The 114505-nt window shown below is 40.9% G+C and overlaps 6 protein-coding genes, 1 long non-coding RNA gene and 1 other non-coding gene across 12 annotated transcripts; 5 read left to right on the forward strand and 3 right to left on the reverse strand.

Moving 5' to 3' along the window:
• Nucleotides 1-3165: 3165 nt before the first annotated feature.
• Nucleotides 3166-4747, forward strand: LOC124342094 (the record flags this gene model as incomplete). The annotated part of the gene is made up of 1 exon (XM_046795063.1): nucleotides 3166-4747. A coding segment is annotated over one exon (1563 nt), but the record flags the coding sequence as incomplete, so codon positions are not given.
• Nucleotides 4748-21168: 16421 nt separating this feature from the next.
• Nucleotides 21169-21274, forward strand: LOC124346347. Its single transcript, XR_006919900.1, has one exon. It is a non-coding gene; the product is annotated as a U6 spliceosomal RNA (small nuclear RNA).
• A 22785-nt stretch (nucleotides 21275-44059) lies between these two features.
• Nucleotides 44060-44751, forward strand: LOC124342359. The gene is made up of 3 exons (XR_006918786.1): nucleotides 44060-44133; nucleotides 44258-44345; nucleotides 44408-44751. It is a non-coding gene; the product is annotated as an uncharacterized LOC124342359 (long non-coding RNA).
• A 4095-nt stretch (nucleotides 44752-48846) lies between these two features.
• On the forward strand, nucleotides 48847-50506 carry LOC124341904. Its single transcript, XM_046794861.1, has 5 exons — nucleotides 48847-49304; nucleotides 49365-49535; nucleotides 49595-49724; nucleotides 49789-49895; nucleotides 49980-50506. The coding sequence occupies exons 3-5, from the start codon at nucleotides 49700-49702 to the stop codon at nucleotides 50298-50300; spliced, it is 453 nt and encodes a 150-aa protein (XP_046650817.1). The 5' UTR covers nucleotides 48847-49304; nucleotides 49365-49535; nucleotides 49595-49699; the 3' UTR covers nucleotides 50301-50506.
• Nucleotides 50507-56643: 6137 nt separating this feature from the next.
• Nucleotides 56644-92319, reverse strand: LOC124344598 (diuretic hormone receptor-like). 5 transcript variants are annotated; one of them, XM_046798198.1, is made up of 12 exons: nucleotides 91654-92319; nucleotides 84904-85488; nucleotides 77349-77556; nucleotides 69914-70007; nucleotides 69734-69827; nucleotides 68479-68559; nucleotides 66660-66739; nucleotides 66058-66186; nucleotides 62810-62995; nucleotides 60718-60920; nucleotides 59298-59428; nucleotides 56644-58956 (listed from the first exon to the last, which is right to left on the reverse strand). In XM_046798198.1, exons 2-12 carry the CDS (start codon nucleotides 85214-85216, stop codon nucleotides 58787-58789), a joined length of 1689 nt encoding a protein of 562 aa, XP_046654154.1. In that variant the 5' UTR covers nucleotides 85217-85488; nucleotides 91654-92319; the 3' UTR covers nucleotides 56644-58786. The 5 variants fall into 5 exon arrangements, with proteins under 5 accessions (XP_046654154.1, XP_046654155.1, XP_046654153.1 ...); XM_046798199.1 differs by having other exon boundaries at nucleotides 56644-58941; nucleotides 66058-66189; nucleotides 91654-92318; XM_046798197.1 differs by having other exon boundaries at nucleotides 66058-66189; nucleotides 91654-92318.
• A 12670-nt stretch (nucleotides 92320-104989) lies between these two features.
• LOC124342095 (dentin sialophosphoprotein-like) lies at nucleotides 104990-105901 on the reverse strand. Its single transcript, XM_046795064.1, has 6 exons — nucleotides 105794-105901; nucleotides 105629-105721; nucleotides 105477-105566; nucleotides 105325-105414; nucleotides 105173-105262; nucleotides 104990-105100 (listed from the first exon to the last, which is right to left on the reverse strand). Exons 1-6 carry the CDS (start codon nucleotides 105899-105901, stop codon nucleotides 104990-104992), a joined length of 582 nt encoding a protein of 193 aa, XP_046651020.1.
• Nucleotides 105902-109314: 3413 nt separating this feature from the next.
• Nucleotides 109315-110720, forward strand: LOC124342096. The gene is made up of 3 exons (XM_046795066.1): nucleotides 109315-109949; nucleotides 110010-110398; nucleotides 110473-110720. Exons 1-3 carry the CDS (start codon nucleotides 109315-109317, stop codon nucleotides 110718-110720), a joined length of 1272 nt encoding a protein of 423 aa, XP_046651022.1.
• Nucleotides 110721-113039: 2319 nt separating this feature from the next.
• LOC124342097 lies at nucleotides 113040-114010 on the reverse strand. Its single transcript, XM_046795067.1, has 2 exons — nucleotides 113359-114010; nucleotides 113040-113288 (listed from the first exon to the last, which is right to left on the reverse strand). Exons 1-2 carry the CDS (start codon nucleotides 114008-114010, stop codon nucleotides 113056-113058), a joined length of 885 nt encoding a protein of 294 aa, XP_046651023.1. The 3' UTR covers nucleotides 113040-113055.
• Between the last annotated feature and the right edge of the window lie 495 nt (nucleotides 114011-114505).

Here is a 114505-nt window from a genome sequence, read left to right on the forward strand (position 1 = left end):
GTGCTTCTTCAAACTAAACCGCATCGGCCGCATCAGACGCTTTCTGACCGATGATTCTACCAAGATCCTCGTCCACGCCCTAATTCTGTCGAGACTTGACTATTACAACTCACTTTTTTGTTTGCCTTCTCAAAAAGGACATCCATCGCCTTCAAGTAGTTCAAAACACCACCGAATCGTCTCATCTTTCACAAGAAAGAATTTGACGATGCAACGGTACTTTTATCCCCATCTCTCAACGTATTGATTATAAAATAATTGTACTCACCTATCGTTGTCTTCACGGTCAATCCCCTACCTTACTTGTCTCGTCACATTGTTCCATACTTGCCCGTTCGCGTTCTTTCAGGTCTGATAACCTTGGTCGTATTATTGTCCCCCCACAACCTAAACTTGTCAACCATGGTCAGAGAGCCTTTGCTCGGGCCACGTCTAGACTTGGAATGATCTTTCCGAATCGATCCGTCTTGCCCCTAACTTTCCCGTTTTTAAATTTCTTCTGAAGACCAACTTGTATGTCGCTTCTTATCTTTGATTATACTTCATTTCCAATTGTGTGTTGTCGAAAAAGCGTAATTTGATCTTTCACTATGGAAAATGCGCTTTAAAATGTAAAGAATAGAAAGTAATTATAAGCGATTCGCTTGAATCGACGGTGGGGATGCATTACTTCTTAATCGAAATCCATGTCGGGATAGTCAATGGAGTTTTTGGTTGGTGGAGTTGCGGGGATACGGACGTGACCAGCAGCTGTACGTAAGAGCGTAGAGCTAATGATGCCAAATTCACGGGGTGAATTGTTCCAGGTGTAATCTTAGCATCACGAGATAAATGATTATTTGCATCATGGCATGGCTGGAGGAACAGCTGTGGCGTTAGCAACGGGATTGGCTAGGTTATGATCAAAGACAATGTGATCACTTTTTCTATGGAGTGAATGGTTGTAGAACCATCTAATCTTATGTAAGATAAGATTTTCTGGCAACAGTGTTGGACACAACACTGCAGACAACCATTCACAAGCAAGTCCCGGACGGGGAAACATTTGTGGAAAGTTTTTTTTCAAAATTTAATCTAATAGTTCTTCAAGTAAAAAAAACAAAAAAATGGCGAAGCCTTTTTTCCCAGCGGACTGGGTTTCTCTTACGCCAGAGGAACTGGCGACTGCAAGAGCAAAATTGGCCGGGTTTATTGAAGCTTTACCCGACAAGGAGAAAATTCTTCGTGAGGTAAAAATATTTTAATAAGTCATTACTTGCCAATCACAAGGAGTTTTCGTTGGCCAAACAAGTTGCATGTAACCAGTCATGAACAAGAAATGTTTGTCCGTGTTTTATGCAATCAACATGAGCAGAAATACCCGATGTTGCGTTATGTCGGTGATGCGAAAACCAAGCCACACGTGGAAAGTCATGAGATTGGAGCAGAGCCAAATGGTCTGCTGGAATGAAAATTTAACTGCATGTAGCCAGACACGAGTTAATTTTTGTTGACTGTTGGTATTTTTAAAGATGGATTGGTTTAACACTTTACTGATGTAATGGGATTTAAACAAATCCTTAGTTCTCTCCGTAACAGGCTGCATGTAATCAGCCATGAGCCAGAGTTAGACGAAGCACATTTTTGAATCAGTGATATCAAATACATGTTACCAGACAAGAGTCGACTATAGTTGCATGTAACCAGACGTGAACTAGGAAGCCAAGCAAGGAGCAGTTTTGTGTTATGGACAGACTGTGGTCATGACAAAAATTTTGGTGGTACCTAGGTGTTCGTTGTTGACAGAGGGTCATGCTTTGTTTTTTGTGGCACCACTTGGTTTGCAAGACAAGTGTTTTTGAGTTAATAGCAGTTCGACATGATTGAACGTTTGGTTCAGAATGTGACTAGGCCTAACGATTTCCTATTTGTTTTACCCCAGCAACTGGAAACTATACAGAAGGCCCTTCTGCCCCTCCAAATAATTGAATAATTGAATTCAGCAGGATAATTGGCAGGCTGCCGGCTGGCAGAGACAGGAGAGAAGCTGAATATGCTATGGCAGAATTCCGTAAGGCGGACGAATCCATGCGGGATCGCTTGTTTGTTCTTCTGGTGTGGCGCAGATACGATCAAGAAACGGCTGACAAACTCGCTAGAATGAAGGCAGGAGAATTCCTTGATCCAGAACTAGCCAAAATTTTAGAGGAGCGAGAGAAGAGACATGATCGTGACCGACGCGAAAGAGAAAACGAAAGAGAGGTCAAACAGATCTAGGCACTCCAGGGGCAGTACGGCCCATTACAGCGATTACCATTCACGATCATCCGATTCTGGCGCTTACCAGACGCCGGGACGCAGCGGATTTGGATCAGGATATGGTGGTCGCGGCGGTAACGTCAGAGGTGGAAGGCGAACCGGACCCGACAACAAGTGCCATATTTGTGGCGAACCAGGCAATTTTTTCAAGCAATGCCCAACAAAAAATTAACAATGAGATTTGCAGTATTGTAAATGTGCCAAACAGAATAAATTTGTTATGCGCAACCTGCACAAGTATTTTCGTTCTACAAGACATATGTATACATATTACAGGGAGCCGGTTGTTTGCAATGATAGTGAGCATGTAACGCCTGGAGTAAAAGAGGATAAGGAGCCTTCGAAGCAGTGTGTGACTGATAAAAAAGACACAACACATCACAGCCGTTACCAAATAGAATTTTTGCCTGGATCCATTCATATGGAAGAAGTACGGGATTTCTGGCGGATAGAACTTAAAGCCAGCGAATGGTTCATGGAGGTTCTGAAAGAAGGTTATGTTATTCCGTTCATAAAGCACCCCCCAGTTTATGAACAGGTTAACAATGCATCGGCGATACAAGATTCGATTTTTGTTCAACAAGCAGTCGTTCACCTAGAGAGGCTGAAAATAATCGAAGTCAGGGAGGAAAGACCACACTGCGTGTCGCCGCTTACCGTTTCGAAGTCAATAGAAACAGATGGCTCAATTTAAAAAATATTATGCTGGGATGGATCGAGTTGCGTGAACTTATGCGTGAAGGAGCAGAAAGTTACACTTGTCCACCTCCAGAGAGCGCTGGAAATAACGCAGGAATATGATTTTCAAGTAACGTACGACTTAAAGTCAGCCTATCATCATATTAAAATTCATCCGTTGCAAACAAAATATCTGGGTGCTGCCATAAAAAGACCAGATGGTACGACTCAATATTTTTTTTTCTATTCCTCCCTTTCGGATTATCTTCCGCCGTTCACTGCATAACGAAGCTGTTCAAGCCAATTAATGCCTTTATTCACGAGAAAGGTATAAGGCATTCCATCTTTTTAGATGACGGTAGGATTATGGCTGAAAATAAACACGAAGCAGAGAAATATCGTGTTTTCGTATACAGTGTCCTAAACAAGGCGGGATGGATCCTAGAAACTAGAAAATCCGATGAGGAAGGAGACGCAAGCCAAATTAAGAAACACATAGGGTTCATTATTGATACCAGCAGCATGACTGTTCGTCTCGGAGAACCCAAGAAGCAGCGCACTCTACATAAAGTCTGGGAGACGATTTCTTATGGATCAAAATTGATACCAGCCAGAGAATTAGCTGGGACGCTTGGGAAAATTGTGTCTACAGAGCCTGCACTCGGTCCAGTAGTAATCATGGCAGCGAGGGCATCATACATAGACCTGGACGAGGCTATACGGGAGAGAGGGTGGAATACCCAGTTGAAGATAAGTAGGGAGTCGCTAGATGGACTGAAATTCTTCGCTGAGAATTGCGAAGATTTTGACAATGCACCAATCAGATCTTCGGCAACCGAAATATCGGTATTATCAATCATGGGACCACCAAGCGCATTCATGAAATCAAGTTTTGTAGCCAATCACGTGTGGACGGACGAAGAAAACATCTGGGCCAGTGATGCGTCTGGATACGCCACCTGCGCTTATTCAATCAAAGGAGACCATCTATATTACCACGAGATGCTGAGCGAAAGTGAGAGAAAACTATCATCGGGGCACAGAGAACTACTTGCGGTTACAAGAACGCTGGAACACTATGAACGCATAGACACAGCGAATAAAAAAGCCACGAATGTGTACTGGCTCACCGACAGTGAGAACTTGGTTACTTTCCTAACAAAAGGATCGGGAAAAAGCCATATCCAAAAAGAAGTGTTTCGAGCCATGACTCTCTGCAAAAAACTCAACTTTAGAATAATTCCGATCCATTTGTTGCGGGAGGACCCACGCATCAAGTTTGCAGATGACGGCTCAAAAACGGTCGACACGGACGACTGGCAGGTCGACGACAAGACATTCCAAAAAAGTAATCAGGAATATAATTTCACGTTTGACTTGTTTGCTTCCAATCAAAACAAAAAATGCAAGAGATTCTATAGCAATTTTTACTGTCCCGGCACATCCAGTATAGACGCATTCTCACATTCGTGGGACGGGGAGATCGCCTGGATCTGCTCACCCATAAAAGAAGTGACTAGGATCATCAGGAGATTGAGAAATTTAAGGACAACTGGAGTGCTTTTCGTTCCGGAATGGAAGACATCGGACTACTGGGTGGAACTTTTTGACAGCGAAGGCGAGATGTCATTGCCGTTTACACGCATAGACATTTGCAGGCCGTTTATCATCCAAAACACTTATGATCGCCGATCACCCTTTGCAGGGCGAACGACTTTCAATTTCCTAAAGATCAGTTTCAACGCATGTTAACATGAAAAATACTGCGCCGGATTGCCAGATTCGCCCTGCCGGGTTAGAAGAGGCTTCGTTTGAATGATTCCCACCATCAGCCTTATCTTGCCCCTCTAATACCTCCCTTATACCTATGGTTCCAACGCCATCCGCGAGTGACATGGACATGGACATTGACAGGCGACTGGATATAGAAAGATCAACATATTTTGCAGGCATTGCATCGGACCGCCAACCCCCTAGCCGTTTTAGCTGTTTGTCGGTCGCCCCATTATTTGCCGCAGCAGTTGCCCCGCCTCTTTTCCCGGAATGCTCACCATACAGTTTTGCATCATACCCCAGTAACGTCATCAGTTTTTTCATATCAGACAGGGTACCACTATAAGGCACTGATTTATCGGGGTTAGGAGTATTTTTTGTGATACATGAAGGGACCAGATATCCGGAGTAGGGGGATCCAAAAGAACAGAAAGTAGTCTAATTTAAGCTTGACGGGACAACGTTTTTAATTAGAATCGGACGCAACTACTCTTTCACCTCCCTCAGAATATTGGTCATTTTTGCCACCCTTAAATAAAATCCTCAAATGGGGGGATGGATTTGAATTGTAGACAACATTTCGGCGCAGTTTAACGATGTCGCTGAATCTCCCAAGGGTGTGATACTCAAGTGCGACTCTCCATACTGTTCTCCACAGAACGACAGATGCACGGAGCCCATCTCTTCCATGCTGTGGTTGGTACAAATGGGAGTACATTTTATCCAAAATTTCGCCAGTTATTGGCAACTTGGCTGTACGTGGCTGAGGATGTTCGTTACGAAACCCCCGGAAAAGAAGAGATATTGTCTCATGCGTAGTCGGTGACGGTAGCATGCGAATACGGTGTTCATTTGCAATGGCGGCACTCAGCATGACGACTTTGGCGTTCGATTTGCCCTGCATCGTCACAAGAGAAAGGCATGCAGTGAGTGGTTCGTGACCGGCCCCAAACTCCGGCAAATTGTTTCTTTGGCAAAAGGTACGCCAGATATCATATACACGATCGTACTGAAGAATTAAAGAAAAGACCGCTATTGCATATGGAATTTCAAACCATTTATCATGACACAAGATTAAGAGAAATAATACTTGTTGTTTTGTTGAATCCCTCACGGATTTTAAAAGATAGTACTGGGCAGCATTCAGTCCAGCAGAAAGATCAGAACTAGAATTCGTAGCACGGGACTCTGGCATCGAATTCTCCATTTCCATGGCCATTACGTTTTAATAATTAGGGCACGATCACACGAATATAGAGCAGAAGGATCTGTAGACTACACAACACAGTCTTGACGGCGTTGCGCAATTGTTCAGAGAACACATATAGATAGGGAGAGATTGACTAATACTATAATTGGTTCCATTCACTAGCCACTTTTATTCAGAGTGTTGCGGTGTTAACCACCCGCAAACTAAAACAGCGTTTTTTGGGGTGTTAACCACCCGCTTGCTTGGAACCTATTTCTCTGATAAGAAAATAGTTCCGTAATTACAAAGTGATTGTAATTACGTATTTCATAAGTTAATGTAATAGAAAAGTGTACTTTTCATAAGCATAGCTTTCGAAAAGTGTTACTTGTTGTGAAGTAGCAATTGGGTTGTGTGGAGGCCATTTATGATTACGGAAATATTATAGGTAGTAATGTGCGGACTGTGACAGGTAGTGAACCATGTTCGCCAGCAAGCATATTAGTATGCGATGTGGGAAAGGGATTTATTCCCCACGCAGCCGAGATTCTGATATTCTTTGAGCGATTAGTCGGAGATTGTATGATGTACTCATGCAAACATTGCAATGAGGTATGTGTACATGCTCCGAGGCTCATGCTCCCGGAAAACAAGGCCAATCCAAGATTCTCCTCGATTCGCCTCCCCAGTTACCTGCCTCAGCATTACAGGAATCTATTTCTCTTTATCACTACTGAAGTACCTGGTTAGTTAATTCATGGCCAACAGGATTCCTAGAGGGGGTTGTTATGATTTGTAGAAATCATGCTTCAACGCAAACACTCCACTCAGTCGACCCAATGTCTTCATCTTACGCCTTTCTCGTCTTCCATTTTCCTCCTCCGTTTCCTTCAGTATTCTTTCATTCTTTCATTTTTAGTGTCCTGTACGCTATATGTGTAAAATTAAAAGAGAAACGGAGAGACAAAGATACGCTTTTTTACGCTTAAGTAAAAGATGAATTTGCTTCAAGTTGATAAACTTAGTAAACTTCTGAAACAGAAAGTAGATCTATAATTGGGAATACAAGAGAAACCAAGACGAACACTTGGGTAGACCGGGGCATTTGTGGACAGGGGCATTTGTTAACAGTGGACTTTTCCACTAGTTGTAATAACTAGATTAAAATCAATTTTCACCCAATGTCAAGCAATACAAGATGCTTGCCTTCAAAAACTTTTCTGAAAAAGTAATGAAAATTGTGGGAGCTACATTTAAAAAGGTAATTTTTCTTTTTTTCTGACGGAATTTTTTCGCAAAGTGGCATCTTATTATTGAGGTACCCCTGAGATGTTTAGGAAAATAAGAAAATAAAAATAATAGTTAAAAAGCCCATTCAATTCTCCGTTGAATGTCGTTTTTTTTTCTACGATACTTTGTTTAGTCGTAATAAAATAAAATGTAGAAATATCTTTTTGGGGGTAATTCAGTACAGTAAAAACGGGGTATTTTTGTACAGTCTACAACCAATGAGCGTGGCTTTAGCAGACGATTTTCAACATCACAGCAGTCGCGTAGGAAAATAGTTAAACTCTTTCTAAACTTTCTTTTTTCTAAATATTTAAACACAGTCTTCAAATTTGTAATAATACAATTCGAAAAAGAATTGATGTCTTATTCGAATCGTACAAATTTTCTTTTAAAAATTAGTTTTTTTGCATCACAAAATTGGTGTCAAGAAAAATCAAGAAAATTTTACTGCCTCAAAATGCCCCAACATATTTTCAGAGAAAGAGAAAAAAGACGTTTTACTTCAAAATTAATATTTAAAAAACGTCAAAACTAAATTTAGTTTTAGAAAGAGATTTAAATACACAGGAAAAAGGGATATCGAATGATTTTATTATATACATAAGTTTTTATGTACAGTATCCTACAAAAAAATCCGAACGGCGATTTTTTTGTTTTAAGATAAAGTAGAATTCTGGCAATTTGAATACAAGAAACACAGTAACTGCAGGCCATATATCATAGAGTAAATGGAGAAAGTAATGAAGGAATAATTGTAACGACTATCTTGTCTTTCACACAAACTTCTTTTAGTTATGTCAACTTTTTCCAAATGCAAAACCACTAAAACTTTCAGACCACTAAAAGTTGAATCGCCCAGATCGCCAAACATTCCGGGTCATAATTATTTTGTATCTGTTTGAACGACGGCATCCTGGCAACAAACCCTAATTTGTTTTTTATTTTTTTAAGTGTTTTAAATTTAAATAAAATTCTTTGTTTACAATTTGTAGGCGATGAAGGAAATGGTGGGAGATAACATTTTTGAATTTTATAGGTGTGCAATGAGTCTTCCACTCACAGAAAAGTGAAGTATTGCAGTCTTCGTAGATTTTAGAGACTAAAGTGCCATGAAACTACCAAAAAGATATGTAGTCGTAAAAGGTTTTGGTAAATGATTCATTTTCAATATTAATTTGTTATCGGTACTGTGGCGTGTATTGGTCGTTTGCACGCCCCAGCAATAAAAGAGAAGAGGTAGTTATTTCAAATATAATCTTTTTTATGGTATTGTCGCAAGAAAGTGAACTAAAATAGTGTTACTTTTATGATTTTAATGTAAACTTAATTTTTGCTGCTGGTAATGGGTCTAGGGTGTTATTCTTGGTGCCTTATTGTGCCTTGAGGCCAGACATTACTAAAGAACAAAAAACAACTTGCTTGGACAAAAATTTTTGAAGCATTGGAACAATCCTGTCACAATGAACCAATTTATGGTGTTAAAGATGCGTAGAAAAGTTTAGTAAACTCAAAGCAATTGCTAATACGAATATTTCTATTGTGTATAAATGAGACAAGTATAATAGCAGATGTAATTGCAGCATTACGTTTAATAATTTTTGTTGGTAGAAAGTTGGTCGGAGGAAACATTGCATCTGAAAATTCTGAACTAACTCTTTGGCCAAACAAATGCTTCCATGCAGAAAACTATATTAAATAAATATTATTTTACAGTTTCCAATCAGTTTTTTCACTTGACTTTATAGAGCATTTGATTTTAAATAATGGGGTGCTGAGGGGTGCTGTCTGAAACTTTTTGTTGTGAAATTTTAAAAAATAATATTAAAGTTCCCCGATAATTTTTTTTAATACAATTTATCTTCGTTTGTGTCACTTTCTTCACTATTGAGGACGTTCAATAAAGATCATGGTGATGTTCTAAATCATCTATTTAATTCATCAATTCTTACTAGATAGACCACTAGATGTTATTTTTATGATTTGTGAGACATAGTTTTTGCACAAAAACGTACACGTTCTCAAACCGAACGAAATATGGTAAGTTTCATTTTAGATTTCTCACAATTCTCATTAGTGCATTACTGTCTTAGGTTGAATAACTGTGGAAACACTTGTTACGTAAACACAACCCTTCAGGCTTTATTTTCGCTTCCAGCATACCTTGTACAGTTTTTGGAATTTGTAAATGCATGAGAAACTGTGCCGATATGTATTTCTTCTCTTGATGATATTGTTACTGCACGTGATAATGGATTTTTAGTTGCAGTTTCAGTTGCAGTATGAATAATTATGTATCTTTTTTATTCATGTATTGATTATAATCTATTTTTTTATCACAAAAAGATGATAGCAAATTTGTCAATGTATCATCCAAGTCATGATTTTCGCCAGCAAGAAGCCGCAAATGAGTTTTTAATTCAATTTTTTCTGTGTTGCAAGAACTGGGCGACGGAAACAACCCGTTTTTCTGTAACTAGCGCTCCTTCCTGCGGGTGAAAAATCAACTTCTGTACACTTAAATATTCACCTGGTGGCTGGAAGACGTTGTTGGTGACACACAGTTCCAGCATTACTAATAAAAATTGACCCGTCGATTGCGCTTCTTGTGGGTCTATAGTGGTATAAGGGTGTCACAATGGTCCTGAATTTGCCCAATTACCAGTTGACTACTAGATGGAATTCTATTAAGTTTTTTGTTCTATACTGTGGCAATGAAACTCTTTGTCTCATATTTTTCATATATTTAAAAATAATGACATTCTAGCGCAGTTGTCGCCCTTTTTAAAAAATTAAAAGATTTTAATGTCAGTTTAAGGTTAGGTTGCATAAGGTAACCCAACCTTTGAAAGTATCTGTTGTTGTTTTTTTTTGTTTTTTACACTGATACTAAAATACAGAGTTGAGAGCTGCGGTAAAAAGCTGTCAGAACACAACTTAATTTTAAAAAAGAGAATAAAGAAATGCTTGTACAACTCTTTTAATTTAATTTGTGAATAGTTACAATTTGACTTTGACAAAAACAATTTTTTTAAATCTCGACAAAAGGGAGTCTCAAATCTCTTGTCAGATTTTTTCACACTGTAAGTATTTTGGTACGACGTTAGATCTGCCTTTACAAACATACTCCCGTCAGGCTTTTTACCCCCAATATATTTATACAAATTAATAGCCCGTCTGGACTGGGATGGGTAAGGGGAATCTCAATATAACTCCTTGGGGAATAGAATCTACCGAATCACGGTTGCAACCGTGATTCGGTAGATTAAGGTTGCAACCGTGATTCGGTAGATTCTATTCAATGTCTTACAAGGGAAATGCAGACCCGTACCAGACTTGGAGTACAGACACAGAACAGAAACATATTGTACTTGGTAATACAGAGTAAAAACATGCATGTGACATACCTGTAATACAGAAGAAAAACAGAATGTCTTTCTACAGAGTAAAAACAGACTAGTGACAAACATGGGAAACAGAGCTAAATCAGAAACAATTTTCTCAAGTAAAAAACAAATCCGGAACAGATATGTAGTACAGTTTAAAACCAGAATTATGTATTACAGAAAGATAACAGATCTGTCCCGGATCTGTAAAACAAATTCTTACCAAATCCTGTAAAACAGAGCAATTCCAGAAAAATTTACTGTAAAACAGAGCTGTAACAAACCTGATACGGATCTGTTTCACAAGTATGTGAAACAGATCGGTTACAGGAGTCTGTAACAGCTCTGTGTGCTACCTGGGTGTTTTCTAATTCATATTTCAATGCATTTTTTGGGGGTGAAACTCAGAGATTTTTATTCGTTTCTTATACTAACTTTGGCAAACAACAAATCAATATCGTACATCACTAGGGGCCAACTATATCTTGGGCGGTTGCAATTGCGAACTGTATATGGGCGGTTGAAGAACCAGGGCCGTTGCCAACCAAAGAGAATTCTACGTCGGATGAGCCTTCTGGTAGAGAAATAAGAATTTAGACCTTCTCTTGCTGTGTCTCAGGATCTTTGTAAACGGTGACAAGTGCAGGCTGATTGTAATGAACAATTTGCAAGTCTAGTCCCTCTAAATCTTTCTCTTTAATGTCATCAGAAAGAGTTTACGATCTTAGTCGCTTTGACGATTCAGAGGGACCACTTTCACTAAGAGAATAATCTTCAACTTCTTTTGACACTAAAATTAATGTTCAATAATCAACCTAATAAAGATGTGTACAATTTTTCAATCGTACTGATAAAAACTTTCATGTAAGGCCATGAGCCTGTTTTTTCTAATTAAAGTATCCTTTAAACGTGGTGAAACTAAACTTCGTGAATTCCGAATCAGTATTCCAAAATTTTGTGGCAGTATCATCAAGGACTTTTAACTTTTTTTTCCTTGAAAAGTTTGCTTTGATTTAAATGAGCTGGGAACAGTGGTGAGGTTTTCCAATTTTGTATTACGCCCGCCATTTTAACCACGAAAAGTAGAAAAAAAGAGCCTTTCGTTGTATGCTCTATTTACACAGTACAGAAGTGTCAGCTTTTAAATTTAATTTAACCTTTTAATTTTAATGGAGCAGTATCAGAAAGAAATGTTTCTTAATAAAAATAAGACATTTTAATGTTGTAAAAGAGGCAGTAAAAAATTTATATTTTCAAAAATTATATGAAACTTTGAACATTGCTTATAAGAAAAACCAACTTTACGTTCTGCTCCCCATTTCTTTCAATTTTTACGATGTCTTACTTTCTTTTCCCCAGTCGTTTTCTCACCACAGTTTGCTGTTTGTGTATTTTCCTCAGTCGAATCCTCTTTTTCTTTGAATATCTTAGACTGGCGTTCCCCACTACCTGCTGGGCCACCCAAAGCTGCCAATAATTTTCTCGTCAGGTGTGTAAATTTGCTCCCACATTTTCTCTGATACTTCAAAAACTTGCAATTGACAGAATTTCATCAGCATGCTGATCACCGATCTTCAAGTCAATTTGATGACGTTGATGACCCTCTCCCATCCATGTGTCTTCTCCTTCAAACGGGAAAGGTCACAGGAAGGAGATTGCTTTTTGAATATCACTGTACCAACTCGCCACAGACCCGCCTTTTAAACTTTCCAGTCTCAGATATACAGCCGTTCGCTAGCGCGGGTTAAGCCACGTAGAAGAGACGGTTATATTCTTCCAATCGATGGCGTTCCTCGTTATCTTTGATCTCATTCAAACAATGGGGGGTTTGGATCTCTGGCAGTATTCAGCAGGGAAAACTTCTATCCTGCTCCTGAACCCACACAAAAGAGGAAAGATCTCGTGGACGATGAACGGTATCGGGTATAATCCCGACAGGTGCTTTGAGACCTTTGGAGCCTTGGGACCTTCGGACCTTGTCAAAGTGTGGACTTCATATCGGGTCTCTTGCTCAAAATCTCGTTTAATCTTAATGGTGTTTTGGTGCATACAGCCATGTTGAGAGAATTCATTTCATCGAGAGCCTTAGACGAATCCAGCCCCAAACTTTCACCCATTTGACGATATCCCTCCAGGCTGTTCATAAGAAGGGAAAAAACTAAAGGGTAAGAGATAGGCGTATTGGTCTTGGAGGTGTTCATAGGCCATCGGAAGGGGCCTCCCAAAAGAGACGCTTCCTCTCAAAGCCATACTCGAAGTGAAACGGAGATGAGATGTAGAAAAAAGGAATAGGAGGGCTTGGTTCTTTATAGAAAAGAAAGAATGAAAATAAAAAACTGGCAGTTCCAATTTCGATGTCTTTAGATGCGGTGACTAACAGAGGATGTATTCGCACTGTCTCCACCATGGGTTTGACGGTGTGGCTGAAGATGTGCAGGTTATCTCATAGAGAGTAATGTCGAAGCAATAAGGGAATGAAATTTTTCAACATGCCGTACATGCGATGGAACAAGGCATAGAGTGCAATCTTGAGATGAAGAACATTTTAATGGGGCAGCCATTCACAAATAAGAACTGCTCTTGGCTTTGGGACAGATCTGTTGGTAATCCCCAAAACCCTTTTAAGGTATATCCGTCACGGTCCACCTGAAGGCCAAGAGCCTCTGAAGCGCGTGGATTTCTCCATAACATTTTTGAGACGCCTCGCAAGAAATCTTACCGTGAATTTGAGGATAGTTTGGAAAAGGGCATTTTTCATCCCATACCTCCAAGGAGACTGTAGGATGAGCTAAAGCGATTTGGTCCAGAAGCTGCATTAGGGCTACAAGTTCTGACCGTACTGATTTGAGTTTTTTTTTTCTTTTTCGTCTCGTCTTCTCCAATAAGATAAATTGCATCAAAGGATATTTTCCGCCGACACACTACTACATTGTCTCAGTGATAACCTTTTTGGGCACTTAATTTATATCTGGATACTGTAGCTGAGTTTGGGAACTCATTTTTTTGTGTTTTCAAGTACTCAAATTAAATTTTCAACTTGATTTAAGATTTTTGTGTTCGGAATCATATTTAAAGTCAAGTCGGAGAACCGCCTACGTCAATTTCAAGTCAAGTCGAAACAACGGAATTTGACCGCTGTTATTGTTTAACTACATTATATTATAAGATAGGAAGGGTTTTTTAAAAAAATTCGGTTGAAAAAGGTCTATGAAAAAAGAGCGTCATTAGATCTTTGTGGGGTCCTATGATCACATTTTATTTTTTTATTCATCTATAGTAATGAAATTGAATTTCATTTTAAATTTTTCCCCCTTGTTTTCCTCTCAGCAGTGTTGCGATATCTCGAAATCTTTATCTTTTCTGTTTCCTCCATGAGGCGTGAAAAGATGATCTTCCTACCAGTAGTGAATGTTTTTAGGGGAAAGGCAATCTATTTCAATTAATGAAAGCGTTTTTAAAAACATCTTTTCCCTTATGATCATTTCTGTTTCAGCCATACGGATACTTTCGGTACCCACTGTAAGTATTCAAAAATGTAATTTTTTGTTTTGTTGCCCCGGGAAATTTACCTGGCCTTGAACAAACACTTTCTCCAGTCAACCGATGGAAGAAGCCATTACCTTGGACGCCAATTTGATTCATGGTTGCATCACTGCAACGAAATAAAGAAATGTTCTAATTATTGAAAAGCAGCGCGACAAAGAGATATCAGAGAAGCAGAAGCACTGCAAAAAGCAGCAAGTAAAAGAACCAACTTGTTGCAAGAGAAATCCGTCGTCTGAGTCGCGCCCTAGCGGGTTGCACAAAATTTTCGCTCCACATCGTTCTAGTTTTTTAATTCGAGATTAAGCTTTTGTCATTAAATTTTGTGTTCTTCAGTTCTATGAGTGTGTTGTGCATCTGTGGGTGTATACCACGTCTTTTTTATCAAGATGGAATCAATTACTTAGGTCCTGTAGTGTCCCCCCTCTGTTTTTGTGGTGAAGTGTCAAATCGTCCCCCCCCCAGGCTATGTCCCATTGTTTACCAATGGCTCAGGTCCCTCAACCTCCTTAAACGTCAACCAACTAGGAGAGGAAAGAGAAGGTGTAAATCTCGTCCGTTGACGTCACTCGGAAGGAGGTGAGAACGATTCCGAAGCGTTCAAACATTTCCTACGGTAACAAAAAAAGGTAAGTACCTTGCATTGAAATTTTAAAAAAATTTAACTATCTCGATTAACGGTGCTTCGCAGTTCTTCGGCACGTTTTTTACGAACAAGTGACTGCTGAGATGAGGCTCTGCCTTGTCAAGCAACTTTTTCTTCAGATCTTCCAGCTGTGTTTGAACTACAGCCAACTCGGCATCCTTGTCGGCTAACCTTTTTTAGTTTTGAGGCGATGGTTTCAATGAATTGGAGGACGTGACCCTTCAATTTTCTCGAAACATTTTCCTTCCGTCTTCCTCCTCCAATTGTTTGGATTTCCCCTCCTTGACTTCGTGCTGCTGCATTTTCTCGTTTCTGTCTATTCCGACCGAATTCATTTTCTCTTCTCTTTTTTTTTTCTATGAACTAGACCGACGATTTTTCTATTGACAACCCAAAACAACCCCCCCCCCAAAAAAAAAAAAAAAAAAAAAAGAAAAAGTTCAACGAAAACGGAACCGTTCGCAATCACATCCGGACCAGTTAAACATGGTTATCGCTGGCACTTGCTACCTGCTGATGGCATCGATGGCCCATGTTCAATTTGAGGCAACTGCGTGATCCGCACACGATGAACCCTGCGGCATAATGCTGCTCCGTTCAATCCCGCACAAAGTCCTTCCGTGGCAGTGGCACCAGAGGCAAAAGAAAGGGTATCAGAGTGTCCGAAAAATTGCTCACCTGCTAAAAGAGCCCATGGTTCACGCTCGCATTTCCGTCTCGCAAGTGGCCGACGGGAATTCGCAAAATGGTCTTCAGCAATTCTGGGCTGGGTTTGAAACCGCTCTCGCCCACCACGTAACCACTGAACAATACTGAAGATCGGAAAAAGACGACCTTACTCACGCTTATTACGATCTGGTGGACTGCGGCGAGGTAAAATAAGCGTAGGAAGATATCCACATGTTCTTTTCAATTGCTAGAAAAGACAAGGATACCCTTCCTAATATTTAATTCCTACCTCACAACAGTCAGTGGGAGAGTACGTTACTACTTTTCCTTCGACTTTCCACTTTGTGGTGAACTCATGCCTCCAACAACTTCGAACCATATACTTATGTGGGAAGAAATGGGATTCTGGAGCTAAATAGTTGACTTGGTGTTGTTAACTGTATGAATTTACCTTCTTTTAATTTCGACTATTGCATTTTGATATTTGGAAGTTCAACCAGAAAATTTGTAACCAATTAATCATGGATATCGAATGACAGTTAAGAATAAAATTAGTTTTCTCCTCTACACATTTTAGAAAAATCAGCATGAAAATCTGATTTTTATCCATGTCATTTCAATTAAATAGGTGTTTGTAAACTGGCTTGAGGATAGTTTCTGGCAAGTCCATCCTCTCCGACACTGCAAATGGTGGTTCTCTGGATTTCGCAAACAAAAACCCTTTTGGTCCAACATTCTTCGGCATTTAAAGCGAGTTGAAAGGAAAAAATCCTTCCGATTATTCGTCATTGACGTCGACTTCTCCCTATCTCCAACAGAAAACATCAGCAAATAGTAGCGCAACTTAACTTGAATTTTAATGCAATGTTAAACGTTTCATATGTGACAAGCATCTACCATCACTTGAAATGTAATTCTTTTTTCATCTCCCAGACAACAGAATACCAGCATTACTGTTCCTTACATCTTTCTCGGTCAACTTGGTAGTTCCATCACAGTGGCGATCCTAAAAATTGTTTGATGTAATCATTTCAAGGACCCTGCACCTTCATTGGATAATTTCTCTCAAACGTTGCCATTTCATGTAGGTTATCCTAGCATATCATAAGTATCCTGAGCAGTTTAGGCAACTATTCCACTAATTATTATATTGCGTGTGAAACTACAGACGGTAAATTAATTTGATAAACCTAACCTTTTTTATTGGTATTCAAATCCTATTTATTGCTCCAAGGCACAAGGAAATAGCTGTGCTTTCCCAAATGGTGTTAGCTCAGAGCCCACCGATGCTTTTTCACACATTGAAACAGTCGGCTTGAGAGTAAGTTATTACTTTCCCGTCGACTTTTTATATTATAGTCGATTTGGTGACCAACATCCCGGAGATTATTAACTTCAGCTCTAAGGACTGAATTACCCATTATTACCCTCTTTAAAATATGCAATTGCAAGCTGAAAGAATTCTAGTTTTATAATACACTTTGAAAAAATTTATGTAAACTATAGGAAAGCTGATCACTTCGCGTCAAGAAGACAAAACGATAATGCATATAATAAAGAAAACAGCGATATGATGTGTTGCTATTATATGTCTTTAATGGTATCATTTCATCGTCAACTTGGTGAAATAAATGAAAGGTATTTTAACATTTGAATTTACACTTAGTCTTTTTTGTAGATTTTTCTCTTGTTAAAGAGAGTGAAGTCCCAATCACGATGGATGACGCTGTCGCTGAAATGGATTCCTGGTGACAGCCATGGCGTTCATCAGAAGGATTTGTTTTATGTATAATTTTTCTTCCTGTCTTTTGTATTTTGTTGTCAGACTAAAGGATCAAAATACGGGTGCCCAGACCCGTTTCTTTTCCTCAGTGGAATCCGTCTTGATTTTTTCTTCTTCGAATTTACCTTCTTTCTCTTCAGCTTTCTCTCGGACCATTCTGCGGCCTAAACAATTTTCCTTTTCAAATCAAACAGTTTAAGTTAGATACAGCCATAAGGTAGTTGACTTTTTTAAGTGTTTAAGTGATTTCATGGGAATTTGTGATAAAATTTATTTGAAATAATATTTTGTTGCATCAACGCCTAATAATATACATTAAAGAATATGGTTGCAATAAGGAAAAATGTAAATAAAACCATCAATTTCAAATGACTGCAAAGAACTTTAAAACGAGTGCTATATTTCCGCTGTTTGTTTTTTTATGTTTTCCTTTGACAGATTTTGAAATAAATATCCCTGAAATCTGAAATCTTCTAAACCATTTTGTGGATTTCGTGAAACATCACAGCAAACATCTGCTACATTTTACCCATGTCCATCTAAAGCGACTCTCAACCTCTACGGACAGCTAAATTGTGACTTTCCTGCAAAATGAGATAATAGTTTTTTTACTGAAGTATAAGTAAGGTTTAATGAAGTTTTTGATTACCTTGTAATGTTTGCTTAATGTTAATAAGGTTCTTTCCCATGAGATTTGTTCCGAACTTGTCCTGAAGGAGTTTCCTGACGATGGCGGGTTGAGCTCCAGTGGTGAGCGTGCCCTTTGCAAATTCAAGCGCCTCAGAAGCCATGTTTGTATAAAATAATATTTCGAATTTAATAATCTTCATATTGTAATTAAAAAAAAATTATTCCCTTACTTTTTCCTTGCACAAGTTTGTATAAGCGATTCTGAGACCGGATGGGTTTTATGATCAAGTTCCATTTTCACAATTTAAAAATGTCTCTTAAACAAAAAAAAACAGAACTGAATTCTCACTGGAGATTCACATTACATGATATTTTTTTCGACACGCATATTTTTAGTTTGTCTTGGTTTCCGGGACACGTAATGAGGACATACGAAAGTTCGTACATTATTTATAAACATATTTTTCATCAATTGACCTGTCTTCACTTTTAACACTCTTATTCCAACTCTTGACTGTCTGTATTGGTTTCTCTAAACCTAAATACACACATTTTTCTCCTCTTTAAAGTGTGTTATCAACAATAAAATTTCCTCATAACTTTCAAATTCACAACCCTTGGAGAGAGAAGCGAGAAGCGATATTCTTGAACGAAAGGGTAAACTATTAAGGACCTTTTCCTACTGCACTTTTTATATAGGTTCATGCCATACCAAGAATGTGTATGGATTGGGTATTGGTTCGTCAAAGCGTGCCGAAATAATCCATTCCCGTTAGTAAAAAGTAGATTGTTATAAATTGATGAACCTTGCATTACCTCGGAACTGTTGCTTATTAACTCCTAGTTGCACGAGGACTGCTACTTGAACTGTCCACGACTTCTGGAATTTCTCCCACGGTTGCTCTTGCCCTCCTTCTTGTTGGGAACTTTCCCCACTTCCACGTCCACGAGCGCAAGCGCGAGCCCATGGACGACCACGTCCTTGGGCACCATCACGAACGTTGTCAGACACGACTTCTGGAATTCCTCCAGGTCACTCCTGCCCCCCTTCTTGATGGGAACTTTCTCCACGTCCACGTCCACTAGCGCGAGCACGAGCCCGTACACGACCACGTCCTCGGGCACCACCACGAGACCACGAGAACCACGAGATGAAATTTCTTCTCCTCCGTCTTGATCAGCACCGGTTTCCGCGTGGGAAGAAACTGCATGGGATGGGAGTGCAGCATTTAGGAATAAACGTGACTATTAGCAAAATTTTTTTGTCTTATTTGCTGGGATTTGGAAGTGGATCCGGCTCGTCTGGAATACATATCTGGAATACATACTCAAATATTCAAATGTTCGACATCATTTCAATCGGAATCGAAATCTAATCCGAGCATGTAATTATAATTTATGACTGTGCGAGGGCGTAGTCTAGCACGAGGACTTTCTTCTGGAATGCCTACAGGTGGACTCGATGACGTCATGAGCTCTTGTTCTACTTCTCGATGTGACCTTCCCCCACGTCCACAAGCGTGAGCCCGTGGACGACCACGTCCTCCACGTCAACGTCCACCATTTTTTAAGCTTATGTTGCTCCTTGATGACTGACCTAAGGGAATGAACAAAAATCTTCATTACTAGTAATATCTTATTTTTTTTTGTTAAAATTCTAAAACTTGCATGGTATCCACACTCACAGACACGAAGCCTTCCCATCACAGCTTTACCTCTTTCTCGAAACGTTCTCATAGGGCATTTTTCAATTCTTTCAAAAACTTTGCCCCATTTTGTGGTTTTACCACGCCTCTGCCCTTGACCAAAAGACTTTCCAGCCACAAATTCCAAGATTCTTTTCTCCCACTCTGAATTCAATTTCGGCTTTTTGGGCATTTTGACTCGAAAATACTTAGCAAGCGACCGAGCTTAGGACTTAAAGTTAACTCTATTTAAATTACTGTCCATAAAGCTAATCAGTTTATCAATTTAGACTTGAAAATCGAAATCAGCAATAAAAACTCCAATTTCGTTCCAAATGTTCCAATTTTGTTCCAATTGTTCCATTGCTCCAATTGTTCCAAAACACTAATCCACCCAGAAGACAATATAGGGAGGATCCAACAGCAGATGTGGCTGGTTAAAGTGACTGACTAGAAATAAGTTTCCCTCTGGGAGCGTAGGTTCGAATCCTACCATCTGCGTTTGGACATATCATTCTTCACATGACAGGTGTAGCAGAAATAAACACCCATTTTATTATCCTTCAAAAGCTCAGTTGGTAGGGTGGTGGACTGTAGGTTGTGCGAAATTGATACCTATAGTTTACTGGTTCAACTCCGGTTACAAGGATTTTATAATCCTATGTTAACCAACCTCCTTATCATACATGAAAATATTTACTTGGCTGGTGGTTTGCCTTAAACTTGGATTTACTCCTGCTCTCGTAATCCTTTTTTATTATGTGTATTCAATGAATATTCCTTGAAGTCAGAACCCGGTTAAGTTTAATGGTATGAATTTTCTACAAAACGACTGAACTTGATAGGGATAAAACCTGGAATCCCCTGCTCTGTAGGCCGGCGCCTTATCCATTGGGCCACACGTCCTGTGCCTAATTTAAGATTTGCTTCTTTTAAATCTCCGTACCTAGTTTCGGTGAAGGTTCGAATCCCTCTTCTGATATTAATAAACCACGTTCGTCACAACCCTGCTATTATCTAATCCATCCAGAAGTTAATATAGGGATGTTTAAAAAAACCTTTGTTGAACTTTAACAACAGATCTGGGCGAGTGGTTAAGGAGACTGACTAGAAATCAGTTTCCCTCTGGGAGCGTAGGTTCGAATCCCACCATCTCAATTCGAATTCAACTAAGTTTACTGGGATATATGATGACAATGTATACAGAAAGTTCTTTTGCCAAGTGTACAGTCAAGATCAACCAAATTCACAAAAGAATCATTACATTAGAGGTTAAAGTCAAATTCAATACTGATTGCGAGAAAAGTATGCAAAACTATCTTCACATGTGGAAAATGTATGATGAGGCAAATTCACGTTGGAAACATCGAAATAGACAATAAAATCGAAAACAATTTGCGGGAAATCGATACAGTAATGCCAAACATACATACAGTTACTGTAGAATATTCAAAGAGTTATAACTCAATTGACATTTTCCAAACACAAAATAATAACATTCAATAAAAAAGTGATTTTCGCTGTAATTAATTTAACACTGCAGCAAAATATATGTTGTAAATCGACCAGGTATAAAGTAATAGCCTGTGGTACATTAAAATGTATTGCATACGGAATACATATACTAAAATTGGAACGATACAGAGAAGATTAGCATGGCCCCTGCGCAAGGATGACACGCAAAATCGTGAAGCGTTCCACATTCCCCCCCCCCAACCTTCATGGATGTTGATAAAATAAGCTTTACCATAAGTTTTAGTCTAAACATTTTCTCTATCATTTCGTCCTAAAGAAATTTGTTGTGGTTTTTAGTCTAAACATAATGCCTTGTAGGCCTATATATAAATATAGTTGAACCTGATTCATTCAATGAAGCTGAGCGTTTTGGTTCTTTTTGATTGCACAGTATAATTGTGCCTTCTTTTTTCTTTCTATTCCTTCGACGTGCGTCTTACGGAAGAAAACAAGCGGAAACATCCCACAGCTTTTGATTCCGCCTTTCTTCCAACGTCATCTCCTCCAGCATCCAGCGTGCGGACCGGCGCGCACACCTTGACAGCGACAGTCGGGATCTGCTGCTGCGGTATCAACTTATTAATCGTCAGTTGATGGCATAGATATATAAGTACACATGATACACACACAGACGATTCTAGTAGAGAGAGAGAGGGGAATATATTTCGATATGTAAATCAGTTGCCAAAGTTGCAGTCGGGCGGAAGATTTAACAAGCACAACGCTTTGTAGTATACACTGCATCACTACTACACTGTGATGTTGTGCCGCTCTTGTATATTCTCTTATTTTACATGCACCTACAGTACCCACCAAACTATTAGGTACACCCCCCTTTTTTCAGTGCATTCTTATGGCACTACGTGTTTTTAAAAAATGCAATAACTCTTGAACCGCTTGGGCTAGATTTTTTTCCTTTTTTACCTGAGTAGATCTAATGATGATCTACATTTTTTATACACATGAAGTTGTCGTAGGATTAACCCCCACGGCGCTACGATATCGTTCACTTTATTAGGTACACCCCGTTTTCCCCCATATACGCCGTGTTAAATACGGCATTTTAAAAAATTTACAAAAAATACTAAAAATAAAGCTATAATCTTTTTCTTTGTGCCAAAAGATGCACAATTATTCACTCTATACGAATCTAAAGAATTATTTACAATAAAATCAACTCAGAGAACCCTTCCCTATACCTCAAAGTTTTCAACTTCAACATTTTTACGGCAAAATCATAACTGGCGCTGTCGCCACCAGAGGCACTGCAAGCTACCAGACGCCAACTTTCACAGAATGTAATTTAGGGTAGAATCTGATATGTTACCTCACCTCCTCGGCAGGAAGAAATTGAAAGAATCAATTACACTAAATGGGAAAATTCTCTTTGTTAATGGAAGAATATCTTGCCTAAACCCCAAGGAAATGACTACAGCTTGCACCGCCTCTGGTGGCAACAGCGCCAGTTATGATTTTGCCGTAAAAATGTTGAGGGGGGTAAACTTTGGGGTATAGGGAAGGGTTCTTTTAGTTGGTTTAAATGTAAATCATTCTTTGGATTAGTATAGAGTGAATAATTGTGCATCTTTTGGCACAAAGAAAAAGATTATAGCTTTATTTTTAGTATTTTTTGTAAATTTTTTAAAACGCCGTATTTAACACGGCGTATATGGGGGAAAACGGGGTGTACCTAATAAAGTGAACGATACCGTAGCGCCGTGGGGGTTAATCCTACGACAACTTCATGTGTATAAAAAATGTAGATCATCATTAGATCTACTCAGGGAAAAAAGGAAAAAAATCTAGCCTAAGCGGTTCAAGAGTTATTGCATTTTTTAAAAACACGTAGTGCCATAAGAATGCACTGAAAAAAGGGGGGTGTACCTAATAGTTTGGTGGGTACTGTACGTACATGTCGTGCATCTGTGTATGTAAACGCTGGATCCGTGTCCGCTTTTTCGACTCTTCGACTGCCGATTTTTCAGCCATGAGAGCTCACGGCCCCCAACAGCTACCAATTATCAAAGTCGTCCTTTATATGCAGCTTATAGAGCTCCTGTGCTGGTTATTCTGTGATTCGTCTCTTGTCGCTTTCTTGTGTATATACCCCCCGTGAACTCCAGGTGCTTGTGGCCCGGCTTTTATCCTCGTCGTTCTATAGATACTTCAGAAGCTTGACGATGAGGGGCAGCAATGTTTTGGGTCGGAAACAAAAGCCAATCACAGAGAGAGAGAACACAAAACGTAGACAAATCTAACATTTCTTTTAACTCTTTTGTACCAGGGCACAGGTGAGTGATTTGACGGAGGCTTATATGCCAGCAGTTTGGCAGAGAGCTGCTGCTGTCGTGCAGAGCAACAAAACTTTTTGAGAGGGAATAATCGAGTTGCCTTTGCTGCTCTATGTATACGCAAACAATGGCTCCTTTATCTCCTTTGACTCGAGATGCATAACACATTTCACTCTCTGATTCATTTTTCTTTCTTTCTCTCGTCGTGTCCTAGCTAGATAGCTGTCCGGACTGCTGTTTAGAACGTGCTGGTATAGTACGCAGTGTGTGCGGTTTATATACTCGGGTCCCAATTATATCTGGCTGCTAGGTTGTTGGAATTTTGTGTAACGAGCAACTAAACTTTACGATCAAAACGTTCCAGCATCAGCGACCATCAAACTGTGAAAATGTCTTTGCTCGTCGCTTTCTATTCGCTTGGCGATAGCGTGCGGGGTCTTTTCCACCAATTATATGCCGCCAGTGGTTGCTAGCGACCCGGTATACATATGCGCGTATATTACATAGCGCCAGTAGCGCTCAGAGCAAGACATGTCGCCCCCGTATTTTAAGTCTGACGAGCTGAAATGGCAAAAGATGAAAAACAACCGTCATCATTTGTCGTCTTTCTTCTTTTATTTTTTCATGTCTAACTATGCAAAGGCGTATGTGTTCTGCTCTGGTAGTATATATAATAGCCGGAAGTTATAACCAGCAAGACGCACATGATTTGACGACACGCCTTAACGCACCGAGAAATGAGGCTCGTGATTTTGATGAAATCATCGGTGTGATTCAGCTGTGTTCGTTTGAGTGTGATACGCACCCAAATCGAGTTCGGCTTGCTTCAATCACTTTCTGAACTCATCATTTGAGTTGAACTCAATTTGAGCACTTCATTTCTTTCGATGGCAATCGCTTTGATGAGATAACTAACACGAACTTTAGGTATACATCGGAGTAAACACGCAGCCCCCCTCCCCATTGTACCCCAAGCCATTGCCAATTTCAATCTTCACGGTCTTAATTTAATTTTGTCCTTGATAATAATCACTAAAAAAAATAACTTGAAATTCTTTGGCGGAATCAGCAGACAATAAAAAATCAATTTTTGTTGGATAACGAAAATCAAAAAGTTTGAAATCTTGAACGCTAGGTGGCTTGAAGTTGATGGTCGGAACTCGGAAATCACAGAACGATAGTGATGTTACGTGTAGCTTAACGGATTACGTAAAACATGCGTTAACGGACCCTTTTTCGGCTTCGTTATTAACTTAACGTAACAACGTAAACGTAGTATTATTTTTAGACGTTAAATTTTCACGTTATTTATTAATAAGTTCATCGTGGAACTTTTTTAATTTTCTGTGAGCTGAAACCAAAAACCAAGTTTCTTTTTCTGTTGAAATTTATTTTTGCCTTAGTCATATTGTTTGAGAAAACTTGAAAACAAAAATTGGTTTGTCTTTTGAAAATTTTTTTTTGCGGGGATAAGGGATATTATTTCTCAAAAGAAACGCAATTTTTTTTAACGTAACGTAAAAAATAACATTAAATTTGCGTTAATTCTGTTTCAAACAACACGTTGATTAACGTATTAACTTAACGTATAAATTTCAAAGCTACGTTAACTTAACGGATAACGTAAACGTAGTCGAAATCCTATACCACGTAAATTCACTACCACTACCTACAGTGAAAATCGGAGCAAAGATATCGATCTCGCTCCTTGCCACTCCTCCACTTTTCCCTGCAATCCTATTACCATGCCTATAAGCTACTTCCCCACACACCCGCCGAGGGGCTTATAGCTAAGGAGCAGGGCAGGCAAGCAGGCTTCACTTCCAGAGAAAAAAAGCAATGGAAGGGCTCGCCATATGAGTGGCGGTACCAGTATTATAGCTTTGAACAAAGAGTTGAAACTGGAACAAAATAAGGGATACAATTTTTTATTTTTGGCAACGCCGAAAAAATTGTGCGCGCATAAAAGAAAAGGTTTGAATTCATGCGGATTTGAGCTTTTATCATTAGCCATTTTAGTGGAGTCAAGACTCAAGATATACAAAAAGGGGGGTTACCGGGAACAAACTGCATCACGCATCTCTTCATGAACTTTATTCTTTGTATTAATGTTTAAGTGTAGCAAAAACCCTTCCGAAAAAATATCAATATTTACTGTTAAAAAATGCTATAGAGAATGTAAACCTTGGAAAAATTAGTATAATGTAATGAATTTACGTAAATAAAATTATTTTTAAAGCTAAAAAATGTTCCTTATTCTTTTTTCATCATATTGCCAAGTTTAGTGTTGTGATCGTGAAGGACTATGCTGAAAATTTTTTCAAGTCACCAAAAGCTGTTTACAAGGGACCTTATGGTCAGTCCCTCCATAAATTCATTGTTCCTAGCTATGTATTTTTCCTAAATTTTTTCTATTTTTCTACAAAAAAAAATTAATATAAGTTTCATACTGTAAAATATGTTTGCCATTATAGTATATATTATCGTTATTAATTTATTCAGCTTTGAATATTGCCAATTCCACAATAGTTCACTCAGCCGCCGCCGTATACACAACCAAACGCAATTTGTATGCGGCGGCGGTCTATAGGGCTCTTCGGGGTCTGTTTTATTTAGGCGTTTTTCGGGCTGTATTTTCAAGTATCATGTGTATTTTCAAAGATCATGGAGTAAGAACAATCGTAAACAAGAACAGTGTAAGCTTGCACTAAACAAAGGAGTAGAGCAAGCTTACTCCTTTTTTCTTACTCCATGATCTTTGAAAATACATCATGCCCGCACCTGATTCTCCACGCTGCGTTGCCAGATAAAACGCCTAAATATTCATTTCTCTCCCAAAATTTATGTGGCAATGCTGCACTCCCTCATTTCTTAGCTGCCTCCTCTCACCCCCCAATTTCCATACCCCTCTTCCTTTCTTCTAAAAACAGGGCAGAACACGTCCCGCTCTCCCTTCGACAGGTTGATGTCTCTCGCTCTCTGTCGTCTATCTGAGAGGAGATTTTGAGGAAAGAGATTCCAATGCTGCGTTTCAGAAGTCTAAGAGGACCAAAGATTTAATAGAATCATTTTGATTCTATTAAACAAGCGACTATTAGACAAGCGGTTTGTCTGGGCAGTCGCGCCCATAGTGGCCTAGCACGTTGCACCTGTTGTAGTTTTCGAATCCTTCTTTTCTTATCCTAAGGGGAAGTAAACAAGAGTTGAAAGCAATCTTTGCCCAAATGGACGAGTAATAGTTTTACATACCTGGTATTGAATGCCGCAGTGGCTTTATTGAATTCCTTCTCCACGTTAGCTGCTGGCACCCAATCCCTTTCATCATTCCCTACCCACTTGAAAAGGTAGTGCACCTTTCCATGAAAACTTCTGTGGAGTGATTACCTCATCCCCTTCCTGTTTAGCCCCTTTTAGGGAGGCAACCGTTTTCAAGCTCTTCAGCGGCCCTCGACATCTCTAAATTGCTGCAAATAGGTAGAGATTTTTAATAACGCTTAAACAAAAAGAAAAAATTTTACAAATTACCTTATTATTATAATATATATTTTAAATTAAGCAAAAGAGCAAATTACCTGTTGTTTTCACTGTGGTCCACAAACATGTTCTCCATCTAGCCTATGATGGAAAGTGAGAATACTAGTTATGAAGTAGTAGTGTTGTTAACTAAGGCTCTAGATATCCAACTCGGGAATTAGCTAGCCAAGTACGCGCTACTTTAACTAATGTTACTACTCAAATAAAACTTCCTAGTGCGGTTTTAAAGTGTCAACTCGGGCAACGTTTGAACGGCTGAAGTCTGAACGCAACTGATTAAAAAATCCGAATATCACTTTAGTCTCACGTGCTCTGCTGCCAGATTTGTTCCATCCATCTTAACATTTCAAGTGATTTGTTAGGAAATGTAATTACATTATTTTTAAATTATTTTTGCGTTTTATTTAATTTAAAATCTTTTCGAGAAAATAATATAAATTTATAATCATGTAATGGAAATTAAACAGGGTTGTCTTGGACAGGGCTGTTGCAGACGCCCATTAGGCGGTTGGTCGATTTTTTCTGTTGACTTTTCTGATAGTTGCAAATGTCAAACAATTCAACGCAGAAAAAGATTTCTATGAATTACTTGGCGTGGAAAAAACTGCCGACAGTCGTGAAATTAGAAAAGCTTTTAAAAAACTTGCCATCACTACCGATCCCGACAAAAACCCAGATGATCCACTAGCTCAACAAAAATTTTTAGATCTCAAGCAAGTTTATGAGATACTCAAGGATCAAGAGACCCGTAAACAGTATGATCTACACGGGGAGAATGGTATAAAAGACAAAATAAAATTCTGATTTAGCGCTTTTTTACGCACCCTTTAAGTCAGCTCATGGCCCGTATTATTCAAGAGCGGCTCGGGCTTAGAACCAATATCGAAAATGTTCCTCCATTTGGAAAGTTTGGGCTTTTCTGATTTCATCGGCCTTCAAGAAAAAAATAAGGCGGGTGAATGATCTGGAAATTTCCCTTCAGGAACGGTCTCTCGAACTCAGAAGAACCATCGAACTTCTTAAAAATTCAAAAAACTAATTATTTTACAAAAAAAGATTTCAAACCTTGGAACTCTTGTAAAGGAATTGCCCATGAACTCGAGAACCCCCTCAATTTTGTTGTTAATATTTCAATAATTTCCCAAGATCTTCTTAATCAAATACTACGCAGTAAATCTGCTGCAGAAAGACTACAGCTTCCTGGAGAAAATCACAAAAAAATCTCAATTATGCGGAAAGAGTCAATAGAATCCTCAACCGCATTATCCTGCAAATTAGAGACCTCAAAATGAAACAGCAGAAATTATAGATTTACGCCATCTGGCCGAAGAATACGTCATTATTTTCTATCAAGGTTTATTTACAAAAAAGGATCCGATTCCTTTTATGATTAACATGATTTCTGAATAGATCTAACTTCAGAGCTACTCCCCATTCTCTGCTATTCCCAAGGTTAAGGGCATGTTTTTTAAATATCCTGAGTAACGGTTTTCAAGCCATGATCACGCGATTTAAAGAAAGAAAAAAATTTGAGCCTCGAAAAGATTTTTTGCGGTTGCTGACTTTGGTTTTGAAAGAAGAGCGAGAAGCCGTCCTTTTCTTTCTGGATAATGGGCCTGGCATTCCCTAAGAAATTCAAGGAAACATTTTCGATCCCTTCCTTTCCACAAAAGGAAATCAAGCGACAATTTTTTAGGACTTTCCATGAGTCCTCCATCCTCTCGGTTTTTTTTGGGTGTAATGACGAAAAGCCTCCAAAGATTTTCCCCTCAGTAGAAGAGTAGGAAGCTGTAGAATGTCCTTGGGATTAATTTGATTACCATTCTTCAGAAGCTCAAAATGAAGGTGAAGCCCTGCAAAATGACCTGTAGTACCTATGGTGCCATTCACCTGTCCCTGGGAAACCCTGGTGCCCGGCCGAATGCCAGGGCCATAACGGTCAAGATGGGCCTAAGCCGTCTGATACCCAGAATTATGAAGAATCAGGATATAATTGCCGTATGAACCACAATAAGAGTTTCTGACCACCACACCATTTCCTGCAGCCATAACTGGCGATCCACGAGGTGTGGCAAAATCTATCCCTTTATGCATTTAGGTATATCCCAGAGAAGGATGTCTGCGATGGTCAATGGTGGAAGATAAGCGTGCTCCATCCACAGGTGTGCGAAAAATTTCTAATCTCAACGCTTGGCCTTTTTCATCAAAAATTCAGGCTCTGCAATTCCTGGAGGTTTAAATTGATAAAAGCGATAAGTCACACCACTGACGGTCATAGACGCAAACAAAAAAGTATAAAATCGGCTTTCTCCCCTTTTGGAATCCCATTTTTCTTCATAAAAAACTTAAAGATATCCCCTTTTTGGAAATCCATTTTTGAAATCAAATTTATAACTCAGAACCCATATGATATTATGCAAAAAATTAGACTGACCCCTTGCTTAAGGAAATCTTGATAAAGGCACAGGTTTATTGCCCCGTCTACCACCACCTGACGCTTATGAAGACGAAAATTGACCTTCTGGGCCTTAAACCCATTCTTTTTCTCAGTGAGCTTGATCTCTAACCCCATCTCAGGAGAAAAAGAAAGAAACTGTAACCTGTAATTCTCGCCCTTAGGTGTTGACGTATAACGGACAGTTAATTGCAGGCCCACCTGAAGCTCGCAGGGATTGATGAATGGCTTCAATAAAATATGGTCTTGATTCATCCTCAATGAGGTTAAAAGGCTTGCAATGGTATCCTCTTCATTCAAAACCAATGCCGTCTGTTGGACGACAAAACGTGTTGATTTCTCGGGGAAAGATAGCATGGATGCTTTTTTTCAAAGACGCTTCATGCAATTTCAATCAATTTGTTCATCATGGGATATGAAAAATGGAGGCACTCCTTTAAATTGGGCTACGATGAAAGAAGTGGTTATTTCCCTTGTAGAGCTCGGTTGTCGCATTGATGCTCGCAAATTTAGTGGCCACACTGCTTTGCATGTTATGGTACAAAGAGATCGGTTTGAGTGTGTTGTTGCTCTTTTGAGCTGTGGAGCGAATCAAAATTTAGTAGATTCTACTGGCATTTTTTAAGTGATATTTTTGTTTATTATATCCTGGGTAATATGTAATTTTTTTGGTAATCCAAACATTTAACTGAACCTACACATTTTTGGTGGCCTGCTACATAACTGTATTTCGTATTTAATTTGGCACTCAAAACAATAAAATTAACAACAAATACTTAAAACAAATGAGTCTAGAATTAGACAAAAATTCAAAATAAACTAAAACAAAAAGGCGCCGTTAACAAAACACAAGTTTTAAACAAAAAAATAGGAAACACTTCCAACGGCTGACTTGAGGAACGACAGAATGTAAAAGAAAAATGAACGAGAAGAAAATAATCTCTACGATGTAGTAAGGCTGGAAGAGAAAATTAGTGTCAGCCAAAGGAGCCGGATTGGTCTGAAATTCGGGGTATCAATCATTGGTAAAATTAACAGGTTCTTAAAATTCGTTCAATCCTTACACATGACTGGCATCGAAAGTAGATGGAGCTGAAAGACAGCGATTCAAGAATTTTTTTGGTTTGAAAGCCAAGCTGTTGATCATACATGACACATAGTTCAGGTCACTTTCATCGGCTAAGCGAATCTTAAGGACTTGGAACTGCCCATTGTCCGAAGCGGTCAAAAACCCAAAAAGATAAACGATAAGAAATTATACAAACTGACATTTCAAAAATAGAAAGATTGTTAGTAATTACCTGACACACTGTGCGACAGAGAAGATTGAGAAAGAAGAGAGAATGTAAGAATGAGGTATTATTATTATTATTATTATGTATTAAATTTATAAAGCGGACTTTCCAAGTCCAGGGACAGATTAAATGACGCTACAACAAGTACAGTCTCCATCACAAATAAAAAATTTTCAGCAGAGATAGGCTACACGAAACAAATGAGTTTTTAGGCTTGTTTTAAAAGATTTCAGGTCCGTGGCAGATGTCACGGTCAGCGGCAATTCGTTCCATAGAACAGGCGCCGCCCTGGAGAAGGATCTCCCACCATAGCGGTCCAATTTGAAGATCGGCACATTTATCTTTCCCGAGGTAGCCGATCGAAGACTTGTGACGGATGATAACGGCTTACAAGGGATAAAAGATAGCGAGGGGCAGTTCCATTCAGACATCTGTATGTCAGCACCATCAGCTTGAAGACGATGCGTTGGCGTAAAGGAAGCCAATGTAGCGCCTTCATATGAGAAGTGATGCGGTCGTTCTTTTTCACACCGACAACTAGCCTAGCGGCCGAGCGTTGAATTTTCTCTAGGCGCTCCAGAAGCTCGTTTGGCAAACCAAACAGTAACGCATTAGCGTAGTCAAGATTATACAGCACCAGTGCTTGAACCAAACTCTTCGTAGCAGCCTTAGTGAGGTATTTCCTGACTTTGCCAATCTGTCGCAGCTGGAAGATTGCCTTTCGACACACATCTTTCACTTGCGGAGTCATAGATAGAGTACTATCGATCGAGACGCCGAGGTTGCGAGCAACCAGCGAGGGAGCTAAAACGTTGTCGCCAACTTGAAGAGGAAGCGACTGAAGTTGTGATGAGCTCCTAGCTGATGACACATACATGAGGATACTCTTGTCCATATTTGTTTTCACTCGGTTTTGCGTAAACCAGTCTTCAGTAACGGTTGCACAATCAGCCAAAGAGGACAAGGCTTCCCTTTGTTGAACTGCATCCGGAGAGAATTGAAAGTCGATCCTGTATTGTGTATCATCGGAAAACTGATGCATGTCCACGTTCGTCGAAGAAACTAAGTGATAGAGCGGAATCTCGTAGATCACAAACAGAATGGGGCCCAAAACTGACCCTTGTGGAACGCCAAAATCCAAGTTTGACGAGGCAGACGATGCACCACCCACAGACACAGATTGACTCCTTCTCGAAAGATACGAAATGAACCAATCATGTGCCACTCCGTCGACGCCACACGAATGTCTCAAACGATCTTTGAGAATTCCATGGTCAACCGTATCAAAGGCTGAACTCAAATCCAGCAGAAGAAGAGCACTCCCTCTGCCTTGATCCATGGACATCAGTAGGTCATTAAAAATGGCAATCAAAGCTGTCTCTGTAGAGTGGTTTGGTCGGTAGGCAGATTGACGGGGGGGTAGCACGTCGAAGGCTGCAAGATGGTCCATCAACTGAGCTGCAACAATCCTCTCTATCAGTTTCGACAAGAAAGAGAGGTTGGAGACCGGGCGGTAATTTCCCAGATCGCTGGCGTCAAGAGTAGGCTTCTTTAGAAGAGGCGTGACCATCGCATGCTTCTTGCCGGACGGGAAATTTCCCGTCGAGAGAGAAAGATTCACAATTTTAGTTATGGTAGGTACGAGTGGACACAAAACTTTCTTGAAAAGAAAAGTTGGAACTGGATCAAGATGACACGATTTAGTAGGCGATGCCATGATGAAATTCTTCTCCATTTCATCTGAAACCGGCACAAAATCACGAAGAACAGCATTTTCGCCATGACTAGACAAGAACTGATGCGGTACGACGTTATTCATCTCCACCTCACTCCGTTTTGCAGCAGCATCTATGGCTGCTCGAATTTTGGACACTTTGGAGGTGAAAAATTCACCAAAGTTGTCTGCTAGAACTTGTTCAGAGGAGGCTAGACACATCACTCTTTCCCATAAGCCGATTCACCAATCCATACAGCGCCCGCTGGTTAGTGCCACACTCAGCCACCTTACCTCATGTGTACTGACTTCACTTTTTTGAGTAAAACCGAGTACCGATTGCCGTGGTCCTTGTAGATCTCAAAGCTGACGGTCAGTTTGTTCATCCTCCAGATTCTTTCAGCTTTCCTCAGTTGTTTCCTAAACTCTCGAATTTCATCATTTATCCATGGCGCAGACGGTCTTAAGACGATAGACTTCATCTTCACTGGCGCGTGTTTGTCCAGCAGAAGAGCAAGCCCGTCGTTGTACTGTGCAACCAGTCCATCCAGAGATGTCTCCGGAGTGGTCAGCAGGGGCAGAGCCTGAATATCTTCTTTAACAGCACCGCAATCGATCGATTTCAGCTGGCGGTAGAGCACCCGCTTCGTTGGGCAAAGTGGTGGACAGATCGTCAGACGACACTCCACAGCATGATGGTCACTGATCCTACTAGTGACAGATGCATGAGATAAGGCCATCATCGGGCCTTGCAAACACAAGGTCAAGTGTGTGGCCCTTGTCATGCGTTGGATCCGTCACATATTGATGAAAGCCATAAGATTCCATCATAGTCAAAAACTTCTTCGCCGGGATGGAAGAGGAGCCGTCAACGTGCAGATTGAAGTCGCCCATGACAATAAATTTATCACGAACAACAGCCAATGACTCGACAAACACCTCAATCTCAGCTAGGAAGTTATCAATCGGTAGGTATATAAACAAAAGTTATGGTAAAAATATTTTTTTGAGCTGGAGAATGTCAACATAAGGAAGGCAAACGGAAAGGAAATAGTAAATGGAGCTTTGTGACTAAATGAGATGTACTTTTGTTTAGTTTTTCTTTGGCAGACGCATTTTTTTTGTTTTCCCCAATTGTCCTTTTTTTGGGTGGAACGGGACAGTCTTCCTTTGTTAATGCTAGCTTTCCCCATTTCCGGTAGTTTTGTTGTCGAAACATTCTACCTATAGCCTCTATAGCGCAAAAAAAAACATATGTTTTTTTTTTTTAATTTTGTAGCATTGACATAAACATACCATCCGCCATTCCGATAAGGTATAAATCCATCTTGAGTTGGAGTAGAGATCGTTTTCTTCAAATTGAAAGGATTACGTGCAAGCGATGTTTTCCGTTGTATCAATTCGTCCCCAGAAGAAAGTGAAGTTGTTTTCTGTACCGGTCTTATTTCTCTCTCTGTATTCCAGGTTTTTTTTTATAAGTAATGTGCATCGTTTGGCGTTGTGTCCAAAATTCATCGCAATGGAACCAACACAAAGAGCACAGACTGTGTTCGATTTAGGTAACTGTTTCCGCTGTCTCGGCCGAAACCACAGCAGTCACGGGTGTCGTAGGACCGATGCGATCTGTGGGATGAAAGGATGTAATCAACGCCACCACACCTTACTCCACGGAGCGGATCGAGTGGCCAGAAAATGACTAGACGGAGAAGTGAATGCGGTTGGTCTCGGAACCGCCGAAAGAACAATCACGCTCCCCTTGTACGCGTGGGTAAACGTGTGGAATAACGACAAGATGCTAACTGTTTTGGCTCTACTAGACTCTGGATGCACAACGACCTTAATCATGCAAGAAGTAGCTGAATCTTTAAAACTGAACTGCAAGATGGTACAATGCCGACTAACCACCTTCCATGGAAACGAACCGAAAATACCAGTGAGTTCCTCTAGATGCCGCATTACACCTTGTGGGAAGGAGACACCATCGTTTCACATCTCGCGCGTTTTGGTGGTGCCAAAATTGAAAGTAGCTAACCTTTACGTTGACTGGCCGAGACTGAAAAGGAGATGGCATCATCTTAACGCATTAGACATCCCCGCGATCGATACGAACCAAGTAGGCTGTTTCATCGGAACCAACGTACCAAAGGCGCTTCTTCAAATTGAAAACCAAACGTTAAGCGAGGAGGATCCAGGACACCGTTCGGTTGGTCTGTGATCGGCGAGATACCAGACACATGTATTGGCGAACGACTAGAGAATTGTCAAACCTTGTCACTTCGAGAGGACAGAGCCGACGAGGCCATACAGGAGCTGTGGACGCCGGAATCTTTCACGTCAAGAGCTGAACGCCAGGCACACTTAAACGAGCAAGAGAAACGCGCCTTGAAGATACTGGAGACAACCATTCGTTATCTTGGCGAACGCTACGAGATTGGGCTACCATGGAAGGCGGACGATGTCCACCTTCCAAATAATCGTGCCAGTGCCCTCAGGAGGTTATACGCAGCAGAAAACCGATTCCGTCTAGATGCGGTACACGGTCGTTGCTACACGGAAGCCATCGAGGCAAATATGAAGAATGGATTTGCTAGGCGTTTGGCGAAAACTGAACTCAAAGGTCCCGCTGGTAGGACGTGGTACGTGCCGCATTTTCTGGTAACTATCAAAACAAGCCGGACATGCCAATACTAGTGTTTGATGCAGCCAGCCGACACAACGGAATAAGCCTTAACGATGCCTTGATAAATGGACCGTCATTGTTAACCGACCTTCATGACTTACTAGTGATCTTCCGCAAAGGACCCTGTGCTGTCTCAATGGACATCGAAAAAATGTTCCTCCAGGTGCGTGCTAAGGAGGAGGATCAACCCGCATTCTGTTTTCTGTGGCGCCGCCCAGGCAGTGGCGGACCGCCGTTGGAATAACAGATGATGGTCGAAATATTCGGTGCCGCCTCGTCCCCTACGTCATGTGCGTTTGTTTTACGACAAAAAGGAAAAGACAATCCCGCCTACGGCAACATTTCAGAAAAGATCGTTTCCAATTTCTATGTCGACAATTATCTCGACTCGTTTGACGATATCGCAACCGCAGACAGGACTTGTCATCGTTTGACGAAGCTGCTAAAGAAAGGAGGCTTCCGATTGTCACATGTCATGACCTCATCGATGGAGCTTTGGTCGTCTTTTCCTCCCGAAAAACGAGCTGGCCCGGAGTTGAATGCCGACCTGGACGGACTACCAATGGAGAGGACGCTTGGGCTTTTGTGGCGGGGTGAATCTGACACCTTTTCGTTCACACTAAATGTCGAACACGAAGCCACTAGTAAACGACAAATCGCCAGCGCCGTCGCGAGTATCTTCGATCCACTGGGGATTTTAGCATGTGTGACCATCGTATCAAAAATAATCTTGCAAGACGTTTGGCGACCAGAAAAAGACGGGCGCCCCGGCAAAGAAGCGGATTGGGACGATGGCCTACCAGAATGCATCAGAAAAAACAGGCGCGCATTTACGAAAACTTTAAAAAATTTGGAAGAACTGCGGGTGATGCAGTGTTTGCGACCGGTTGACTTCCGACCGGATGAAAAGAGATTCAAGTTGCACACCTTCACAGACGCATCGGAACGTGCTTACGCAGCGGTGGTTTATCTCAGGTCAGTGTGTGGAAGGCGAATTCATGTGAGCAACGAAATAGCGAGGTATAAAGTTGCTCCACTCAAGCAGCAGTCAATTCCACGTCTCGAGCTACTGGGCGCCGTTCTTGGCTATAGACTGGCCCAACGCGTAAAGAAGACTTTAAGGATTGAAATAGCGACTATGACGTGGTGGACCGACTCCACCGCTGTCCTACACTGGGTAAGAAGCGAAGCTACCTTTTTCCACGCCTTCGTAGCGAGCAGGAAGGAAGCCATCCTCGACGGGTCAAGGGCTGACCAATAGCGCCATGTACCTGGACGGACAAATCCAGCAGACGACGGGACCAGGGGGGTCCAAGGAGACCGCCTAACTGCATCTCATCGATGGATCGCTGGACCAGAATTCTTAAGGATTGACGAGGAAGCCTGGCCAAAAAACTGTCGTATTACACCAGAGACCGAAGACCTTGAAGAAATTCACACGATGGTTAATGTCATCGACGTCGACTTAGAACCATGTCTTTCAGAAGCTAAGTCACTGGCAAGTTTTGTGTGGGCTGTCGCAGACAGACGCGGGAGAAAACCAAACACCTATGACGAAAACGAATACAAGGCTGCATGGATCGCTTGCGTTCACATCGCTCAAAGGGAATATTTCCGACTAGAGATTGCTGCATTGGAAAGAGGCAAACCACTACCGAGATCGTCGTCGCTCCTGAAATTGGCACTGTCGATCGATAGTGCAGGAATTCTGAAGAGTCGGTGGACGGCTGAAAAATGCAGCTTTGAGTCACGATGCTGCCCACCCGGTGATCCTTTCCAACAAAGGACCTTTTACTCAATTGATCATCGATGAAGCTCACGAGCGGGTTCATCACGCAAAGACCGAGCGTACTCTCTCCGAGGTTTTGTCGAAATTTTGGGTAATAAAAGGAAGAAGAACGGTACGAGCCTTCGTAGAACGCTGTTCAATCTGTCGAAGAGAGAGTAGCCGACCTGTCCAGCCTTTGATGGCCGCTCTTCCGGCTGATCGTCTACGGCCATTTCTTCCGCCATTCACGCATGTCGGCGTGGATTATTTTGGTCCTCTATTTGTCGTAGTGGGCCGACACGTTGAAAAACGTTATGGATGTTTGTTTATGTGTATGACCACCCGCGCCGTCCACATTGAATTATCCACGAAGATGGACGCCGACTCGCTTTTGATGGCCTTCCGGTGCTTTGTTGCAAGACGGGGAACACCGAGAAAAATCTACAGCGACAACGGGACTAATTTTGTTGCTGGCAAAAAGGAATTGGAACAAGGAGCGACCCGGATGGCTGAACAACAAGAATTTTCACGTCGTGGACAACTTATATCGATCCATAGCGCCACCAGGGATGATTTGGCAGCGGAGGAGAATGAATTGCGATAGGCTCTCGACCGGATGGAAAAAACTGGGGAGATAAACAAGAAGATGGCCGAAAAAGGAATTAGCTGGACATTTTCACCACCGCTGGCACCACACTTTGGAGGAGTATGGGGGCGGCTTGTCCGTTCCGCCAAAGCAGCCCTACGTGTCGTATTGCGTGCTAAAACCGTACCCAAAGAGGTTTTAACTACGCTATTGGTCGAAGTGGAGGCCACGATGAACGCCCGTCCCCTTACTCATCTGAGTTTCGACCCTCGAGACAACAGCCCGATGTCACCCAATCATTTTTGGCTTCTTAGGGCGCACCCTCACGTACCTCCCGACGTTATCGAATATTCCGGTAGTCTGTCGCGGCGAAGGTATTTAGCTGCACAAGAATTGGCTGAGTTCTTCTGGAGGCGATGGCTGCTGGAATATGTCCCGGCCATAACGGAGAGGAAGAAAGGCTGGACCGAAAAGCGCAGAAACATACGAGTCGGGGACGTGGTACTTCTGATCGAGAAAGACACCCCTCGAGGAGAGTGGCCCACCGGAAAGGTGACGGAAGTCATTCCATCCGGAACCGCGGGTGACGAAACTATACGGGTCGTACGAGTTCGGACGGAGAAGGGGGAATATCGGAGACCGGTGGTGAAGCTTTGTTTACTGAAAACGGTAGAAGAAGAAGATCTCGAAGAAGTGGTGGACGGTGTTACGAATCAAAAAGATCCGTAAGAACGAGGAGGCAACGCTGGTTACCAAGAGAACGGAGCAGACGAAAAGGAGAGACAACGTGTGAGACTGAACTGATTTTGCTAAATTACGAGAGAGAAGAATAAAACAGTAAATCGGCTTCCTTAAATTGTTTCGTCTTAATATATGCTGGGAGATTCACTCTTAATCAGGTAATGATAATTATAAATGTGAAAGGTTAAAGTTATTAGTTGTGAAACCGAACAAACCTAAAGGAAATAAATGAAAAATAATTAATGAATTATATTTTGATTGTATAGTATTTTAATGAATTAAAAATAAATACATGGTTTGACACCTTTCCGGTAAAGTCACCAGGTGAATTCGAAAGATATCCGAAAAAGGCAGAAGGTTATGAGTTGCGGAATTGAAACAATTTTATCATGTTGTTCGCTGTGATGGATTTCTTTTTTTTTCGTCAGTAAGATGTGTGTGGCATACACCAAAAATTTCTAATATTGAACCGCTGTGTCCAATGTTAGCAATAACGTGACTTTGGTAGTTCAAATTCGTTTTCCTTTTTAGGAAATGTAAAATCTTCCTAAAAATAGAAGATAAATGAAGTTATTGCTGTTGTAATAAGAAAAATTGTAAAAATGAATTACTTTTGGTTATCAGTGAGGTTTTTTTTCAAATTTTCATATATTGATTTAGGAATTGACTCTTGTTTGCTGGATCTCGAAACTAGTAAAACAAAAAAAGTGGGACACGTTTTTGGAAATTTTACCAACTTTGGTAACGTCCAACAAATGTTTCGAGCCATCATGACCGGTCCGCTACGCAAACAATTTGAGCAGTTGTTTTTTATTTGGTTGACACGGTTGACTGACGCTAAGTGACCAGGGTTTTGAAAACGCACACCATCTGGTTCCTTGAAAAAATCAATGCATTCAACATAACCATTTATGCCATACTTAAATCCACTTTGTCTTTTTGTTAACGTATGTGCTATTGTGGTTTTTCCCGTCACTGAAATAAAAAAATTTAAAAAAAACAATTTATTTATTACGTTCATACATTTAACTTTAAAAAAAAACGGAAAAAAACACCAGTAGCAAAAACAAAGCAACCACCTACTATATTTGTCGAATTTCCACATCATATCATCGATGCTTTCGGTGTTTTTTTTTCAAGGTATTCCACAACAGCGTGGTATAAGTTACCGCCTTTCTTTTATTATGACTTCCGCTCAAAATTTTTACGTTTTTGCGAAAATTTTTTATGGGTAAATAGTGGAGCACTGTCCTGAATCTGAGGATCGCATTAGGTTGTTCTTTTCAAAAACTTAATTTTTGTATTTTTTTGTTGGTTTAATATTCAATTGACGTTGCTTTTAATAATTTTCTATTATATTCATATCGAATTAAATTTTAAGTGGGGATTTTCTGTGTACATTCAGTAATATAAAGTTAATTAAATGTATAAAGTAGGTTACGTAAAATTAAGTAATATAATATTTTAAGTGGAGAAAAAAATTTAAGTAAGAAAACCTGTTAAATATTTTCCGCACCTATAAGTGGTTTAATCCTGCTGACTTTTTTTCAAATGCACCGTACGTTTTGTACTTGAAGAAAAGTTTAGATCACATTGTGTATAAGGCTTAGAGGAGCAAAGACATATTTTTCAAGAAAGAACATTACATTTACATAGAATTAAATTGTTTGTGGCAAAATTCAAGGGATTATGTCCCAACTACAATATCGGAAGTTTTTTGTCACTATCATTATCTACTTTAGGCAAATAGACCAAATTTATTAGAAAAGAAAGTTAATAAATAATATGATCTAATGATGGATAATTGGTCAAAAGCAAATGCTGGCAATAATGGAGATAAAAATTAAATTGCGTTAAACAATGCAACAGATGAGATGGAAGAAGTTAAAGAGGAGCTATGACATATTTTTTTAGAAAGAACATTACATTTACATAGAATTAAAATATTGTTTTAAGATCATGGTCATTTACTGAGAAAAATACAAAATGGAAAGCAAGTATCACAATGGATTAAAAATATTCATTTAAATGAAACAAGTTAACGTGCTCAACGAGCTAATAGGAAAAAATCTGGTTACGAACTACTAGGGTATAACTTTTGTGTGTCGCAAACTTCAAGGGATTATGTCCCAACTACAATATCGGAAGACTTGATGAAAAAACATTTTACTTTATATCGGGATTCTTGGTCACTGGCATTTTAATCTTTTAAACATTTTTAAAATACAGACCATTTAGAAAGATGAATAGAAGAAATGGTTATCTTTCAATACATTCAACAATCAAGTATTGTGAAATAATTTTGCCTAAACACTTAGTTAATGCCCTAAGACCAAGATATGGAGTTCCTGAGTTCTTGTTTAATCATGACAGTCAAGATCCGTCTAAACTTATTTAGTATAAATATAGAACTCCGAAGTTCTGCATGTTGTCCGCAAAAGTTATGTCACTATCACTTAAATTTGACGGAGTTAGTTGGTGAAAGTGATATTTAAAAAAGGGGGATAGCGATAAACCAATGAAATAATTGAAGAGAAATGTACGAAAGAATTTAAAGATAAATTGGTAAAAGTCTACTTTAGTGACTTACATTTACGCTACCACTGCACACTACATTAAAAAGTTTACAAATTTTTAGTCATTTTTTCTAACGGGACAGCTCGATTGAAACACTGGGTTTAGGGTTGGGAAGAAACTAGGAAAAGTATCGTAGCAATGTATTGTTGTAGTTAATAACGTAATGTAATAATGTTGAAGTGTAAAAAACAACCCTACAACAGTACACTGCTTTCACAATCTCATACATCAATCGAGCTGCCCTGTAATAGAACTACCCACATTTCTACCTTTTAATTGCATTAGTTGACTTTTTTTAAATGAGAAAACTGAAGAGTTACGAACAAAGAGAAAAATTGGGAAGCAGCCTAGTAAAGTTGCATCCAAGAAGAAAACTCTGGATAAAGAAGCAGCAAAGAAGCCAGTGAAGTCCCAAAAATAATGTCTCGGTGAAACTTCTGCCCAGCAGAGAACTTCAGGGAGAGAAAAGTGCATCAGCAACACAAAATTGGCCAAAAACAAGAAATGGCAACCCACAGCTAAAGTGGCCTGGAGAGGCTCAAAGCAAAAGTTGAGGAAAAATGAGTTCAAACAGTGAGATAGTAGGATTTTGCAAAACCATTTCAAAAATGTTAATAATAATTTATAATTATTTAAAAATTAATAATAATAAAGAAAAAAATAATTCCACAATTATTGCAAAGATTGAATTTTGTGTGTGATAAAACTGAATTTTCATTCAAACGAACTGACTCGAAAAGGATATCCAAATGCGTGCGATTCGGCTTTCCGAAGGGAAATTTCAGATAAAATTGAAAAATGATTCTATGAATTACAATTGCACCGTGGATGAATTTGACCTTCACACGTAACGTTCTTTGAAAAGAAAAACAACGAAACGTCGAAATGTTGTTACTTCTCTAATATGCATTGCAGAAGATCGTATCATTCATTTTACTCGAGAGCTTAGCACAAATTGGTTCGGTTTAAAACTTTTTAATTTCTTTTGTATTGTTTTTGGAAATGTCTTCGCTCATGAAGCGGTTAAATCCACTCCAAAGTCTAAAAGTAACATGAAAACTAAGTTTCACATCCCTATAATTATTTTTCTGAGAAAATTGACTGCCAAAGAACGAAATTTCTTCATTGAAGATGACGCGAAGGCGTTTGAAATCTTCCATCCAGTCATTGGAAAAGGGGACGAGTGAGTGAGGTTTTTCCCGGATCCCACTGCTTAGTTCGAGTGGTCAAAGAGAAGACGGATAGTACTAATTATCTCCTAGCAATTCATTGGTTGTTGCTACTGAAAACAAACTTGGCCATCGTTGCCTTTCTTGAAAAGAAAAATGTAGGGAAAAAACGGAGAAAAATGTGTTGTCTAAAGAAAAGGTGAAATTGATCGAGGAATATTGATCGCCGACGGAATGCTGGTCAAATTTTTGTTGCTGTAAAGTTGACATTTTCATCTGTGCTTTATTTAAGATTTCTTTAACAGTCATCGCGTAAGATATCCAACCACTAGTGCCTCAATTTATTACCATCTAAAGATATCTCTCTAATGTTAAGTTTTTCATAAAAAATGGACTACGACAATTTGGAAAGAGATAAAGAGATCCGCAGAGAAAATGTAATAATAAGCACGCTGTGTCCTGTTTGCAAATTTCCATTCAAAGTGGACAGTGTTATACCAAAACGATTAGCTGTTCTCATTTACGTTGTCTTAAAGGTTGTAATGTATTTCTTATTTCCAATGCTCTTTTTCCCTAAATTCTTTAATTCTAAAAGTTTTCTTTTTCCCATTTACACGGATAATGTTTAGTCAAAGTCGGGAAAAATATTTAATTTGGTGTTTGCAGAGGGAACTGACAAGAATTGATTCTGGTCAGTCTGTTGACGTGTCTTTGGAAACTGACTTAAACTGACTTGATTTATCAACTGGATTGCAAGAAATACATTCGGATCTGGTTGCAACACAAGTTCAACTGTGTGTGGCTCTGCAAGAACAAGCAGACTATTCACAACAAAGAAATGCAGTTATTGACCAACACAACCAGTCAAAGGATGATGCTGATGTTTGCTCTATGCATATCTAGGCCACTATCTTAACTGGAGAAGGAGGTCGTCACAGACGAGATTTAGAAAAGAGCAAGGACTATGAATTAGTTCCAGATGCAATCTGGAAAGCATCGTCATCGTGGTATGGAGAAAGCCTAGCTTTATCCGATCCGACCGATTTCGTTGGTAATAACCAAAAAGATTACTATATTCGTAAATTAACTTTATGGATTTTTACACATAAAGTTCAACGATTCAAATTTATTAATAACCATCTTTTAGATAACCATCTGACAAAAACCTTCCCTAGCAAAGATTTTCGGTGTTAACCTGGTATAGTGCAAAACACTTATTTGAAACCCTTAATTCCTGGTTCAAAGTGGGTGTTCTTCACGCACCGGTCAATTTGTAATAGAAATCCTCTCTGAAAATGTCTTCGACAGTTGTCTTGTTAAAACAGCGTTTTATACTGATACTATCCCCGCAGTACACAGCTTGAAGCACGTGTTTTTTTCTTTCGTCCATGTCCCTTTTTTAAACCAGGTTGAACAGCGTTATACACAAGTGCAGTGCACCATGAAACAGGAATTTTAAACTTTTTCTAGAGATTTTTTAAGGTGTGTGACACTAGAACTATGTGCGTACAAAATTGGATTAAAAAACCATTAATATCCGTTAATGAATGTGTAAGACGTTTATCGGGAAAATAAGAGTTTCATACCGGTGTCGCACATTGAGCAATTGCTACGCATTTCTTTGTGATTAACACCGTGCTCACACGAGGAAAATTCTAGTTTTAATCCACATTTTCCGCGATGACGATTTAATAATATGGTGTCAAAATGACAGGCCGTAAAGCTATCACGGAAATTCTGTTTTCAGTCGCTTGTGGTATTCTGGTGTCAAATGCTTTAATTTCCTTTTTCTTTTACGTTGCTGTATTCCACATACGAGAAGAATTTCGTCAACTTCCTGGTCACCTTATTTTGCTGCAATATCTTACATTTCGTCTGAATGTTTTCTTAGCGACACTGAATTCACACAGACAAAGACGATATAATTTAAGATGAGGTATTATCCTGTGAACTACAAAAACATATGTATATACTTATTTATTACCTATGGAGAAATATTTCCAATAAAGAGCTTGTAACAACTTCCATACACTCTCGCACTGCGCAGTTTTCAAGAGCTACAGACGACTTGACGTAGTAACCTTGGATACCAGGGCTAATGCTTAGATGGATACGCACACCATCCGTCTTTTTTTTTCACGCATATTCTATTGAAACGTGAAAGAGCAGACAGAGTTCATCATATTTGTTGTATGGAAGTGAAGTTCAAAGCGTGGTTTTCTAGTTTTGGTGTATAATCTGGTAATTAAACACATAATAAGTTTTATAACCTGTCGTTTTGTCCCTTTACTGTTAGAAATTTTCCCGTGGTTTTTTTAAAGTATAATCAAAGGGGCTATAACGAGTTATTGTTTGTTCGTTTTAGGATATAAGTAATGGCCAGCAATGCTCAGATAGAGCATGGTGGAGAGGATTCGTTATTAACTAGTGCCGTGAGTTATTGTTCTTTCCAGGTATTACTACTCTATGACAACGTATTTTTCAAACATATGCTAAAGTTATTGTGTTACTGTAGGTGGGTAGATTGCAACTTCACTGGAAGGGCGAGAATCATTCTTTGTTCAGGTCTTACAAGCGAGCCACCTTGGATGCTCCAGCATGTTCTTCATCAAGCCCTTGAACGCTTAACCTGTGTTGAAAATGGAATTAGTGCCACTGAAGCCACCATGTCGACAAAGTATCTATTAATTGTGGAGAAGTTGGAGGCATTAGACCAAAAAATTGAAAAAATGCATAAAGTTACAATCCACAAAATGGCAGAGACTGATTTTGATCATCATACATCTGTGGTAGACACGTACTTAAAAGAATTACCAGTAACGACCACGAAGGCTGTGGAAGCCATTGATGTACTTTTACAAGACAACACTTTGGCAGTAAGCCTTTTAAGCATACGTGTTATAATAACTTACGTTTATTTCCATTTACCATCTCCATTTTCAATGCTGTAGGTTTTTGTTTTTGTCGAAAAACTGAAAACAGTTAAAACGGTTAACAAGTTTTTCTATCAGATGTTGGGCTCAGTGTTGTGACCGATCTTTTTTTTTGGATCGCGATCCCGGTCCCGATCAACAGAAAAAAAAAAACAATCGCGGTCGTGATCTCTTTTGCGATCGCCGCTAGATTGCAAAGGGGGAAAGTACATACGTTTTCAACACAATTTACAGAATATTCAACACAACATTTCAACACAATATTTACTAAAGTATTCACCTGCATATTGGAATCAAGCCAATGCACTGTCACACCAAGGAAGCTTTTTCGTCGAGTTGTCCAACAGTCAGCTGTTGTGCAAGCGTATTTGGCATTTAAAAGATCTTTCATAAGTTTTTCCTTCCCTTTGGCAAAAAGTACATTCACTTTATTGGTGAAGAATCTTCGGCACCTTATCTGAATTTTACTTGCCTAATAGCCTATTTACAAATTTTCGAAAACCTTTCTTTTCAACTGTGTACATTGGCTGTGTACATTTGCTACCAGGAAGCCCAAGTTGGGCTTCCTGGTAGCAAAGGATGTCAGCAATAGTTTCCAGTGGAAAATGAACCCTAGGGGCAGAGATAACAGGCCAAGAATGGCTGGCCTTTTCAATTTGTTGGCTGTTTTTGAAGGTAAACATAACATGATGACTGGCAGATTTGTTTCGAAAATTTTAACTTCCATATTTTCCATGCAATTTAGTGGCCGCGAGTATTTTTGCTCAGAAGAAAGGAGAAAAATTAAATGGGGGCCGAATCCAGCAGCTTGTACGCGATGCTAGAAAAACGCACGCTCGCGAATTTCGTGCCACCTCTCACGATAACGAACAAGATGAGGTTGTAATTGATGCTCCAACAGGACCGCACATTCAAGATAACGATGGGATTACATTAAAACAACACATTGATTGACTGCAAATACTAATGAACAATTTCACCCTTTAATGTGTTCTGCTATTGACATGTAATATGTGGCTTGGTTTTCGCACCTCAAGAAGTCATTTTTTGTTGGTTTTATTTTTATATTTTTGAGACCCAATGGACTGTATCAGTCCATCACTCCCCGGCGATAGCGTTATTTATTATTGTGTTTTACTGAATTCCAATTTTTATTTCAATTTGACGGTGTGATTCAAAATAAACTAGCCAGTATTCAACTAAGTTTGTGTTTAATAAGACATTGCTTGTTTTCTTCGCACATTGCGAGGTGTGGCTCCCGTGAAGTGTCAACTTAAGATTGCAACGGTTAAGAACTAGTGTGGTATACCAGTGCAACTGAACAGTTTGAAACTGGAACGACCCACCAGTATATAGGATGGGTTTGAAACTGGAATAATTAACCAGTAAATGGAAAGGGTGTAGTACTGGTTTGGAGCACCATTTATTTTTAGTTTTTAGAAGCGTGAGTAAAAAAAAATGAAGAGAACACTAGTTCAAAATTGAGGTTTAAACGGGTGTATATTCCCAGAACGTTCCAGGGTGAAATTACAAAACTATACTAAGTAAAAAAACCAAAGAGAATAAACTGTAGAATGAATACCGGTGTGATTCGCTCCATATCCCGCGAACAAGAAGTGTTACACCAGTGTGACTCACCAGTATCACACATTACACTGTAGAGCCACAGCAGTTCAACACGGGATTCCACCCGCAAAAACTTTGCTAGGGTTTCCCATTGAGGTTGGTCAACGCCTCATTCGACAACTAAAACCAGAAGATAATGATACTGATAGATAACCAGAATGATAATGTACACACCAAATTAATCCTAAGTTTTCATAATTTTTCGTTGTAATAGCTTTGCAGTGAAGATACGTAAATCTTTCCAAAATTTGCTGAGAGAGAAGATTTTGTGCAGCCAAGAGGGCAATACTGCCCCAAACAATATCACAACTTCAGTATAGCATCTTATAACAGTCAAAATCCGATGCATCAATGTTAACAAACAATTTTGAAATTAAAGACAAATAAAAGAAAAACATGTGTTTTACATACATGTGAATAGAGGAAAGCATCGATGTATCCGACGTAAACGTTTCAAATGTGGATTCAGACAAAAAAACAGAATGCTCTGTTGCCCAATACGTACGAAGTATCCTCGAATGATACTCTAAAAAAAGAAAAGAACAGCACTTAATTGATAAGAAAATAATGTTGACTGTTACATTCATGACTAAAACTTTGAATCTAAAACTTGTATCTCAACTTTATCTGCAGAAGACCTGCTGTTGCATCTCCTGTCGACTAAAAAATTGCCGGCTGGAATTCCAGAAAAATTGCTAGGTAATATCTATGTAGTAGGAATCTATTTTAAGTTGAACATTTTCTGTACTGTGTGTTTGTTGGTTGGTGAGACTCTTTTCCAAAATGTCCATTGATTCTTTTAAATGCTTTTTATGTTCAGTTATAGTTAAAGGCAATTATTCTCAACTGACAAGTCACTCGAATCTTTTTCATGGCTTCCTTAAAACAACCGGTCATAGTAACAGAACTTTGTATTGTGGGAACGCTGACTGCAAGACTGGCTTCAACAGTTTTGCTAAATATAGAGACCACGTTATCAATTGTTTAGTTAAAGATCCACAACCAGATGTTAGACAAGTACTTCCTGATGTTTCTTTTCAACATATCGAACCAGGAGTAACTGATTTCGATGTTAGTGATCCTTTACTACGTCATAATGATTCATACATTTCAGATCCAGAACAGGACAGTTTTCACCAAGCGAATGCAACATAAGAAGCAGATAAAACAACTCAGAGATTAGCTAGATTCTTTCTTGAATTGAGGGCCAAACACAATGTTAGTTATTCTGCCATTGATTTCATTGCTAAAAATATTGATACTTTCTTTAAAGATGTTGCTCAGTTTTGTGATTTAGAAACAAATTTGCATTAACCAACATTGAAAAAGCCACTAGCAAATTGAATTCTCACCAGAAAAGGATTCGTTATTTTACCAGTAATATGGGATTTGTAGAACCAGTCGCGAAGTGCGTAGGCCATAACAATCAACCAGAACTGACTGTAAATAGTAGAGGGGAAACTCAGCCTAGAAAGAATACCTTCCAGTACATCTCTATTAGGAAAACGTTGAGTAGATTATTTTCTAATGCTGAATTTTACAATAAATATTTTAGTGAATCTCCTAGTACTGATGGTTTTCTTCGTGGGCATCGTGACAGTTCTCATTTCAGGAATCATAAATTGTTTTCCAAAGTAAAAAATGCCCTTCGTTTACAAATATTTTTTGATGAATGTGAATCAACTAATCCTTTGGGCTCCAAAACTAAGAAACATGAACTTGGAATGTTCAATTTTAAGATTTTAAACCTTCCTGAGTGCGAAAACTCCCTTTTGAGTAATATACAGTGCTTTGCTGTTTGTAATAGTAAGAATTTAAAAGACTCTGAATTCCGGTTTGTTATTGATGAATTCATGAAAGAAATTAAATTACTAGAGTCTGACGAGGGAATGCTTCTTGATATTCCAAGCAAACCTGGTTTCAGGCTCCGAGGTGCTGTTGTAAATGTTTGTGCAGATTCAAAAGGTGCCCATCAACTCTTTGGGTTTGCTGGGACTTCTTCAGCCAAATTTTGTCGTCTTTGTTTAATTTCTCGTTCAGATTTGATTAAAAGTTGTAAAGTTGGAATTTTAAGAACCAAGGAAAATTACAATGCAGCCATAGAGGAAGCAAAGATCAGCAAAGACAACATTCCGTTGAGTGGAGTACAATTCGACAGCCCTCTAAATCAGTGTAGGTATTTGCATGTTGCAGAACATACCGTCCTTGATTGCATGCACGACTTTCTGGAAGGTATCGTTCCGTTTATAATTAAGCTTGTCCTTTTCGTTTACGTAACCAACTCTCATTATAAAATAACAGCAGACCTGCTAAATAGTAGACTGCAGAGGTTCGCGTTCAGTTTTTATGATCAAAGTAACAAACCCTTCCATTTTTACTTTACTTGTAGGTGATTGATTTCAACGTCATCGACATTTTAAATGCGACCGACGAGGGGAAAGTAATTGTGCAAAACTACCTGGAACGACTTGAGGCTTTCATTACTGAAAAAGAGCGCATCACAATTGTTCAGATCCTAGTGAATCGCTTAGTAACATTGACTGGAAAACTCGACTTATTTCCCCCGACGGAGAAAAGAAAAAATCTTGGTGAAGCCATAGTGGCTGCGTTTCCTTGCCTGGGAATCAACGTGGATGGCAAAGTGTTTTCTTTTCATTTCTATAATCAAACAACTGGATCTGGTTTTATTGAGACAAGGCTGAAAAGACTGAGGGAAGTTCATCGTGAAGAACCACGCCGGAAGAGGCCAACATAGGACTCTTCTTCAATAAAAAAAAACCGCGTTTCACGAAACGGCCTCATGTAAAAAAAAATGCCGACTACATCTTCAATGAAGCCGAATGCCAGTTTAAGGTTTATTTTTAAATAACATTCAATCCACAATAAAAGCTTTAACTTTGTTTATATTTACAGGTTGAATGGTTGAAGAGTCATCCGCCTGGAGGAGATAATGACACAGTCATCATTGAGTACAGCAAGGCGACTTTTGGGTATCGCCAAAAAGAAATAAAACAAACTCTGACTGAACCTGGTCTCATCATGAAAGAATATCCCCGCTTCAAGGACTTCCAAAATGGATCTCTGGTAATGTGCTACAGCAATACGTTCGAGATGTTTCAGCTAACTTATTTTTATTCTTAAAGTTTCAGGTAGAATTTCAGTTACTCTATCCCGATGCCAAGAACTTCGAAAAAGTCTTTTAAAAAAAATTCTTATTTAAAATATTGGCTCTGGCTAATAGAAAAAACATGGACATTCCTGACTGCCCTGACGGTAAGTTGATTATAGTCTACTTTTCGAGTTAATTTGTCATTTTTCACGAATTACCTTTTAACAGAATGTCTTAAGGCCGTTTTCGTGTTACTAAAGCTGACTCCAAGCATCGTTAAACTCCGAAAAGTTAATTTTCGTTTGATTACAGAACGACTGATAGTCTTTTTAAAGGCAATTTTCTTTTCAGTTTAAAAGTTTACTCTTTTTTGTCTTTATTTATAACTATAGCAATTTTTTATTGTGTTGTGTTTACAGGATAATGCTGACTTGATTCAATTAAGCGAAACGCGAGACCCTCATTTGAATCAGCCATTCATCTGCTGCATGGGAACGATGGAAACTCCTACAAACTTCTGGATTGTTATCGATCGTGATATAATACTGTGTGGTAACGACTTTGCAACTGCTTTCGTTAACTTGTTTTGCTCGTTTTATGCATTTAATTTAAATTTCCCTCAGTATTTGGCATCATTTTATGGATTTTTTGAGGAATGCGTTTTCGATATTAAAATTCCTTCTCCCTCAGTAACAGCCTTTAGAGCATCCCTAGAATGTTTAAGAGACCCACAAGGCTAAATTTCAATGCTAACACAATCGAGCTTAAAAGTGAATGGCGCCCACTTTTAAGCTTGATTGTGTCATCATGTGCAATGATGTTTATTTTTAAGTTGAGGTGTTCCAAAAATGCAAATACTGTTGTCTTATTTTGTTCTCCTGTTCTTTATAATAACAAACTGGGTTTTTTATGATAAAAAATTTATTGTATTTGTATAAATGTTGTCTTGCACCGTTGTAGTATGTCCCCTCAAACGCGTTCTAGAGCGCGAACATATGAACACAAGTTATTGTTATAGCGTCGCTTGCCAGTCTTTTTGTCTTTAAGTCTTTGACGTAACTTCACGCAGAAAAGTGAAACTTAAGCAAAAGAAATCGATAGAGTAGTTGGCATTTTTGGCGAAGAAGATTTGACCTTTGTCTTTAAATTTAAGCTCGAGTTAATCGTAAACACCATCATTTTGATTTTCGGCGTAGAGGAAAACAACGAAGAAAACGTCGTCTGCTAGTTATTGGCCGTCTATTTGTGATCTTTCCTGATTTGCTTTGCTGCTTTTATTGCTTTTTAGCAGTTCTAGCAGAGCTATAGAATCCCTGGTCGGTTCTCGGCTGTGTTGGCTTCCCCATCTCGATTTTAGGGTAAACGTAAGCCGATTTTCAGGGGGTTTTAGGGCGGGGCCTGTCATTGGAAACTGGAAACAGAGTCATCTAGGCTCTCAAAAGTAGCTGAGCGTAGTAGCTGACACACTCACTAGAGCGCTCATTCCAGTTTCCAAATCGGCTTACGTTTACCCTGAAACCGGGATAGGGAAGCCAACACAGCCGAGAACCGACCAGGGATTCTATAGCTCTGGTTCTAGCTTTGCCGCAACTAAAATAGTACATTCAAAATTTGAAGTACGGAAAGCCTGGGCTACTGCCGGCACCTTAATCCAAGCTGTCAGAATAAGATCGTCATTTGCTGCATGTCTAACTGCAACCAGGGCCGCCAGAGGGGGGGGGGGGCTAGAGGGGAAAGCTGCCCTATGCGCCAAACAGCAACTAAAATAATGAAAAAAAAAATTACTGTGTGTAAATAATGTGTATTAAAATAGGTGATCTTCTATATTATTAAATACTTAAATTGAATTTGAAGACGAAAGTGAAAAACATAGAGAAGTGATATCAAAAAGATTCTTTAATGCTTTCACCATTCCATCAGGCCGTGCTTGTTTTCATTGTGTTGAACTTTTTATTGAATAATTGTCTATAAGTTATGTTATCTCGTGGCTTCAATGGATAACAAAAATAAACGTACGCTGAGAGATTTAGGGTTTTTAACTGAAACATCTACAACCATATCGTCCGCTTGCATATCCAGCAGTCATGAGGTAATCGACTAGCTTTTAAAGTCTAGTACTTTGTAAATGAATATAGGGTACACATTAAATTAATCTTCGATTGAAAAATCTTTTATATGGGATCCCTCAAACGATCAAAAGATGAGGATTGTGGGACTAGAGATGAAGAATCGGAGGAATTAGTGATTCAACATTTAGCTCAATCAGTGCTAATCAGTTCTAACCTGTTTTTGTTCTTCGCAGATTGCAGTAATTTCCAGCCATAAATGGGGACCTCAGAGAAGCAGATTACTTGCGATTGCCGCTGAAATAATCAATTAATTAGTCATGTGACTTTTGGGACTGACGGGAAATCAACACGTTTCCCAAACAAAGGCAGCAATTGGTAAGTTATAACCTTTTTTTTTGTTTGGTTCTCATTTAGGCTGCCAGTGCACACTCTTTAGGTTCCACTTAGGTGTTTAACTCCTTTGAGAAGGAAATTTGCTAAATATCTAAAGGGTAGCACTTTCCGCATGCCAAGCGTCAACACCCCTTTGCTGCTGTTTGTACAAGTGCAAAGATTCACCTGATGGCACGTTGAAAACCTGCGTTTGCCCAGCATCACTGTGTGCCCTACGACGACGCCAAATATTGGATCATGTAAAGTTTCCTCCATAAAAATTCAACCACCCCTTTTAAAAAATAAATACTGCCTATGGTTTGGCTGTGAAACTAAATGATGGAACCAGACAGAAAGGGTGGGGGGATAGTTTTCCCATAGATTGTCAAAGGTTTAATTTTATGGGAACGGGGGCGAAGTTTGCCCGAGGCCAAACCTTTTACAGGTCCAAAATCACCCCACGGCACTGTCCAGATTTACCCCCCTCCCCAAAAAAGATCATCTTCTTGTTAATTGCGTCGTTACTTTAAGCTTTGCAAATATTTCACTTATACAGTAGCTACCTAAAGTTTCCGCACAGCCGAGAGAAGCTTATGGGAAAACGGTTTTTATTTTAATCGCCAAATCCAGTTTTCGTACGACGAAAACGATTGTTGGGCAAGTTTTATATCATATATTTTTGGAAGATTTTTTGTTTACGGTAAGAGCCCTTTTAAATTGGAAGTAAAAGTTTCCGCACAATAGAGAAGGCCGGTAGTAAATGATACTACTTTGGCTCTCTTGTACGGGACGGAAAATGTTTTCTCCCTTTGTTCCCCCCCCCCTCCCGTAGTTACTTCCAAATATCGAGATTTTAAATATTATGAGAGGGGGAGAAAAATGACAGGATATCGTTAAGACCTTTTTTAAAAAATCTTTGTATTTGGAAAATCGTCAACTACCGAAGGGGAAAGGGGGGGAATGTCTTAGAAATAAAACCTTTTCATTTTCACATCAAAATTCAAATGATTTTTCATATAGCATGGTATAGTAAACCATCTGCAGTTATAGAGCTAACGGTGCTATTTTTTTTAAGCACTAATGAATCCACCTAGCCCTATTTTCGTCCCGTAAAAGAAAATCAAAGTAGTAGGCCTATCATTTACTATTGGCCCTCTCGACTGTGCGGAATTTTTACTTAAAATTTAAAGGGCCTACCTTAAACAAAAAAAACCCAAAAAATATACAGACATGCTTGAAAATTTCTGGAGCAGGCAAACTATTTTTATATGATTGTATTTGAAATTGACGGAAGGTATAGCTTAGGAAGCACACCATACCTCTAATTTTTTTTCATTCTGGTGGGAAAGTTGAAAGAAGAGATCGAGGAAGAGAAGAAGAGAATGGAAAAGCGCAAAAGAAATCTAAAAAGGGGAAAGGTGTTATTTTTAGTATATCTTCCGTCAATTTCAAATACAATCATATGGGCAATTCACCTGCTCAAAAAACTTTCAAGCATGATGATATGAAACTTAGACTATCTAAGATTCCCCAGTACAAAAATAGTTTTCGTCGGACAAAAAATTGATTTTTGGCAAACTTTTTTTAAACCCCGTTTTCCCATAAGCTTATCTCAGCTGTGCGGAAACTTTAAGTAGCTACTGTAAAGTTTTGTAGTCGAATGAAAAACCTATAGTTTTACTATTTAAAATATTGTTTAAGACTAACGGTTCAGGAATAAAACGAAAAAGAACAGGACAAAATAAGAAGAAAAAGGAATTTTTTGTGCTTTTTTAATTTAAAAAGAAAACCTAGAAAAACTTTTAAAAAACTATAGTTTTTACTTAGTTTATTAGACGCAGAATCAAATTCTACACAAAATGTATGTAAATATTTGATTTTTAATATCTAGCCTTACTTGTTTTTTTTTAACACTGTCTAATTTGGGACGGCGTATGGTGGGTCCGTGGGTCCGGTCTCCCCCTACCAATATTTTGAAAGCATGGCGAACATTTGTCATTTTAATTTTTTTAATGTAAGCTGATCAACTCTAGGCGGTAGAGGTACTGTGCACGTAAGTTAAGATTACTAGATTAGTTACCAAAATTGCCGCTACATGGTGATAGTGGAACAATTGCGAACCAAAAAAAATCCAAATTTCAAATGCTAATCTAATCGAGTACAAAGCTCATCGTCATAGATGATAAAATTCAATTTACAACCCTATGATGAAGTCTGCGTGATAATTTTTACGATATTTTTTGTCGGCAAAATTCAGGTTCAATGAATGACGATGCAACAAAAATACATTTATAGGCGCGTCTCGCTTTCCATAACGATAAATGACACTTTACATTCCGATTTGAATATTTACCTTGCCATAAAGACGTTTATTATGTCGAGGGAAGGTCCTCGTAAATATTAAGCTTCAATCTCATTTCCGTCCTTTGAAATACGCGCGTAAAGACGTCGTGAATATTTGCTCGTTCCCGTGTCCCCCCAGAGTGCCTGGAAATATCTGCTCACTATATTATTATACACGAATTGGATTCCCTGTGACTTTGAGTCGCTAAAAGTTGTTGAGGGGATCCCAATCTACATTGTCGGAATGGTCCCTTAAAGAACTATAGACATGACGACGAGAGCCGCGGGACGCAGCCACCCAACGGGCTGTATAAAAAGCTGACTGGCCTTCATGTATGTATACTATCTCAAAGAAAAATGGTATTGTTAGACTAATCCGATTGATTTGATCTGATTTTCTCTTTCAAGACGATGCGGTCACGGTGCTAAGACTGTGCGAGCTTAACCAATCGATCACGACTCGCGACCGGAGTTAATAGTAACCTTGTTTTAGCGTCCCGTAGTATATAGTTTGCGATATGTATACGCTACACAGCGTCCATTTTGGTTTTGCTCCTTTTGTGGCCGTGGAAGAAGAAAAAAAGAATCGATAGTCAGGGTCATGACATCTTTGTTGCCTTTTGTCTTTCCGTGTTGCGGATCTACAAATTGCGAGAGTTTATTTTTAGGGCGGAATTGGCTTGACGTCTCCCAGCTGTATACGATCGTGAGTTGGGAAATGATGAATTTCATCAGAAACTTGCGTTGAGTTTTTATTGGGTTGGTTTTAATATCTTGGTGATGTAATACCAATTTCCAGAGCAGCACTTATTCTTTCGCCGTCTAACATTTTGTTCCCAGTTATTCGGTTTCGTCGGCTTCGTTTTAAAATTGGACACGCTGTTTTTCTTTTGTTGGTTTTTTCAGTCACATCATGAATAGGTATATTTTTTCAATATATATGTAAATGTATAGTTATGTATAATTGTATATATATATATATATAATATAGCGAAGCATCTGCACGTGTGCCTGTGCGTACATGTGTGTGGGCTGAACGACAACGACATAGTGACAACGAAAAAATACCCTCCGACAAGAGATGACAAAACTGCCACGATACACAAAATGGAGAACCAAAAAATGAAAGGATGAATAATTAGGATAATGCGCACGGCAGCATATAGTATATGACATACACACAACGACACATGCATGGAGTAAAATATTATATATGTTTATACGTTTCTCGAACGCCAAGAGCCTTTTTTGTCGCGGCCCTATAGCTGCTGCTACACACACAGTCGACATCATTAAACATCGACGAAGGTCGTCAACATATTTCGTGGCGGTGTGAATAGATAACGATTGATAGATAAATAGTTGTACACGTTCTAACAACAACGCAGTATACAATACACACACACACACAGTACACATTCATAATATTGAGTTCTCCGAAGCAGTTGGTTGGCGTATAGATCTTGGCCAGACGCATTACACGCGCTCCTTATTTTTTTCCCCCTCCCATATCTGATGAGCCGCAGCGACACAACTACTATACAGACGCGGGAGAGGGGATAGAAAAAAAGAAGGAGGAAACAACAGAAATAATACAAGAAATAGGTACATAGGTGCGGAACGCGTGTGTGTATCGTAGTAGTGGTTACATACTTCATCATCAAAGTCCAGCGCACAAGGAAGTAAACAGAAAAAGGGAGAACCCCCCATCAGCGACAGCTATAGCGCACATACCTCGTGACAGCGTGTACATTTGTTGTTTCGTGTGGGTGTTGTTGTTGCTGTTGGTGTGTGCGAACGACGGGCTTTTTTCTTTCGGTGGGGCGTGTATGGGAGCGTGAAAAATTACGAACTGCAATGCAACACACACAAGAGAATCTATATGTACAAAAAGTTGATAACCGGAGAGAGGAGATGTAGAAAACAACAATCGTGTGTGGATGTATACATATTCCTATGTTGGAGCAGCTGGATTTGGCTCGGCCATTGCCATCAAGTCACACGATAGACGACAGGATATATTTATAACAATGCAACAGCGATTAATCAAGACGAAAATATAAGGACCAGAACAGCTGCTGCTGCACTATGTACAGGTATATGATCATACAACGTATATGAGAGAGTGTCTGCCTGTCTGTGTGTGCGTTTGTGGAGAATGACAACCAAAAAGTGGCAAGTCTTTTTGTGTATAATTGATTGATTCGATACGAAGGACACGATAGATCGAGAGAGAATTCTGCTCTATACTGTAGCATAGAATATGGAGGTACTCTGTTTTGTTATTTTTATCTGATTTGTTTCTGTATTGTGTTGTTTTTTTTTTGTTTTTTTGTTTGTTTTTTTTTTTTTTTGGCTGGTTGTTTATACACGTACGGTCAGTCGTTGTATCACAGGTAGAAAAATTTCATGTGTTTAGTTGTTGTCTGTTTAGTTCGTTGCTGGGGGTATTTGTTTGGGAGAGAAGAATGAAAAGAAAAAACGCAATACAATTTGCTGGTTGCACATTTTGGGTTCGACGCTCTCCCGCAAAGATGTAATATGAGTTATATGGGTCTATAAATATGTACAGTGCACACACATAGTCTCCGAGCCCAATGGAATTGAATGCGTAGCAGCAGCTGTCTGGGAAAAGAAAACTAGACAGATCTGCTTTCCTTCAATATATTGTACCTTTCACTTTGGGAAATGGGTTGCTGCATCACTGACGGATCGCTTCCTCTACTCCATCTCATCTCTTCCTTCCCACTCTCTGCTGCATCCAGCAGTGTGTGTGTAATATGCACAGACTGCCGTGTATAAAAGTAACATTCAGATGAGCTTCTATATGCGCTGCGAGTCTTTCCCGGTGGATCTTAAAAGTGTGTACAGCTAGCACTTGGCTGGGAAACACGAACGTTTCATTGGACATGGAAAGTAACCAAACGCGGCAGAAGAACAGGAAGGATGTACAACGCAGATGAATGATGGATAAATATTGGCTCCACTTTTCTCTTTTTGGAACGCATACGTAGCTACGACTGAAAATGGGTTTGCTGCAGATTGGAATATCGAAAGAAACCATTAAAAAAAATTCCTGTTAAGTTAAGACAAATTGAAACTGTTCAAATAATATATAGTACAATTTATGCGATCAAAACTTCAAAAACAAAAGACTGTATAGATGAATTTTTCGAACCAGAAAACACGAGTGAGCGTGGAGGTCAAGCGTAATATCTCCCCTCTCATTTTCTTCCAAAGAAAAAAATTGTAACACAACCACAAAATATGACAAGTAACGACGATTAGATTTTATAACAGATCTCAATTTTGTTTTCTTTCCAAAATAGAAAATAGTATTTACAGGGAAACTAAATTCAATGAGGACGTCTTCGTTTTCAAACGCCTTCCTCGCCAGAAGACGAAACGGAATCGACTCCAAAAAAAAGGGGGGGGGGGGGGGAGAACGAAACAACAAGAGAAAAGCGGAGACGCATTTGCAAAATAATAACCCAAAAACATGACTATAATATCAATAGTACGTATAGTAGTTTAACAGAGTGCGCATACTAGACTTCCGCATCGGTTCATCATCAAAGAAAGTATCTAGTAGAGTGGCGGAATCGAGGCCTTACATACACAAAATGCGCTGAGGGATATACTGATGCTGTGAAAATGGCGAGCGTTTTCACCCACACGAAAAAAAACGACCGACGACCCGATTTTGACGGATGCGCTGCCGTGGATGGCCTAACACACAACCGAAGAGCAACACGGTGAACTCCTCGCTGTTGATTTTTTGGTATTGTGTCTACACGCAGGAAGGAGTGCCTTAGGCTACAGCACTCAACAATCATAGCAGACGGGCTTATAAAGTGGGACTTTGGGGAGAGTATATATGGCTCGAGATATATACATAAACACGCACATTGGCAACATAGACATACAATTGAGCCTTTGCACAAACTGGGAAGAATGTAAATATAGATTGTGTTGTGAGAGTACACATATACGTGGGGAGAGAGAGAGAAAGAGATAAGCGAAAGAGAGAGAGATGTACATGTGCGAGTATAGACGCCAAGACGAGAGGTGTTGGATGAGAAAAAACAATAACAAGCGCCGCGTCGTCCGCTCGCTCAACTGCGTGTAAAAGTGTTGGGTGTGTGTCTGTGTGTTTGATGATTGGTTCTTGTAGCTTTCTCCTTATGTTGCCCGCGCCAGCAGTGTGTGTGTGTGTGTGTGTGTGTTTTCTTTCCATCGCGTTGGTCACCAACAAGCGCAGCGCCCGTTCGTCATTACCCAAGTGGTCCGTCAGTCCGTGGTCCGCGTCCAAAATTTTAGTATTTCGCTTCTTGGAGGGTTTTCGAGAATTTGATTGTTTTGCAGAGAACTTTGGTGAGCTGCTGATGAGCGTAATAAGTTGGACTCCAACCCCCCCGCTTGACTCCGTTTCTTCTTCTTCTTTAGACTTGATTTTCCAGCAGGTTGGTGTCGCAGCGTTCACCGCAGTCGTCGCCGTAGCGGCCGACGGCCGTCACCGTGCCGCTGATGGAGCCACCGTTGCTGCTGGTCAGCAAACACGTCGAGGCGCCGATCGATAGCTCGCCCGGTTGATGACCTGCCACCACACCATCTGATGATTAACAAGCGGAATTTCTCGAGTCATTCGCGTTGGTGTCCGGACAACAACGTCCAGTTCGCCCTCCTGTCCCGAAGTCGTCCTCATCCTCAACTACCAACCGGAATCGAAAACATTCGTCACGGCCATTTCATGTGAATGTAAACGATGTGCGGTTTTTTTAAACAAATATTTAAGTCGTCATGCCCCGCGCTTAAGATCATTTGACTTTGACTCTCAGCAGCGCTGCAGTTTTTAATTGATTGAAAAAATCAACAAATCAAAATCCTGAGCGCTGCTGATGTGATTTTATATGCCGACAGCCAACCGCTTCTTATTAAAAATTCACGACTTACCGTTGCTGTTGAACGGTCCCAGCGTGTTCAAATGGATGGCTGAATTGGGACCAAATGAGGCGACCGTCGTCACTTCGCTGAAAGACGAGTCTCGCTTACAGCGGTTGCGATCCGGGAAGTTACTGTACAGCCTACGCAAATTGAAATTTGACAACATTCACGACTTGATTTTTATACATGCGGTATTTATATGACACTTTCAAATTATTTTCAAATATTGCAAAGTACATACACGTTTGTAACGTAAGTTGAACATGTCCATCTTAATTCTCTAAAGTATGCACTTGTACGTATACAAGTTTTATGGTAAAAAATCAGGAATGGCGAATTTATTACTCCGGGGAACTTTTCGTCAAATTGCAACATCACACGACAATAACGTTCCAGCGTTGAACACGTCCCGTGAGCAGTTCGTTTGAGTCAATAAAAAGAAATACGGTTTACGTCGCTTATATCACCCCCGAAATGTACAAACAACGCAACAACAACAACAAAAAAGAATAGCGCAAGTAAATGTTTTTTTTTTCTGTGTGGTCTTTTTTTCTTTCCCATTCCAACACGTATCGATCCGCATCCGATCAAAATAAAAATAAAAAAGTTCTGCTGGGCTCCATTTCCTTCAAACATCTGCGGCCATCAAAGTAATCATCGGGGATTGCTTTTTTTTTTCTCTATTGCAGCCAAACGACAATCCGATGTTTGTCAGTTGACAGTTTAGTATTTTAGTTTGGAAAGACCAAAGGGATTTCTCCACGATTCCATTCGGAGATTACAACAAAAGATGACCGTCCCCCTGTAGACCTTTGACTATTTTTTCCTTTTATTTCTAAAGAGTCACTGCTGTATACACTATGTAGCATTTGTCGATTTGAGAGTCTTTATATATACTTTTTGGTCTTCGTCAAAGATCGTTAAACTCATCCGTTGGTCGTCTCTTTCTCTCTCTCTCTTGGGCTTTGACACGATCATCTTATACTATCCCTGCCTTTCTGCGTCGTTATTTGTTGCGTTTAATAGGACGTTGGTGGGTGCCGGGACTGCGGGAGAAGAGAGAGAGAGAGAGAGAGAGAGAGAGACCTCCGCGAATGGTCCGGCCATGTTTTTGTGTTTTGTCCTCCTCTTTGCTGGATGGAAGAGAGAGCCCCATTCTCGTTATGTTTCGCTTTTCTCCCGTCGATCGCTTCATGAATAAGAAATGAAGAGACGGCCATTTTTCGATACTTGCCGAGTGTGTGATTGTTATTTATACATACGCGTGCATGTTCGTCTCTCTCTCTCTCTATACGTGCTGTATACAGCCCGGTATATCTTATATGTGTGATGGTCGTTGTATATACTACATCGACAGAGACTATATCCCAGCCGTTTTCCTACAACCTTGTGTTGCAGGTATAGGAGAGTGTGGAAGTGGTTGGTTCACCTGGTGCTCTCGCATGGAGCTCGAGATCCATCCTTGGAGTTGCGCTTGCTGTTGATCGCCGTGCCACACCTATTACTTCGGCTGCTGTGGTTCTGGGAATGTTCGAGCCAGCGACTGGTCGTCTTCCACCTGGTCCAGTGGTGTCTCAACGTGTTGCGCACTTCCGTGTTCAGGAAGCAGAAGAAGAGGGTCACCAGGAACCCCTATCATAAATCAGAAAACAAGCAGACTCATTATAACCGGCGGAGAGAGATTCTTCCAGCTGCCAATTAGATTTCACGGCGCCAGCAGCAGCCAATAATTCTGTGCTGTACGGCGAGACACACGCCATTACTCAAAGCCCTTTGACCATACATACAATATGCGTTCACAAAACAAATCTTATATAACTGCTGCCCCTATATTTCACCGGTCCAAACTGCGGAAGTCCTTGCCCCACTTATATGCGTACGCGATGTTATTGATTAGATCTCGTAAAGTCCAACCAAGCCAACTTTTGAAATCAAGGGAAATGACTCGAAATCAAAGTACGCATGGGAAATTAAAGGATTTATGAGTGGATTTGCCAGGAAATCTGACAAAATGAGAGCCATAATTATACAGGATGTAAATCAATTTCTCAAAAAGTTGCGGCGCGGAAGGCTCGACGACTCTTGAATACATGAGATTTGGAAATATTTATACACAGAGTCCCCATTTTCAAGTATGTAATCCAAAGCGGATAGGCCAGAAAAAAAAAGAAAAAAGAAAGAAGAGATGTAGAAAGCAGCAGCTTATGCCATCAGTAAAACTTCCGACTGACCCGTCTAAATGCAATGCAGTTGAAGGCAGAATCAGACGATACTAAAAATCGGTGAGTTATTGGAAGGGACAAGTTGGAAACGACGATGGGTGGAATAGTATCAAATAAAAAAAAAAAGAAGAGAGTTGAATAGTTGCCAGCGCTCCTATACACGCCACCCCTCAGCGCATATAGAAGCAGCGCAGTATATAGAAGCAGGTCATCCGTTGAGAGAGTGAGAGTGAGAGGAGGAGGTGGACTGGCAACAACCTGGCGCCGATGCCAAACTACCATCCGGCATCATCCGCCCAGTCCATTCCATTCCCTGGCCGTATATATTATTCCCAGTGCTACAGTCGATATTAAGATGGGCCAACCAAATCGCACAGACAGAGAGAGAGAGAGTCCATCACGGGTCCGGCTCTATATACCCGCTATCCCGACAAGCTTCAGATTCCAACAATGTCTGTAATAAGGAGAATGCATATATACTCCGAACACAATGCCGCCCCTTTCTCTCCCTCTTTTTTTTTTCTCTCTATAACTTCTGTATAAACCCCCTCCGCGGTAAATCGTGGACGGAACGAACGACAACGGTGACAATCAAGAAGAAGCCGCTCGACGACCGCGCCCGGCAGTTAAACATTTGCTCCTCGCCGTCCTTCTTCCTTAGAGCAGCGGTGCACAGTCACGCTCCTATGTATGCAGCGAGGAGGAGAGAACCCTGTCAAGTTCAAAGCCAATTTTGGCCTTTCTTCGATCTTTTCCTTGGCCTTTCGCTTGGCGTTTTCCGGCCATGATCAAAAACGGGCGATGACTGAATGCCAATAGACGACGACGACGACGGCGGCGGCGGCGGACCCTATATAATTGCATTGGCGATGTATAACGGTAAGAGCGTCGGCTGCTGCTGCTGCTGGGGGGTTCTTGGGAGACTTTCACCGAGCCGCTGACGTAACCCAATCTCAATTCAAAACACTCAATTACCGTGTGTGTGTGTGTGCGCGCAATACGAACCCCGCACCTTGCTCTAGCTGCCATCGAACTAGGAGTCTAATAATTAGTTGGCTTTGATGTCGACTCAGTTTCTCGGGAAATGATTAGCTCCCGTCGGCAAATCCCGGCCAATTTGAGTAGATAGACCCAGATATCATGTTTCCTCTCATCTTGTGTGTACATCACAACATTTCCAGCTACTAGAACTGCTCGAGATGTAGGCCGAGATTATAGAGCGACAAAGTTTCACAATAATGACTCGGAAGAGTCAACAATTACGAAATAATTGACATAGGACGTGTGTGTGTATAATACCTGTGTGGAAAGTAGGACAGCTCGAATGTGTGAGAAATAAATGGCGATGAGTCCTTCCGTCGGGCCGGCGATGACCAGGACGTAAGTGAGTCCGAGGAGCGGGATCAGCACCAGAAGGGCCTTGCTGCCTTTGCGGTATTGTTGCGTCTCGACCGAATTGGCCGAACGCAATTTCGTTATCAGAACCTGCAAACACCAACAACACCGCCGATAAAAAAGAAATGGATCAATTAATCTGGGTGGTGCTTTTTATTTTATCAACTAAAACAAATCGTCTTATTATAATTCTTTTCCTTTCCGATTCTGTGGTAAATTTGTGGTAGAGCGAGAGATAAATGATATAAGTGCGGCTGCGAGATGGGAGCGCTTAGATATTGTCAGCCGCTTATCTATGCGTCTGTTTGATGTTGATTAACTGCATAGCCTTTGTGTATAGGTGTTACCGGGTATAATGGTTTTTGTTTTATGTTTTTTCGGGTTGGCACATCGCATAGAGAGACACGATTTGACACAACTCCCCTTGCCCACTTGTGTAGAAACATGCGTGTGTATGTAGCGCTCTAGCTTGCTGCTGGTCATTCGTGTATTAGGTTGTCAGGAACATCGCCCCATCACCATTGATCAGCTGTCAGCTGGGCTTTTGGCCGCGCTGTGAAATAAGAAATGCACTTTCACCAAGCTGTGGCGGACATTGGCCAGAGTGATGGAGCTTTCTTCTTTCTTATCCATCCAGCAGATATTCGGCTCGAGCTGGATATTCGTCCTCTTTGACCTGGCCATTCAGCTGGTCCTCGATAGGGTGAGATCGTGAGCGCACATATGCAGCAGCAGCAGCACAAAGACTAATGGATTCCGTTCCATCTTTTGATTCCAACACGATTCCCAGTTTCCGGCTGTTTTGTTTTTCGTCTATTTTAAGACCTTGGTGGTGGTGGGCGAGCGTTTCATCCCCTTTTTCGCATTCAGCGCAACAATCAACAAGAGTATGTACAGAACAAAAAAAAAGAAGTCTATGATCGGGATTGAAAAACGGCGGTGTTGAACTGCTGACGTTGGGGGCCGGCAAGTCGTTTCATCGTCACAATCTACCCACGCCCTTTTCTTTTCTTTTTTACCAAAGAATTTGGGTCTATGGCAGGATATCGACTTGGCATAAAGGAACTTCTCCTGGACTCAATCAACTGAAAGCTCTCTCTATACGCCACTCTTTCAACCCCCCGACCGGCGGCTCCCATTCGTCGTTGCTCCTTCTTTTCTTCTTCTTTTCGCAACAGAAATCCTATCAAAGCGTTCCATGTTGCAGCGACGTCAGCTACTCTCTTTGACTTGAATGAAATTTGTCTTTGCGTATTTACAAGAAAAGGCCATCCACCGGATAAAAACGAACGAGTTTCGCTCTGCTGTTGTTTTGTTTTCATCTCCTGAAGTGACTGCTGCTGTGCGCGCTGGGCGCTCTTTTCACCACCGCACTGAGTGCATCCAATCATCCGCTTATATTGGGCGACCGTTTGTTGCTTACCATTATGTCAACGGCATCAGATGCGGTGAGCTTCGCCATCTTCCTTTTGTTGCTGTACGCTTTTAAAAATACCTTTAAGCCAGTACAGACTCGAGCATTCGGCGATTTTTTATTTTATTTATTTATTTTTTAACTTTTAAAATCAAATTGAACTTTCAGCTTTGTGTGGGATGTATACGTACGCCATCGTCCTTATTTTTCATCGGGAAATTTTCCACAAGAAAGACCGGCCATGTTCATCGCTCAAGTGTTGAATTATCTCGTTTGACCCGTCTCGGCCAATCATTCTTTACAATCTGCTGATGACAATGCACAAAATCTATGGAGTTTTGCGTAATAGAAGTGTGTGGGAACGACGTTTCTGGTTGCCTCCGCGTTATTTTGCATCTCAGACTTGTATGTGTGCAGATGGGCACACTTGATATGTGGGTAGCACCCGAAAAAGTTACTCGGATGAACCCCCACAAAATTGATCTCAAAAGTTTCTTGCCGTTAACGAGATTCAGTCTGAAATTGGTAAACTTTCTCATATTCACGGATGAGCCTTTTTTTTCTTTTTGCCTTCCTTAGAAGCCGTCCATCTTTCTTCAATCTATTGATATTTCTTCCAGCGCTATGGTATAATGTCGAAATGCTATACACGTTTGACGGGTATACCTCTATACTCACGACGGACAATAAATGATTCCTGGCTGTCAGGGGGATTCCATAGATATGGGGGGAATTTTTAAGGACGTGAGGCAACCAATGGTGGTCGGAGTGACCATTTTGAGGGTACGCACCAAGAGCGAGGAGAGCCGAATATGCGAATAAAATATCACTTGCCGTCCGACGCTATCTCGCTGGTATATAATATAAGACGGAAAAGGATTTCGACTGTATATAGACTTCCAGTCTGATTTATTATCATCAAACTTTTTGAGCCAAATCGAATAACGAAGGGGGGAAAAAAACGTAAAGTGCAGACGATATGATCATTGATCAATGGTTTGGTGCCAGTCGATAACCAAGTGCTGAACCGTCGTGTATATAGAAGTTTGGTGGTCTATGAATAAGAGGATATACACGGCGTCCCCCCTTTGCTCATATAAAGATGCACAGAATTCCAATGGCAGGAGAGAAAAAACGCGGGACGATTCTGGCAATCGATTTCCCGCAATCGCCTTTTTCTTTTATTTTTTCTCCCATAGAAACGCACGAGAAAAAGAAAAAAAGAGATTTCGCAGAATTATTAAAAAAAGGTGTACAGCAACACAGAACCCCCTCGCATTGTTTGTAACGAAATAGGGCCAAGAACATAAGTATACAGGGGACGGATCGAGTCATTCAATTTATCATTTCCGTCTTCTTCTTCTTTTTTTCCCTTCGACCTACATCCATAAATCGCAGACGGGTTGGGGCCATTGTGTTGCGCGCTGTTGGAAAACGACGAGAATTTGAAATTGGTGGGACGTCGCTGTCGCGCTACGTGACTCAATAAGCTTATCGAACACGTAGAACTACTATATTGCGATTAATTTCCCTTCCTCGTGGGTGTATCAATTCGCAAATTAGCAATTCAATGGCGAGTCACTTTGTTTCACTTAGCGAATTGGCAACGCTCGGCATTGATTTTTCGGTTTTTTTCTTTTTGTCACGGAACGCGGATTCAGCGCTCGCCGGATGTTGGTGTCGTCAACTTCAGAGGGCCAGAAAAGTCTAAAAAGAAATAAAGGAGGTGCCGACTTACCCACATGATCTTGACAAGGAAGAGAATGTTGACGAAAAGTACGACGATGGCCGGCGTCATGTAGATCCAGTCGTAACTGTTGGCCGCCATCCACGGACAGCTGGCCAGGAACGACTCCAGGTCCAGCTTCTGCTGTAAACGACACACAAAGGCAACCCACATATAATCAATAACTGCAAGTTCATTACACCAAAGTTGTCAATCGACTCCGTCATATAAGTTGGCGCGCGTGCGGATGCATTGGCTGACGAATGGATTTCGAACACAAATGAAAAGGTTTTTTTTTTACCAAAACTAGCGGACATAGCAGGGTCGTCGGATACGTGATAATAAAGCCAAAACGCTGGTATATATAAGACACAGCAGTTGGAGACTTGTATAAACAAGAGTCGTCGTCTAATATCCATGCCCAAGTCTCTTTATGTATAAATAGACCCTCTCTAAGTTGTTTGTTTGTTTGTTTTGAGTGTTAGCGTAGCATAACTTGCAATCAGGTGTTGTCTATAATAAACTTGGCGGTGAGTGGGTAGTGTTGGGTTATGTACGAGGGAGAAGAAGCATATAGAAAGGCGAGAGTGAAAGTGAAGAGGTGAAGGACTTACGTGCTGGCCTTCGGTCGACGTGTAGGTGAACCAGTTGGCTTTGACGACGGCCCAAACGATGACGACCGGCAACGGAATCCCTGCCAAACGACCGTTGGAAAAAAACATAAACAACAAAAGAACAAAAAGGCGAAAAAAGAAAAAAAAAAGAAGAAACGTGACGCTATTTATAACATGTGTCAGTTTCAGCAACTTGCGAGTCGCAACTATCCAAACTTATCAATGAATTATAAGCCAATCTATTTAGCCGAACAAAATTAAGACACAAGAATAAGGTTTCCATATAACATGTGTACATTGCTTTACGATGTGTATATCAAAAAAACATTTTAGTGACGAAAACGGAACTAACGGTCTGGTGGTTACAGACTGGAAAAAAAAGAAAATGCCGCCAGTTTTATTCTTTTTGGGGATTGTATTTAGTAAAGAAGAGAGAACTAATGATGCTGATGCTATTCGCCAATGGATCCCTTCTGCAAATGTATAAGAAAGAGACCTTCCATATCCCCCAGAAAGAAAAAGAAATATAGGTATTCTAAGAATCAACTGAGAAAGGAGAGACGGCCAGATCGGATGTCCTTGGCTTCCCATTTCCTTGATGAACTTTTCTCTCATTCTCGTGCGCTTTCAATCGAACGAAACGAAAGGCTCCCAACAAAAATCAGGCCGTCTCTATATGTAGTAACTACTATTTTCGTTCGTTTTCTTCGTTCACAATGTTCCGCTCCTTGCTTTATACACAGGTCGGCCATTCGGGAAACGGAAGACGCTGAAACAAGTCAACCCGATAGGGAAAAAAAAATCCCACAGCATTAAAAGTCTTGTCCTTATTTTTTTACAAGTCGACTCTGATTGCTACGTTTTTTATGTCGACTGATCCTACCGCCGTATACACAGTCGTCCAGTTTCCTCATCAAACAGAGTCGATTCTCGGCTATATATTATGTCTGTATGGTCTGTATAGACATTTTAGATTATGTGTGTGTCTGTTTCTTCCGCATCAACGGCCGACTAATGCCTCAAGGGATTAAGACGAAATAGATGTGTAAGAAGCGCGGGGCGATTTCATCAAACTTGATCCGCCTTTAATGAATGCCAAAATGAATCAGGCTGCCATTTAGGTTCGAGCGAATAAAAAAATAAGACAGTTGGCCCTGGTCTACTATGTATAAAGGCTTTCCGTTGGCTAGATGTAAGGCCTAAAGCGGCTGTCGCATTATAGGACGAGTGCCAATACACGTTGGGTTTCGATGAAATGACACGCAACTGCACGCTGCAACTGATATATTACAATTGCACAATAGAGGGAGTATAGAGACATCGTCGATGACGATGGACGGGGTCGCAGCACAATAAAACGGAATGAAAAGAAAAAAAGCGTCCGCACATACATCTACGAAGCTTTTCCCCGTGATCGTTGACAAAGGAACATGAATGGGTGCGATGCTCTCCTTTTTTTTTTATTATTCCCTTTCTCGTCCGTTTTATTTGAAATTCCTTCACAATATGTTGGTCGCCACGTCTTTCATGATGAACGACCCCCCTGTCATTTTCTGTTGATTTGTTTGTCCCTATATAAACTTCTGTTTGTTTCCACCCGTGTTCTGCTCCGACTTTTTTTTTCTTATTTGTTAGAACTAGGAGGCGAATTGACACTGTGCTACTTCAACAACAGGCTGATAAGATCTTCTGGTAACGAATTGGAAAGTAATAAAAAAGAAAAGTATCGAGCGAATCAACAAACGGCGGAAGTAAATGGCAACAAACAAAATAAAAAAATGGGAGATTCTGAATGAATGAAAGGATATTCATATCTTACCCCAGCCGATAAAGGCGTAGATGCGCAACCGGATCTTGTCGGCAGAAAACGTCTCCACGACGAGCATGTAGAGATAAAAACCTATATATGTGGCGAAAGGTCAAGAATGAGAATACACACAGCGGATAGACCATACGCGATATTTTTATCTTTCTTTAAAAAGACGAAGAAATAGGGAAAATAAACGGCGCTCGGAAGGTCATAGACGGGCACGCCCGCTCGCTTTGGGATAAATCACAAAACAAAAACAAAAAAGAAACGAAAAGAAACGAAAGAAACGAAAGGGGGAAGATCATTGTAGTCGGAATGTTGTCAGGTTGATGAAATATATAGCGACAAGAGGCCAAAAGGAGAGAGAGAGAGAGAACGGCAAAAAGCAAAACGAAATTGAAAGTCTCGTGGTTTGCGCTGGAAAAGAGACGGGAATAGAAAAAGTTATTTTTCCTTCCTCTCTCTCTCTCTCTCTCTTTATATACGATTTCTTTCTTTTCATTTGTTAATTTCATTTTCTGCACAGCTATGCATGCCCACCCCGTTTCCCCATCTGGCAATCGGGTCTCGACCAAAAAGAGTTTGAAAGTCTAGCTGGAGCGGATGAGCCAAGACCAGTTAAAATTGTCCAGCGACGCACCTTTTTTTTTTCTTTCTCCGAAACTATTTCACAGTGCCTGATCAACAACACTGTCCAGCAGCAGAAGCGTCTACATCGTCTCGATAACAAGTGACTGGAGGGGGGAAAAAAAGGCCGTCGCCTTGCTGGCCAATGTCCCTGACGTCTATTTTGCCGGATATTTTTAGTGGCGCGAAAGGAAAGACGCTCGGATGGAATGGGGAGGACAACAGAGCGGAATCAGAGTCGCCATTCATCTTAACATCAGCGCATATAGTCACGCACACGCACAGCGGACCAATCTTATACAATGGCCCGTCTGTTTCTCTCTGCCGCATTTTTCTCTTCTCTGTTGGCGTCTCTTGACGCGGTCGATCCGGCAGAACGCGCAGCCCATACGTACACATCAGCGTATTCCGCTGGCTTTATTAGATCCTTTTACATCCACCCGCTACTTTCTGGAGAGATGGAGGAAAGAGAAGAGCGGAAGAAGGTCCTCCAACATCTTTGTGTCGGAAGTCAAGTCGAGAGAATCGAATTTGGATGACTAACGACTTGCCAGAGATGAACCCAAAGCGGGCGGAGGGAGGGGGGGGGGGGGAGCTCTTGCGTAATCTTTAAGAAAGTTAACTTGGTTGGCCTTACCTTCGACGAACATCCAAAAAAAGTTGGTCAGGTGGAAGTAGTGCAAGAAAATGACGATGATGCAAGATCCTTTGTTGGTCTCGCCCCGGTACAACTATTAAAACCAACAAAGTGAATGGGATTTGTTTTAATTATTATTATTAGCGAACTTGGAATTTGAAATGAACGGGGCACACGCACCTGCAGAGTGGCCGTGACGATCCAGAGCAGGTCGGCCATGATGTACGTGATGAGTAAGTGCGTGTGAATGGTGTTGCGCAAGCAGCGTAGGTCCCTGTACAAACACGAATGTAGTCAACAGTTTCATTTCAATTAGTTGCCAGTTATTGTTATCAGTGGAAATGACACAGCAAAATCCGATAGATTCAAGATGGGAACTACACAAGTCTGATGGTGGATAACCTATTTTTGTTTTAAATAATTTTCCGATTAGTTCGATTCTGTAGCTTACTGGTCGATCATTTGGCTGATGAAAGTTGTTCGACATTCATTCACGGAAAACAAGATTTCCAATAAGACCAGCAGTTGGAAACAATATCCGGTAATAATCACTTTCGGTCCTGTCCATTGTGTACAATATCCACGTCCATTGTTCAATACATGCGAGGACAGTCGAGAGCAATGCATTTGGGGACAAACGACGATTAACACTCCTATATTCCAGTAAGTACAGACAAGACTTCAACAATGACACGCTAAGGCGCCCGTTGATAACCAGCTCAGAAGAACTGTGCACCGGACGTCTAGAAATGGATTCCGATTGTTTCTTGTCGTCCGTTTGGTGACGACCAGCAGACATTGTCAGGACTTTTTAGGGCATTATATACGGCCGGTTGCACGTCTATATATCTTGTAACGGTAGCTGACGACGTGGCACATGGCAAAATTCCCACACGTTCTCAGCTCTTTTCCATTATTCGACGAATCGGAGCGTGCGGAAAAGGGTTGCAAACATCGCACGTCATCTAAGGCCTTGCAACAGTACACAGTACACACGCATCAGCCGGACTGTCAACAGAAGACATGACAGACGTTCCGTCGGGCATGTTTACACCTCCCGCAAAGCTGCCGGCCACCAATGGAATCCGTAATTTAAAAAAAAAAGAGTCGATATCAATTTCGCGTTTGCCAGTACAAAAGGCGCGTGAATGCTTCCGTCTTATTGAGACAACATTAGTGACGCATGGCTACCGATCGGTTCCATTGGCTTAAGAGCTTGTATGTTACGCAGATATAGATCTAGCCATCACGAGATTTTTGTTCAATCTCGGAGACTTATAGGTCTGCTGTTTACACGGGTGAACGACATCAACAATAGGAGCATAGTCCGCACGAGTCAGTCCACTGGCGCTATAGAGTACATCTCTATTGAAATTTCCCGTCCCGATGTGTGCTGTATGTCTGTGCATATTCTTCGTTTCTGGTATAGTTCGATGTGAATAGAAGAGACGAAATGAATATAGAGTTAAGAAAAAGAGCGCACCGTATAGGAGGAAAAATCGATTCGAGGTTGCCGACATATATACCGCAGTACTTCATTTCCCATCCATGGATATTAACTGTCTGGATGGTCTGGATGCTTGTCGATCTCTCCCTAGATCTCCTCGATTACCTTTTTTTATTCCCAGGTACTTCTTTTCTTGGAGCTCAAATAGACCCCGATAACTGAAAACTAGCCTCTTCAACATTAATTAGAACGAAAAGGCGCATTTTTGTGATCTGTTCGTCAAATCGATGAACTTTAAATCATTACTTTCCCGTTTACTAGGGCGAAAATAATTCTGCGACTGCTTCCAGCTTTAAAAGTCTGTTTCACGTTCAAATCAGAAGGATAAATTAAAAAAAAAAAAAAAAGAAAAAGTTCTCCAATTCAAAGTTCTTCTAACGAAGGTGCCACCTATTAGAACCACGGACAAGAACTATCTAAGACGGATCCTATATATATGCGCCCGAATAGGAACGACGTCTAATGAAGATCCAAGTGGCTGTGGCGGAAATGAATCTGAAGAAGAAAGGCCAGCATCTGGCCATCTCTGGTGTAAGACGTCGTCGACCCTGCATCTGTGTCATCTGTGTGGTATCGCGCGGGATATATAATAATCATCTTTGAAGATGAAAGACGACGTCAACTCAAGTGTCTTATCACGATTGCATAATGACTAGACTATCGGAGCTAGCCCCCGCCCCCTCTTCTTGGAGATGGATATAATTTTTCAAAAAGAAAAATAATTACACAAAGCAAGAGTAGTAGAGTATATCGTGCTTATCGCGAAAGCTAATATACTCGACTCCAACATGTTCTATTATACTGACGACCTGGCTCATCAATTCAAGATGGAGGGGCGAAATGAGAAGATGACAAGTGTATATAGGCCTAAACGTATATAGACAGAATAGACTGGGATAAAAACGACGCGTCTGGAGTCTCTAGACAACCCTGGAAACAAGGAAAAGGGACCATCACTTTTCCAAATGAAGCCAAGTAAGAAGACTACACTATATCTCTCGTGCACCAAGAGACAAAATAGATACACAAGAGAAAAAGAATGAAATAAGAGAGAAGGAAATCTCGCGCTTTCATCATATCTTTTCCTCCAGCCGGATTGATAGATCGTTCCACGTGCGGTTCCAGACATTTTTTTTTTTTTTTTTTTTTTTTTTTGTTTGTTTTTTTCATTATAAGATGAAAAGAGTACAACTCATATGGATGGAAGGACAAAGACGAGTTGAAGAATACACAAAAATTTAAAATAAATGAATAAATCTAATCCAGTAAAATTGAAACTACTTTTATCGTTATATTTATGTGTGACGATAAACGAATAAGAGGCTATAAGAGCTTATCTAAAACCTGGGTTAAAAGGCAGGTTTAAAATGAAAAAAAAAAAAAAATGGTTTAATTCCCAAGCAATTTCTGAGTGCAACAAAAAGAAAGATAATTTTTAAAAAGGATTAGATCAAACGAAATTGAATATTTCAAAAGCGCCAGCTGATGGAGAGTTTTGAGAGCAAAGTTCGATTGTTCTCCTATATATCGCAGCCGTTTTTAGAAGTATAATCAGAGCATAATCTAATCTCTTTTCGGTAGAGTGGTGCTCCGTTATACAACAAAAAAGAAAAAAAGGAAAAATTTTATCTGAAAGAGAGGAGAAAAGACGGATGATGATGAAAGCCAAAGACAAAAAGTCTCTAAACTTTGAATTATAAAAATCCATTTTTCAAAGGAGACTAGTCAAATGCAATGACTTGATGCTGGTGTGGGCTGTATATAGCGAAACTGGTTTCATTCAACTTTTATTTTTAGACGTGATTAGCTTGACTATAGCGGTTGAGGGATATTGGACTATTTTTAATGGCAACCCATTTCCATTACTCACGTGAATAGGACCTCGCTTATAAATGACTTCAGCCGTGCCATGCTACTATGAAGCTTGCTAGCTCTAGATTTACATGTGTAGAACGCCTTGTATATCAGCGGCGTTCCACCTCCCCTCTGCTCCTGCTATACGTTGACGATAATTGCATGGCACGTGCTTCTGCGTTTAATTATTTGCTCTCATTAAAATGTGGAAATGGATTCCTGTTCATGAAGATCGTGAAATTGATCCCATGATATCTGAATGACAGAATTACGATGACATTGATAACGAAATCCCCAAAAGAAACTTTTTTTGACGGCTAATTCAGATCATATTTCTTATAAGACTTTGTATGCTTTTGATCCGCAATAAGATTTTATCGATTTCATCACCCCCTCCCCCTACACTGAATGGATGCAACGCATGGAATTATAAGGAGATTTTTTTAAAAATCTACTTTGCAAGTTTTCATCCATTATTAGTTTGCGGGTTCCCTCCATTTCCTCAGGCAACAGCTGTTTGTTGATTATTTTGCTTTTAGACTGGCGGGCCACAGTAGATGAATTGTTTGCTAGATATATATTTGGTATTGATCAAACTTTCCTTCACTTTCTTCCTTCGCTGCGTTCCATGAAAACCAAACTTTGATGGTTATGTAGTTACATAGTACGACTACACGGGAACAAATGGATTCCCAACACGTAACGCGATTCGGTCTTAAAATAGCCAGCGTATGAGTATAAGCCAAGAGCAGACGAGTGAAATTGCTCATTAGATTACAATGGATTCTGAGCATTCTATCAAACTAGTTGTAAACAAAACTAGCCTCGCGCATGATGCGGATATGTCAGAGTATTATACACGAGCAGGCAGCCGCATTGGAAAGGCCTTCTTGTTTGCGAGGCGGGATCGATCCGCCCAACTCCATCAGGACGGTCGCCATCGGAGCAGCAGCTAACAAACAAGCGACGACGAATAAAAGGACCAGCAGCAGTAGGCAAAAGAAGACGCATGACTTGATGGGATCGTCGTGCCGAATCAGTCCGCAAACCGAAAATATTGAAAGACTCTGCTCAATATTCGTCTTCCTCCGCAGCAGCACGTACTACTCCGGTTTTATTTATCGCAGGCACGAGCCCTTTCTTTCTTATATATATAGACTCGATCCTTTGATTATTATTATATTTCTCTCTCTGCGGGTGTGTATTGGAAGCCTTTTTTTTTACCTTGATATATAAATATCATACGCCATATGACCCAGTCAGCATCAACTTTGGTTTCCGGATTCATAGAAATGTTGCGCATTGACACATTGGAAGGCAAATTGAGAACATTCATCCCAAACTGGCTGCGCACAACTCGTTAAAAGAAACGACAAAGACAGACAGAGAGGCGAAAAAGGCTAGAAATAAAATACTAGCATACACTAGTTTGTCGACAAAGTGTGTTACAGACGTCACTTGTACCTATAAATCTCTAGCGCCGCCTACAGACTTAGGTAGAGAGCGATATTCTATAAAGACGACAAGCGGATGAAATAATCGACTGATGCAATGATATATAGTGGTGGTGGATGGGTGAGGGAAAAAATAACGGCACGGTCATCATTTTTCTCGGGTGCGTCAGGTTTTTTTTTTCTCTCCGGTCCCACCCACTGTGGGTCGAAATGGGTCCGCCGTACGTGCCATTTTTTTTAGTTGGGTCTTTCACCTCCATCACATCTTATTCTTCTTCTTCTTCTTTCGCCCGTCTTTTCTTTTTCGCTCGGTATCATTCCATTAGCCGTTTGAACAGCGCGCGTGAGGTGGCGGGTGGTAAAAAAATAAGAATATAGCCTCCTAGTCGTTCCCCACCACCACCAGCCTCTCACCTCGTCTCCCTTTCCACAGTAGTTTCTTATAAATCTATACACCAGACCCGCCCAATCGTCCGCGCTACAGACTCCTCCACAACAGCCTCCTCATCGTGCTGCACTCTTCTTTCCAAAATCCTATTCTTTTTTATAGGGCGATCGATATCGTCAAACGGCCGGAAAAAGAGTTGCGAGCAAGAGCGCCGAGATGATGAGAATGAACGAGCCAGGGGATATAATACGTATACGTATATACTTGCTGATGGCGGAGAGACGAGCCCATCAGGCAACATCTTTGATGAACGACAGCCTCCTCCTCCTCCTCCGCGCTAGCTACCAACTAGACACTCCGACAGACAGACAGGCGAGTCATCGGCACGGAAATGGTATCGATCTGTTCATCGTTTGCGATATCTCGACGATGAATAATAGAAGACAAATGGCCAAGCAGAAGAGGAACAGCGCTTGCCTGCACGTCTTTATTATGGACAGTATCCATCAGCAGCGGAGCAGCGGAGGGGCTCTATCAAACGTCAAAACCCGTGACGGACGGACGGACGGAGAGAGCAAACGATGTCGGGAGTAAGACGGCACCTTTTGAACGGCTTCACCTCCCCCTAGCCCACCCACCTAGCCCACCCACCTAGCCCACCCCACTTTTGGTCGTTTCCCGTTTTCAATCAACGACAACGATGTATAGAAAGCAGCCATTGAGGTTGACAACCGGTCCCGCTGCGTTCGTCGCTTTATGTCCGTGTGTGTGTGCGGGGGGGGGGGGGGGAATCTGAGATGAAAGTCTCGGCACACAATAACAAACAGATGAACTACAAAAAGTAGGAAAGAAGAAAAAAAAAAAGGCGAATCTAGCAGGGCCTACTCTTTTTGGGGTTGCAAAAGGTTTTTATTCCCCCCTACGTAGTTATTATATATAGCTGGGCTGGCCCGCCTGGTCCTCCTCCTGAATATAAATGGACGGCGTAACACTGGACGGTCATCGTGAATCACGTCGTCCACACAGCGTCCATACTATACGGGCGTCACCATCATCGTCAACTAGGATAATACATCAAAAGTCTGCGGAAAAACTCTCCCAACTTCCAATATCATGTGGCCGTGGCAGGAGGAAAAAAAAGAAGTAAGAGAAGAAAAATAAAAATAAAAGAAGGAAATAGAATTGATTATTACGAAGCGGTCACCATATCGGATCCGACAGAGCCCTCACATCCGGACTGCTAAAAGCTCCGAATAGGATCGCCCCAGAATAAAAGTGAGAAGCCCCCCACACGTTTGACGCTTTTCTCTTTTTTTTGTATTTGGCGCAAATGTGATTTATTGTCGGTTGACTGTTTGCTGTACAGAAAGACTCTCTCTGTTTCTTGTGCCATCTCGTTTCACTTTTGATTTTTGCGAGCGCGTTGAGAGGCGACGTGATCGTTTTGGCGGTCGTCGCTCAGACTCCAGTTCCGCACGGAACGGGGGGGGGGGGACCTTCTACATCCGCATGCGACTGTCGTCGAGCTTTTTGTATTCCGCATCGGATTCGGATTGCGTCGTCAGAAACGCGCGACCCAGCACATCAGCTGATCCACAGGAGGGAAAAATTGAAACGGGCAACACAATCGGCCGTTTTCCGTCACACCCATTTCCCGCTCAGGATCTTGTATTGACTATAGAACTACCCCCGCAGCAGGTGCTGGATACACTACCCACGTATCCGTTGGGGCACATATGTGGGTGGGTGTAGAAACATCAGAGACTTGTCGCTTTTTGGAAAGTTGCAACCAGTGTTCCATATCGCTTCCTTTTCTTTTATAAAAGGTCGAACCAAAATAATAAATAAGAAAAATCAAATAATCCAACTTGTTTGCTGTATACTGAGATGTTTTCGGATAGCGAAAACTTTGAGCGGGAATCCGGAATTCGCCTCAAGCCTCAAACTGCTGGTATAATACGAAAACAGATTAAAAAGTCGAGCCGAAAAAAATAAAAGAAGAACTTCGGTATGCATGAGGTGACACACACACACACACAACTCTTGGGTCTCCTTATTTTTAATATGTAACAAGAAAAGAAAAAGAAAAACGAAGAGTCTGAATTTCATCACGTGTTCCTCAAAGTAAAAAATCGACGACACATTTTTGTTTGAACGGCGATCACGTGACGTGCGATTGACGTCAAACCACCAGCAATTTGAATCACAGCCAAAGCTCAAAAATTTCAAAGCCAAAAAACCAAAACGAAAAACATCTGCGCTAGCTGCTGCTGCTGCTGCTGTAAAAATTCAAAAGCGTCTACTGTACACACGGGAGGGCTATTATGTTTAACTAGATAATAATAATAATAATAATATTTTAAGAAGGGGGGCAAAACAAAAAAACAAAAAAAAATAGAAGAAATGACTAACTTGAAGTGAATAAAAATCCAGATGGCGAGTGTCAGCGCCACGATGGAGACGGTGTAACCGGTGAAGTAGATGGTGGTCGTGTCCTCGCTGATGCCGACGCCATATTCGGGCGTCGCGCCGCCAAAGTCCGACGACAACGGGACGCACGACCGGTAATTGCTGTAGTTGGCCCATGTGCCGTTCGGCTGGCAGACCCTCGTCGCGTTATCTGACGAGTCCAATCGGCAACAGCAACAACAACAGAAAACAAAAAACAAAAAAAAAAGAAATAATGTAGAAAATAATCAAGACGTATATCAAATGTGTAACTCGAAACAACTGAATAAAGTTGCAAAGATGAGGAAAAAAACAAGAAAGGACTTTTATCGAGAGAATTCAAAAACCGAGAGACAGTTCTATTGATATCTGTCTCCCTGGTGAACATTATACATATTTCAGATTCAAAACGATACTAACGTTAAGAGTTGGATGATAAACAGTGACATTCAGTTTGCCTGTGTATGATGATGGAAACTCAGCATTTGAGAGCAAGTTATACGCCATCATCGTTTGACTCGATGGCATCTTTAAGCACGAAGCCACCCATGAAGTCAATTTTCTATTTCTATTTCTTTTTTCTTCTTCTTTTTTCCACAAAATTTCTCAAAGGCTGTTCTTAGAATTCCGCCAGCCCAGCTCATGTATTTGTTTTTTATCTTCTTGTCCGGCATGAAGAGCGCCGCCGCCGCGCGTCTTCTTCTTATTTGATCAGTTTGTCGAATATGCATTAAGCAGCGCGTGCTGTACTCTTTGTACAGTGTACAAAGCACTCTCGACTGTCGAGTCCGATCGGATTTATTGGTCACTGCTAATCATCTGATTTCATGTCGCCAGCATATATATAGAGGGAATATTGAACCGCTTTATGTCTTCTCGGTTGATTTGGTACGTTGTATTATATATATATGGGTTCCGACGAGTGCATGACGCAAATGGTCACTCATTTGAACACAATACGCTTATGTGGTTAGATGTCATTTTTTGTGAAATCGACGATTTTGCATAATGGGCTACACAAAAAAAAAATATCTTTTGCCATGGAACGGAGAATACGTTTCTCAGCAACTTTCGGAAGGCAAACGGAGCGATGGACGAAGCTTATAGGCTACTCGTTTATGTATAACGACTGCTGACTCAGGCGGACTCAGGCAACTTTCAGCAAAAGATATGCCAAACATTTTCTATCTGATTGGCTTTTATGAATTTCAATCTCCATTTATTCAAATTCAGATAAACATATCTTTCGACTGCCGAATATTTGCCTAAAATATTATGGGCTGATCTGTGCAAGCACGAAATCATCTAGCTAGCATAAAGACATGATCTATAATGTCGACCAGTACCCAATAAATAAAAAATGTTACAAGAAAAATTAATTCGATATAATTTAGTAATTCAAATAAATGGCAAATTCAATTTAAATTAAAAAATTATGATAAAAATAGTATAGTCACGTATTATACAAGAACACGTCTAATATTTCGAGACGCGCTGGTCCCCAGGTGGGTCAGCACACTTGACCGCCGGACCGTCCGACACTTCACTGATTGAGCTACTAGACCGCGAATTAATTCATTTTCTGATTATTACATTTTTGTTCAAAATAATTTATGTTCGCAAACAAATGCGAATCTTGTGAGTTTAATATTTTTATTTAATATCGAACAATGAATTATTTGAAAAAAAAATATGACTGTATTGAAATGAACCTCTTAAAGTGAAATTGTATGTGAATAGAAATCTCCCCGCCCCCTAAGATGTTAACTTCTTTTATTGGGGGAGTCTTCAAAGTCAACGTGGCGAAAGCCCACGTCAAGTCTTTAAATCGCCAATTTTAAAACATTCTCGTCTTCATTTTCTGTTGGCATGTTACACACATTTGACGTCCAATGTTAATAAGAGTTATACAAGGAGTTATATGTCGGTAAATAAGCCATGACGAGAAATGACATTTTGAAATTTTGCTAATTAATTTCAAGATGGGCTTCACTTCAAGCTAATTACACAGCGTGTATTACGCGGTATTACGTGTGACGTTATATATACCCTAGTATGTAACAAGCTCTTAAACTCCCCCCCCCCCCCTCCAGCAAGACGAAATGGAATTACATTATAGGGGGCGTATACCGGTACATAACGCTTATATAGCTTCCCGATAATTGAGTTGGACGCACCATATTATTCAAGATGTCTTCAATCTATTGAAGCATTTTATGTTTCATCTTGAATTCTATATTGCTATTGAGATTGTTTTCCTTTTGGAAATCTCCATCTTCAAAGAAATGTCGACTAAAAACGAGAGTAAAAATGGCTTAAGATAAGAGCCTCGTGTGTTTCCACGTTATTATTATTGTAAGGGAATAGAAAAAAAAGGAACAAGATTGAGAAGTATCGGTTCTGCTTCTCGTTTTCTCAGTCAAGTCGGTAAATTGGTTTCTGGAGGCAACCCAATCATCTAGACATAGAATAGGGTTCGGGTGTGTGTGTGTGTATATGCGGACGTGCCGAGTGGATATCCTATTAGGTGGGACAAAAATGGGACAAAAATCCAAAAATCGTACCCAGCAGAACCCAGAAAGGCGTAAGATTTCAAAGATGAACATTGCTAGATGACGGGAAACATAACATTCGATTTGACGGGTCCAAATTCAAATATATAAGGATTCAATTCATTTATCTAAATATGCTGTATAGTCTCTACTAGTCTATATAGATAGCCTGGGCGCTATATTCATCTCTCGTCTACAATTTCTCCGCTTTTATTTCAAAGCCACCGGGTATTTCGTGCGCATAATTGAATTTCAATATCAAGTAGGATTTCACGCCTATACAAAAGAAAGAAAACTGATCGGCAGCAGCGCACTGAAAATCTTTTTAGACGGGTTCTTTCATTGGAAGTCTATAGCTAGGTTCTATATAGGAGAATAAGCAAGTTGAAAAAAGGGATTCGATTCGCCCGGGCTTCTTCATTTGTCGTCACATTCAAACTACAATAAGTCGCATCAACTTCCCGCCCGCTTTTGTCAGTCGACTCCCGCACCGTGGCCCTTTTGATTCGGCAAGTGACGATGTGACAGGCGCTCGTCTCTCTGAAAAAAAAGAAAAAAAAAAAAAAAAAAAAAAAAAAAACAGCAACCCAAGCATCCAGCAGAGTCGCTTTTTGACGGCACGGCTGGGCTTATTCAATCCCGGCCATTGAAAATGGATTGGCATATAAGTCTTGTGTATATAAGAAAAGAAAGTGAAAGTATGTCCGTTCCCTAGCGACTGACGTCGGGGGCCAAAGAAATATAACGCACCTTCGAGTACTATAGCTACTACTACTACTGTTCGACACGTATATAGGTGGATCAACAAGCAAACGTGGGCGCCGGGCGCGTTATAGTATAGTATAGCCTCCATAGATTGCACAAAGTGTTTTCGTCGGGGAAATGGCGTCACACGAGCAAACAAGAGAAAAAAAGGAAGAAGGAACTGGCGATGGACGTCGGAGAGTATGTGCCGTAAGTACATTACGCGAGTGGGAAAATAAGAAAGCAGCCAGGAAAGACTATTTTTAAAAAAGGGGGTATCTCCTGTTGCCAGGTCAGGATAAAGAGACATCGGGTTCAAGTTCTATGTACATCTACACACTGTCAGAGGGCGACGGGTACGCGTTGTATTCACCCAAATATTAAGGCCAAACCGCTAGACGGCCTGGTAAAAAGGCGTCTGTCTTGACTTGTTATTATTACTGAAGAAAAAACAGAAGAAATACAACGAAATGGGGAAAGGAAGGACGAGGAGGTTGCCGAAAGGGGGAGAGAACGAAGGACAAAAAAGAGCAAGGAGAAAATAATAAACAAACAAAGGTGACTTATTGTATGCAACGTCCAGAAGATAGTGGAGTATATAGTAGTACCGGTACTCGGCCAGTTAACGACTCGGCGACATTCCAGATACCAAAAGAGAGTCAACGCGCGCCGACTACCCCAGACCGTCTTTCATTGCTGTGACGCATAGACCTTATTCTCTTCTTTTCTCTCAAGTTCGTCTTTTTTTATATCTTTCCATATTTTTTTTAGTCTATTTTATCCATTTTATCTTGAATTATTTTTTTTTTTTTTAATTCAGCTCTTCTCTCATGTAAAACTAGACGGCAATTCAAGGTTTTTCGGTCGGGCGACTCTTTTTGGTTTGCATTCACTTTTTTTTAGTGCTGAAATGAAATACAGTATCAAACAATCCCCCCCCAAAAAAGAACGGCTTTTGCCTTCACGCTCCCGCCGCGCCCATGTCAAACCAAAAGTGACTCACCTCTCCGCTCTTTTCTCTCACTAGTATATCCCTCCTTTTGGTGGTGGTGGTGGAGCCCAGGAAATAATAAATAAATAACGGGCGCATAGTTGTAATCGCGCGGTACTACTCTACCTGGATATTTTGTGCAGTTCATGTTGCGTACTTTACGAGTCTGCTCGGAGAGTATCAACAGTATAAAAAAGGCGAGACTGGAAACAAGTCAGAACAATCCGACGTCGTAAAAAAAGGGCACCAAACGAAAATGACACAAAATGACAGGAATTGTAGAGTTTCACCAAGTGCTACAGAACGCGCAGCAGAGAGCAAAGTTTAATTCGGTGCTGCGTTCCGCTGACTCACGCCATTCATTTTCTTCGACGAACAAAAGATCAATTAAGTCAAAAAGAAATGAACGAACGGCGAAAAGAATATCGTCTGAACTATACACACGTGAATCTCTTTAGAGCCGTACCCAGTTACACCAGAAATGAAAGAACCCGGGCCGTAAAAGAAAAAGAAAAGGGAAAATACAAAAAATTACTAATACAACACACGCATAATACATTGGCAAACAACTTTTTCCGCAAAAGTTATACTGCACACAAGAAAAAAAAAACAACTTTCATGCTATTAATTAAGCGCGTCGCTGTTTTTGCAACATTAAAAAGAATAGATCTACAGGGATTTTTTTATGGCTCAAGCGTGAGGGATAGACAGATAGTTATTTAGTTGTGGGTAGTATATATCCAGTAGTATAATTTAAGGTCCATTAGATCTCCGATGCACTCAAGGACGTCGAAATCTAACGGGGGGAAAGCAGCAATCGCTATACATCCCTCCGTCAGCTAGCTGCTAGCTACACATATATTATTATATCTACATGCGCGCAATCATTTGTGGTGTTTGATGATTTATTAACCTCAAACCGACTCTGCCGGCTCATTTGTATATACAGCGCAGGCCTCTTGTCTAACTGAGCAGCAGAAGCACAGTGAGCACACATTATAGCGTTACATAAGTCTCAACAGCCGTTGCTGCTGCTGCCGGCCACTGAATGTCTTGTGCTGTCATTGTAACCCGCAAAGGAAATATAACGTTTGATGAATGTGACGTCGGAACAATAGCGCCGGAATCCCATTCAGTGGTCTCTAAGGACAACGTATTATCATTGTAAAACGAAAAACAAAACAAAACAAAAAAATAGTGGCTGCTGTGCTGTACGGAAGGAACACACACACAGTAACAGAAATAATCTGTAGATGTATGCCGACTGAGCCAAACGAATATAGCCGACATTATTATCAGCGTTGCTGTCTGTCAAGCTGGAAAAAAAAAGTTGTCCTATACAGACATATATCCTCTAGCTAGCTGTATGTTTAAGCCTTTAACGGCTATTTTTCTTTTCTTCTTTTCTGCTTGCGTGTTGTGCATCGGAATTTCTTTGCTCGACCGTCATCTAAATTCTCAGACGGAGGATCGAGGCCTCTCCAATTTTCTTTTTTTTTATTCGACGCCATTTTCTTTTGTTTCATTTTCTGAAATAATAAAGGAAGAATTATTCGACTATGATGGCATCGCTCCGTTTGAAAAAAAAAGGAAATAATTTGGGCCCGTTCGAATATATAACCCGTTGGCTCTTTCGCGTTTAACGGCGCCCTCATCTTTAAAAACCGAAGCGTGCGCAGCACACATGCAACGCAGGCGCAGGTATATATAAAAACAAAAAAAAAACAAAGTTCTTCGCCAAATTGAAAAAAGGGAGAAGAAAAGAAAATAACAACACACACACACACACACACACAACATAATAAATAGGCAATAAACAAAGTCATATACGAGACTTAATAACAAGGAGCGTTATTATATTCTCCTTTTGGCCAGCTATATAGTGTGTTTGCGGAAAATGCCATTAACGGATAGAACAGGAGGGGGAAGGAAGGAAGGGAAAATAGCGCGCCAACGTTCAAAATGGTGACTACATCAACTAATATACAAACTATTATACAACTTCTACTATTTTGCTACTATACTACTACTGTAGAGTGTAACGCTGTAAAGTTTGTCGGTTAGACAGCGTCCATTCATCCGCCGTGTACACTGTCGTCCCGAGTTGGGGATGCGATATCCCAGTGTTTTTCTTTCGGAATTTCAGACGCGTCCAGCAGCAATGCCCAAAATGACTATAAGTATTACCAGCGATCCTTCAAGCCCTTATATAACCAGCAGCACTGGTATAGCACCATTAAGCGCCAAAAGTTTATTTGGTCCTTGGATTCAATTGATTTTCCTCTTTTCGAGCTATTTGTTTGAGTTGCGTTCGTTTGTCTGATGTTATTTCCTTGTTGATCTTTTTTTCTGTTTTTTTCAACACAGGAAATGTTTGCGGCAAACGTTAACAAGTCCCTTTTTTCTGGGTTCTACTGGATCGTGCTGGACGGACGTGAATGGCAGACTCAAATGCGGGCAAACGATGTGTTTCCCGTATTGCATTTGCTGCTGTTACTGTGCGGATGACCAAAGCAAATGAAAATCTGATGTAGTTATGCCCTTGGAATCAGACAGAATCAAGTCAATTTGGGTCCAGTCAATTCGATCGATGCTGGACCTTTTGTTGTTTTTTTTGTTTTTTTCGTTTTTGTTTTTTCCCTGACTGAACTTGCTGATCTACTCTAAAAGCTTTGGCTATACGACCATCACGGCAGTAAGCCCAAGAGCTTAGTGTATTGGTTGATTCTTTTTTGCTTTTTCTTTTATCAACCGAAACGGAAATGGAATCAAATATTTTTCTTCCCACTCTTTCTCTGCTGCTGCTGCTGGGCTGTGTGTCCTCGCACAGATTCGTCGTTGACTTTCAATCTCTTCTTCTTCTTCCTCTCGTCGTGCCCAGCCACTAGAATCGACTGAATAATTCAACGACACGTCAGTTATTGCCGCGCAATCAATCTTCCGCCGCCGGAGGTTTGCCTTGGCTGGCCTGGCCTGGGCTGGAACGACGAGCGTTTCAACCGGCTTAAAAAAGAGATACTTAATCTCCTATCTCCCCGGTCCCCACTCCGCTCTCTTCCTCAATAGCCGTAATACCTCGATCTACTTCCGTTTCTCCCGACGGCGTGACGCTGATCCGGAATGAATGATGGATGGGCTTTTTCCGGCGAAATAAACCCGGAACAAAACGGACAAGGAAGGAAGGAAGTTGGTCGCTAAAACCATTTTCGAAGAAAACACAATAGGGACTTACGTGTCGTGTCGTATTTGATGCCGTTCAGCTCGTCGACGCAGGGCAGGACGGACGTCGAGCCGCCCAGCGTCGTCGGCCAGCAGCTGACTCCGTCCCAGGTGCTGTTGCAGAAGGAAGTGATGGCCTCGAATCCGGCCGGCGGATAGGATTCGCGCAAGAAATTAAAGAGGCAGTCCAGTTCGTTCTCGTTGGTGATGTTGAGGGCCATGAGCTCCTCCAGGCCCATTGCGTCGTCCAGCAGGGTTTTGTCGGCACCACTTCCTTCGTCCGTCATGTCGGCCGACTGATCCGGCCAAACGCTTTCCGACGCCATGCCGGGAATGAAAGTGATCGATCAATTAGACTCGTCACGTCCAACTCGAGCTGATGTCAAGAAGTCAAAAAGTCTCAGCAGCAGAGTCGATGACGGATCCGATTAGCCAATGTGGCGTGCAATGTTCAAGTTTCCACTACATAAATTGCTGGACAAAAAGTGTCGCTGCGGAGAACCTTGTGCCATCTTCTTCCGTAATTGTACGCTAGCTCCGCTTTCCTCTTGTGTCCCACTGATTAGTTGGTTTGACGGATTTCGGGTCCAGCACACGCCTATTAATAACAGAAAAATGGATTAAAATTAGTACAGTTAAATCTTGGATTTCATTCGTTATTGGGAAAAATGAGTGTAAAGCTTGAATAGTTGCGTCGGAGAATGATACAAATAATGCACATAAATTAAAAGCAGCATGTATACACAATAAGAATAAGGTGACATTGCTGGAATGATTCTGTCCTTAAAATATTCTGTTGATTTCTTTATTTGAAATTGTATTGATTTATTTATTTATTTCTCATTTTGATTTCCCAAGACGGGATAGTCTCGGCCTCGTCCCGATATCTTTCTCAATAGAGAATAAGAGTCTCACTGCTGTCTGTCTGCTGGCAAACGCGGGCAAACGGACGCGACAAAAAGTAAAAAGAAGATAGTCGACGAAGCTGCGGGAATATATTTCTATATATAGTTCGATATTAATAAAAAAAAAATAGTGGTCCTGTCGGGAAAAAAGATACCGGCATCAGCCATCGGCCCTGATGTCTAACCTATTGTGTCGACGAAGCGCACGAGCGTGAACAAATCCGCGCTGTATAGAGACTCTGACGTAGCCACGGCCATGGATTTTGAAAAAAAAGAAAAAGAATCGAAAAACTTTTGGAAGACGTCAGCACTTGACCGTCGTGGACATCGATCTCAGAGAGTCGTTGTCGGTTTCATTTCTCTTCTCTCTCTCTCTCTCTCTCTCTCTGTCTCTCTCCGCAATAGTCCCGAATAACCTCAACCGCGAAAGTTTTGGTTGATCCACCACAACTGCCGAAAAAACGCCATCCAAGAAGAGAGAAAGAAACAACGGTGTTTGGAACGCCCCTTTTGATGTGCTGCTCGTTTTTAAGTTGTTAATGTTCCTTGTCTTGTCTTGTTGTGTTTCTCTCCCCCATTTGTTTTGTTTACGACGATTTACAACTTGTACTACCCAAAAAGTCGACGACGATCCTGTGCCGTCGTCCCCCCCAACCAACCGCCATTTGACGTGTCTGACGTGTATTCCTTTTCTTATTTCTTCCTTGTAACTTTGTGTTTTTGTTTTGCTCCGTTTTGGGATCGCATTTAGTCGGCAAATAAAAACCCGACAGATAGATTGGAGGAATAAAGGGGGAAGAAGGAAGTCAGAGAGAGACCAAATTTCTTTCTCTCTAGTCTCTACCATAGCCGCGCGTAAACACTTTTGTGTGTCTTGTGTGTTTGTGTGTGTTTTAACGATGAAGGGAAATCTTTTTCAGCTGCTAGAGCTACGACGGAGACGACAAACGGCGCCCAACAATTGGCTGTCAAAGCAAACGGGATTTGGGTGTGTGTTGTCTGTGTGTGGCTCAGCAGCAGAGACTCAGAGAGAGAACAGCAATCCCAGCAAACAACCACGTCCGACAGTCATAGCTCGGCGACATATAAGCCCACCACCACCACCACCTCTACCTTTAGTCTACTAGACTAGTTATGCACTCACGCACGCACACCGCTAAACTATCTCGACTCTTTCTCTCCCGTTTTATATTTCTCGCTTTAGACTTTTTCTGTCTTTTTCTTCTTCCGAGAAATCTTTCTCTCCGCGAGAGAAGATTTCACCAGACAGCCCGCCGCGCTATCGAGACTAGAGCCGACACCAGAGAGCACACGACGGCGGAATGGGCTTTGCCGAAATAGACGGAGCAGAAAATAGCTCTCTGGCACAATCATAATATTCCCTTAGCACACACACACACACACATAGCCCAACACACACCGGACATTCAAGCAGCGCTTGACTCTTTCACACAGACACTAAATAGCTAGGAAACCTAACCTAGCCCCCCTCTATTTCGCTTTAGCCTTCTCTCTTATTCCCGGCATTCGTCTATTTGGTTTTGCATCGTGAGAAATGGACAACTTAAGAAAACAGGAAGAAGAAGAAGAGAGGAGAGTGGAGAGAGGAGAGAGGAGAGAACGGGAATTATAGAAATGCTCATCGCCGAGGTCGGCCAGCAAACCGAGTGTGTGCGGTAGAAGCGACGAAAATAAACACTTTTGAAATAGAGGTGTGCACACTGGCTCATTTATTCCGGCTTAAATACGGTACTACATTCCGTGCAGCAGTCGGTACTTTCGAATTTTTCAGCTTTTTCGCCATTTTCCCCTCTTCTTAAACGTCCGGAGGAAATTGCTTTCTCCGTCGAGCTATTAATTATTGATTGATTATTGATTGCCGGGATAATATTCCAGGATATAAATCCATACCGCGCGTAGCTTCAGTCCCGAGAATAGCTTAAAGGATTATACCCGGAAAGTCAAGAAGAAAAAATAAATAAAAAGAAGAAAGTTTGTTGTGCGGACGATTTCCGTTGTTATGGCTGAGAGAAAACAATAACAAAAAGTGTTGGGGCTGTAGATACAACACAGTCGGGGCAAAGAACTGCACGCTGTGTACATACTAATGAACAACTGAGCAAACGAACAAGCGGCAGCAGCTTCTCTGCTCTACTGGTCCGACGCTAAGTTCATCGAGTTCGTCACCGCAGACGTCGTTTATTATTCTCCTTTTTTTTTTCCTTAGCAAACATTCAGGGCGGGGTTTTTGAATGTTTTATATCTCTCCAGACACAACCTCGATTATACAGCGAACAAAAACAAAAAATCATTAATAGAACTTCCCATTTTAAAATCTTAAGACGTTATTCTGCCAGCAAAAAGGAAGACCTCGATTCAAATTGATGAATGTTCAATACAAGAAAAAAAGGGAAAAACAAAAACAGAAGTCGTAGCGCTAAGCGAAAAGATTAATAGCAAATAGATTTATTCCTTTCAAAAGTAGGCCATCAAATGTAGTATTTAGTAGTCTATACATTTGTCCTGAGCACACACATGTGTGTGATGGGTTGCCTGCTGGCCAGGTTGTTCTATATATTGTTGATTGCATAGAAGAAGTAACGCCACGGCAAATTCTGTCATTGACTGAATGGCACGTTGGAGTGACATGAATAATGCGCCAAACGTCTCGCCCGCCTTTTTGTTGTTGCAACACGTCGCCCCCCCCCCCTCCGTGTGTTGCCTTATCTCGTGTCTAGTTTATAGTAGCCCAGCAGTCTGAAGGGCTGCCTATACATCATCGGATCAGTTGATCAGATCAACTAATAACAAATAGAATCAACCCCGCAAAAAAGACGACCAGCAAACAAAAGAAAGAAAATGGAAAATGGTCCATTTCGTTTGGAAATAGAAATAAGAAATAAGGGATGTGTCGGCAACGAGTTCAACACCGTGAAGACTTGAGCGGTGCTGGGTGGTGCTTGGGCCCACCTCCGGACACACAATCGCATAGACACGACGATGTGGTAGAGGAAGAGCGCGGCGGGAATCGATCAATTTGAAAAAATTTTCTCTGTGTGGTGTGTGCCGGTGACAGGACGGCGTTGCAAATGAGCGAGACCTTCCCATTTTTCCCCGTTTTTTGTTTTGTTTTTCGTTTTGTTTCCGTGTGTGTCTTTTTCTTATATTGAGTCGCCTACGTGCCGAATTGGCACGGAACGGGTGCCGCCCAGCTATTTCCCCCCTGCCCACGTCGATATATATATATAAATATACACAAAAGGCGCAGGCCGGCAAACGGAATCCGCACCGGCGCTTGTCTTTCTGTTTTTTGGTTTTTCTGACGATGGCTTCGGCGAGATAACCGTTTCCCCCCTTCTTCTTTGGCCGTCACTTTGTCTTTTGATCGGTCAATGTCAAGAGCGTTTGCTATCAGCAATTAGCACCGCCGATGAGTGCGGGCGTGACCCACTCTAGAATAGTGAAACTTGTTTTTTTCTTTTTGAAATCTAACCGCCAGCAGCAGCACTCCAGTCAAACAAATAACCCAAAGCCACAAACGGAGATTTGCCGTCATCAAATCTCCCAAAATTGAAAAGGAAGAAAAGATGGAAAAAAGCGAAATAATAAACGAGCTGCTAGCTAGAGCCATCATCGACTCGATTATTTTTTTGGTGGTGTTCCTGGTCCGGCCTTGTTGCTGTTTTGCATTTCTTATATTACACGATATGTTATAGATAGGACCTTTGGCCGACCAAAGGGTCTCCCCACAAACCTCCCAAAAAGAGAAGAAAGGATCGTGAACTTATCATCCTATTTCGGGAATCTTTTCGGTGGTGGAGTTTCATCGCAAAGAGAATTACGAGCTGACCTTCAATGTCTCTCAGCTCAGCTGGAGCGATCGCTTTTATTCAGCTATCGCCTCATCGTCTGCTGTGTGGTGGAATTCTCATCCGCCGATAATTGCATTTATAGCTTCTCCCCGGATGATACTTATACTCCCCCCCGGAAAGTAAATGATGTGATCGATTATTTGAAAAACGAATCGACGAAAAGTCAAAAAAAAAGGAAAACAGAAAACGGAGAGGAGAGGAGATTGTAAATCATGCCAACCCTAGAGCAGATGGAGTTTGCATGTATGCTGGGCGTTCTTTTGCGATGTTCTTTGGCTGCTGCTGGATGCTCTCCGCTCAACGGAGCGCGGACCCAGCACACAGCAGACCGTCGTTTTCCCTCGACTTAATGACCATCCGTTGGCAATGCGCACAATACACCTCGAGTGTGTGTGCAACTGAAGGTTTGCCTCTTTCTTTTCTCTTTTCTTTCCTTCTTTTTTTTTATAACTCATTATAGATCAACTCCTTTTTTTTTCTTTCTCCTTGTCTTTTCGCTTGTTTGCCGACCCGTTTAACGGGAGAAGATGAAGAAGAGACCATCGCAAAGGGCACCCCCGGCGCACCTTGACAGCTCGCAGAGCAGCACAGAATAAAAAATTACAAAATCTTTTTAAAAGAAAGAAAAACATATATTTTTTTTTCTTTCTGTATTATTATTTTCAATAGGCGAAAGCGTCCCGCTGTTAACGGCAAGGTCGGGACCTAAGAGGTGGGGCGGCCAGGCGACCGCAAACGGATTAGGCAGCGCGCATATCACAGAGCGCAGAGGCTCGATCGTATATTTTCTCTTTGATTTTTTTTTTGATTTTCCTTTTTTGGCCAATGATATAACTGTACGACCTCCCTTTGACACCTGCAATTAAATCTGTCCCCCCCCCCCCGTCTCTTTTTTTGTTTTTTTATATTTATAGCATGTATATTTGAATTAGCCATGCACGAGATCGGAAAAGCGCTCCGGGTGAGTTTCATCGGTGAAAACACACCTGCCACGCAGCTTGCGCTTCATTGAATATTTCAAACGTTTTTTTTTTTTTTTTTTTTTTTAGTCGACAACAAAAAAATGACGTCTCTGCAATTGATTCAAGAACCCCCCCCCCCCGAAGGGAAAGCTATAATTAACCCATTTATATCTGGTGTTTGGACCCTGCCCCTGTGCGTAATATAGATTCATCGATTACCCTCTCTCCACCTGGATGTGTGTGTGTTTTGTTTTCACGACGTCATTTGACCGAACACAAAGTCGTCCAATAATGAGAACTCCCCACTGTTTAGACATTGGCTTGTGGTTTTTTTTTTCCTTCTTCTCTTCTCTTCTTTTTCTTCTTATTTTTATTCCTATAATCCCAAATGACTTCCGTCCTTATAGAGTCCCCTCCCCCCTCCTGTTATTTCTATTGGCGTACCCTGCGGCCTTTTTTCTGCAGAGTCCCCTTCTAATCACATCAGATGCTGGGGGTCTCTCTCGACTGAACTCAGCAAACAAAAGCAATGAGACGACGTGCCAACAGTCTAACGCCTTATTACGGGAGATGCGGATGACTCCGCGTTCTCCCCCCAACACCCAACCCCACCACACCCTTGACCCGCCAAGGCGGACGAATTCCTTATAACGTCAACATCGCGAAGACGATCAACACTACGACTACCACCACCAGCAGAAGCATTCCAATCCAGCGGGAACGATATACTACATAGGCCGAAAAGCCAATTAAGAACACGGCGTTGGCGTCTATCGCCTTGGAGAATTTCTGCCGGAAGCACCGAGTCAACACGACGACGACAACTTCGCTGCTGTGGCCCTTTCATTTTCTCTTTTCTTTTTTTTTTCTTTTGGCACCGCATCGCCCCAATTTTCGCCATTCCAATCCATTGAGTACTCGGCTCTTTTGATTTTCTTTTTTTGCTCGTACCCTTTAGATTCTACACGACGTGTGTTTTCCATGGAAATGCCATCAAAAAGCCATCCGTCAACCGACGTCTCACCCGTGAATGCTATACACCACGTACAGCGCAGGAGGATTCCGGGCGTCTCTGTCTATTACGTCCGGCAGAAGGAGGTACGTTGATGAGTTTGCAAACAAACGCGAGCAGCGGCGGCGGCAGAATCAATCCTTGGCTTTTAAGAGTCCATCATCGTCCGTCATTTTTCTCCCGCTCAGGTCAAACGGTTAAGAAATCTAGTCGTCCATGTGTCGAGAGATCCTGCACAAGGATGTAAATGTGGTCCGGACCGGACGTGTTCCAATCACTCACAATAAACACCAACACGAAAACACACAAACAACAAACACGCGCTCGATCTTTTTTGACGGAAATCAACAAAACAAATCAAAGGTATGTAACATTGCCCGCGCTATGTCGTGCCTGTATATTTTATATATGTTTTCGGCGAGAGAGAAAGAGAGAGAAAGAGAGAGAGATGAAAGGAAAAGTTTCTTTTTTTTCCCCTCGTGAACCGATGAGTCGCTGACTGAAGCGTTCACCCAACTGATAGTCGTGATGAAGATGCCCGGCTATAGCCTTCGCTCCTAGCTGGGCTGCCTCCTCCTACTCCTCTTCTTCTTATTCGGACGAGTGTGCGCGCTTGTTGTAAAGCGTCGCTCCCTCTTGTGAGGTACAGACACAGAGTCCTCACAGAGAAGAGAGAGAGAGAGAGAGTCAGACAAACCTGGCGGTGTGTATAGACTTATTCTTCTTCTTCTTCTTCTTTTGCGCGTCTTCTTCTTCGTTTGCATTTGTTTTCCTCCTTGTGGCGATGTCAATCGGCGCATGCGCTCGCTCTCCCACACCTTTTCTTTCGTGCACTCGTGAAAACCTTTGCCCGAAATTGCTTGACACGTTTTTATGGACACCTCTACGGCCGCCATCACAGCACACACGGCACAGAGCACAGACAACACGCACCTTTCATCAGCACTTGATTATTTTGTTTGCGGCGAGTTTGCGGTTGTTGTTTTGGTTTCGTTTTCTCTTTCTTCTCTCTCGCGCCCAGCGGAATAATTAAAGGAGTAGACGAATTTTTTTTTTCACCTTCCGGCGGTGTTGTATTTAAAATACAAAAGTCACTTTCAATTGAATCTTTTTTTGGAGGGAATAAATTGAAGAAAAAAAAACAAACAAACAAAGGGAATTTAAAATAGAAAAGGGAATCGAGAAGATGTTCAAAAATCAGGCCTATATTACAACACGCACGTTATGGCTAACCTGACTAGGCCTAGATATCTATAAATTAAATGTGTTATATACGTTTAGGGCCATTCTTGGAATTCTCTTCTTCTTTTTTCTTTGAAATGTTTTCAGTTGAAACGGTGTTATCGCGGTCGACTTATCGGGCCGGGGGAATCGGAACATCATCAACAAGAATTTCAGGGGGATCATATTAAGATGTCTGGAAGGGATATCGATAAAAGTAGGGGAAAAAAAGAAAAGAAAAGTTATTCGTCGAAATCATTTGGGGGGAGTTTAAAAAAAAAATTTTTGTTTTCCTGTCGATTGAGTTTGTTTTGTTGGGGGGGTGGGCCGACAGATTTCTGCGTACATCTATTTCTATTTTTTCTTCTTGTCGAAGGAACAGTATCTTGCGGCCATTTTGGACGCATTTCGAGTGTCGTTATTTTCAAGTCACGGCGGGAATGACGGGAGTGGGGGAACGAAAGAGAAAGAAGAGTGGGTGGAAAAATAGAGGAGAGAGGGCTGATGCTGGCGCTCTTTTGGACAATTTGGCAGTAATAGTATTTCATCTGCTCCGGTGTATATAGTCTCTCTTTCTCTGCTGAGCTGCCAGCGTCAGACGAAGAGAATCGAGTCGCAAGGCAAACGTGAAGAGAGAAGAGAATCAGAACGACTTTTATGACCGGCGACGGCCATACTATATAGTCTCTATGCCGTCGTCTCTTCCCTGGCAAAGAAAAAAAGAAAAATCTTGGCCGCCGTCCCATCGGACTCATTCATGCACCCTCTCTCTATCTTCTTCTTTTTATTCTTATAGATATATATATATATTCTTCTTCTTCTTTTGCCCCGTCCGTACCTATTGTATTCACGTTGATGTGTTTGTCAATATATACACACAGCAGCCAAGCAGGCAACGAACAGAAAACACAAACGAAATCTGGGCGAAATCAACAGGATTTTATAGTGCGCGCCCAGTCATCTACTATGTAAGAGTATATAGGGAGTAGCAGTGTAGTCTATATTGTTCTGCGGGACTTTTGCAATCGTCGAGGAAGTATCAAACATTTGTGTCTTATTCCATAACATTTTTTTGTTGTTTCATCATAATATAGGGTAGTAGCGCTATCCGGAATAGTATTTTATTTATTTATTTATTTCGGACTGCACACGTGGATATTAGGAGGGGGGGGGGCATCGTCGCTTTTTATACGATCAGTATTACGGTGGCAAATAAGGTTGTTGCAGAGCGAGCGGATACAATAAAAACTCAAAGCTACAACCGGCGGGCGAGCGCGGATCGATTCAATCTAGCGCGCAAAAACAAGGGCTCGTCCTCCACATCCGCCTAGCGGCCATTATCCAATTCCCTTTTTTATTTGATTTTCATTTTACTTTTGTATTTCCTTATAGGGTAGACGTATACTATACAGCCACTTCAACGATGTAGGTGTACAACTATACATTACCGAAAGTGAACGCTGTATAGATTTTGACATAGTTCCGTTTTCAATCCAATTGCTTTTTCGAATTTGCCACCGTGAGCCGAATGCACGAAAACGTTTAGCCTGAATCACGAAATTGATGGCTTATATCATCTATTTTATGCGTTTATGATTCGGGTCAGATCATCGCTCTGAACGGAATGTTATAGCGTGTGTAATCCTCGGTAATCCTTAGATATATATTTCTTCGCTTACGGAAATTGAAACGGAACTCTCGTCCGCGTCCCTTTGGAAGGAAATTCGAAACCCCCTCGAAAAGACCATCCGAAAAAAAAAAAAAAAAGTCTAGACGGAATTCTACGGCCGATTCCTCTTGTGTTATATTCCTTCACTTTCACGTTCAATCCTCGCGCGACATATAAGGAAGCCAATCTCTTTGCCAGCCCATGCAGGTTAATAATTATTCCCTTTTGGCTTTATGGAAGCACCACCACCGCCCATCAACTGCTTGCGTCCGATTCTTCTTCTTCTCCTGGTTATAAAAGAACGGACCTATACTTAATTTTTTCCCAGATTTGCACTACAAGGAGGGTATAGACATGTAGTAGCCTAATTTGAAACCTAGCTCTTCTACCTTTTCTGTATGCGCTATATACCCGAGGCCTATAGCTATTACCACCGGCATCATTATATATTAGAAACTCCCCAAAGGAAAGAAAAAAGGAAAAAAAGGAACTGCCTACGATCGTAAAGATGTCGCACTCTCGTCGCTCTGGGCCTTGTATTCAAAACGATAATCGAAAATCAATGCCCGGCTGTGTATACTACGGTACCTCTTTCTTTAGCTGCTGGCGAAAGTGATGATGTAACTCGCAGGCGTTTCCTGTTTGTTTCGTATATACCTGCCAATCAGAGTTCCAGTTGTACTAGAACTACTATACACACAAGTAGACCGAGGAAACCAAAGTATATAAACGTATTTCGGATAGTTTGTAAAAGCCAATGGTTTGGTGTGTTTTTTTCGACATTTTCTAAAACGTAGATTTTCAATCAGGACTATATAGCCAGCGGGCCAGGAGAATATAATCTCCTATACAAGAAAATAAGAAAAGAGGAAAAATAGAAAGAAAAATAAGACGAGAGCGCGCGCTCGGTCGTTTGGTAGGAAAAAGCGAAGCGCTTCAACTGGATGGAATGACTGATTTATTCCAACGGTTTTCCGTTCTCCAACTCGGTGCCAAATCAACTCTTTGTCGGTTTGCCAACCTTTTTCCTAAGTTCCTCCTCTCACCCCCTTCTCTGTCTCTCGGGTTCTTGAGCTCTGCTCTGCTGGTCGCTTTGACTCCTCTGCACCGGAGTCCGGACTCATCTTTTTTTCTTTATTTTTTCTCTCCGCGTGTGTAATCTGATTTCAATGCGCATTTTCTCAAGCTCGGACGACACAATCGCCAAAAGACAAAAAGTCTCTACGGCTCAAGATATTCTAGGGAGGGAATATAATGATAAAAGAAAAAAAGGAAAAAATATATATCTCAGATCGATATCGGCCGTCTGGATTGAACGTGGACGCGCTAAAAGGCGTCAGCCAAAGGACCGCGCTCGCGTCCGTCCATCGTCTCTTCTAAATGGACGTTGATGATGATTCTTCCTGGTTTTGCTCTCCCGGAAGAAAAAACCCTCCCTGCAATTGATAGACGACGAGACTATAGAGAGGATCCAATCAGCACAGCAGAGAAGAGAGAATAAGACGTCGCCCGGGCTCTGGCCCATCATTCTCCGACGACAAAAGGCGAGTCGACCCTGCCAATCTGTCCGTTTTTCCTTTTATTTTTTTGTTATTTTTCTGCGCCTTGCGATATTGCTATACTATCCACCATACTGTCTGTGTGATATGGCGCTCATCCAGGTTCAAGAAAAATCTGCGCCGGGGACAAATTTCCCGACTTGTGTGTCCTGTGTAGAACGGCGGTGCTGCGCGGAAAATGCGCTATAGACGACTCTATCTTATTCGCGCTGGCCAACAGGAAAGTTATCTCTTCCTTTTTAGCTGGCGGGGGCAAAAAGGAAGAAAACTGAACGATATAATAACGATGTATCGTATAAATATTCTTGCCGGTGCATCATCATGGAACCGGCGGGATCCCTCATCTTTTTCTCGCCAGGGTTTCTCTGCTGGCCATTTCGGGCGATGCGAAGTGGCTCTCAGGACACGCACATATCGATCTCCACCTATACACCAGTCTCCGCGTTAAAAGATTCTAAGCTCTAATGTGCTGCTGGATGGTTGTAATATTATATATATTTGGAAGAAACTATACAGTATAGCAGCACCCGCAGCTATGAGCTGTCGTCAGCTCATTTCCTGCCGCGTAGATCAAATCTAATCATCTCCGATTGCTGATTCTATATATATATTACGTGTGTGTGTGTACGGTGTAGGGCTGTGTACCCCACTGCTGCCGCACGCGTGCAAATGTCTATAACATTTTCGCCCTTCTTTTTTTGTTATTTCCTCCCTTGAGGGAATTGACATTCCGGTCCATTTACCAGTGCGGCTTCGCTTCGTCAGTATTTCAGTGAAAGAACTGCCGCCGTAATTGATTACATGATGAAGGAAAAAGAAAAACAGCCCCTCCAGCAGCTACTTGATCGTCTATCAACACGCCAATTCTTTACACTCTCATTTGCGGGCCTCATCTCATCATCATCAGAGCCGGCGGGGGCCGGAGCGCAGCTCTTGTAAATAATGAATGAATTGACATTTGGGAGAAAAAATAAAAGTAGAACTGTCTGCCTGTCTATTAGACAAGTTTTCCCTCCAAATAGCCAATTATATCTACTATGTATATACTACCCGCCGCTAACGAAAGGAAAATGCAAGCGTTTTTGTCCGCCACTTAATGGATTGAAAAAGAAAAATGATATATTTATTTGAAAGGCGCGGGAAAGACAAATGATTTGAAAATCAAATGATCCCGTGCGTCGGACAATTCGGCTACTTTGAGCGTTAGACTATGTATTCCCACCTTGAATATATCCCATGGTCACGGGGGTGACAAATATTACCAGCGATTCCGTCAAGCGCATGTCCTTGGTTTTTCTTGGTTATATTCACCTGCCGTGTGTGAGATGTAACGGACATCATCGACCAAACAAAGTAGAGTTAAAAAAAAAAAAAAAAAAAATCTGTTTTCTTCTTTTTCCCTTTTTCCTCTCTATACGATGTGTCGAATGTGGTCGTAACTCGACGGAAGTTCATGACTCTGTCAAGTTCCCTGCTGGTCAAAAAGAAGAAAAGGTGAAACGACCCAAGAGCACGGCACCACAGCAGACTTGTTTAAAGACGCGCTTGGCAAAGAGTTTGTCACATGTTGTTTACTCGGTTGAAAACTACCGCCGTGATGATGACCATCAATGGGCATACCAACGTCTATAAAACTTCTGTTCATCTCCCCCCCCCCCTTTTTTTTCACGCGTGAGAGTCGGCAAGGTATATATGCGAGTTTATACGATTATTTGCCCGCGAAATCATATCAAACATCAGCGGAGGACCTTGCCGGTTGCCATTTTACTTGAATCGGTTAAAATGTATAAGAAATCTATGCGCGTTTCTTCTCTGGATAGAAGAAGATAACATTCCGTTCCACCTCGCAGCGTTTGACGTGCGATCAAAATTTCTTCATCTCTTCGTGCGCTGTGTGTTTCTTTTTCGTTTTGCTTTGACATGTGTCAGCCGATGGGATCAGCCCATCTGGTGTTTCTATCCTGCGTTTATATAGTATATATATACCCTTCATCAGTACGTTAATGGAAATAAAATACGCTGTCCGATATGACATATGACGCTGCCTTATCATTTCAGCATCATGAGTCCAGGACTGCGTTGACATATTTCCATTAAGAATTCAGTAAACGAGACTGGCGGGAATTAATAAAACGTCGCTGAGATATTTGAAAATTTCCAAGATGCCGACGCGTGACGTAAGCCCCATGGAGAAATTTGCTCACATCTTTCTTCCTCGAGAGAGAGAAAAGAGAAAGAGAAGACAAAGAAATGCCTGCTACTGCTGCAGCAGGACGGGGTATATAATATTCTAAGTATAATAACGTGACGTCATTCTTGTTCGGGGTTCATCTATTATGTACTATACACAGCTAGAGTTCGGCCCATTTGGCTAGGCCATTCAGTCCAAGACCTTTTTCCTTTTATTTTCTGGGCGGCCTCTTTTTTCTTCTCCTCATTTTCAACCGAACTTTTTTTTTTTTAATATTTTACTATTTCCAAGTCATTTTTTTTGCCCCCCTTTTCTCTTTTGTTGTATTCGGTTATGCAACTCTGGCACGCAACCATCTCAAATCTGGCAGAGAAATTACATCACCGGCGTGCTCTATCCGACGTCTATAATCTTTTAATTCCGCCCTTTTCCCTTTTCTTTTTTTTTTACTACGAAATCTCCAGAGGAGTAAAAGAAAATGTCAGCTTTCTATAGTGTAGTATATTAACGTCAAAGCGAAGAAAATCCTTCGGCCAGCAGCAAGGTCCCCGGTGGATGGCCAGCAATGAATAATACAGTTAAAGAAAGAGCAAAAGGAAATCCTGATGTCTCGTCCATCAGTCTTGCGCTGGCCTGTTGGCAGTTGTTAGATTTGACAAGAGCGACGAATGACTACGATTGCCTTTCACGGTCGCAAAATAGTGGGCGCTATAAAATCTGTCTTAGGGCTACTACTATAATACGCTATACTACCACCACACAGACAGAGACACATACACATCAGCTAGAGACTCTCGGTCATTGATTTCCTATATTGTTTGTCTTTCGCCTTTTATATTCCTCACCCCATTTTTAGCACCAAACGAACAATAGACCTTATACATAGCTCTCTTGATGGCGCTCCTCTAGTGTTTGCTGCCCCCTTCTTCTCATCGCGATGATCCATTCCCTTTGGGTTCACGTATCGTTAAAGCCAAGTCTATATAATGTCTAAGTATGGACGACTTTGCGTCCGTCTATCTGAATAAAAGATTTTCGATGGGGTGTAGACTTGTACAATGTATTCTACCGATAATAAGAATATTAGTCGAAAACTCGAAATTCGCAGCTCTCTATCCACAGTTCGAAAGAAACAATCGATGGCTGAGGGAATACCACCTAATATCTGAGTACTAATATTTGTCGTTAATGTATAGAGAAGATGGCCTTCTGCGATCGCCTGTATAGATCTTCGACTGTTGGTTTTGTATCATGTGACTAGGATTCCATGTTTTCATTAGATTCCCCCCCCTCTCATAGCATATTGCTAATTAGGCCTACCATCGATCAGGTTGCACGGGACCATCACATAATACAGACGGCGCGGGAAGACCGGTGCCGAAGGATCCGTCGAACGAAAAAGAGATGAGGGGGTCTACTGTATGTACATCTCGTCGGCATGTATATTGTCGTTCACGTGGAAACAGGCGATGTATAGTAGACATACGTACGGGCGCAGGATTGTTTTTTTATCTTCTTCTGCTGGGAATCTTTTTTTTTCTTTTCGTTCCTGCGATGCTATGGGAAAAAGGAACAATCCGCCAGATGGTTCTCTTTCACTTTCTTTCCATCGAGAGGATATATATTAGCACCATCTCCTTTCATCGTGAAAATGCACTCGAGTGGGAGAGAGAGAGAGAAAAAGTAAATATCACTCTCTGTTTTATGGGCCTACGTCACTGACCATCGAATTTGCCGCGTCTACTATACTAGTCGACATCGTCATCTCTATTACATTATCTGATTCGCACCTTTTTCGGTCGTTCTCAACGGCCGTTACGCGACCTCCAGCATCACAACTCGTTTTTTTTTCTTCCCCCCTTTTGTTGTTGTATATGAAAGGTCTCCTGTGAACTCTCTGAGCCCCCGCACACACATACTATATAACAGGCGAAAAAAAGTACTATGCCGTATAATCTAATTACGGTGATCCCTGGGGTAACCGCTGCCCCGTTGGAGACGACGGGCATCAAATTGGCGTCGGGGCGCCGTCGTCGGTCGGCGGTTAAATTCGATAGATTCGATTTAGACATTTTCCTTTTTCGCACACAATGTGCTGTATAAGAAGATCGATCGCAAGTCTGTATACACACTGCCATGCTTTTGTCAGTGGCCTTTTGGACGTAATGGCCATCAAAGATGTTGGCTTCTCAGGGCGATAAAGGCTATATAGTTCCGCTGTAATTATATCTTACCTTTCTCGTCGATTGACGTGCTTGGGAGCCCAAAGGAGCCCAACAGAAACGCCCACACGGTCCAGTACGAGAGGAAGTTATTCGATTCATTATCTGACGTAATGTGGGCCTCGACATGAGAACGTCTTCACTCACGTTCCGCGGTGTTGAATATCGACGGGTTGGATCCCAAACTCTTTCAACATTAGAAGGATATCGATGAATTTTTCTTAAAATATTCAGATTGGGTTTCTTCTTCTTTCAACAGTGAGTTGACCTATGCATTCGGCTATTTGCCATATTTTATGGTCGGAAATTGAAAAGTGCGGTGGAAAACAGAAGAACTGTTTGCTTTATTCATCAGCAAAAATACAGCCTTGTTTGCATTATGGATTTTGCAAACCCTCATATTTGCTAATATCGAAAGATACTTTTTCTTATTTGAAAAAAAATAACGAAATGGAGTTTTTGCCGCTTAAACGGCCATCTAACGGTCAAAATCAACATCAGGTTGTATTTCACGGCCAAAAGAACCAAAATTCCAATCACGCCAAGGGGAAAACGAAAAAAATTAAAAAAATAATTTTCATAACAAGAAATATTTGATATTTCAGCGGGAACACAAAGATGGAAGCGCCAATAACTGATCATCACCGTCATTATCGGCGGCTCCTGCCTGATCGCTTGCGCCAGCTGTCGCTTGAAGCGGGATATAGCGAACTAGAGAAAGAAAAAAAAAAACAAACAAAAACGAAACGATTAGCAAACACTCCAAATACATCCGATATTTGACGTTGATTAATAGACAAGAGCAATTTTTTTAAAACACTGTGTGTTTATAATATTTCACCTTTGCTTTTGACGGCGGACAGTTCGTCAACGTCAATCACCGAACTCAGCGTAATCAAATCTGGGCAGACGGGGGATATCTTGCACCAACCTCTAATTAAGAAAAATTAATATAATTAATAGTGTTTAAAGTAATATCATCTAACAGCAATTGGCAACACAAAAAGTAAGTTGGCGAACTTATCTTCCGCTTGCAAATGAACATTTAAAAATTGTGTCCGCTTGAAAAAACGTAAACAAGTTTTGACACTTGGCATTTGGCAGCAATGTTCGTGTAGCGTTGTCAAATAAAATTAACGTTGCTCCGACTCTGACCAGGGTGAAAATTCAAAAATGAAGACTAAACTAAACTAATGGCGGCCACTCTTTCCTGCCTTGCAAGCGCCCCCACTCGGACGATCAGCTTCAATGCCATCTATTGGAGAATCAGGCAAAAAGCCCAAATAGATGGAATCTACGCATGCCTACGACCATTTTCTTTGATTCAGATGAAAAGTAGTCTTTTCCTTTATAAAAATAAAATAAAATAAAATAAGCTAAATAAAAAATAATATTTATAAACATTAAAATGCTTACATGACGAGATACCACTTACAGCACGGAATCGCTTATGTTAAAAGTGATTAGTACGGCCCGATCTGAAAGATCCTTCACGAATCACGATCCTGGTTTCTAGTATTACGCCGAAGTCCTCAAAAATTTCCTAAATAAAAAAAGGTAAGTTATTATTTAAAAAATAGAATTAGAAATATTTAAATTTTTTACCTCCACTTTTTTAGCCTTGCAATACCTCAGAATGTTCTCAACGAACAATTTGCGGGAGAAATCCAAGTTCAGCTTTTGACTTGTGAATTTTCTAATTTTTTTCGCCCATATTTTCTTCTGTAGCTTGTTAATCATGGGAGTGTAGAATTCCTAATCTTCTTCTTTAGTAGCGACACTCAGCTTCTGTTTTTTGGGTGTAGACATCACTTGACTAACTCTAAAACTCATGACTTGACTAACTTGACTAACTCTAACAGGACTTGGTTTGTCTAACTCAGGAGAAGAAATGGCAGTTATGCGCCAATTTATCGAACATCTAGAGAAAATGGTACCCGTCCTCCACTAGAAAGCGCTCCTCCTTCTAGGAGGAGGAGTAGGGTCACCTCATTGCTCCTCCTCCTCGAGGTCATCCTTCATTGGTTAGGGAGAGTAGCGTCCTCAACTTCTCCTTCCTAGAGGTGGACGGTATTACTTGATAATTGTTCGAGTGAGCGAAGCGAACGAAGAACCATTTGGATTGTTTGGAAGTAGTGAAGACAATAACTGTGTTGACCCTTTTATAATCAGCTGTTTCTAAGCAAACCTACAGTAGCTACCAAAAGTTTTCGAACGCCCGAGAGAACCTTATGTAAAAAGGAGACTTTCGCGGCGTTCCCAATTTTTTTTTTCAGATAATACACCAGTATCAATTTCGTGTTGTTCTGAGTGTTAATCCCGAATAGCTTGATAGTATTTTTAGTCGAAAACGGTTTACGAAACTGATTTTTAATTAGAAAACTACCCTAACTTTACCATTGCAATTAACAGTACATCGAACTAGTTGACGATAACTTTTCATTCAGTATGTTAACCTTATTTTAAATTTACCCCTTACATCTACTATACTAATTATTAAATCGATATATATACACTCTAACACCATTTCATCATTTTGTTCTGGAATGTAATCAGAACATCATAAAGTCATAATCTGTAGAAGCCTTAGTAGCTTTACCACTCACGAAGTAATATTCTATGTGCAGTCGAAACAAGTTTGTTAAAACACCAGAATTGGCAACTTGTTTATACTTTACAACAACGGAAACTGAAATGATAATCTTCTCCCTCTGTTCCCTGTTGTATTTTTCTCATTTATTTATTCATTAATTTTTATTAAAGATTTATCTAAATAAAAATTTTGATCTTTCTATCAACGACACAGTTCATTTTTCATTCTTTCACAATCAAAGTCAAATGCATAAAAATTATAATTTTTACTTAGTTTTGATTGAAAGTTCTACTTTAAAGTCCAAACGTTCACTTGCAACGTCAATCAAGATATTTTTCTACGATCTTATGACAGCAAGATATTATTATTATAAGCCGTTATGGTATAGTGGTTAGAGTTATCCTGTGTCATGCTAGAAATCTATTGTTCAATTCCCGATGAAGTCAAATATTGTCTTTATGATTTAATATTTTATTAATTTGAAACTGAGCTAAGAGTTTTCACCAGTAATAAACGCAGTTAATAATGGATATATCAAAAGTGGATGTACCCAGCACTTAGGAAAAAAATGTCATTATTTTATTCGTAAAGTTGGAAATGAGTGTGAGATCCCAGTGTAAAACGCATAATCCCCACTTCTATTACCCTCGATGAAAAGAAAATTGATCGTGGTTTTACAATCTAGATTCAGGCGGAGTTCATACTGGTGTAACACACCCATTATAAGCTATAGGAAACATATTCAAACCGCAAATCTCCAGAGTCAAATCTCCAGAGTCAGACGATAATTGAATGAGTTTGGACGAACAGCAGTCCCGATCGGAGTAAAGCACAAGTGGAGCAGGTTGCCCAGCACTGTGGTATCGAGCAATTCCTTGAGCCATTTTATCCAAGTTGGAAAGAGATTCGGAATTTGTCAAAATGGAAAGTAGAATTTCGTCCTTCTCATTCCCAACGTTAGTACACCACGACACTGAATCAGTTGAAGTCCCTTGCAGTTTTCGCGTTACTTCATTCGTAGAATCAATTTTCAGAATTGAGACGTAAATTGATGTGGCATTTCCTTTTAGCGTCTCCAAACGGGACCAAACATCGCGAACGTAAACAGCTAAAAACCACTTTTGCGTTGGTGGGGTTTTGAAGACAGGTGGGGCTTCGTACTGCGCTGGTGTAAGGTTAAGCCTTGCTCTCTCATTTTTATGACGTTGGCAATCGGAGAGGTAGATCAGGGTGTTTCGCATCCACTCTTCGGATTGAAGCTCGTGAATGTCATTGCATAGTGTAGTCGTACTGTTACCCAGAGTCCGGGCTCGCATTAAAGACACTAATGATTTGTCGCACGCGATTTTTTGAGTTAGAACTATCCCAAATCGGGCTTTGTCGTCTCCAGTTAACTGCTCCATGAGACGATGTTCATAAGATATGAAGGTGCCTTTACATGATGAACATTCCAGATATTCTGCAGCTAAATAGTGACGGTTCTTTGTGTCGATTACCGAGCTCACCCTACGATAAAGTACTTTTTGAAGTTAGTGAGTGTTGGCGCGCACAGCACGGGCATTTAAAATCAAACAGCCACATTTTTCGTGGCATCCACAAAAAGAGTCTCTTATAAAAATAAGATCCAAATGAAGGGAGGTTGCTCGATGGACCAGGTGGGTGTGGTGTATGCCACCAATTTTTAAGGTCCCTCACGAAGACACCTTTTGAAGCAAAGAGATGTTGTCCGATCCATTGCCAATCATTTGGATCAATTGTTTCTCGCCAACCTAACGGAAAGCGTTGCGAAAAGTCCGTTTTTCGATGAGGAGACTCCGTCAATTTTGTCACCGCATTGCCAGTTGAAGGGCTCTTGAACTCTTGTGACGTGGATTCTTTATCGAGAAGTAAAGGTCAAAGACCATTTAAAAGTGGGTCAGAGTTGTATGAATGCGAGTCGTAGCTGTGTGAAGACGAGCTAGCAGGCGAGGTGAAGCTGCTTGAAAGCAATCTAGAATTCTGCACCTGAAATAGACAGGAAAAGAAAACGTTTTAGAATAATACTTTAACAGTTAACTTCTCTTTAAACCAACTTACATGATTTGTTGAAGCTGAAGAGAAGGTTGATGATGTAAACTCAGCCTTGTCTTTATCGCTTTGTGGCAGATTGCTGCTGCAGCTGTCAGTCTATATGAAAAACAAAATAAAAAATTTGTCGACAAGTGAAGCTTCTCTTTAAACCAATTTACATGATCTGATGAAGCTGAAGAGAAGGTGGATGATGTAAACTTAGCCTTGTCTTTCTTACATTGTGGCATATTGCTGCTGCTGCTGTCAGTCTAAATGAAAATCAAAACAAAAAATTTGTCGACAAGTGAAGCTTCTCTTTAAACTAACTTACACGATCTGATGAAGCTGAAGAGAAGGTGGATGATGTAAATCTAACCTTGTCTTTCTCAGATTGTGGCAGATTGCTGCTGCTGCTGTCAGTCTAAATGGCAATCAAAATCAATAAATTGTCGACAAATGAAGCTTAACTTAAAACTAACTTACATGATCTGCTGAAGTTGAAGAGAAAGTGGGTGATGTAAAGTTAGCCTTTTCCTTCTCAAATTGTGGCAGATTGCTACAGCTTTTTACTTCAATCTAAAGTGAGGGGAATAAAGAATTTCATGAGAACGATACTATTTTTTTACATTTCCACAACAAACTACATACCTCCTTTAGATGAATATTGCAAGTGCATGATAAGCTTCTGCCTACTGCATCTCTTGTTCTTCCACTTTTAAGTGGACAAAGATCAATGTGTTCAATCTTTCCCTCCATTCTTTATCCGATTTTACCTTCTTCGGCATTTTGAGTCAGTTTATCAAAACCTTACTTGAAATTAAAACGAAAATTGCTAGAGTAAAGGATGACACGCAAAATCTTGAAGCGTTCCGCATTTTTTTCCCCTCAACCTTCTGCCCCCCCCCCACCTGATCACTCAATTGACATTTTCCAAACACAAAATAATAACATTCAATAAAAAAGTGATTTTTGCTGTAATTAATTTAACACTGCAGCACAATATATGTTGTAAATCGACCAGGTATAAAGTAATCGCCTTTGGTACATTGAAATGTGATACGGAATACATATACTAAAATTGGAACAGAGAAGATTAGCATGGCCCCTGGATCTTGATCAGCCACTGGATTAATTTGATCTAATTGAAACCTCCTGTCTGCAGCTAACTTGCAGAGAGTTAACTAGTAAGTAGCAATCACATCAGAAATTATGCTCTCGTTATGTCATTATCAACTAGTTTATGGAATTTCAGGGCATTCTGACTTCCTATGGTGACTGTCTGATCGATCAGCCACTGGATTCATTTGATCTAACTGAAACCTCCTGTCACACCGTCTAACTGAAACCTCCTGTCTTCAGCTAACGTACAGAGAGTTAACAAGTGAGTAGTAATCACATCAGGAATTATGCTCTCGTTATGCCATTATCAACTAGTTTGAGTAATTTCAGGTCATTCTAGAGAAGATCTTATGCACAATCCAGTCTCCTCTATCATATTCCGTGCTGAATTTATTACTTTCAAACCTCTCTTCAGTTGTATAGACTCAAACGGGAAATCGTCATGCCAAAATGGAAAAAATCGATGCCGAATGGAAGACGAGATTGTGTGATTACGCAAAAGGAAAATTTCAGTTCGGTAAAGGCCAACGACCACCAAAGAATTCAAAGTGGGCTGTTCTAATCGATCGGATAGACAAGTGTCCGAAAAAAACTGAGTTCAGGGTCGAGGATCTTTTTGGACGTGTCCTCGTATGTTCCTGTGAATATCACACCGTAAGCTAAGGATTTTAATTTTTTTTGGCCTCCTGCTTTTATTAAAACTATTTTTTTCTATATTATTATGTATATAAGATTGCCAAAACTGATGCTAATGTCAATGCGTTGGAAACAACCTCGAACACAGCAGATCTTCAAGGTCATACCCTCCATTTGGATGAGCCAATCGCCGGATCAAGCCGCGAACAAATCACAGCCGTCGTACCGACAACTGAAGTACCGAGCACGGTTCATACCGATGATAGGGGGCCTGCTGAGGTATAATAAATACACTTATTTTGCGACTTCATGCGACTTATTTTCACCTATTGCTACAGGTGCCTGTCAATGAAGAACCATTTCCGTCAAACGCGGTCACTTCAAAGCCACTGGAGTTCATTGAAAAGCCGCTGGCTTCAGCAGGCCGCAAGCATGATTTCACTCAGCGACTTCCTGTCGGCTGGAAAAATACATCGGAAGAAAATGATCAACAATGGATCGGAAAAAATCTTTTTTTGAGACCAACTGAGTTGGCGCACATGCTGGACGTTTGGTGGTACCCACCTCACCTACCAGGACCAGACATCAAATGTGCTCCTGCCGTTGGATCCTACTATCACAAGAGACTTTTCCTTTTGATGCCTCGGAGAAGGTGGGCCTCCGATTTCAAGTGCCCAAGTTGCCCACCATCAAAATCAACATCGCTTACATCAAAAGGACTCTATAATCGAGTAAGGAACGTCATTGACCTGAAAGGCCGCTACTACTTGGCGGCCGAGTACCTTGAGTGTCCGACATGCAAAAAAACATTTATATCGTACGACACCCGATTGATGGATCAACTTCCAGATGACCTCCGAATTCGTTTCCCTGTCGTTTTGACTAGAAAATTCGCGTGCGATAAAGCTGTCGTTTCTTTGATGCACGCGAGGACTGCTGGAAACAGCCCAACGGCATTGTGTGGCGACATTCACCAACTTCATTCAGAAGAATGGATGCAGAGGACCGTTACTTATCTAAGCGACTGTCCACGTCACAAGAAGATGCTCGCTGGGATGAAGTGTGTTTCGTTGACTTATAATAATCCTCCGTCTTTCAAAATGCCTCCAACATATAAATGGTTTCTTGCTGTCTACGTCCGAGACGTTTGGTCTCGTTTGCCAACCTTGAAAGCCAGTTTAACATCGGTTTATGGCTCCATCTTAAAAATCGATTCAACTAAGAAGATTACACGCAAACTGCAAGGAAAAGCAGCCAGTTCCGCATCTTGGTGTACAAATGTCGGGAATGAGCGAAGAGAAGTTCTTCTGTCTTTGCTGACTACTTCTGAAAGCTTATCAAACCTCGAAAAAATGGCAGAAGGCCTTATGAACCGTTACACAAATGCCAATCAGGCCGATCCTGTGGTTTTGTACACTGACAGAGATTGCTGCAAATCAAGAGGCGAAAAATCAAAATATCAGGTGCTTTTTCATAGATGGGAAAAGTTGCGCGTAAGACTCGATTGCTGGCATTTTATGATCCGATTATCAACAGTATGCTCGAACGAATCCCATCCTCTGTATGGGACCTTCATGAAGAAAATATCTGCAGCCATCTTCGAGTGGGAGCCGACTGATGTTGAGGCTCTGCGAAAGGCTAAACGAAATGAGCTGTTGCTGACGGGGATAATTAATCCATCACCCGAGACTGTTAACAGAGCCGTAAAGAAAACCGAACTAGCTCGACATTGTCGAAGACGTACTCGAGGGAAAGAAAAAACAATCCAGTCCATTGAAAGTGTATTGCTTTCTTTACGCAACTCAACGGACTGTCTAGGAGTACCACTCTTTCGAGACGGTGAAATGGACGTCTGGAACGTAGAGAAAATTCACATGGAATGTATTCAAGACCCCGAGGACGTTCAACTTTATACAAAGGTCGGCGATCTGTTAAAAGGTGGTGTTTCACTCCCTGTCTTTCGGTGCGGAAGAGGAACCACTTCTTTAGAGAGTTGTCATTGTCACTTGAAAAATTTTATACCAGGTAAGTCTATGCAGAAAAATGTTGTAAATTGGTGAAGGCTTATAAATTCTAGAACAGTTTTTTTACTTTGGGTTTTTGTATCCACAGGAACTGCAGCTAACGATATACATTTTCAAGCGTTTTTATTGGATGGGATCGACAGATGGAATTTTTCCAGAGCGTCTGCTGCAATTGACGCTCCAGCTTTCCGGCTTCGATCATTCGATTCCAAGCTTAGAAATAAAATCCATCGTTTGACTAGCGATGTCTTAGGAAAACCTTTGGATTCGAACTATCGTACACCTGCGGTTCACACGGGCGAGCTTTTCGGTGTGGAATATTTGTACACGGAAGAAGGGATGAACATCAATTAATCATCAGAAGATGTCGATGAAGAGATAGAAAAAGGCATGACGGATGAAGAAATGTGCGATACCCAAGACCAAAGTGAAGTGCAAAGCCTTGATCCCGAACTCGAATTTGCTTGTGATTCATTCACCGAGCCTGCAGCCTTGTATGAGGCTGATAGTGAATCTGACCACGAGGAAGAAGACGTTCAGCAAGATACCGACTTTAGAGAGATAGAAGGATGGGACAAAGTAGATCAACTGGCTTCCGCCTTATTGGAACCGGAAGGATTGTGCTTGACGAAAACACAATCGGAAAACATAGTAAAGTTGTACAAATCTTTGTCAGAATATGACAAAAAACCGATTATTTATTCCCGGGTGATCAAACCAGCTCGAGGCCATTTTGGGAGATCAAAGAACCAGAGTGGCCACTTAGGACAAGAGGCCATGAAGAGAAGCTTTGTTTCAGCTGGTGTGCCGTCGTTGTCGCCTTCTAAGAGCCGTGTCGTCGAGGCTATTTGCATTAGACTATTCAACAGCATCACCACTTGTAAAAGGGATCCTTATGTGTCAAGAAAAGCGCAGATAATTAAAAAATACAACGAAATGAGAAGCCAAATTGGCCAAAGTATCATTGTAATGGAGGAGACTGGTCTAGCTCTTTATCAAATCAATGAAACAACATTGGGCCTCTGGTAAACCTCAATTTATTTTTTAAACAACTTAACCATAAACTCAATTATTTTTTCTGAAAGGTTAAAAAATCAGGCAAGATTTGACGAGATCCAACTTCTTCTACAAGGTGTAAGGCTGCCGTCATTAAGTCTGTGCTCTCAATCAGAGCAGTTGCCTGGGATGGCACAACCAACATCCCCTATCCATCAGACCAACCTATTGATTTTTAGTGAGCCCATCGATTCAACTGGAAAAGCAAAGATTCAAGGCCGTTTAGTTGCAACAGCTTCATCACCTGAAATTTCTCAACAAGATTTAGATGATGTAAGTAGCATGGGGGTCGTCTCTTTTGATAACCAACCGCTGGTTGAAGTACCGTTCCCATCAAAACAAATATCGAGGACCACAACGTGGAGAAAAAGGAAGGCTGCGTTGAGTCGAAGTAAAGACACAGATGATTCAATTCAGGGTAAGATAGTATATTGTGCCAATGAGGTTTAAAGTTTATCGGGTGCTAATCAATTGTATGTTGCATTCTGCCAGCTTTCCTACAACCTTCCACAACCCCTTTGGTTGCCGCTGGAGTTGCCTCATCTGGACTGCCTGTAGACAGCCTGAAGGGAACACAGAAGAAGTCAAGAAAAGAGTACACTTGCACCAAATGCAAGAAGGCCATCAGCAGTGAAGGGCACACTCAGTTTCGTGGGTATAGGTATTGCCCAGGAAACCACCCGATATCAAAGGAAGAGTGGCTTAAAGAGAAAAGGGTGGAAAAAAGTAAACAAAAATGAAAAGTCAATTACATTTCATTATAAATTGTTGGTTTTAACAAAGAAACTTTAAATGATGCCAATCTAACCTGTTTGGAAAATGATGAATACTACACTTGTTTTTCTGATAACCGAATTATATATTTTTGTAAAATAATCAGAAAATTTAGCTTACCTGTTAAGGGTTGATTAAATAACTGAAGGTGGGTGGTAACTGAAATGTTAGCTAAAAAAGCTATGATGAACTGCTGTCAATATCACACACATAAAACAGCCGACTTTCTGTCAAATGGCTTAGCCAGGAGTAAGCTACACGAATTTTCCGTCGTCCGGCACAAATAACTTGTTGAAATTCGTCGTGCCATAGACCAAAAAAAAGGAAATTTATTTTGAAGTAATCTGGATGAAGGAACTAGTGTGTTTAAATGCCATTAAATGCCTCAAAAATGCAAAATAAGTGTCGAAATTGATCCTCTGGCAACAGCCATACGTAACTGTTCCGAATTTTCGTTTCAAATATTTCTAGTCTGTTTCAAATGTTTCAAATGTGTTTCATATCTTCAAATTTGTTTCAGTTGTTTCAATTGTTCCAAATTACAGAGAAGAAACGGCGCCGCGGAAGGCTGAGGCTGGGGCGTAATTTTCTCTGTCCCGGGGCAAGGAAGGGAAAAAAGGGGGGAAGAGGGGGAAGAAGAGGGGAAAGAGGAGGGGAGCATTGAAAATTCTCGGAAGGCGTTCTTCATTTTTTTCATTGTTTACTTAAAATGCTCGGATGGCGTTCTTCATTTTTTTCATTGTTTACTTTTTGTTCGAATATTTGAAACGATGGAAAAAGAATAAACCAATACAAATTTCAGCTCACGGTTTATTTATTCCAGATTGATATCAGATATACAGTATGTCAAATAATAGAAAGCGAAAGTACAGTCTTTATTTTCTATACCTTTTTTTAAGCCAACCAAGCTTCTTTAGTCATATTATCAAAATTGGGACAATATCTACTACCTTTGTATTGGGAATGGCCATTTCCGGTCATAGGCTGCTTACATTTCGAACAGCAATATGCTTTTCGTGCTCTTTTTCCGTCGACAGGTGTTTTGATGGGATCCTTTACAGCCAAAGACTTTCTTTTGCGCCAGTCGGTGGTTCTCGAAGTTGGAGTTAAATCTAATTCACCGCCGACGACTGGTTGTTTTTCTACGGCGCCTTCGAAATCAATCAAGATAATAGGTCCATCAAGGTTTCTGCAAAACAGACAATTAAAATGTATATTCAAATGGGCCATGAAATTGAATAACAAAATTACCCATCGGCAATCATATTTTCATCGACGAAGATCGAGTTGTTGGGCACATCTTCATGTTGCCGTAAATTTTCCAACCCCGTGGCAAAAGCAGGTCGACACTTAACCTTGGCCTTGCCCGATACATCTTCCGGCTCAGATAAAACCATTGGGTTCACAGGAAGAGAATGCTTACTAGCCTTTAAAGATGCTGGAAGCTGCGCAACATCGGAACATAAATTGGGAGAAGGCACGTCAACGCCATGCAGCAGAGTTTGAACCTCTCCCCGTCTAGTTTCGTTTTTGAACCTGCAATGAGAAAACATTAAGGAATGAAAAAAGTGACAAGGATTATCATTAAAAAAAGGAAAGATGTTACCAGAGTGATAGCGTTGTCTCATTAATTTGGTACAGAACCATCTTCGTTTTTTCCGACACTGGACTCTTCATTATCTTAGTTCGGACTTCATTGTAGCGCCGTATAATCAAGGCGAAACGAGAAACGTACGGGTGCTTCTGGGCTGACGTAATGGCGTTGCATAGCCGCAAACATATAGCCTCTACAAGACGACTTTTGGCAGGCGAAAGAGAGGGGGAACCGGCCGAAATAAAGCATCTCTTCATGGCTTCTAGCCCGACATGGCCAGTTTTGGACCTTCCAAAACGGTCGTGACTAGGCTTAAAATTTCTTGAATATTCCAGTGGTTTTTTTTCATAGTCAGAAAGATCTTGATAAAGGCCAACTATTTTTTCGACTTCTTTATTCGACATTGACAGTCCTTCGTTTTCCAAGAGTGCAGCTGCTAAATTATCAACTTTATTCCAGCCTCCAATGGACTTGGAATCAAATGATTGATGGTCATCTTTCTCTGCGTCAGACACATCAGAAACAGAAACTGCAGTGCAGTCACTGCTGGCGTTAGTGAATGAAGTACACGCCAAATCCAATTCAGGATCATCCTCCATCCCAGCAGAGCAGCAGTTAAAATAAAATGGCTCATTCGCTACCTCCGCTCCGTCATCAATCTTCCTGTCTACATCATCAAATGCTGCCAAAGTCCCTTTTTCGTTGTACTAATACTCTACCCCGAAAAGTTCTCCGGTATATACCGACAGTGGAGTGAACAGCGGATCAGCAGCTATTCCCAAAACGCCAGTGGATAAGCGATTGATCTTTTCTTGCAATTTCCGGTAAAAAAATCGGAGCCTGGAAGTGGGCTCGATGGATGATGAAGATCTCGCTAAGTCCCATCTGGCAATGCCATCCAAAAGAAAAGCTTGAAAATGGAAATCATTAGCAGCGTTTCCTAAATTAAATGAAAAGTTTAAGTTGAAATTCGTTTGGTAAACATACTGTAAAAGACATGAAATCAGTACCTGGAATAAAGTTTTTGATATGGCTATGGAAACTCTCGAGTGATGTCGTCCCTCTAGAGCATCTGTAGACCTGAAGGGTTATTCCACCTTTGACAAGTTCGCCAGTTTTTGTGTATAACTGGACTTCATCGGGATCTTGAATGCAATTCACGTGCCGTTTTTCAGTTTCAAAAATATCAATAGCGTCTTCTTTTAAAAGCGGCACTCCAATACTATCTGTTATTCCAGTGAAGGATGAGCGAAGTTGGTCCAGCAAACGAATTGTAACCTCCGTTCCTCTCGTCTTTCTACGGCAGTGGCGGGCTAGTTCTGTTTTGGTGACGGCCTTTTCAACAGTTTCCGTAGATGGGTTTGGTTTTCCAGCCAATTTCAATTCAGCACGCTTTGCATCTCGTAAAAGATTGACGACGAATGCGTCCCATTCAAATATGGCGCCCAAAATTTCAGACATAAAGGTTCCATACAATGGGTGTGATTCATTATTGCACCGTATACTGACGTAATGCTTGCTTTCAGATAGGATAGACGAGACCAAACGTCTCGAATATATGTTGCTAGAAACCACTTTGCCATTGGGGGAGATTTGTAAATCGGTGGTGTGACGTAGGTGATCGACTGACAGTTCAACCGCTTCAGACTTTGTTGATGACATTGACAGTCACTGAGGTACACAATGGATTTCCTCATCCACTCTTCGGTCTGCAACTCGTGAATGTCGTTACAAACTGCTGTCGGGCTATTTCCCAGAGTCCTTGAACGCATTAAACAAACCACGGATTGGTCGCACGCAAACTTCCAAGTTAAAAAGATAGGGAATAGAGTACGTAAGTTTTCGGGAAATTGATCGATCAGTCGAGAATCGTAAGATATGAAAGTCTTGTTGCACGTACGACACTCAAGATACTCTGCTGCCAAGTAGTATCGATCTTTGATGTCGATAACGCTCCGGACACGGTTGTATAAACCTTTAGAGGTTAATGATGATTGGTTTCGGCAAATGGTGGGATGTGGTGGTGTAGTGGATTAGAGCGTCAACGCTTTAGAAAAAAGGCAATGAGGCTCTGGTTTCAAAACCCAGCTGAACCCGTCAAAAACCTGTAGCGTCGCGCCGTGGAGAAAGGCAGCATGCATAACACAGGGATCCTTG

Source organism: Daphnia pulicaria, chromosome 6 (genome assembly GCF_021234035.1).
Source record: "Daphnia pulicaria isolate SC F1-1A chromosome 6, SC_F0-13Bv2, whole genome shotgun sequence".
Lineage (NCBI taxonomy): Eukaryota > Metazoa > Arthropoda > Branchiopoda > Diplostraca > Daphniidae > Daphnia > Daphnia pulicaria.

Coding starts and splice junctions, on each gene's coding strand:
- LOC124341904 (XM_046794861.1), top strand. CDS start 49,700: ATGGACATTCCTGACTGCCCTGACG. Junction 49,725..49,788: donor CATTCCTGACTGCCCTGACG/GTAAGTTGATTA, acceptor ACCTTTTAACAG/AATGTCTTAAGGCCGTTTTC. Junction 49,896..49,979: donor GACTGATAGTCTTTTTAAAG/GCAATTTTCTTT, acceptor TTGTGTTTACAG/GATAATGCTGACTTGATTCA.
- LOC124344598 (XM_046798197.1), bottom strand. CDS start 85,216: ATGGCGTCGGAAAGCGTTTGGCCGGATCAGTCGGCCGACATGACGGAC. Junction 70,008..77,348: donor TGGATTTTTATTCACTTCAA/GTTAGTCATTTC, acceptor GTGTTTGTACAG/GGACCTACGCTGCTTGCGCA. Junction 58,957..59,297: donor GGGACCGTTCAACAGCAACG/GTAAGTCGTGAA, acceptor GTTAATCATCAG/ATGGTGTGGTGGCAGGTCAT.
- LOC124342095 (XM_046795064.1), bottom strand. CDS start 105,901: ATGGAGGGAAAGATTGAACACATTGATCTTTGTCCACTTAAAAGTGGA. Junction 105,415..105,476: donor CTTCAGCTTCATCAGATCGT/GTAAGTTAGTTT, acceptor ATTTTCATTTAG/ACTGACAGCAGCAGCAGCAA. Junction 105,101..105,172: donor CTTCAGCTTCAACAAATCAT/GTAAGTTGGTTT, acceptor TGTCTATTTCAG/GTGCAGAATTCTAGATTGCT.
- LOC124342096 (XM_046795066.1), top strand. CDS start 109,315: ATGACGGATGAAGAAATGTGCGATACCCAAGACCAAAGTGAAGTGCAA. Junction 109,950..110,009: donor GAAACAACATTGGGCCTCTG/GTAAACCTCAAT, acceptor TTTTTCTGAAAG/GTTAAAAAATCAGGCAAGAT. Junction 110,399..110,472: donor CACAGATGATTCAATTCAGG/GTAAGATAGTAT, acceptor GCATTCTGCCAG/CTTTCCTACAACCTTCCACA.
- LOC124342097 (XM_046795067.1), bottom strand. CDS start 114,010: ATGTCATCAACAAAGTCTGAAGCGGTTGAACTGTCAGTCGATCACCTA. Junction 113,289..113,358: donor TATCAAAAACTTTATTCCAG/GTACTGATTTCA, acceptor CATTTAATTTAG/GAAACGCTGCTAATGATTTC.